The sequence below is a fragment of the Cherax quadricarinatus genome, chromosome 4 (assembly GCF_038502225.1).
Source record: "Cherax quadricarinatus isolate ZL_2023a chromosome 4, ASM3850222v1, whole genome shotgun sequence".
NCBI lineage: Eukaryota > Metazoa > Arthropoda > Malacostraca > Decapoda > Parastacidae > Cherax > Cherax quadricarinatus.
The window spans coordinates 18,315,391-18,451,382 of record NC_091295.1 but is presented as its reverse complement, the minus strand read 5'-3'; the positions used below and the strand labels follow the sequence as shown (position 1 = coordinate 18,451,382).

Genomic DNA, 135,992 nt, shown 5'->3' with positions numbered 1-135,992 from the left:
CATTATACAGTACCGACAAGATGAGGAATGAGACACGTACAACACCTGGGTACCTATTTGAAGACTTTTTGCCAACCAGTGACTTTAACAGTTCACTACATAAATAATATACGAAGACATTAGAAAGCAAGGTAATCAGTCCCTCAGCCTAGAAGATGTTGTCCAGTACACCTGTCGTCTTCATTTTGTACAATTATTCCATGACTGCGTTTCTTAATTTTTTTAACAAGTCGGCCGTCTCCCACCGAGGCAGGGTGACCCAAAAAGAAAGAAAATCCCCAAAAAGAAAACACTTTCATAATCAATCAACACTTTCACCTCACTCACACATAATAACTGTTTTTGCAGAGGTGCTCAGAATACAACAGTTTAGAAGCATATACGTATAAAGACACACAACATATCCCACCAAACTGCCAATATCCAAAACCCCTTCCTTAAAGTGCACGCATTGTACTTCCCATTTCCAGGACTCAGGTCCGACTATATAAAAATAATCGGTTTCCCTGAATCCCTTCACTAAATATTACCCTGCTCACACTCCAACAGCTCGTCAGGTCCCAAAAACCATTCGTCTCCATTCACTCCTATCTAACACGCTGACGCACGCTTGCTGGAAGTCCAAGCCCCTCGCCCACAAAACCTTCTTTACTCCCTCTCTCCAACCCTTTCGAGGACTACCCCTACCCCTCCTTCCTTTCCCTATAGATTTATATGCTTTCCACGTCATTCTACTTTGATCCATTCTCTCTAAATGACCAAACCACCTCAACAAACCCTCTTCAGCCCTCTGACTAATACTTTTACTAACTCCAACACCTCCTAATTTCCACACTCCGAATTTTCTGCATAATATTTACACCACACATTGCCCTTAGACAGGACATCTCCACTGCCTCCAACCGTCTCCTCGCTGCTGCATTTATCACCCAAGCTTCACACCCATATAAGAGTGTTGGTACTACTATACTTTCACACATTCCCTTCTTTGCCTCCATTGATAACGCTCTTTGTCTCCACATATACCTCAACGCACCACACACCTTTTTTCCTTCATCAATTCTATGATTAACCTCATCCTTCATAAATCCATCAGCCGACACGTCAACTCCCAAATAAGTGAAAACATTCACTTCTTTCATACTCCTCCTCCCCAATTTGATACCCAATTTTTCTTTATCTAAATCATTTGATACCCTCATCACCTTACTCTTTTCTATGTTCACTTTCAACTTTCTACCTTTACACACTCCCAAACTCGTCTACTAACCTTTGCAATTTTTCTTTAGAATCTCCCATAAGCACAGTATCATCAGCAAAAAGTAACTGTGTCAATTACCATTTTGAATTTGATTCCCCATAATTTAATCCCACCCCTCTCCCGAACACCCTAGCATTTACTTCTTTTACAACCCCATCTATAAATATATTAAACAACCATGGTGACATTACACATCCCTGTCTAAGACCTACTTTTACCGGGAAGTATTCTCCCTCTCTCCTACACAACCTAACCTCAGCCTCACTATCCTCATAAAAACTTACAACATTTAGTAACTTACAACCTATTCCATATACTTTGCAAAATTTGTTTATACCTGCGTTTTCTTTTTTCCAGCGCCTTTCTTACTTTGTCATGGTGGTTTAGTAGGTGTGACAAACATGATTTTCACGCTCTAAATCTAAGCTGGTTTGACCTGGTCAGTCCGTTCGGCTTGTTGCAAGCAGTCCACCATAAACACCACAGCCTGGTTGATCAGGACCTGCCTGGAGGAACTTCTCAGTGAGATCATGGATATGTTGGTCGTTGACCATGTCCCTAAACTCCTAAAGGTTAAGTGATTATATACTTAATCAGTGCAACGGTAAATATGTTCCTGGGTGTTAGCTGAGTGTTGTGGTGTTGCATGATGGCTTGTTGTGGTGTTGCATGATGGCTTGTGGTGTTGCATGATGGCTTGTTGTGGTGTTGCATGATGGCTTGTTGTGGTGTTGCATGATGGCTTGTTGTGTTGCATGATGGCTTGTTGTGTTGCATGATGGCTTGTTGTGGTGTTGCACGATGGCTTGTGGTGTTGCATGATGGCTTGTTGTGGAGTTGCACGATGGCTTGTCGTGGTGTTGCATGATGGCTTGTTGTGGTGTTGCATGATGGCTTGTTGTGGTGTTGCACGATGGCTTGTTGTGGTGTTGCATGATGGCTTGTTGTGGTGTTGCATGATGGCTTGTTGTGGTGTTGCATGATGGCTTGTTGTGGTGTTGCATGATGGCTTGTTGTGTTGCATGATGGCTTGTTGTGTTGCATGATGGCTTGTTGTGGTGTTGCACGATGGCTTGTTGTGGTGTTGCATGATGGCTTGTGGTGTTGCATGACGGCTTGTTGTGGTATTGCACGATGGCTTGTTGTGGTGTTGCATGATGGCTTGTGGTGTTGCATGATGGCTTGTGGTGTTGCACGATGGCTTGTTGTGGTGTTGCATGATGGCTTGTTGTGGTGTTGCACGATGGCTTGTTGTGGTGTTGCATGATGGCTTGTTGTGGTGTTGCATGATGGCTTGTTGTGGTGTTGCATGATGGCTTGTTGTGGTGTTGCATGATGGCTTGTTGTGGTGTTGCATGATGGCTTGTTGTGGTGTTGCATGATGGCTTGTTGTGGTGTTGCACGATGTCTTGTTGTGGAGTTGCATGATGGCTTGTTGTGGTGTTGCATGATGGCTTGTTGTGATGTTGCATGATGGCTTGTTGTGGTGTTGCACGATGGCTTGTTGTGGAGTTGCATGATGGCTTGTTGTGGTGTTGCATGATGGCTTGTTGTGGTGTTGCATGATGGCTTGTTGTGGTGTTGCATGATGGCTTGTTGTGGTGTTGCATGATGGCTTGTTGTGGTGTTGCATGATGGCTTGTGGTGTTGCATGATGGCTTGTTGTGGTGTTGCATGATGGCTTGTTGTGGTGTTGCATGATGGCTTGTTGTGGTGTTGCACGATGGCTTGTTGTGGAGTTGCACGATGGCTTGTTGTGGTGTTGCATGATGGCTTGTTGTGGTGTTGCATGATGGCTTGTTGTGGTGTTGCATGATGGCTTGTTGTGGTGTTGCACGATGGCTTGTTGTGGAGTTGCATGATGGCTTGTGATGTTGCATGATGGCTTGTTGTGATGTTGCATGATGGCTTGTTGTGGTGTTGCATGATGGCTTGTTGTGGAGTTGCATGATGGCTTGTTGTGGTGTTGCATGATGGCTTGTTGTGGTGTTGCATGATGGCTTGTTGTGGTGTTGCATGATGGCTTGTTGTGGTGTTGCATGATGGCTTGTTGTGGTGTTGCATGATGGCTTGTTGTGGTGTTGCACGATGGCTTGTTGTGGAGTTGCATGATGGCTTGTTGTGGTGTTGAATGATGGCTTGTTGTGGTGTTGCATGATGGCTTGTTGTGGTGTTGCATGATGGCTTGTTGTGGTGTTGCACGATGGCTTGTTGTGGAGTTGCATGATGGCTTGTTGTGGTGTTGCATGATGGCTTGTTGTGGTGTTGCATGATGGCTTGTTGTGGTGTTGCATGATGGCTTGTTGTGGAGTTGCATGATGGCTTGTTGTGGTGTTGCATGATGGCTTGTTGTGGTGTTGCATGATGGCTTGTTGTGGTGTTGCACGATGGCTTGTTGTGGAGTTGCATGATGGCTTGTTGTGATGTTGCATGATGGCTTGTGATGTTGCATGATGGCTTGTTGTGGTGTTGCATGATGGCTTGTTGTGGAGTTGCATGATGGCTTGTTGTGGTGTTGCATGATGGCTTGTTGTGGTGTTGCATGATGGCTTGTTGTGATGTTGCATGATGGCTTGTTGTGGTGTTGCATGATGGCTTGTTGTGGTGTTGCATGATGGCTTGTTGTGGTGTTGCACGATGGCTTGTTGTGGAGTTGCATGATGGCTTGTTGTGGTGTTGCATGATGGCTTGTTGTGGTGTTGCATGATGGCTTGTTGTGGTGTTGCATGATGGCTTGTTGTGGTGTTGCACGATGGCTTGTTGTGGAGTTGCATGATGGCTTGTTGTGGTGTTGCATGATGGCTTGTTGTGGTGTTGCATGATGGCTTGTTGTGGTGTTGCATGATGGCTTGTTGTGGAGTTGCATGATGGCTTGTTGTGGTGTTGCATGATGGCTTGTTGTGGTGTTGCATGATGGCTTGTTGTGGTGTTGCATGATGGCTTGTTGTGGTGTTGCATGATGGCTTGTTGTGGTGTTGCATGATGGCTTGTTGTGGTGTTGCACGATGGCTTGTTGTGGTGTTGCACGATGGCTTGTTGTGGAGTTGCATGATGGCTTTTTGTGGTGTTGCATGATGGCTTGTTGTGGTGTTGCATGATGGCTTGTTGTGGTGTTGCATGATGGCTTGTTGTGGTGTTGCACGATGGCTTGTTGTGGAGTTGCATGATGGCTTGTTGTGGTGTTGCATGATGGCTTGTTGTGGTGTTGCATGATGGCTTGTTGTGGTGTTGCATGATGGCTTGTTGTGGTGTTGCATGATGGCTTGTTGTGGTGTTGCATGATGGCTTGTTGTGGTGTTGCATGATGGCTTGTTGTGGTGTTGCATGATGGTTTGTTGTGGTGTTGCATGATGGCTTGTTGTGGTGTTGCATGATGGCTTGTTGTGGTGTTGCATGATGGCTTGTTGTGGTGTTGCATGATGGCTTGTTGTGGTGTTGCATGATGGCTTGTTGTGGTGTTGCATGATGGCTTGTTGTGGTGTTGCATGATGGCTTGTTGTGGAGTTGTATGATGGCTTGTTGTGGTGTTGCATGATGGCTTGTTGTGGTGTTGCATGATGGCTTGTTGTGGAGTTGCATAATGGCTTGTTGTGGTGTTGCATGATGGCTTGTTGTGATGTTGCATGATGGCTTGTTGTGGAGTTGCATAATGGCTTGTTGTGGTGTTGCATGATGGCTTGTTGTGATGTTGCATGATGGCTTGTTGTGGAGTTGCATAATGGCTTGTTGTGGTGTTGCATGATGGCTTGTTGTGGTGTTGCATGATGGCTTGTTGTGGTGTTGCATGATGGCTTGTTGTGGTGTTGCATGATGGCTTGTTGTGGTGTTGCATGATGGCTTGTTGTGGTGTTGCATGATGGCTTGTTGTGGTGTTGCATGATGGCTTGTTGTGGTGTTGCATGATGGCTTGTTGTGGAGTTGCATAATGGCTTGTTGTGGTGTTGCATGATGGCTTGTTGTGGTGTTGCATGATGGCTTGTGGAGTTGCATAATGGCTTGTTGTGGTGTTGCATGATGGCTTGTTGTGATGTTGCATGATGGCTTGTTGTGGAGTTGCATAATGGCTTGTTGTGGTGTTGCATGATGGCTTGTGATGTTGCATGATGGCTTGTTGTGGAGTTGCATAATGGCTTGTTGTGGTGTTGCATGATGGCTTGTTGTGGTGTTGCACGATGGCTTGTGGTGTTGCATGATGGCTTGTGGTGTTGCATGGCTTGTTGTGGTGTTGCATGATGGCTTGTGGTGGTGTTGCACGATGGCTTGTGGTGTTGCATGATGGCTTGTTGTGGTGTTGCACGATGGCTTGTGGTGTTGCATGATGGCTTGTTGTGGTGTTGCATGATGGCTTGTTCTGATGTTGCATGATGGCTTGTTGTGGTGTTGCATAATGGCTTGTTGTGGTGTTGCACGATGGCTTGTTGTGGTGTTGCATGATGGCTTGTTGTTGTGTTGCATGATGGCTTGTTGTGTTGCATGATGGCTTGTTGTGGTGTTAGATGATGCCTTCTTGTGGTGTTGCATCCTGGCTTATGGAGTTGCATCCTGGGTTGTTGCTGTGTTGCATCAAGGGTTGTGTTGAATGATGGCTTGTTGTGGTATTGCATGCTGGCTTGTTGTGGTGTTTCATCCTGTGTTGTGGTCTTGCATCCTGGCTTGTTGTGGTGTTGCATGATGGCTTGTGGTGTTGCATCCTGGCTTGTGGTGATGCATAGTGGGTTATGTTGCATGCTGGCTTGTGTTACATTCTGGCTTGTGGTGTTGCATCCTGGCTTGTTGTGGTGTTGCATCCTGGGTTGCTGTGGTGTTGCATCCTGGGTTGCTGTGGTGTTGCATTCTTGGTTGCTGTGTTGTTGCATACTGGCTTATGGTGTTGCATGATGGCTATCAGTGTTGCATTCTGGGTTGTGGTGTTGCATACTGGCTTGTTGTGGTGTTGCATACTGGCTTGTTGTGGTGTTGCATACTGGCTTGTTGTGGTCTTGTATCGTGTGTTGCTGTGGTGTTGCATTCTGGGTTGTTGTATACTGGCTTGTGGTGTTGCATGATGGCTTGTAGTGTTTCATCCGGACTTGTTGTGGTGTTGCATGCTAGCTTTCTGGTGTTGCATCCTGGCTTGTTGTGGTGATTCATAGTGGGTTGTGTTGCGTGCTGGCTTGTGTTACATGCTGGCTTGTGGTGTTGCATGATGGCTTGTTGTGGTGTTACATACTGGCTTGTTGTGGTGTTGCATCCTGGGTTGCTGAGGTGTTGCATACTGGGTTGCTGTGTTGTTGCATACTGGCTTGTAGTGTTGCATGAGGGTTTGCAGTGTTGCATCTTGGCTTGTGGTGATGCATCCTGGCTTGTTGTGGTGTTGCATATTGGTTTGTTGTGGTCTTTCATACTGACTTTCTGTGGTCTTGCATACTGGCTTGTTGTGGTCTTGCATACTGGCTTGTGGTCTTGCATACTGGCTTGTTGTTGTGTTGCATCCTGGGTTGTTGTGTTGTTGTATACTGGCATGTGGTGTTGCATGATGGCTTGTAGTGTTGCATCCTGGCTTGTTGTGTGTTGAATACTGGCTTGTGGTGTGGCATACTGGCTTGTTGTGGTGTTGCATACTGGCTTGTTGTGGTCTTGCGTACTGGCTTGTTGTGGTCTTGCATCCTGGGTTGCTGTGCTATTGCATTCTAGGTTGCTGTGTTGTTGCATACTGGCTTGTGGTGTTGCATGATGGCTTGTGTTGCATACTGGCTTGTTGTGGTCTTGCATACTTTTTTGTGGGCTTGCATCCTGGGTTGCTCTGGCGTTGCATACTGGGTTTCTGTGGTGTTGCATACTGGGTTGCTGTGGTGTTGCATATTGGGTTGCTGTGGTGTTGCATACTGGGTTGCTGTGGTGCTGCATACTGGTTGCTGTGGTGTTGCACACTGGGTTGCTGTGGTGTTACTGGGTTGCTGTGGTGTTGCATACTGGATTGCTGTGGTGTTGCATACTGGGTTGCTGTGGTGTTGCATACTGGGTTGCTGTGGTGTTGCATACTGGTTGCTGTGGTGTTGCACACTGGGTTGCTGTGGTGTTACATACTGGGTTGCTGTGGTGTTGCATACTGGGTTGCTGGGTTGCTGTGTGTTGCACATACTGGGTTGCTGTGGTGTTACATACTGGGTTGCTGTGGTGCTGTGTACTGGGTTGCTGTGGTGTTGCATACTGGGTTGCTGTGGTATTGCATACTGGGTTGCTGTGGTGTTGCATACTGGGTTGCTGTGGTGTTACATACTGGGTTGCTGTGGTGTTGCATACTGGGTTGCTGTGGTGTTGCATACTAGGTTGCTGTGGTGTTACATACTGGGTTGCTGTGGTGTTACATACTGGGTTGCTGTGGTGTTACATACTGGGTTGCTGTGGTGTTACATACTGGGTTGCTGTGGTGTTACATACTAGGTTGCTGTGGTGTTACATACTGGGTTGCTTTGGTGTTACATACTGGGTTGCTGTGGTGTTACATACTAGGTTGCTGTGGTGTTACATACTGGGTTGCTGTGGTGTTGCATACTGGTTGCTGTGGTGTTACATACTGGGTTGCTGTGGTGTTGCATACCGGGTTACATACTTGCTGTGGTGTTACATACTGGGTTGCTGTGGTGTTGCATACTAGGTTGCTGTGGTGTTACATACTAGGTTGCTGTGGTGTTACATACTGGGTTGCTGTGGTGTTACATACTGGGTTGCTGTGGTGTTACATACTGGGTTGCTGTGGTGTTACATACTGGGTTGCTGTGGTGTTACATACTGGGTTGCTGTGGTGTTACATACTGGGTTGCTGTGGTGTTGCATACTAGGTTGCTGTGGTGTTACATACTAGGTTGCTGTGGTGTTACATACTGGGTTGCTGTGGTGTTACATACTAGGTTGCTGTGGTGTTACATACTGGGTTGCTGTGGTGTTGCATACTGGGTTGCTGTGGTGTTGCATACTGGGTTACTGTGGTGTTACATACTGGGTTGCTGTGGTGTTACATACTGGGTTGCTGTGGTGTTACATACTAGGTTGCTGTGGTGTTACATACTGGGTTGCTGTGGTGTTACTGGGTTGCTGTGGTGTTACATACTGGGTTGCTGTGGTGTTACATACTGGGTTGCTGTGGTGTTACATATTGGGTTGCTGTGGTGTTACATACTGGGTTGCTATGGTGTTACATACTTGGTTGCTGTGGTCTTACATACTGGGTTGCTGTGGTGTTACTGGGTTGCTGTGGTGTTACATACTTGGTTGCTGTGGTGTTACATACTGGGTTGCTGTGGTGTTACATACTGGGTTTCTGTGGTGTTACATACTGGGTTTCTGTGGTGTTACATACTGGGTTGCTGTGGTGTTACATACTGGGTTGCTGTGGTGTTACATACTTGGTTGCTGTGGTGTTACATACTGGGTTGCTGTGGTGTTACATACTGGGTTGCTGTGGTGTTACATACTGGGTTGCTGTGGTGTTACATACTGGGTTGCTGTGGTGTTACATACTGGGTTGCTGTGGTGTTACATACTGGGTTGCTGTGGTGTTACATACTGGGTTGCTGTGGTGTTACATACTGGGTTGCTGTGGTGTTACATACTTGGTTGCTGTGGTGTTACATACTGGGTTGCTGTGGTGTTACATACTGGGTTGCTGTGGTGTTACATACTGGGTTGCTGTGGTGTTACATACTGGGTTGCTGTGGTGTTACATACTGGGTTGCTGTGGTGTTACTAGGTTGCTGTGGTGTTACATACTAGGTTGCTGTGGTGTTACATACTGGGTTGCTGTGGTGTTACATACTAGGTTGCTGTGGTGTTACTGGGTTGCTGTGGTGTTACATACTGGGTTGCTGTGGTGTTACATACTGGGTTGCTGTGGTGTTACATACTGGGTTGCTGTGGTGTTACATACTGGGTTGCTGTGGTGTTGCATACTAGGTTGCTGTGGTGCTGTGTACTGGGTTGCTGTGGTTTTACATACTGGGTTGCTGTGGTGTTACATACTGGGTTGCTGTGGTGTTACATACTGGGTTGCTGTGGTGTTACATACTAGGTTGCTGTGGTGTTACATACTGGGTTGCTGTGGTGTTACATACTGGGTTGCTTTGGTGTTACATACTAGTTGCTGTACATACTGGGTTGCTGTGGTGCTGCATACTGGTTGCTGTGGTGTTACATACTTGCTGTGGTGTTGCTTACTGGTTGCTGTTGTGTTACATACTTGGTTGCTGTGGTGTTACATACTGGGTTGCTGTGGTATTGCATACTGGGTTGCTGTGGTGTTGCATACTGGGTTGCTGTGGTGTTACATACTGGGTTGCTGTGGTGTTACATACTGGGTTGCTGTGGTGTTACATACTAGGTTGCTGTGGTGTTACATACTGGGTTGCTGTGGTGTTACATACTGGGTTGCTGTGGTGTTACATACTGGGTTGCTGTGGTGTTACATACTGGGTTGCTGTGGTGTTACATACTGGGTTGCTGTGGTGTTACATACTAGGTTGCTGTGGTGTTACATACTAGGTTGCTGTGGTGTTACATACTGGGTTGCTGTGGTGTTACATACTGGGTTGCTGTGGTGTTACATACTAGGTTGCTGTGGTGTTACATACTGGGTTGCTGTGGTGTTGCATACTGGTTGCTGTTGTTACATACTGGGTTGCTGTGGTGTTGCATACTGATTGCTGTTGTGTTACATACTTGGTTGCTGTGGTGTTACATACTGGGTTGATGTGGTGTTACATACTGGGTTGCTGTGGTGCTGTGTACTGGGTTGCTGTGGTGTTGCATACTGGGTTGCTGTGGTGTTGCATATTGGGTTGCTGTGGTGTTACATACTGGGTTGCTGTGGTGTTACATACTTGGTTGCTGTGGTGTTACATACTGGGTTGCTGTGGTGTTACATACTTGGTTGCTGTGGTGTTACATACTGGGTTGCTGTGGTGTTACATACTAGGTTGCTGTGGTGTTACATACTGGGTTGCTGTGGTGTTACATACTGGGTTGCTGTGGTGTTACATACTGGGTTGCTGTGGTGTTACATACTGGGTTGCTGTGGTGTTACATACTAGGTTGCTGTGGTGTTACATACTGGGTTGCTGTGGTGTTACATACTGGGTTGCTTTGGTGTTACATACTAGGTTGCTGTAGTGTTACATACTGGGTTGCTGTGGTGTTGCATACTGGTTGCTGTGGTGTTACATACCGGGTTGCTGTGGTGTTGCATACTGGTTGCTGTTGTGTTACATACTTGGTTGCTGTGGTGTTACATACTGGGTTGCTGTGGTGTTACATACTGGGTTGCTGTGGTGCTGTGTACTGGGTTGCTGTGGTGTTGCATACTGGGTTGCTGTGGTGTTGCATACTGGGTTGCTGTGGTGTTGCATACTGGGTTGCTGTGGTGTTACATACTGGGTTGCTCTGGTGTTGCATACTGGGTTGCTCTGGTGTTGCATACTAGGTTGCTGTGGTGTTACATACTGGGTTGCTCTGGTGTTACATACTGGGTTGCTGTGGTGTTACATACTGGGTTGCTGTGGTGTTACATACTGGGTTGCTTTAGTGTTACATACTGGGTTGCTGTGGTGTTACATACTAGGTTGCTGTGGTGTTACATACTGGGTTGCTGTGGTGTTACATACTGGGTTGCTGTGGTGTTACATACTAGGTTGCTGTGGTGTTACATACTGGGTTGCTGTGGTGTTGCATACTGGTTGCTGTGGTGTTACATACTGGGTTGCTGTGGTGTTGCATACTGGTTGCTGTTGTGTTACATACTTGGTTGCTGTGGTGTTACATACTGGGTTGCTGTGGTGTTACATACTAGGTTGCTGTGGTGTTGCATAGTGGTTGCTGTGGAGTTACATACTGGGTTGCTGTGGTGTTGCATACTGGTTGCTGTGGTGTTACATACTGGGTTGCTGTGGTGTTACATACTAGGTTGCTGTGGTGTTACATACTGGGTTGCTGTGGTGTTGCATACTGGTTGCTGTTGTGTTACATACTGGGTTGCTGTGGTGTTGCATACTGATTGCTGTTGTGTTACATACTTGGTTGCTGTGGTGTTACATACTGGGTTGATGTGGTGTTACATACTGGGTTGCTGTGGTGCTGTGTACTGGGTTGCTGTGGTGTTGCATACTGGGTTGCTGTGGTGTTGCATATTGGGTTGCTGTGGTGTTACATACTGGGTTGCTGTGGTGTTGCATACTGGGTTGCTGTGGTGTTGCATATTGGGTTGCTGTGGTGTTACATACTGGGTTGCTGTGGTGTTGCATACTGGATTGCTGTGGTGTTGCATACTGGGTTGTTGTGGTGTTGCATACTAGGTTCCTGTGGTGTTACTGGGTTGCTGTGGTGTTACATACTGGGTTGCTGTGGTGTTGCATACTGGTTGCTGTGGTGTTACATACTGGGTTGCTGTGGTGTTACATACTAGGTTGCTGTGGTGTTACATACCTTGTTGCTGTGGTGTTACATACTGGGTTGCTGTGGTGTTACATACTGGGTTGCTGTGGTGCTACATACTAGGTTGCTGTGGTGTTACATACTTGGTTGCTGTGGTGTTACATAGTAGGTTGCTGTGGTGTTACATACTGGGTTGCTGTGGTGTTACATACTTGGTTGCTGTGGTGTTACATACTTGGTTGCTGTGGTGTTACATACTAGGTTGCTGTGGTATTACATACTGGGTTGCTGTGGTGTTACATACTTGGTTGCTGTGGTGTTACATACTTGGTTGCTGTGGTGTTACATAGTAGGTTGCTGTGGTGTTACATACGGGGTTGCTGTGGTGTTACATACTTGGTTGCTGTGGTGTTACATACTTGGTTGCTGTGGTGTTACATACTAGGTTGCTGTGGTATTACATACTGGGTTGCTGTGGTGTTACATACTTGATTGCTGTGGTGTTACATACTAGGTTGCTGTTGTGTTCCATACTGGGTTGCTGTGGTGTTGCATACTAGGTTGCTGTGGTGTTACATACTAGGTTGCTGTGGTGTTACATACTGGGTTGCTGTGGTGTTACATACTGGGTTGCTGTGGTGTTGCATACTGGGTTGCTGTGGTGTTGCATATTGGGTTGCTGTGGTGTTGCACACTGGGTTGCTGTGGTGTTACATACTGGGTTGCTGTGGTGTTGCATACTGGGTTGCTGTGGTGTTGCATACTGGGTTGCTGTGGTGTTACATACTGGGTTGCTGTGGTGTTGCATACTGGGTTGCTGTGGTGTTGCATACTAGGTTGCTGTGGTGTTACTGGGTTGCTGTGGTGTTACATACTGGGTTGCTGTGGTGTTGCATGCTGGTTGCTGTGGTGTTACATACTGGGTTGCTGTGGTGTTGCATACTAGGTTGCTGTGGTGTTACATAGTAGGTTGCTGTGGTGTTACATACTGGGTTGCTGTGGTGTTACATACTTGGTTGCTGTGGTGTTACATACTTGGTTGCTGTGGTGTTACATACTAGGTTGCTGTGGTATTACATACTGGGTTGCTGTGGTGTTACATACTTGGTTACTGTGGTGTTACATACTTGGTTGCTGTGGTGTTACATAGTAGGTTGCTGTGGTGTTACATACTGGGTTGCTGTGGTGTTACATACTTGGTTGCTGTGGTGTTACATACTTGGTTGCTGTGGTGTTACATACTAGGTTGCTGTGGTATTACATACTGGGTTGCTGTGGTGTTACATACTTGGTTGCTGTGGTGTTACATACTAGGTTGCTGTTGTGTTACATACTGGGTTGCTGTGGTGTTGCATACTAGGTTGCTGTGGAGTTACATACTAGGTTGCTGTGGTGTTACATACTGGGTTGCTGTGGTGTTACATACTGGGTTGCTGTGGTGTTGCATACTAGGTTGCTGTGGTGTTACATACTAGGTTGCTGTGGTGTTACATACTGGGTTGCTGTGGTGTTACATACTGGGTTGCTGTGGTGTTGCATACTAGGTTGCTGTGGTGTTACATACTAGGTTGCTGTCGTGTTACATACTGGGTTGCTGTGGTGTTACATACTGGGTTGCTGTGGTGTTGCATACTAGGTTGCTGTGGTGTTACATACTAGGTTGCTGTGGTGTTACATACTGGGTTGCTGTGGTGTTACATACTGGGTTGCTGTGGTGTTACATACTGGGTTGCTGTGGTGTTGCATACTAGGTTGCTGTGGTGTTACATACTAGGTTGCTGTGGTGTTACATACTAGGTTGCTGTTGTGTTACATACTGGGTTGCTGTGGTGTTACATACTAGGTTGCTGTGGTGTTACATGCTGGGTTGCTGTGGTGTTACATACTAGGTTGCTGTGGTGTTACATACTAGGTTGCTGTGGTGTTACATACTAGGTTGCTGTGGTGTTACATACTGGGTTGCTGTGGTGTTACATACTAGGTTGCTGTGGTGTTACATGCTGGGTTGCTGTGGTGTTACATACTAGGTTGCTGTGGTGTTACATACTGTGTTGCTGTGGTGTTGCATACTAGGTTGCTGTGGTGTTACATACTAGGTTGCTGTGTTGTTACATACTAGGTTGCTGTGGTGTTACATACTGGGTTGCTGTGGTGTTACATACTAGGTTGCTGTGGTGTTACATACTGGGTTGCTGTGGTGTTACATACTAGGTTGCTGTGGTGTTACATACTGGGTTGCTGTGGTGTTACATACTGGGTTGCTGTGGTGTTACATACTGGGTTGCTGTGGTGTTACATACTGGGTTGCTGTGGTGTTACTAGGTTGCTGTGGTGTTACATACTGGGTTGCTGTGGTGTTACATACTGGGTTGCTGTGGTGTTACATACTGGGTTGCTGTGGTGTTACATACTAGGTTGCTGTGGTGTTACATACTAGGTTGCTGTGGTGTTACATACTAGGTTGCTGTGGTGTTACATACTGGGTTGCTGTGGTGTTACATACTAGGTTGCTGTGGTGTTACTAGGTTGCTGTGGTGTTACATACTAGGTTGCTGTGGTGTTACATACTAGGTTGCTGTGGTGTTACATACTAGGTTTCTGTGGTGTTACATACTGGGTTGCTGTGGTGTTACATACTGGGTTGCTGTGGTGTTACATACTAGGTTGCTGTGGTGTTACATACTAGGTTTCTGTGGTGTTACATACTAGGTTGCTGTGGTGTTACATACTTGGTTGCTGTGGTGTTACATACTAGGTTGCTGTGGTGTTACATACTTGGTTGCTGTGGTGTTACATACTGGGTTGCTGTGGTGTTACATGGTTGCTGTGGTGTTACATACTGGGTTGCTGTGGTGTTACATACTTGGTTGCTGTGGTGTTACATACTGGGTTGCTGTGGTGTTACATACTAGGTTGCTGTGGTGTTACAAACTTGGTTGCTGTGGTGTTACATACTGGGTTGCTGTGGTGTTACATACTAGGTTGCTGTGGTGTTACTAGGTTGCTGTGGTGTTACATACTTGGTTGCTGTGGTGTTACATACTTGGTTGCTGTGGTGTTACATACTGGGTTGCTGTGGTGTTACATACTTGGTTGCTGTGGTGTTACATACTGGGTTGCTGTGGTGTTACATACTGGGTTGCTGTGGTGTTACAAACTTGGTTGCTGTGGTGTTACATACTGGGTTGCTGTGGTGTTACATACTAGGTTGCTGTGGTGTTACTAGGTTGCTGTGGTGTTACATACTTGGTTGCTGTGGTGTTACATACTTGGTTGCTGTGGTGTTACATACTGGGTTGCTGTGGTGTTACATACTTGGTTGCTGTGGTGTTACATACTGGGTTGCTGTGGTGTTACATACTGGGTTGCTGTGGTGTTACATACTGGGTTGCTGTGGTGTTGCATACTAGGTTGCTGTGGTGTTACATACTAGGTTGCTGTGGTGTTACATACTAGGTTGCTGTGGTGTTACATACTGGGTTGCTGTGGTGTTACATACTAGGTTGCTGTGGTGTTACATGCTGGGTTGCTGTGGTGTTACATACTAGGTTGCTGTGGTGTTACATACTAGGTTGCTGTGGTGTTACATACTAGGTTGCTGTGGTGTTACATACTGGGTTGCTGTGGTGTTACATACTAGGTTGCTGTGGTGTTACATGCTGGGTTGCTGTGGTGTTACATACTAGGTTGCTGTGGTGTTACATACTGGGTTGCTGTTGTGTTGCATAATAGGTTGCTGTGGTGTTACATACTAGGTTGCTGTGGTGTTACATACTAGGTTGCTGTGGTGTTACATACTGGGTTGCTGTGGTGTTACATACTAGGTTGCTGTGGTGTTACATACTGGGTTGCTGTGGTGTTACATACTAGGTTGCTGTGGTGTTACATACTGGGTTGCTGTGGTGTTACATACTAGGTTGCTGTGGTGTTACATACTGGGTTGCTGTGGTGTTACATACTGGGTTGCTGTGGTGTTACATACTAGGTTGCTGTGGTGTTACATACTGGGTTGCTGTGGTGTTACATACTAGGTTGCTGTGGTGTTACATACTGGTTTGCTGTGGTGTTACATACTGGGTTGCTGTGGTGTTACTAGGTTGCTGTGGTGTTACATACTGGGTTGCTGTGGTGTTACATACTGGGTTGCTGTGGTGTTACATACTGGGTTGCTGTGGTGTTACATACTAGGTTGCTGTGGTGTTACATACTAGGTTGCTGTGGTGTTACATACAAGGTTGCTGTGGTGTTACATACTGGGTTGCTGTGGTGTTACATACTAGGTTGCTGTGGTGTTACATACTAGGTTGCTGTGGTGTTACATACTAGGTTGCTGTGGTGTTACATACTAGGTTGCTGTGGTGTTACATACTAGGTTTCTGTGGTGTTACATACTGGGTTGCTGTGGTGTTACATACTGGGTTGCTGTGGTGTTACATACTAGGTTGCTGTGGTGTTACATACTAGGTTGCTGTGGTGTTACATACTAGGTTGCTGTGGTGTTACATACTTGGTTGCTGTGGTGTTACATACTAGGTTGCTGTGGTGTTACATACTTGGTTGCTGTGGTGTTACATACTGGGTTGCTGTGGTGTTACATGGTTGCTGTGGTGTTACATACTGGGTTGCTGTGGTGTTACATACTTGGTTGCTGTGGTGTTACATACTGGGTTGCTGTGGTGTTACATACTAGGTTGCTGTGGTGTTACAAACTTGGTTGCTGTGGTGTTACATACTGGGTTGCTGTGGTGTTACATACTAGGTTGCTGTGGTGTTACTAGGTTGCTGTGGTGTTACATACTTGGTTGCTGTGGTGTTACATACTTGGTTGCTGTGGTGTTACATACTGGGTTGCTGTGGTGTTACATACTTGGTTGCTGTGGTGTTACATACTGGGTTGCTGTGGTGTTACATACTGGGTTGCTGTGGTGTTACAAACTTGGTTGCTGTGGTGTTACATACTGGGTTGCTGTGGTGTTACATACTAGGTTGCTGTGGTGTTACTAGGTTGCTGTGGTGTTACATACTTGGTTGCTGTGGTGTTACATACTTGGTTGCTGTGGTGTTACATACTGGGTTGCTGTGGTGTTACATACTTGGTTGCTGTGGTGTTACATACTGGGTTGCTGTGGTGTTACATACTGGGTTGCTGTGGTGTTACATACTGGGTTGCTGTGGTGTTACATACTGGGTTGCTGTGGTGTTACATACTGGGTTGCTGTGGTGTTACATACTTGGTTGCTGTGGTGTTACATACTAGGTTGCTGTGGTGTTACATACTAGGTTGCTGTGGTGTTACATACTAGGTTGCTGCGGTGATACATACTAGGTTGCTGTGGTGTTACATACTAGGTTGCTGTGGTGTTACATACTGGGTTGCTGTGGTGTTACATACTAGGTTGCTGTGGTGTTACATACTAGGTTGCTGTGGTGTTACATACTAGGTTGCTGCGGTGATACATACTAGGTCGCTGTGGTGTTACATACTAGGTTGCTGTGGTGTTACATACTGGGTTGCTGTGGTATTACATACTGGGTTGCTGTGGTGTTACATACTTGGTTACTGTGGTGTTACATACTTGGTTGCTGTGGTGTTACATAGTAGGTTGCTGTGGTGTTACATACTGGGTTGCTGTGGTGTTACATACTTGGTTGCTGTGGTGTTACATACTTGGTTGCTGTGGTGTTACATACTAGGTTGCTGTGGTATTACATACTGGGTTGCTGTGGTGTTACATACTTGGTTGCTGTGGTGTTACATACTAGGTTGCTGTTGTGTTACATACTGGGTTGCTGTGGTGTTGCATACTAGGTTGCTGTGGAGTTACATACTAGGTTGCTGTGGTGTTACATACTGGGTTGCTGTGGTGTTACATACTGGGTTGCTGTGGTGTTGCATACTAGGTTGCTGTGGTGTTACATACTAGGTTGCTGTGGTGTTACATACTGGGTTGCTGTGGTGTTACATACTGGGTTGCTGTGGTGTTGCATACTAGGTTGCTGTGGTGTTACATACTAGGTTGCTGTCGTGTTACATACTGGGTTGCTGTGGTGTTACATACTGGGTTGCTGTGGTGTTGCATACTAGGTTGCTGTGGTGTTACATACTAGGTTGCTGTGGTGTTACATACTGGGTTGCTGTGGTGTTACATACTGGGTTGCTGTGGTGTTACATACTGGGTTGCTGTGGTGTTGCATACTAGGTTGCTGTGGTGTTACATACTAGGTTGCTGTGGTGTTACATACTAGGTTGCTGTGGTGTTACATACTGGGTTGCTGTGGTGTTACATACTAGGTTGCTGTGGTGTTTCATGCTGGGTTGCTGTGGTGTTACATACTAGGTTGCTGTGGTGTTACATACTAGGTTGCTGTGGTGTTACATACTAGGTTGCTGTGGTGTTACATACTGGGTTGCTGTGGTGTTACATACTAGGTTGCTGTGGTGTTACATGCTGGGTTGCTGTGGTGTTACATACTAGGTTGCTGTGGTGTTACATACTGGGTTGCTGTGGTGTTGCATACTAGGTTGCTGTGGTGTTACATACTAGGTTGCTGTGGTGTTACATACTAGGTTGCTGTGGTGTTACATACTGGGTTGCTGTGGTGTTACATACTAGGTTGCTGTGGTGTTACATACTGGGTTGCTGTGGTGTTACATACTAGGTTGCTGTGGTGTTACATACTGGGTTGCTGTGGTGTTACATACTAGGTTGCTGTGGTGTTACATACTGGGTTGCTGTGGTGTTACATACTGGGTTGCTGTGGTGTTACATACTAGGTTGCTGTGGTGTTACATACTGGGTTGCTGTGGTGTTACATACTAGGTTGCTGTGGTGTTACATACTGGTTTGCTGTGGTGTTACATACTGGGTTGCTGTGGTGTTACTAGGTTGCTGTGGTGTTACATACTGGGTTGCTGTGGTGTTACATACTGGGTTGCTGTGGTGTTACATACTGGGTTGCTGTGGTGTTACATACTAGGTTGCTGTGGTGTTACATACTAGGTTGCTGTGGTGTTACATACTAGGTTGCTGTGGTGTTACATACTGGGTTGCTGTGGTGTTACATACTGGGTTGCTGTGGTGTTACATACTAGGTTGCTGTGGTGTTACATACTAGGTTGCTGTGGTGTTACATACTAGGTTGCTGTGGTGTTACATACTAGGTTGCTGTGGTGTTACATACTAGGTTTCTGTGGTGTTACATACTGGGTTGCTGTGGTGTTACATACTGGGTTGCTGTGGTGTTACATACTAGGTTGCTGTGGTGTTACATACTAGGTTGCTGTGGTGTTACATACTAGGTTGCTGTGGTGTTACATACTTGGTTGCTGTGGTGTTACATACTAGGTTGCTGTGGTGTTACATACTTGGTTGCTGTGGTGTTACATACTGGGTTGCTGTGGTGTTACATGGTTGCTGTGGTGTTACATACTGGGTTGCTGTGGTGTTACATACTTGGTTGCTGTGGTGTTACATACTGGGTTGCTGTGGTGTTACATACTAGGTTGCTGTGGTGTTACAAACTTGGTTGCTGTGGTGTTACATACTGGGTTGCTGTGGTGTTACATACTAGGTTGCTGTGGTGTTACTAGGTTGCTGTGGTGTTACATACTTGGTTGCTGTGGTGTTACATACTTGGTTGCTGTGGTGTTACATACTGGGTTGCTGTGGTGTTACATACTTGGTTGCTGTGGTGTTACATACTGGGTTGCTGTGGTGTTACATACTGGGTTGCTGTGGTGTTACAAACTTTGTTGCTGTGGTGTTACATACTGGGTTGCTGTGGTGTTACATACTAGGTTGCTGTGGTGTTACTAGGTTGCTGTGGTGTTACATACTTGGTTGCTGTGGTGTTACATACTTGGTTGCTGTGGTGTTACATACTGGGTTGCTGTGGTGTTACATACTTGGTTGCTGTGGTGTTACATACTGGGTTGCTGTGGTGTTACATACTGGGTTGCTGTGGTGTTACATACTGGGTTGCTGTGGTGTTACATACTAGGTTGCTGTGGTGTTACATACTGGGTTGCTGTGGTGTTACATACTTGGTTGCTGTGGTGTTACATACTAGGTTGCTGTGGTGTTACATACTAGGTTGCTGTGGTGTTACATACTAGGTTGCTGCGGTGATACATACTAGGTTGCTGTGGTGTTACATACTAGGTTGCTGTGGTGTTACATACTGGGTTGCTGTGGTGTTACATACTAGGTTGCTGTGGTGTTACATACTAGGTTGCTGTGGTGTTACATACTAGGTTGCTGCGGTGATACATACTAGGTTGCTGTGGTGTTACATACTAGGTTGCTGTGGTGTTACATACTGGGTTGCTGTCATTATTCATTACATAGGGGTTGGCTTTAAAATATTGAGGTGAGATAACAAGCATCAGCTTATAAATTTAGCAGTGCAAACATTCCATGTTTGGACACTTAATGCTTACTATACTTACATCTCCAGGATCCTGCTTCCCGTTCACCTACCTGAATATTACCCGAGGACTGTTGTTAAGGTCACTTTTGTCAGTGACTTGATCCCAGACTAAGCTTCCTGGCTGCTGGATTGATTGATCAGGCTGTTGGTGCCCCCCTCCTGCTCTCCAATATATATGCACCAGAGCGCGGCTGATCAGGAATTGGCTTGAGGTAATTAAGGCAGCCAAGGGTGTATTGGTTGTAGTAAGTCGCTCAGCGCTCACTGCCATAATAAATATACACAGCACAATAAAAATAAGGATAAAATCAACAAATAATGAAAGCAACAAAAACACAACGCAAATACTTGCATATCAAGTTAAAATAAAGAGGAATGCTGTAAAAAAATTAAATTATTAATGTTAAAAGACGGGCCTAAAAGTTCCGCGAGGTCCCTACAGGCGCCTTGGTATTTATACATAATTTCTTAAACAACAAAACCTGGAGTAGTGGTATTAAACAGAGTGAAGCCCGAGGCTGCCACAGTGAAAAGCTGTTCCTAAAGGCACAGTAGTCGTCCCACTTCTATTTCTCGATAATAACGTAGCAACCTTTGCTGATGACACCAGAATCTCTGAGAGTAAAGTCTTTCGAAGACACAGTGAATCTTCAGGTGGATATAAATCAAGTCTTCCAGTGTGCCTCAGACAACAGTATGATGTTTAATGAGGGGCAGTTTCAGTTGCTGAGCTGTGGAGGAATGAAGGAAATCGGCCAACAGTTGAGGACAAACTCAAACCATTTAACCATTCCAGTCCCATATATAAGACTAACCTGAAAAATACCAGAGGGACACTTTCTGGGGTCAGTGCCCACAAGGCCTGGTCCCATACCAGGCCTCCTAAGGATCAAGGCCTGATCAACCAGGCTGCTACTCCTGGTGGCATGCAGTCCATTGTATGAACCACAGCCCGCCTACTCAGACACTGATTTCAAGAAGTTGTCCACTTCCCTCTTAAAAACAGCCAAATGTTTGTTGGTAATTTCATGGAGGGAGAGCACTGAAGACTTGAGGACCTCTGACACTCGTCCAGGAATAACATAAAAAGGCACAATATAGTGACTGGAACGATACACAAATAACCCGCACATAGAAGAGAGGAGCTTACGACGACGTTTCGGTTCGACTTGGACCATTTACAAAGTCACACTAACGAAAAGGAGAGGAGGAGGGGTATATATAGGCAGCAGGTGGTAGTAGTAGTAGTGGTGGTGGTGGAGGTAGAAGGTAGTAGTAGTGGGGAAGGTAGTAAGGAGGAGGAGTCAGTCAAATACTAAGAAAGAGGAGCACTGCAAGGGAGCTAAGTGCTCACAGAGGGTAGGAGCAAGAATAACAGAAGGGGGGGGAATAAATAAATACTGAAGGAACAAATACACGAGGCAGAAGAAAGACAGCCCAAAGGAGAAAAAAGAAAGAGGAAAGGGGATGAGGGAGAAGAAGAAAAAGAAGGAATCAGGTTAAGTCCTCTCCATTTCCTTAGTGTGACTGTGTGATTCGTCCAGATTTTCTTCAGTATACTTGTCGCTCCTCTGCTTGTAAGTGGAGGTATTCTGCACCGTCTGCTTGTTCTCTCCAGGCTGGAATACTGTTATATACTAAGAGCTCTCTTCACCGGAGGCAAGACTGCTGAGCTAGAAAATGTACAGAGAACTTTCACTGGCAGCATACATTCAGTCAAGCATCTGAACTTCTGGGAATGTTTGAAGTCTCTTGAACTGTGCTCCCTGTAATGTAGGTCAGGAAGGTACATCATAGTTTACAATTGGAAGATCTGGAGGAATAGATCGCAAATCTGCACACACAAGTCATTCCATAAGAAAGCAAGAGACTTGGCAGAAGGTGAAATGTTTCTCCATTAAAAAAACAGGAGTGAGACGAGTGCACTAAGCAAGAACTCGATAAGTGTCAGAGATCCCCAACACTTCAAAACCCTTCCTTTGTGTGTGAGAGAAATTATTAGCTAACTTCTGGCTGTAAACATGACTCACGAAATCGTAATGACACGATTGCAAACAAATCATACCACGGGTGGGGTTAGAACCCGCGATCAGAGTCTCAAAACTCCAGACCCTCGCGTTAGCCACTGGGCCAGCAGTGGCTAACGCGTCGGTCTGGAGTTTTGAGACTCTCTGATCGCGGGTTCTAACCCCGCCAATGGTATGTTTTTTTTTTCTGGCTGTATTCAAGACAACTTGATAAGTTCCTTAAATGGGGTTCTGATTAGATAGGTGATGGTTTGTACGCTGGACAGCGTGCAACTAACATCAGCAGCCTGGTTGACCAAGTCCTGGGAGCATTAACCACTGAAAGCAAACATCCTTCCGATATTCTTCAGGTATTGCGCGCCAGTTTTTGAGTGGAGTATTTTGCAATGTCTGTCTTGCAGGGAAGACTTGGTAGGGACGGTTTCGTTGTGCCGATTTGGGACCAATCTCTCAAGAATTTTCCAGATGTAAATTATATCGTTTTTGCCTACGTTCCACTAAGTATAATTCTAGAAACTTCAAACATTTCCAGTAATTTAGGTGCTTAACAGAAGTCTTACGAGCAGTCAAGGTTCTTTGTACTTTCTCCTACACTGAAAATTTGCCTGCCTTGAATAAGGCAGACAATATTCTAACCTAGAGAGAACAAGTGACTTAGAGTATCATCACTGGCATGACATAGTTTATTTTGAAGGTTCTTGTTGTCTAACCTCTCATTTTAGCTAAGATTACTTGCAAGTGCAGGTAATATAGATATTATTGCTATAACAGAGACCTGGTTCAACATGAAAGATATAGAGACGCCATCTGAATGCAACATACAGGGTTATAAACTATTCCACACTGATAGGGTCAGCAGAAAGGGTGGTGGAGTGGCGATGTATATCAGAGACAATTTAAACTGTTGCGTTAAACAAGATATAAGATTAGAAACATCGGACACAGAATCTGTTTGGCTACAGTTTCTCGAGGGTCGTGAAAAGTTAATTTTGGGTGTGATTTATAGGCCCCCAAACCTTGATAGAGAGTGCAGTAAGCTGACATGAGACAAAATTCATAAGGCATCTAGATATGAAAATGTTGTGATAATGGGAGATTTTAACTTTAGACAAATTGATTGGAACAATGTGACAGGAAATCTTGAGTCTAGTGACTTTCTTGATATGGTTCAGGATTGCTTTTTAAAACAGTTTGTGACAGAACCAACTAGAGGAAACAACCATCTTGACTTGGTTCTTGCCAACAAAGTCACTAGTTAATAATCTTGAGATTAATGATGAGCTAGGGGAAAGTGATCACAAATCACTTAGTTTCAATATATCATGGAATCAAGTTACTGTCCCAAATTTTCGCTTGGCCGACTTCATGGGACTGAAAAATTACCTGGGTGAGCTAAACTGGGATGACCTTACTATGAATCAGGTAGGTAGGGTTGGTTGCCAATATGACGCATTTCAGAGCATAGTTCTAGCTGCCCAGACGACTTTTGTCCTGAGTAGGAAAATTAGATCTAACAAAAATGATCCCAAATGGATAAACAATAGATTAAAACATCTCATTGGTCAAAAGAGAGGCATATATAGGCGTATCAAAAGAGGGGATGGGCAGTTAAGAAATCAATATATTCAATTTAAGAGAGAAATAAAAAAAAAGGAATAAGAAAAGCAAAAAGGGATTATGAGGCTAAAGTCACAAGGGATTCGAAGACTAACCCAAAGGGGTTCTTTCAGGTATACAGAAGTAAGATTAGGGACAAGATAGGCCCACTTAAGAGTAACTCAGGTCAGATCACTGACAGTGATAAGGAAATGTGTGACATTTTCAATACCTACTTCCTCTCAGTTTTTACTCAGGAAGATACTAGCGAAATTCCAGAAATAATAAATTATGCAGAACAGGACGATAATAAACTATGCACGATTAGGGTAACTGGTGACATGGGCCTCAGAAAAAAATAGAGAAATTAAAACCTAACAAATCCCCAGGTCCTGATGAACTGTTTGTGAGGGTGTTAAAGGAATGTAAAGAGGAACTTAGCATACCTTTGGCTAATCTTTTCAGTATATCACTACAAACTGTCATAGTGCCAGACAAGTGGAAAATGGCAAATGTAATACCTATTTGCAAGGCAAGTGATGGGTCCTTATCTGGAGTTTATCTGGAGAGAGTTCCGGGGGTCAACGCCCCCGCGGCCCGGTCTGTGACCAGGCCTCCTTAGGTCAGTGTCCCAGGATGCGACCCACACCAGTCGACTAACACCCAGGTACCCATTTTACTGATGGGGAACATAGACAACAGGTGGAAAGAAACACGTCCAATGTTTCTACTCTGGCTGGGAATCGAACCCAGGCCCTCACCGTGTGAAGCGAGAGCGTTAACCACCAGGCCACCAGAGCCCCCCTTAGCTTCGAACTATAGACCAATAAGCCTTACCTCCATAGTGGGAAAATTATGGAATCAACAATTGCCGAAGCAATTCGTAGCCATAAATTGATTAATGAATCTCAAGCGTTCCTGTCTTACGAATTTAATAACTTTTTCACTAAGATATTTGAGGAGGTAGAACATGGTATTGAACATGATATTGTGTATATAGACTTCAGAAAGGGTTTCGATAGACTCCACATCAGAGGCTATTGAGAAAACTTAAGGCACACGGAATAGGAGAGAGATTTTCCTGGATAGAGGCATGGTTGACAAATAGGCAGCAGAGAGTTTGCATAAATGGGGAGAAATCAGAATGGGGGCACGTCACAAGCGGTGTTCCACAGGGCCCCTTGTTCACAATTTACATAAACGACATAGATGAGGGAATAAATAGCGACATCAGCAAATTTGCTGATGACACCAAAATAGGCCGTTCAATTCATTCTATTGAGGACATTAGAGCACTCCAGGATGATTTGAATAGACTGGTGCAGTGGTCGGAGAAGTGGCAGATGCAGTTTAATATAGACAAATGCAAAGTTCTAAATGTTGGACAGGAAAATAACCATGCCACACACAAATTAAATAATGTAGATCTTAATATTACGGATTGCGAAAAGGATTTAGGAGTTCTGGTTAGCAGTGATCTGAAACCAAGACAACAGTGCATAAGTGTTCGCAATAAAGCTAACAGAATCCTTGGCTTCATATCAAGAAGTACAAATAATAGGAGTCCTCGGGTTGTTCTTCAACTCTATACATCCTTGGTTAGGCCTCATTTAGATTATGCTGCTCAGTTTTGGTCACCGTATTACAGAATGGATATAAATGCTCTGGAAAACGTACAAAGGAGGATGACAAAGTTGATCCCATGTATCAGAAACCTTCCCTATTATGATAGACTGAGGGCCCTGAATCTGCACTCTCTAGAAAGGCGTAGAATTAGGGGGGATATGATTGAGGTGTATAAATGGAAAACAGGATTTAATAAAGGGGATGTAAATGTCGTGCTAAAAATATCTAATATAGACAGGACTCGCAGCAATGGTTTTAAACTGGAAAAATTCAGATTCAGGAAGGATATAGGAAAGCACTGGTTTGGTAATAGAGTTGTGGATGAGTGGAACAAACTCCCGAGTACCGTCATAGACGCTAAGACGTTGTGTAGTTTTAAAAATAGGTTGGATAAATACATGAGTGGGTGAGGGTGGGTGCGAGTTGGACCTGACTAGCTTGTGCTACTAGGCCGGTGGGAGAATTGGACCTGCCTCGCATGGGCCAGTAGGCCTGCTGCAGTGTTCCTTCTTATGTTTCTTGCTTCTGTGATAGTAACATCGTGACAGCTGATTGGGAGATCAAGAACTGTTACTCTCGAGTGCCTTACATTAAACTTACACTCAGATGAGTGATATCAGTTTATTTTTTCCCTTACATTTATTTCTTTCCCCAGTTTTTTTTTCATAACGAGGTATCCGAAATTTACCCTCATTAAATTTCGTATAATTTTCTGTGGTCCGCTGGAAGACATGGTTTATATTAGTTTAAAAATTTGCTGTGTATTCTGGCCCGGCCCATGACAGGGCTCCGAGAGTAGTAAGACTCAAAACTCACCAAGGGTAGATGTCACTCGCATAAAGAATTCTCGTATCGTTTGTAAAGGATGATACCATGTTATGAGTTAAATCTCTGTAGGATATGAGAATGAGTACTATGCTGCAGGGAACATAGCTTGTCACTGTACCAACTTGTGCAGAGAACACAGCTTGTCACTGTACCAACTGGTGCAGAGAACACAGCTTGTCACTGTACCAACTGCTGCACAGAACACTGCCTGTCACTGTACTAGCTGCTCAGAGAACACAACTTGTCACACTATCAACTGGTGCAGGGAACACAGCTTGTCACTGTACTAACTGCTGCAGGGAACACAGCTTGTCACTGTACCAACTGCTGCAGAGAACACAGCTTGTCACTGTACTAACTGCTGCAGGGAACACAGCTTGTCACTGTATTAACTGCTGCAGGGAACACAGCTTGTCACTGTACTAACTGCTGCAGGGAACACAGCTTGTCACTGTACCAACTGCTGCAGAGAACACAGCTTGTCACTGTACCAACTGCTGCAGGGAACACAGCTTGTCACTGTACCAACTGCTGCAGAGAACACAGCTTGTCACTGTACCAACTGCTGCAGAGAACACAGCTTGTCACTATACCAACTTCTGCAGGGAACACAGCTTGTCACTGTACCAACTGCTGCGGAGAACACAGCTTGTCACTGTACCAACTGCTGCAGAGAACACAGCTTGTCACTACCAACTGCTGCAGAGAACACAGCTTGTCATTGTACCAACTGCTGTAGAGAACACAGCTTGTCACTGTACCGACTGCTGCAGGGAACACAGCTTGTCACTGTACCAACTGCTGCAGAGAACACAGCTTGTCACTGTACCAACTGCTGCACAGAACACAGCCTGTAAATGTACTAACTGCTCAGAGAACACAACTTGTCACTGTACCAACTGCTGCAGAGAACACAGCTTGTCACTGTACCAACTGCTCAGAGAACACAGCTTATCACTGTACTAACTGCTCAGAGAACACAGCTTGTCACTGTACCAACTGCTGCAGGGAACACAGCTTGTCACTGTACCAACTGCTGCAGAGAACACAGCTTGTCACTGTACCAACTGCTGCAGAGAACACAGCTTGTCACTGTACCAACTGCTGCAGGGAACACAGCTTGTCATTGTACCAACTGCTGCAGGGAACACAGCTTGTCACTGTACCAACTGCTGCAGGGAACACAGCTTGTCACTGTACCAACTGCTGCAGGGAACACAGCTTGTCACTGTACCAACTGCTGCAGGGAACACAGCTTGTCACTGTACCAACCTCTGATTTGATTCCATTTATCATTACTTGTTTTCGTTGTTTGATAGAACATTAAACATCCCTCTGTCCACCTTCTCAGTTATTCCGTCTCAAGTATTGAGTACGCTGTTACACCACAGTCGCCTTTTTCGTATACTTTTTCCAAAGTCTGTGTACATTATATCTACATTTTGTCTTCTAGCTCATCCAAGAGCGTATCGCAGTGATCCAGCAGTTGTGACAGGCAGGAGCGACCTGCTCTCAGGTGATGCTGCCCGGGCTTGTTCATCTGTTGCGAATCCCAAAATTTAGATTTTTCTTTTTTTTTTCATAAAACTCGAAGGTTTTGATAGTGTGGAACGTCAGCGCTATCTACGTAGAATCTACATGAAGAGTGTTCCGAGGGCCATCGCCCTCACGACCTGATCAACCAGACTGTTGGTACTAGTCGCACGAAGTCGCACTACAGCCCAGCTGATCGAGGATTGACTTGAGAAACTTGGCCACTTCTCTCTTGAAGCCAGTCAGGGATCTGTTGGTAATTCTTCCCTATGTATGAAGCCAAGCCAGGACGTTGCAAAAATTTGGTCCCTTCACACTTAGCGAGTCTTCCCTCAGCGCACTCATTGCACCCCTGCTTTTCATTAGGGGTATTTTGTACCGTTTGTTTGCCAAGCCTATTACTTTTACGAGGAATGATTTGTGTGTACAGATTTGAGACCAGTCCTAGAATTTTTCAGGTGTAGATTATAATAGGTTTTCTGCATATACTCCAAGTGTGCTATTTCGTCTGACTTGAACTTAACTGTTAGAGTACAACAGTACTCCAGCCTAGAAAAAACAAGTAACTTGAGCATCATCAGGGGTGACTCCTGTTTCTGATTTCCTTCTTTATAGATTTTTAAGCAGGTGATAGTGGTTTCTTGGAATTCTTGATGAATACGGAATTTCAGTAACTGTTTAGCGGGGTATTAGTGTTGTCAAGTGTGTGTAGAAACCTGTTAGTTTGTTCTATACTCTAACAGGAGCGCTAAGATGACATGTAACTTTTACAAATTTCTACTTACATTCAGTATATATATATACACATTACTTTATGCTTCTTGGTAGATCTTGATAGACCATTAACAAGTTTGTTTTGCTGTGAATCACTAACTCGATAATCAGGCTGTCACCAGGAAAGTCTGTTGAAAGCCTGGAAACTGGTCACATGAAGACAGCCGATAAGCAGCTGTGGCCAGTATGCATCAGAAAATGTTGATAATATGAGAGAGTGGGTCAGATCGTGTAAAAAAAAAAATTATGGACTCGTAGATCTTATCGAGGTTTAGCGGTTAGAAGCTGGTTGAACGTGGTGAAGTATTTCCATATCCTGCAGTGGCAGTAGCCAAGGTTTGTGGTGCCCCTGCAGCTGTGGTAGGGTGTACAGCTTCCAGGAAAGGTCACTAGTAACCTCGGTGCCTAGCATGCTACTCCCTCAGGAGTGGCTCAAGCAGTCTACACATGTTGTAAAAGACTTATTTGGTCGTATATGTTAACATTTGATGGCGCTTCTCTTGTATTGACGCACAGACTATTCACGCACACTTAACACCTGCATATAAGGAAAATGAAATTATTGACAGAGATACTGTGCACAGAACAATCCTCTCTTACATATGCTTCAAGTATAGTAATTGCCAAGTTTTGTGATTCTAAAAAAAAACAGTTTTGTTAATATTGTTCCAATATTTTGTTGGAACCGGACCCCGGGGGCAGTGGTTCATACGTTGGACTGCGTGCGGCCAGCAGTAATAGCCTGGTTAATCAGGCCCTGATTCACCGGGAGGCCTAGCCAAGGACCGGGCCGCGGGGACGTTGACCCCAGGAACACCCTCCAGGTAGACTCCAGGTAAATAGTCTTGGATGTACTGAAATACAAGATGATGATATACACAGAAACTGCAAGTCTTCCACAAGTGTCAAGATGAGGCACATGATCATAACCTCAAAATTTCATGGTTCAGTAGCACCCACAATAAGTAAAAAAAAAAATAACGAGAAGTCAGATGGATATTAAACTTTATAACAAATTGGAAACAGAGTAATCGTCAGTACTGTCAACTCAGAGGCTGACACAGAAAAAAAATCTCAGCTCCATGAGGCACAGTGACTGATCCATTTCTCATTTTCATTCTCGTTATCTCTCAGATAAATCCTAAAACTATAATTATTCTTAGTGCATGATACTAGAATGTTTGAGAATGACATTTACGGAGGAAACAAAAACGCAGCCAAGCCGCCATGAACCAAACCTTCCAGTGGGCCACAGAAAATAGCGTAGTGTTCAATAAGTGTGATGGCCCTGAAACCGGTTTCTGGTTTCGGGGTTTTGTATATCCGCAGCCCGGCTTGGGGCAAGACTTTTACGTTGAGTAAATTTTCAACGAGGGATGTGCTCCACCTCTTTCCCCAGGATAAAATTTATTTACTCAGCTATGGAAATTTTTAAGAAAAAATAAAAAAAGGCTAGGGCAGAGTAGAGTCAAAGCCACTCAGTGTTGCTATCACATCTGCAAGAAAAATGATAGGCTGGATAACAAGAGCCTTCAAAACAGGAGATATCAAGCCAATGATGGTACTCTAGACGGAAATATTACAGCATTCTAGCATCTCCATTTAGGGCAGCCAACATTACAGAACTGGAAAATGCAAAGAGAGAGCTTTCACTGCTACTGTAATGTCGGTCAAAATATAAAACATCTAAATTACTGAGAAGCTTTTATAATCCTGAGTGTGTACTGCTCGCTGGAGCAGAGGAGACCAGGGTGCAGCAGACAAGGGTGCAGCAGACCAGGGTGCAGCAGACAAGGGTGCAGCAGACCAGGGTGCAGCAGACAAGGGTGCAGCAGACAAGGGTGCAGCAGACCAAGGTGACGCACACCACGGTGCTGCAGACCAGGTGCAGCAGACCAGGGTGCAGCAGACCAAGGTGACGCACACCACGGTGCTGCAGACCAGGGTGCAGCACACCACGGTGCTGCAGACCAGGGTGCAGCAGACAAGGGTGCAGCAGACCAAGGTGACGCACACCACGGTGCTGCAGACCAGGTGCAGCACACCACGGTGCTGCAGACCAGGGTGCAGCACACCACGGTGCTGCAAACCAGGGTGCAGCACACCACGGTGCTGCAGACCAGGGTGCAGCACACCACGGTGCTGCAGACCAGGGTGCAGCACACCAGGGTGCTGCAGACCAGTGTGCAGCACACCGCGGTGCTGCAGACTAGGGTGCAGCACACCACGGTGCAGCACACCAGTGTGCAGCACACCGCGGTGCTGCAGACCAGTGTGCAGCACACCGCGGTGCTGCAGACCAGTGTGCAGCATACCACGGTGTTGCAGACCAGGGTGCAGCATACCACGGTGTTGCAGACCAGGGTGCAGCACACCACGGTGCAGCAGACCAGGGTGCAGCACACCAGGGTGCTGCAGACCAGGGTGAAGCAGACCTGGGTACTGCAGACCAGGGTGCAGCACACCAGGGTGCAGAAGACCTTGGTGCTGCAGACCAGGGTGCAGCAGACCAGGGTGCAGTAGATCAAGGTGCAGCAGACCAGGGTGCAGCAGATCAGGGTGCAGCAGACCAGGGTGCAGCAGACAAGGGTGCAGCAGACCAAGGTGACGCACACCACGGTGCTGCAGACCAGGTGCAGCACACCACGGTGCTGCAGACCAGGGTGCAGCACACCACGGTGCTGCAGACCAGGGTGCAGCACACCACGGTGCTGCAGACCAGGGTGCAGCACACCACGGTGCAGCACACCACGGTGCTGCAGACCAGGGTGCAGCACACCACGGTGCAGCACACCAGTGTGCAGCACACCACGGTGCTGCAGACCAGTGTGCAGCACACCGCGGTGCTGCAGACCAGCATGCAGCATACCACGGTGCTGCAGACCAGGGTGAAGCAGACCTGGGTACTGCAGACCAGGGTGCAGCACACCAGGGTGCAGAAGACCTTGGTGCTGCAGACCATGACGCAGCAGACCAGGGTGCAGTAGATCAAGGTGCAGCAGACCAGGGTGCAGCAGACCAGGGTGCAGCACACCACGGTGCAGCACACCAGGGTGCAGCACACCAGAGTGCTGCAGACCAGGGTGCAGCACACCAGGGTGCTGCAGACCAGGGTGCTGCAGACCAGGGTGCTGCAGACCAGGGTGCAGCATACCAGGGTGCAGCGGACCAGGGTACAGCAGACCAGGGTGCAACAGACCTGGGTACTGCAGACCAGGGTGCAGCACACCAGGGTGCAGAAGACCTTGGTGCTGCAGACCATGATGCAGCAGACCAGGGTGCAGCAGGCCAGGGTGCTGGGGACCAGGGTGCAGCAGGCCAGGGTGCAGCAGGCTAGGGTGCAGCAGGCCAGGGTGCAGCAGGCTAGGGTGCAGCAGGCCAGGGTGCAGAAGACCTGAGTACTGCAGACCAGGGTGCAGCACACCAGGGTGCAGACGACCTTGGTGCTACAGACCATGATGCAGCAGACCAGGGTGCAGCAGACCAGGGTACGGTGCAGCAGGCTAGGGTGCAGCAGGCCAGGGTGCAGAAGACCTGGGTGCTGCAGACCAGGGTGCAGCACACCAAGGTGCAGAAGACCTTGGTGCTACAGACCATGATGCAGCAGACTAGGGTGCAGTAGACCAAGGTGCAGCAGACCAGGGTACAGCACTCTGGTCTGCTGCACCCTGGTCTGCAGCACCCTGGTCTGCTGCACCCTGGTCTGCTGCACCCTGGTCTGCTGTAGACCAGGGTGCAGCAGACCAGGGTGCTGCAGACCAGGGTGCAGCAGACCAGAGTGCTGCAGACCAGGGTGTTGCAGACCAGAGTGCTGCAGACAAGGGTGTTGCAGACCAGGGTGCAGCAGACCAGGGTGCTGCAGACCAGGGTACAGCAGACCAGGCTGCTGCAGATCAGAATGCAGCAGGAACCAAGGCGTCACTTGTGGTCGTTGTGAAGGCCGTTAAGGTCGGTTGAACTCATTAGCATATTTCCCACGATGTACCTTCCTGGTTCCCACCAGCTGACTTACAACAGGGCAAGTGGGGCGTGTGAGGTGGAGGGGAAAAGAGGGGGGGAGGTGCTGAGAGGTACATGGACAAGGAGGGGTAAGGATGTGTATTTTGATGGGAGGTGCCCGAATGTATCTGTGAGGGGAAGGTGAAGGGGAGCGTGTAGATGTAGGGGAATGAGGAGTATGTGAGGGGGAACGTGTGAATGAAGGGGAATGAGGAGTATGTGAGGGGAGCGTGTGAATGAAGGGGAATGAGGAGTATGTGAGGGGAACGTGTGAATGAAGGGGAATGAGGAGTATGTGAGGGGAGCGTGTGAATGAAGGGGAATGAGGAGTATGTGAGGGGAGCGTGTGAATGAAGGGGAATGAGGAGTATGTGAGGGGAGCGTGTGAATGAAGGGGAATGAGGAGTATGTGAGGGGAGCGTGTGAATGAAGGGGAATGAGGAGTATGTGAGGGGAGCGTGTGAATGAAGGGGAATGAGGAGTATGTGAGGGGAGCGTGTGAATGAAGGGGGATGAGGAGTATGTGAGGGGAGCGTGTGAATGAAGGGGAATGAGGAGTATGTGAGGGGAGCGTGTGAATGAAGGGGAATGAGGAGTATGTGAGGGGAGCGTGTGAATGAAGGGGGATGAGGAGTATGTGAGGGGAGGGGCTAGAGGAAACATGTTAGGGGGAGAAAGAGAGAGGGGAACATGCATGGAGAAGGGTTACATGAGGGCTCCTGCTAAAGATTAAGGAAGTGGTCTCCTCCACGACCCAGTCCCAGACTAGACCACCTAATTGATGACCTGGTCAACCAGGTTGTTGGTGCCTGCCGCATGGAGTCCACGGCCCAGTTGATCAGCAGTTTGAGAAACTTATGAAGTTTGTTGATAATTCACCTTATATATTGTGTTATCTCTTAAGCGTACTGAAGGATACTTGAAGAATGCTTTCTGGGGTCAACGCCCACGGCCCGGTCCCAGACCAGATACCCTCCAGGATCCAGGCCTGATCAACTAGGCTGTTTTGCTGACCACACGCAGTCCAACGAAGGAACCACAGCCCAGCTGGTTAAGCATTGATATGAGGAACTTTTCCAGTTCCCTCTTGACGTCCATAGGTTTATTGATCATTTGCCTTTATGCAAATGATGGATAGTGGCAGTGTGTTGAAGCCAGACAGGTGTGATGGTGAGGGTGTACAGGTGTGTTGAAGCCAGACAGGTGTGGTGGTGAGGGTGTACAGGTGTGTTGAAGCCAGACAGGTGTGATGGTGAGGGTGTACAGGTGTGTTGAAGCCAGACAGGTGTGGTGGTGAGGGTGTACAGGTGTGTTGAAGCCAGACAGGTGTGATGGTGAGGGTGTACAGGTGTGTTGAAGCCAGACAGGTGTGATGGTGAGGGTGTACAGGTGTGTTGAAGCCAGACAGGTGTGGTGGTGAGGGTGTACAGGTGTGTTGAAGCCAGACAGGTGTGGTGGTGAGGGTGTACAGGTGTGTTGAAGCCAGACAGGTGTGGTGGTGAGGGTGTACAGGTGTGTTGAAGCCAGACAGGTGTGATGGTGAGGGTGTACAGGTGTGTTGAAGCCAGACAGGTGTGATGGTGAGGGTGTACAGGTGTGTTGAAGCCAGACAGGTGTGATGGTGAGGGTGTACAGGTGTGTTGAAGCCAGACAGGTGTGGTGATGAGGGTGTACAGGTGTGTTGAAGCCAGACAGGTGTGGTGGTGAGGGTGTACAGGTGTGTTGAAGCCAGACAGGTGTGGTGGTGAGGGTGTACAGGTGTGTTGAAGCCAGAGAGGTGTGGTGGTGAGGGTGTACAGGTGTGTTGAAGCCAGACAGGTGTGGTGGTGAGGGTGTACAGGTGTGTTGAAGCCAGACAGGTGTGGTGGTGAGGGTGTACAGGTGTGTTGAAGCCAGACAGGTGTGGTGGTGAGGGCGTACAGGTGTGTTGAAGCCAGACAGGTGTGGTGGTGAGGGTGTACAGGTGTGTTGAAGCCAGACAGGTGTGGTGGTGAGGGCGTACAGGTGTGTTGAAGCCAGACAGGTGTGGTGGTGAGGGTGTACAGGTGTGTTGAAGCCAGACAGGTGTGGTGGTGAGGGTGTACAGGTGTGTTGAAGCCAGACAGGTGTGGTGGTGAGGGTGTACAGGTGTGTTGAAGCCAGACAGGTGCACTCTCTTCTCTTTCCTACCTCTTGTGACATTATCACGTGATTTACAGGTCAGCTCACTCTTATGGTTTCTTCCACAGAGATGCGCGAGATGACTCTCAGCAGCAGCAGGTCAGTGTGAGGTGGCTACCAGCAGCAGCAGGTCAGTGTGAGGTGGCTACCAGCAGCAGCAGGTCAGTGTGAGGTGGCTAACAGCAGCAGCAGGTCAGTGTGAGGTGGCTCCCAGCAGCAGCAGGTCAGTGTGAGGTGGCTCCCAGTAGCAACCGCTCAGTGTGAGGTGGCTCCCAGCAGCAGCGGGTCAGCGTGAGGTGGCTCCTAGAAGCAGCAGGTCAGCGTGAGGTGGCTCCCAGCAGCAAGTCAACAGGATGATCCCCCGCCCTGCGCTGTTGTGACGCCCCGCCACCCAGCAAGCTGCCACCCCGCCGACCCAGGCGAGGGCGGCGCCCACGGTATGGTGAAGTGGTGGCGGCGCCCACGCCACCAATGACCCCTGGTCCCCGCGACGGCTCTATGCTGAAACACATGCTGACTGTGGCTGGTAGACAGGTACACGGGGCGGGGCCGGGGAGGGGCAGCACCCATGCTACTGACACCACAGAGGGCCGGCGCTCCCTCAGGGGCGGGGCCACTCTTCCCGCTCTCCACCAGCACCACCACCAACACCACCAGCAACAACACCACCACCACAACCACACCATCTCACCAGGTACACTCAGTGTTAAGGTGAACGGTGCGGCGGGTGGCCGCCAGCACCCAGTGCTCAACATGAGCTCTCTCTCCTCCTCCAAGCACTCCGTGGGTGGCAACTCCGGGTCTGGCAGTCCCGGGACCACGACGGTGACGCGGACCACGGGTCTGGACCAGTCCAGAGACCACTCCCACCTCACGGACCTCTCCCACATCACGCACCTCTCGCCCATCCCTCACGCTGACCTCTCTAAAGCTACCATCAGCAGCAAAAGATCAGCGGGACTGCTACCACGCTTCATTACACTCACTAGATCAACTGAGTCTCGTGGGGCACTTACCTCCCTTGGACTGCTGTGTCTGACGTCGCTGCTGCTGGCACTGCTGGCACTCACCTTCTTGGTGGAGCTGACGCCGCTGGCACACGACGCTGACAGTGTCCAGGAGGTCACACTGGCACTAGCTGCACTCACACTCTCCCTCGACCTCAGCTGCCTTTTGATATGTGCAGCACAGTTCATCTTTGCTGTCAAGCTTGCTAAATCTCCCAACGGTGAGGAAAGGTGAGTAAACACTGTTGAGATTCCTCTGTAGTGTGTTGAGATCACTTGTATTGTGTTGAGATCCCTTGTATTTTGTTGAGATTCCTTGCGTTGAGATCCCATGTGTGTTGAGATTCCTTGTGTTCATATCCTTTGTAATGTGTCGAGATCCCTTGTATTGTGTTGAGATCCCATGTGTGTTGAGATCCCTTGTGTTCATATCCTTTGTAATGTGTCGAGATCCCTTGTATTGTGTTGAGATCCCATGTGTGTTGAGATCCCTTGTGTTCATATCCTTTGTAATGTGTCGAGATCCCTTGTATTGTGTTGAGATCCCATGTGTGTTGAGATCCCTTGCATTGTGTTGAGATCCCATGTGTGTTGAGATCCCTTGTGTTCATATCCTTTGTAATGTGTCGAGATCCCTTGTATTGTGTTGAGATCCCATGTGTGTTGAGATCCCTTGCATTGTGTTGAGATCCCTTGCATTGTGTTGAGATCCCATGTGTGTTTAGATCCCTTGTATTGTGTTGAGATCCCATGTGTGTTGAGATCCCTTGTATTGTGTTGAGATTTCTTGTAGTCTGTTGAGATCACTTGTGTTCTGTTGAGATCCCTTGTGTTGTGTAGAGATCCCTTGTAGTGTGTTGAGATCCCTTGTGTTGAGATCCTTTGTAGTGTGTTGAGATCCTTTGTATTGTGTTGAGATCCCTTGTATTGTGTTGAGACCCCTTGTATTGTGTTGAGACCCCTTGTATTGTGTTGAGACCCCTTATATTGTGTTGAGATCCCTTGTGTTGTGTTGAGATCCCTTGTGTTGTGTTGAGATCCCTTGTATTGTGTTGAAATCCCTTGTATTGTGTTGAGATCCCTTGTGTTCTGTTGAGATCCCTTGTAGTGTGTTGAGATCCCCTGTGTTCAGATCCTTTGTAGTGTGTTGAGATCTCTTGTGTTGAGATCCTTTGTGTTGTATTGAGATCCGTTATTTTCTGTTGAGATCCCTTGTTTTGTGTTGAGATCCCTTGTGTTGTGTTGAGAGCTCTTTTATTGTGTTGAGATCCCTTGTATTGTGTTGAGATCCACTGTATTGTGTTGAGATCCCTTGTATTGTGTTGAGATCCACTGTATTGTTGAGATCCCTTGTATTGTGTTGAGATCCCTTGTTGTGTGTTGGGATCCTATGTGTGTTGAGATCCCTTGTGTTGAGATCCCTTGTATTGTGTTGAGATCCCTTGTATTGTGTTGAAATCCCTTGTATTGTGTTGAGATCCCTTTTGTTGTGTCGAGATCCCTTGTGTTCAGATCCTTTTGTAGTGTGTTGAGATCCCTTGTGTTGTGTTGAGATCCCTTGTGTTGCATTGAGATCCCTTGTGTTGTATTGAGATCCCTTGTTTTATGCTGAGATCCCTTGTTTTATGCTGAGATCCCTTGTTTTATACTGAGATCCCTTGTTTTGTGTTGAGATCCCACGTGTGTTGAGATCCCTTGTATTGGGTTGAGATCCCTTGTATTGTGTTGAGATCCCATGTGTGTTGAGATCCCTTGTAGTGTGTTGAGATCTCATGTGTGTGTTGAGATCCCTTGTGTTGAGATCCTTTGTAGTGTGTTGAGATCCCTTGTATTGTGTTGATGTCACTTGTGTTGTGTTGAGATCCCTTGTATTGTGTTGAGAACCCTTGTATTGTGTTGAGATCCCATGTGTGTTGAGATCCCTTATATTGTGTTGAGAACCCTTGTATTGTGTTGAGATCCCATGTGTGTTGAGATCCCTTGTATTGTGTTGATGTCACTTGTGTTGTGTTGAGATCCCTTGTATTGTGTTGAGAACCCTTGTATTGTGTTGAGATCCCATGTGTGTTGAGATCCCTTATATTGTGTTGAGATCCATTGCATTGTGTTGAGATCCCTTGTATTGTTTTGAGATCCCTTGTATTGTTTTGAGATCCCTTGTGTTGTGTTGAGATCCCTTGTGTTGAGATCACTTGTGTTGTGTTGAGATTACTTGTGTTGTGTTGAGATTACTTGTGTTGTGCTGAGATCCCTTGTATTGTGTTGAGATCCCTTGTATTGTGTTGAGATCCCTTGTATTGTGTTGAGATCCCTTGTGTTGTGTTGAGATCCCATGTGTTGTGTTGAGATCCCTTGTATTGTGTTGAGATCCCTTGTGTTGTGTTGATATCTCTTGTATTGTGTTGAGATCCCTTGTATTGTGTTGAGATCCCTTGTATTGTGTTGAGATCCCTTGTATTGTGTTGAGATCCCTTGTGTTGTGTTGAGATCCCATGTGTTGTGTTGTGTTGAGATCCCTTGTGTTGTGTTGAGATTCCTTGTGTTGTGTTGAGATCCCTTGTGTTGTGTTGAGATCCCTTGTGTTGTGTTGAGATTCCTTGTGTTGTGTTGAGATCCCTTGTGTTGTGTTGAGATCCCTTGTGTTGAAATCCCTTTTAGTGTGTTGAGATCCATTTTTTATGTTGAGATCCCTTGTGTTGTGTTGAGATCCCTTGTAGTGTGTTGAGATCACTTGTGTTGAAATCCCTTGTAGTGTGTTGAGATCACTTGTGTTGAGATCCCTTGTGTTGTGTTGAAATCCCTTGTAGTGTGCTGAAATCCCTTATGTTGTGTTGAGATCCCTTGTAGTGTGTTGAGATCCCTTGTAGTGTGTTGAGATTCCTTGTGTTGAGATCCCTTGTATTGTGTTGAGATCCCTTGTGTTGTGTTAAGATCCCATGTGTTGTGTTGTGTTGAGATCACTTGTGTTGTGTTGAGATCCCTTGTGTTGTGTTGAGATTCCTTGTGTTGTGTTGAGATCCCTTGTGTTGTGTTGAGATCCCTTGTGTTGAAATCCCTTTTAGTGTGTTGAGATCCATTTTTTATGTTGAGATCCCTTGTAGTGTGTTGAGATCACTTGTGTTGAAATCCCTTGTAGTGTGTTGAGATCACTTGTGTTGAGATCCCTTGTGTTGTGTTGAAATCCCTTGTAGTGTGCTGAAATCCCTTATGTTGTGTTGAGATCCCCTGTAGTGTGTTGAGATTCCTTGTATTGTGTTGAGATCCCTTTTGTTGTGTTGAGACCCCCTTGTGTTGAGTTGAGATCCCTTGTGTTGTTTTGAGATCCCTTGTATTGGTCTGAGATCCTTTGTAGTGTGTTGAGATTACTTGTTTTGAGATCCCTTGTAGTGTGTTGAGATATCTTGTAGTGTGTTGAGATCCCTTGTAGTGTGTTGAGATCCCATGTATTGTGTTGAGATATATAGTAGTGTGTTGAGATCCCTTGTAGTGTGTTGAGATATCTTGTAGTGTGTTGAGATCCCTTGTAGTGTGTTGAGATCCCATGTATTGTGTTGAGATATATAGTAGTGTGTTGAGATCCCTTGTAGTGTGTTGAGATCCCTTGTAGTGTGTTGAGATATCTTGTAGTGTGTTGAGATCCCTTGTAGTGTGTTGAGATCCCTTGTGTTGTTTTGGGATCCCTTGTATTGTTTTGAGATCCCTTGTAATGCGTTGAGATCCCTTGTATTGTGTTGATATCCTTTGTATTGTGTTGAGATCCCTTGAATTGTGTTGAGATCCCTTGTAGTGTGTTGAGATCCCTTGTAGTGTGTTGAGATCCCTTGTGTTTTGTTTAAATCCCTTGTAGTGTGTTGAGATCTCTTGTAGTGTGTTGAGATCCCTTGAATTGTGTTGAGATCCCTTGTAGTGTGTTGAGATCCCTTGTAGTGTGTTGAGATCCCTTGTGTTTTGTTTAAATCCCTTGTAGTGTGTTGAGATCCCTTGTAGTGTGTTGAGATCCCTTGAATTGTGTTGAGATATCTTGTAGTGTTTTGAGATCCCTTGTATAGTATTGAGATCCCTTGTATATCATTGAGATCCCTTGTATAGTATTGAGATCCCTTGTATAGTATTGAGATCCCTTGTATAGTATTGAAATCCCTTGTATAGTATTGAGATCCCCTTTATATTATTGAGATCCCTTGTATAGTATTGAGATCCCCTTTATAGTATTGAGATCCCTTGTATAGTATTGAAATCCCATGTATAGCATTGAAATCCCTTGTATAGTATTGAGATCCCTTGTATAGTATTGAAATCCCTTGTATAGCATTGAAATCCCTTGTATAGTATTGAGATCCCCTTTATAGTATTGAGATCCCTTGTATAGTATTGAAATGCCTTGTATAGCATTGAAATCCCTTGTATAGTATTGAGATCCCTCGTATAGTATTGAAATCCCTTGTATAGTATTGAGATCCCCTGTATAATATTGAGATCCCTTGTATAGTATTGAAATCCCTTGTATAGTATTGAGATCCCCTTTATAGTATTGAGATCCCTTGTATAGTATTGAGATCCCCTGTATACTATTGAGATCCCCTGTATAGTATTGAGATCCCTTGTATAGTATTGAGATCCCTTGTATAGTATTGAGATCCCTTGTATAGTATTGAGATCCCTTGTATAGTATTGAGATCCCTTGTATAGTATTGAGATCCCTTGTATAGTATTGAGATCCCTTGTATAGTATTGAGATCCCTTGTATAGTATTGAGATCCCTTGTATAGTATTGAGATCCTTTGTATAGTATTGAGATCCCTTGTATAGTATTGAGATCCCTTGTATATTGAGATCCCTTGTGTAGTATTGAGATCCCTTGTATAGTATTGAGATCCCTTGTATAGTATTGAGATCCCCTGTATAGTATTGAGATCCCTTGTATAGTATTGAGATCCCTTGTATAGTATTGAGATCCCTTGTATAGTATTGAGATCCCTTGTATTATCGTAAGGGTTCTTAAATGGAGATATCGTAGGTTGAAGGTAGACACACTTGTAGGATGGTAACTATATATTGTCAGACTGAGATGAGGGATGGAGCCCAGCTGCCTTGCCTGTCCGCTGAATGGTCTGCCGCCGAGTGAGGCCGGGGCAGAGGTATGAGCCTACACATCTGTATCCCGTGACGTCACACAAAGCCACAGGCCTACAAGGGATCTCTTATCTAAAGCACATGGATGATACTAATATGCTATGCTATATAATACTGGGAATACAGGGATCAGCAACTATGCTGACAGCTCGGTCATGTTACGTATGTCGTCCCGACATACACTACTATACTATAGGCTGAACAGGCAGGTGGATCTGGGCTGATTCTGTACAATAACAAATTCATATATAACTTAGAACTAATGGATGGCATCATAATGGATTTTACATAATGGGGGTTAACGTATTCATTGCAAACTATAAGAACAATTCATTGTACAATATGGGTGGAATTGATCGATCGATCCGTATTCAAGCACTCTACGGATTCTGAGGAAGAATAAATATATATATATATACAAGGTGAAATTAACAGCAAAAGCATCCGGTGCACTCAGACTATTACTGTCAAATTCTCAGAATACGGAGGGAACGTGAACACGAAAATTTCTGACAACTGATCAACTAATGACAAAACACACAGTTGATAATTTCATTCATCTCGGACATCTAATTATACAGACTATGTACATTTAAACCCAATTCTGCGAGGGTTAGGTTTACATATGCAGAATGGTTATCATCTCTGGGAGGATCGAATTCCTCTGCAATGGCTAACACATGCCTTGACTGAGGACAGTCTGAACGACTATCTACAAAAGATACAACTACAATCACTAGTGACTGTGGAATTACTAACTGGTAAACTCTTCTACTTGGAGTACCCAACTCGGCTGTTCGATACAGTAATTCTTGGCTCATTACAAAGTCACTAATGGGTGCTGGTGGCTTCACAGTAAGAATAAGATCTTCCTGGAGCAGGAATCGAATCACATCAGAACACATGGGATCGGTTCTTTCTTACTGGAGGAATAAACAAACTCGGTGGAGTGGATGACTCCCCCCGGTTGAAAAAAATTAACGCTTTAACACGCAATATGAGCAAGGGAGAACGAATCTACTATCTCAAACTGCAAGCACAGGAGAAAAGAAATGAACACGGTGAACAATGCTGATATTCAATCTGAGTCGCACACAGTGACACGAGGTATCAGCTATAAAGAAACTACACTTACAAACGTTAACATATGAAAGTTACCCGAGAAATAACTTCTTACAATGCACTGATTACTGTCAACTAGGATGGGATCACCATCTGAAACATTAGGAATAACAACAGACACTCTAGTGAGAACACTAGCTGTAACAGAGACGTCTTTCTGCTGACAGCATGTCACATCAACAAGAGATGGCATTACTAGTTGCAAGTAATCGTTTTCTGACAAGGCATCCCCTGTGGAGAAACTACTACTCGAACTAGCAGTCATTGCAGGGATAGGCTGTGCACTCAAGGCAGTCTGAGTGTCCCCGGACACTTGAGGCAACGGAACACTATCCTGCAAGTCTGAAGGTGTAGGTGGAACACAGATGGGAATGACAGAATTACTAGTGCCTGACCGCTCGGCTACGTTAATAAGTAATTCACGGATCTATAGGAACTTAATCTGAACTTCACATTTCGCAGCACTTTAACAAATCTCAGATACAAGCTGTGAGAACAAACACATTGCTCAAGGGCTAGATATTGTCTTTCAGTCAGTAAGGGAATGTTAGTACTGTGGACTGATTCATATTGACTTTGACTGGAATGATACACTAAGTGAACGTTCAAAAGTGACTGGGACATCTTCTCAGTGAAAATACTGAAGCGCATAAGGCAAGAAAAATGGAGAGAATGACACAATAAGCTTAAATGGAAGAAAATGCTTAACTATTCTGCATAAGTAATTAAAAATTGACAAGTTACACAGTAAGCAAAGAACTCACACAAGAAAAATATGCAACTGAATGAACAACACTTGAAAATCAAGAGAACTTATACTTACTCAAAACTAATTTGCTCAACTTTTACTTTAAATTGAATGAATGGCACAGTGAGTTGTCTTTACTTTCAATGCAAAGAGGAAATACACAATAAAATGATAAAATGGACTCAATAAACTTGTGCAAAAATTAAAACAGACACACAATTCACTGAAATAAAAATAAAATGACACAGACAGAATAAAATACTATGCACAGAACAGAGCATAAGAAACTGCACTGTAATAAACTGTAGCAATATATCAAATTAACAATTGCTAATCAACAAGTACTTCATAAAATTTTCTGCAAGGAAACTTTAATAGCAACACAATATTTGCACAATAATTATTGCAAAAATGAGTCAGTGTGCAATAATAAAAAAATTATTATACACTCAAGAAAAGAAATATATCAAGGAATGAACACTTTAACTCTTAACTGCACTTAAACAACACTTAACAAGCAAAAGAACAATTTACTTTAAAGGAAGAACTTAAAAATTGCACTAAGAGTGAATTTGTTCAATAAAACATGAAAAATAATAGGTGCAAAAACACACAACAAAAAAGAGGGTTGAACACTTACAGTGATGCAGAACACATCAATATAACACAATACTGGGATTTCTTGCAAAGAAACTTGATGTGTGAAAAATTTTGTAAAAAAATGATTTCTTGCTTGGACTTTAAAAATGGCACTATTGTCTGTGGAAATAAGACAAATTAAACACTGGCTAAATGAAAGAATATGAACACAAGAATGTTCAACACACAGGGAACAAAATAAAAATACACAAATGCTGGGAAGAAAAAAAATAACAGACAACACTGAGTTGTGATGCAGAATATGAGGTGAAAAATTTACTGAAATACTTCACTGGAATACTGAGAACACAAGGTGATTCTGAAGTGTAACACAAGTTCTATACTGCTCATATGTTGCACACACAACAAAGGAAACACTAAGTACTTACTTCAAGTGTATAAAAAGATACACAACACAACAGACATAAAATAATAGCACAAAAATTAACACTGAATTAAGGAGATTAAAAGAAATTAATGCAATCAGTACATGATAAACACTGAGTCTGATCAAGAGTCACTGAATGTCACTAAGAAAAAAATTCACTGGAAACACAAAAGAAATGTCTCAACACTCGCAAATGTCTCTAAAAAAAAATATTATCGCTGTAACACTTGAAGAAAGAATGAGATTGATGGATTGTTTATGTCGTCTTGCTGCTGTCCTCTGCACAGATGATTGTAGAATTGCGCTTACATCGACGAAGACAAACACACAGGAGGCTTTTTAAAGATGGCACGAACACACTCTAGCTCTTGACCCCCTATGTGGTCCTTAAAATATGGTGCTACAACCCTTAGCAGTGCACCAAAACACTGATGAGGTAGGTGAGTATGTAATGGCTGACTGTAGTTGGGTTTGTGGGTTAACAGGTCTGAGACCAGCAATGGTGCGACACACGTGATCGTGAGTGGCTGGGCTTATGGGTTGAACATCGTAAGCCTCACTGAGAACACCCACACTGCCACGAAGATAATTCTAAGCCGGCTGGCTTAAAATAAACCCACGAAATACTACAACACCACAAGGATGAAAAAGAACACTCAGAATGCTTGGAGCTTGAATCACAAGCGATGAAGACTACTCACGTGGCTTGCTTGAGTACTGGGGTAAGACACCTGGGTTAGTTGCTAGCTGGCTTATCTTAACCCTTCACACAGAATGGCTTGATAACTTCACACGATGAGCACAGCAGGGGTGGAAGCTGGCTTGGCAGGCAAAATAATTGGATGGAATAGGCTAGGCTCAACTGGGCTCGGTTGTTCTGACTCCCCCACCACAGACTGGAAGCTGGCTTATTTTGCAAACTCGGGTCAACCCCTCGGGAGTGATGCAAATAAGCAGAAAAACCACTAATACAAAGAGACTGACCAGTGAATAATGTAGAAGCTGGTAGGGTAGCTGGCTTGAGGTAGCTGGCTAGGGTGAACCTCGGTAGGCCTACTGGTGACACAAAATGGCCGTCTTGCTGGTCGAAATTTTATCTCCAGAAATCGCTGTAATCGTCAGAATTACAGGCCCTCCAATGCCACCATTTATCGTAAGGGTTCTTTAATGGAGATATCGTAGGTTGAAGGTAGACACACTTGTAGGATGGTAACTATATTGTCAGACTGAGATGAGGGATGGAGCCCAGCTGCCTTGCCTGTCTTCGCCTGGATGGTCTGCCGCCGAGTGAGGCCGGGGCAGAGGTATGAGCCTACACATCTGTATCCTGTGACGTCACACAAAGCCACAGGCCTACAAGGGATCTCGTATCTAAAGCACATGGATGATACTAATATGCTATGCTATATAATACTGGGAATACAGGGATCAGCAACTATGCTGACAGTATAGTATTGAGATCCCTTGTATAGTATTGAGATCCCTTGTATAGTATTGAGAACCCTTGTATAGTATTGAGATCCCTTGTATAGTATTGAGATCCCTTGTATAGTATTGAGATCCCTTGTATAGTATTGAGATCCTTTGTATAGTATTGAGATCCCTTGTATAGTATTGAGATCCCTTGTATATTGAGATCCCTTGTATAGTATTGAGATCCCTTGTATAGTATTGAGATCCTTTGTATAGTATTGAGATCCCTTGTATAGTATTGAGATCCCTTGTATAGTATTGAGATCCCTTGTATAGTATTGAGATCCCTTGTATAGTATTGAGATCCCTTGTATAGTATTGAGATCCCTTGTATAGTATTGAGATCCCTTGTATAGTATTAAGATCCCTTGTATAGTATTGAGATCCCTTGTATAGTATTGAGATCCCTTGTATAGTATTGAGATCCCTTGTATAGTATTGAGATCCCTTGTATAGTATTGAGATCCCTTGTATAGTATTGAGATCCCTTGTATAGTATTGAGATCCCTTGTATAGTATTGAGATCCCTTGTATAGTATTGAGATCCCTTGTATAGTATTGAGATCCCTTGTATAGTATTGAGATCCCTTGTATAGTATTGAGATCCCTTGTATAGTATTGAGATCCCTTGTATAGTATTGAGATCCCTTGTATAGTATTGAGATCCCTTGTATAGTATTGAGATTCCTTGTATAGTATTGAGATCCCTTGTATAGTATTGAGATCCCTTGTATAGTATTGAGATCCCTTGTATAGTATTGAGATCCCTTGTAGTGTTCAACAATATTAACCTGAACAATAATAAATGTAAATAAGCAGATGTTAAGTTAACTTACAAGAATCAAAGAGAATTGAGACAATAATTATAAACGGTGCTTAACACCTTTAACCCGCACCAGGGCATGGTTAACCCGCACCAGGGCATGGTTAACCCGCACCAGGGCATGGTTAACCCGCACCAGGGCATGGTTAACCCGCACCAGGGCATGGTTAACCCGCACCAAGGCATGGTTAACCCACACCAGGGCATGGTTAACCCACACCAGGGCATGGTTAACCCACACCAGGGCATGGTTAACCCGCACCAGGGCATGGTAAAGCTGTGGACTGAAGCATACAATGTATGGAATACATTCTGCTGATAAACCCTACAAGATGAATTATTGAAAAATGTACAGACAGAAGAAATTACTAAACTGCTTAGAAACAAACATAAGTGACGACGAAAGAAATATATGGAGGTAGAACAGATATCTACCTGAAAAAATATTCAAGTGCTGTATAATGTCGACCTTTATTGACTACGTTTTGCCCAAAACAGTCCGATAACACTAACATAATGAAAGTCTTTGAGAGGGTAAGGAGACGCTAAATTACGAATTTTATGGAAATGCACCAGACGAGCCTGGCCCATGGCCGGGCTCAGAGAGTAGATAAAATCTCGAAACTCTTCAAAGGTATGCTCGGCTTACATACTTCAGCATGGATTTTCGAGCGGGAACACCATTATTGTCACTACCATTAAATAATATTTATAAAGTTACAGAGGCTTTGGAAACAGACCGAAGTGCAAATGTGATCCCAATAGAAATAAGTCATTTTGTCTGACCTTTTTTTTATTATCTTGGTGGGTAATTTACACATATGTTGCTACGTATGATACTTGTATTTACGTGTACCTGTATCTAAATAAACTTACTATCTAAACAGATTTCGCTAAGACATTTGACAAATTCGATCATGGAGTGATAGCCCATTAAAATGAGTTTAATAGGCATGAGAAAAGTTGGCAAGTGAACATTTAGCTTTCTAACAGAACACAGAGTAGTAGTAAACAAAACAAATAATATAGCCTAGTTTGGTACTCCAAGGCACGCTCCTGGCGCCTTGTTTCTTATCCTCATAACAAACATAGGTAAAAACACTAGCCACAGTTTCGTATCATCCCTTATACACAACTATGAAAGTATGAGTCTCAGTCGAGGCTTTGTCACTGTAGATGCCTTCCTTTCTCATTACATTGTCAAATACTCAAAACATCAAAACACCTGTGACTTGACCTGATCATTTCTTCTCTTCCTCCTCTCCCTACCTCTTCGTTTCTATTTTTTTCCTTATTTCATTCTTTGTTTTCCGTTATCGGCCTAAGTTTCGCCCCTGTGGGCCCTTAGCTCTCCTGCAGTACTCCTTTTTCTTGTCCTTGGACTTACCCCACCTCTGCTACTACGACTACCACTCCATTACTACTACTACTACCACTACTGTTGTATCCCTTCATCCTTCACTCCCCTTTTTATCTCTTATGCCACTAAAACTACTTCCCCTACTTTCTGCTACCACTACTATTTCTACTACTACTTCCACTACCAGCTTTACCACTACCACTACTACTTTTTCTTCCTCTCTTTGTCCCGTCCCTGTCCCGCTTGCCTATGTGTACTGGCTCCCTCACCCTTTTGGGTTAGTGTGACTTGTAAATGGTCTAAGTCGGACTGAAACGTCGTCATAAACTTCTCTATCATATGTGCAAGTTATCTGTGTATTGTGTACTGAAACTTTACAAGTAGATATCAAAAAGATCTTCAAGTGGGCAATAGAAAAATAAGCTGAATGTTGATGAACTGCAACTTTCCTTGATGGGTTCGACGTCGAGTGTTTCCCCTACTCTCGTAGTCCAGCTCTGGACTAGGTTTTTATTGGTGCTTGCCCGAACGACCTGGCTGTTGCTGTGATAAATGGTTTTCAAAATCGACAAATTGAAAATTGAGACACTTATGCAACATATGGGAATCTTTATTAAGGAAACGGCAACATCATGGAAACTTGATACAAGGAATTCTTCAATACTTGTCCAACCTTTGGGCGAAGACTTGCTTACACTAGTGGATGGTCCCACTGTGATCCTGCCTCCTCGTGTTACGACTCGCCTGCCTACAGTATACAAGCCACTTCTCTGGCCACATGCTCTACTTTATTCAAGCGTGATGGACTGAACACATTGATTCCAGGCTGAGGGACTGATTACTTCAAATTCCTCCTCTCCCTACCCCTCTCTTCTTTGTATTGGACTGATGAAGACACTGTATGGCGAAACGTTTCCTAACTAAAGATTCCCATATGTTGCATAAGTGTCTCAATCTTCAGGCTGTTGCTGCTGGCGACCCGTGACTCGCATATGAATCACAGCCTATTTGATCCGTCACTTGGTGGAGGAAATTGTCTAGTTTCCTCTTGAAGACTTCTACACTTGTCCCAGCAGTGTTTCTGATATATTCTAGCAAGATGTTCAAACGTCTGGGATCACGTATGTTGATACAATGTTCTTTCATTGTGTTTACAGCGCCCCTGCCCTTCACAGTGAAGGGCAGGGGCGTCGTGGACATAACAGAATATATAATTTGTGGGTACCGCTCTGTTACCTCCCCTATGCAAAGGAGCTAAGTAAGTCTGTACTCTTTAGAGTTAATGGTATTTCATCTAGATCTAAACATTTCTCGAAAAATACTGTGTGCTGGTTCTAGTGGCACTTTGCATTTTTTTTATATACGTATATATATAAAGGGAATTTCATGAAACTGGTCCAGGTGCTAAATGAGTGGGCACGTTTTCTATTTCTTTTTCGAATTATGTGGGATTAGCACTAATGTCGATTAGTTGGTTTGCGCGGCTTTCCAATAGAATGAAAAGTTGATACATTCTCCATCCTGTTGTCATTTATTGGGTTGCTGAACACCGACTCATACTGATCTTTTAGAATTTCGCTCAATTCCTGTTCATCGTCCGTATAGGCACCTACTGTTATTAAGGGTTCAATTCTGCCTGGGCCTGGTCCCAAATCTGCACACGGTCATAACAACATACTGGAGTGAGAGATATGGGAGAAAGTGCAAAATAAACCCAGTGAAAAGCAGGGGTGCAGTGGGCACAATAAGGGAACACTGTATCAACATCCATGGTCCCAAATTGTTCAAGATCTTACCAGAAAATATCAGAAACACTGCTGGGATAAGTGTAGAAGTCTTCGAGAGGAAACTGGACAAATATTTTCACCAGATGTCAAGTCAGTTAGGCTGTGATGGATATGTGGGGCAGAGGGCCGCTAGAAGTAACAGCCTGGTTGGCCCAGGCAAGCACCAGACGAACCTGACCCAAGGCCGGTATTGAGAAATCTTGGTTCCATGACACTTCTTGAGGTCTCTTAGTGTACTCATCGTACCCTTGCTTTTCAGTGGAGGTATTTTGTACTGTATGCCGAGATGGTTATCCTGTCGTAACCCACCACATAAGACAGTTTTCCGTGTCACACTGTATAATAGGATGGTTCCCCTGTCATACTCCATCATACAAGATGATTTTCCCTTATACTCCCAGCCTGAGCTGGGAAATTTCGGTCGGGCGATGAAAGCATGTATCATTCCACTATAGGTTCAGTAGTTGCGGCGGCTTCACGGGTTTCCTTCCAGTGTTGTATTCGGCTTCGCTAGATCCTATGATGTTGGCTTCACTGGTCACCTTACTGGCGGTCTCAGCAAGGGATGCGAACAGCGTTCTGCTGTGGGTGGGTGTGACCCACAGTAGCGTGCGAGCCACTGGCGCTAACGGGACTCTCTGACATTCCTTCCACGAGAAAACCTGTGATGCTGTCTGGCAGCATCACCTCATCTCCGCTCTGGGCATCTCCATCACGCATGCATAATACGCTTCCCTTATCACTGTCACTCATGGTATGATTAATGTTTAATGAATGTGGAAGAGGGTTAGGGGAATGAGTGTGACGGTAGGTTATGTTATATGTACGTTGATTGTCAGTTTTTACATGTGTGGGCCGCAAGGTATAGTGGAACTGCACTCCTGCCCCACCAGATTCCTTCATCTCCACTGAATAAATAAAAACTTTTCCCCCCAACCTTACCCCACTCACATGTCCCTCTTACCTGTCCCACTTACATGTCCCACTCACATGTCCCAATCACATGTCCCATTCACTGCTCCGTTCACACGTCCCTCTCACCTGTCCCACTCGTATGTCCTCACCTGTCCCACTCGCATGTCCACTCGTATGTCCCACTCACAATCCAGGGCAACATGGGTTCAGGGCAGGTCGCTCCTGCCTCTCACAACTACTGGATCACTATGACATGGCCTTGGATGCACTGGAAGAAAATCTGAATGCAGATGTAATATACACAGACTTTGCAAAAGCATTTGACAAATGCGATCATGGCGTAATAGCCCATAAAATACGTGCTAAAGGAATAACTGGGAAAGTGGGGAGATGGATCTTCAACTTCCTAACAAATCGAACACAAAGAGTAGTGGTCAACAGAGTTAAATCGGAGGCTGCCATAGTGAAGAGCTCTGTTCCACAAGGCACAGTACTCGCCCCCATCTTATTCCTTATCCTCATATCAGACATAAACAGAGATATACACCACAGCACCGTATCATCCTTTGCGGATGATACTAGGATCTGCATGAGGCTGTCATCTGCTGAGGACGCGGTTAACCTCCAAGAAGATATAAACAAAGTTTTCCAGTGGGCAACGGTAAACAATATGATGTTCAATGAGGACAAATTCCAACTACTCCGTTATGGAAAACTGGAGGAGATAATAACTAGAACAGAGTATACTACTGACTCCGGCCATACAATAGAGCAGAAAAATAATGTAAGGGACCTGGGAGTAGTAATGTCTGAGGATTTCACTTTCAAGGATCGCAACAGTGCCACGATCGCACGTGCAAAGAAAATGATAGGATGGATAATGAGAACTTTCAAAACGAGAGATGCCAAGCCCATGATGATCCTTTTCAAATCACTTGTTCTCTCTAGGCTGGAATACTGCTGTACATTAACATCTCCATTCAAAGCAGGTGAAATCGCAGATCTAGAGAGTGTACAGAGATCCTTTACTGCACGTATAAGTTCTGTCAAGCACCTTAACTACTGGGAACGCTTGGAAGCACTTGACTTGTACTCGTTGGAACGCAGGAGGGAGAGATATATCATAATCTACACTTGGAAAATCTTGGAAGGAATGGTCCCAAATCTGCACACAGAAATCACTCCCTACGAAAGTAAAAGACTGGGCAGGCGATGCAAAATGCCCCCAATAAAAAGTAGGGGCGCCATTGGTACACTAAGAGAAAACACCATAAGTGTCCGGGGCCCAAAACTGTTCAACATCCTCCCATCAAGCATTAGGGGAATTGCCAATAAACCCCTGGCTGCCTTCAAGAGAGAGCTGGACAGATACCTAAAGTCAGTGCCGGATCAGCCGGGCTGTGGCTCGTACGTTGGACTGCGTGCGGCCAGCAGTAACAGCCTAGTTGATCAGGCCCTGATCCATCGGGAGGCCTGGTCATGGACCGGGCCGCGGGGGCGTTGATCCCCGGAATAACCTCCAGGTAACCTATCCCACTCATCTGTCCCACTCACCCGTCCCACTCGCATGTCCCACTCACTTATCTCAATACTATCTTTATTAGGCAGTTAACGATATTCCTTTGTGTGAAGGTCACCTAATCTTCTACTCACTTCTTTTTTCCAGACTGTATCCGGCGATGCTCTAGGCATCGTATCTACATATTCCATTTTGGTTATTAAAAAAAAAAAACGGTATGGGCGGGGTTTGAACCCATGGCGAGTCTTGTTATAATGATTACGTGAGTCATGTTTGTTAGTAAACATGCGGCTCTCTTGACAAGTAGTTTTCAAATTTCGCGCGGGTAAATAGCCGAAGTTTCAATAGAAATATTTTTTTTTTTACTTTGTATAATATCTGAGTATATATCTAGACCAAATGTACCGGTACAGTCCAGGTACTTTGTCAACCTTTGTCAACCAAGACTTGGTAATCATGGACAATTCTTCCACTAAAATAATTATATATATATATATATATATATATATATATATATATATATATATATATATATATATATATATATATATATATATAATAGGATGGGGTCCACCTCTGGTGTAAATTGTGGGACCCACAGCCTCGGAGAAGTGGATAAAAAGGCTTCAAGGAAGAATATTTGGATTTCTTCCTGAAGCCGTTTGAATATTCCACTTCCCCTACCACCCCATCTTTTAATATATTTTTTTTTACCAATAGGAATATTTTATTACATAATATGGTACAGAAGATTTAAGAGATACATTGTTGATATAAAGGTGGCATATACGGTACATGTTGTTACGTGTGTATCACCGATTATAAGACGAAAATCTCATCCAGCTCCTCAGAGCTGGGGCGTGTGCCCAAAATACAGCGGGCATTACCCCTTTGAACAGCCGCACTGAGCCGCCGGAACAGAAAACTAGCTGCCCTGGGATCCCTAGTTACCCTGATGAGTCTTTTTCCCAGCTCCTTAAGGAATTTAGATGCACTCTTTCCCCATGAGCCAAGGGTCTCTGAGCCTATGGGAACAAACATATAATGATGGGCAAGTTCTCCATATTTTCTAGATTTTTGGGACTCCCTGAGGCTGGCAGCTGCCCCTCCTTCCTCCCTGGTGTATTGGAGATAGGTATCAGCCAAGGTAGATGCACATGTATAGTCCCACACCACCTGCTTCCCATCTGTCCAGGCTTGAAGGGTGATACCATCTGGACGCTTCTGGCTGCCATCAGATCTGCATAGTTGGGGTGGCTCCCTTACTGCTGGGCATCCAGCTGTATATATATATATATATATATATATATATATATATATATATATATATATATATATATAGTATATCATATCTTCTAGTAGCATTTATAGCCAAGCTCCCTTGTCATGCAGACGTCACATGACTTCCCCCACATAAGCCGCAGGCCGGGGCATCCGCCCTGACACAGCAAATAGACTTAGAGACGGTCAGACAGGGTGGGCTCTCTCATCATGCTTACTGAATATATGCCTCTATAAGAGTCTACCTGGAAGCTACCTGGAGGGCATTCTGAGGATCAACACCCCCCCCCGTGGCCCGGTCCACGACCAGGCCTCCCGGTGGATCAGGGCCTGATCAACGAAGCTATTACTGCTGGCCGCACGCAATCCAACGTACGAACTACAGCCCGGCTGATCCGGCACCGTCTTTAGGTATCTGTCCAGCTCCCTCTTGAAGACAACCAGGGGGTCTTCCCGTAATGCCCCTTATTGCTGGTGGGAGGCTGTTGAACAGTCTTGGGCCCCGGACACTTATTGCGTTTTCTCTTAGTGTACCAGTGACGCCCCTACTTTTCATTGGGGGTATGTTGCATCGCCTGCCAAGTCTTTTGCTTTCGTATGGAGTGATTGCTGTGTGCATATTAGGGACCAGTCCCTCCAGAATCTTCCAGGTGTAGATTATGATATATCTCTCTCGCCTGCGCTCTAGTGAGTACAAGTCAGGTGCTTCCAGGCGCTCCCAGTAGTTAAGGTGTTTGATGGAACTTATACGTTCAGTAAAGGTTCTCTGTACATTCTCTAGTTCTGCAATTTCACCTGCCTTGAATGGGGATGTTAATGTACAGCAGTATTCCAGCCTAGAGAGAATAAGTGATTTAAAAAGGATCATCATTGGCTTAGCATCTCTTGTCTTGAATGTTCTCATTATCCATCCTATCAGTTTCCTAGCAGATGTGATAGTGGCATTGTTGTGGTCCTTGAAGGTGAGGTCTTCGGACATTACCACACCCAGGTCCTTCACATTACTTTTCCGCTCTATTGTGTGATTGGAGTTTGTAGTATACTCAGTCCTAGTTATTATTTCCTCCAGTTTTCCATAACGGAGTAGTTGGAATTTGTCTTCATTGAACATCATATTGTTCTCTGTTGCCCATTGGAAAACTTGGTTTATATCTTCTTGGAGCTTTGCCGTGTCCTCAATGGATGACACTTGTGCAGATCCTAGTATCGTCTGAAAAAGATGATACAGTGCTGTGGTTTACATCTCTGTCTATGTCTGATATGAGAATAAGGAACAGGATAGGTGCGAGTACTGTGCATTGTGGGATGGAGCTCTTCACTATGGCAGCATCTGATTTAACTCTGTTTACCACTACTCTTTGTGTGCGACTGGTTAGAAAGTTGAAGATCCATCTGCCTACTTTGCCGGCTATCCCTTTAGCACACATTTTGTGTGCTATTACACCATGGTCGCACTTGTCAAAGGCTTTTGCAAAATCTGTAGTATATCTTACCACCATCATTTTATCTCTGAACCAGAACGCGACACGATGAACAAGCTAAGAGAGGACTCGATGAATGTCAGAGGTCACTGACTCTTCATCTCCCTCCTTCCGTGTATACGAGGAATTACTAGCAAACATCTGGCTGCCTTCAAGAGAAGGAAGTTCCTCAAATCAGCGCCTGACCCAGCCGGGCTGTGGTTTGTACGTGTTACCAGCAGCAACAGCCTGGTTGTTCAGCCAGTAAAGCATTTAGATTCTGGGAATGCCTTGAAGTCTTAAATATGAGAGATACATGATAATATATACCTGGAAAGTACTCGAGGGCGTGGTCCCAAATATACTGAAGCGAGAGTTCCAATTATTTGGGGGTGCGGTAGGCACAATAAGAGAATACTTTATCAACATCCATGGCCCCAGATTATTCAACATCTTACCAGAAGATGTTGAATAATCTACACTGCTGGAACAAGTGCAGAAGTCTTCAAGAGAAAACAGGACAAGTATCTTCACCAGGTGCCAGATCAACGAGGGTGTGATGGATATATGGGCCAGCGGACCACCAGCAACAACAGCCTGGTTGACCAGGCTTGCACCAGACGAGCCTGGCCCATGACCGGACTCCAAGAGTAGAAAGACTTTAGACTCATCAAAGGTATGAGGTCTGATATGGGACCGGACAGCAGGGGCATTGATTCCCAGAAACGTCCTTCATGTATCAGACATTAAGGAAAATAAAGGCAGCTTCGTCTTCCTTGAAGAGTTACCAAGAGTTCTTAAAACAATAAATCTCGCCAACACACAGCAACCAAGAGTTATCTTCTGCTGCTGCTGCTGCTGCTGCTGCTGCTGCTGCTGCTGCTGCTGCTGCTGTTGCTGCTGCTGCTGCTGCTGTTGTTGTTGTTGTTGTTGTTGCTGCTGCTGCTGCTGCTGCTGCTGCTGCTGCTGCTGCTGCTGCTGCTGCTGCTGCTGCTGGAGAAACTTTACCACAATAAATTGTCACATTAGTTACATGTGTGTAAGTTACCTGACATGTTAAAATCACTAATACATGAAGGGAATGTGTGGAAATTTTTCAAAACACTTGACACTCATTACTTAGAGATATGAGTCGTACTTGCTCTCAGGCGAAATAATTCCATATTTGTTGATTAGGAACCAGCCAGTTTAGTATTTTCAAAATATAGTTATTGATGTGTCTTGCTCGCCTACATTGCAGAGAGTATATTCTCAGGGATTGTAAACATTTTCCATTAAATTAAAAACTTGAATTTATACAAAGTTGTGTGCACATTCTCCAGACGTGCACACGGGTTTAGAGCTTCGCAGAAATATGATGATCAAGATCTGCAGTATCACCTACCATGGTTAGTTTCATACTCTCACCTTTCATAAATCCTTGACTGGTTTCGTGAGTTCTCTACTCCTGCTCCCCGGCCCAGGGTTAGGCTTGCCTGGTGGCTCACTGGCGGCCCACTGGCGGTCCACTGGCGGCCCACTGGCACACACATCCATCACAGCTTCTTGTTGATCTGACATCTGGCGGGGTACTTGTCGATTTTCCTCTTGAAGGTTCATATATTTATTCAAGCAGTGTTTCTTACATCTTCTGGTACAATGTGGAATAATTTGTGCCCACCGATGTTGATACAATGCTCTCTTGTTGTGCCCACAGCGCCCCTGCCTTTCAGTAGGTTTATTTTGCACTGTCTCCCGTCCTTTCATTCCAGTACGTTTTTATGGCATTATGTAGATTTGGAATTACACTCAAATACCTTCAATATTCTGTAATCATTCGCCTCGGCTCTAGCAAGTACATATTCAGGACTCTGAGGCGTTCTCAATCATTTCAGTGCTTTATAAGTGCTATCTGGGCAGTAAAGGATTTCTGTATCCATTCCAGCTCTGATATCTCTCTTGTTCGGAACTTTACAAATGTATAGTCTAAGTGAGATAACAAGTAATCTGACCAGGTGCCATAACTGGCACTGTTCCCCTTGTTTTAAAAGTTATTATCCGCTTTTTTATTTTCTTGGCTTTTCTGACATGCTCTATGTTCATTGAAAGAATTGTCAACTGACATTACAGCCAGGTCTTTCACATCTTCTTTTCGTTCCATTTGGTGATCGTCTTGGATTTTTTAACGTCCCTTTTGAGTTCTTCATTCTTTCCATATGTAAGCAGTAGGAACTTATCACCAGTGAACTTCAGGTTATTCTCAACTGTCCAGCGGAAAACTTTGCTTTTATCTTATGACAGTTTTTCCGCGTCTTCTACCGAAGTGATATTCATGACTCAAGAAATCGTAATGACACGATTGCAAACAAACCATACCCCAGCTATTGTGGCTAGCTGGTCTAGTGGCTAACGCGACGGGCTGGAGTTTTGAGACTCTATGACCGCGGGTTCAATCCCGGCCGGGGGTATGGTTTGTTTGCAATCGTGTCATTACGATTTCTTGAGTCATGTTGACGGCAGTGAAGGGACTTGAGCTAGAGTTCGTCACGGCCACGCTAGCTGGAGATTCGTCTGTAAAAACTTGCATTTGTGGTCACAGTGGTGCCTGTGCTAACCTTCCTATGGTGTAGAAATATACCTAGTTGGATGAATCTTACTGTGGCTAGCTGGTCTAGTGGCTAACGCGACGGGCTGGAGTTTTGAGACTCTATGACCGCGGGTTCAATCCCGGCCGGGGGTATGGTTTGTGGGTGGGTGGGTTATGGGTAGGCGTGGGTTTATATGGGTGGCTGCCTGCAGGGATGCCAGGTCTATGTTATGCACTTCTGTCGTGGGATATCGCATTCCTAGGTCTTTCTATTATGTCTCGGTATCCTAGTCTATTCGTTATATGTGGTAACTCAAACCTTATAACTCAAACCTTGTAGTATGTGTATCACTTGTCACATGTCAACACCAGGGCAAGACTTACCCACACTGCCAAGATAAGATTTCGTTCGGATTTTTAACCCCGGAGGGTTAGCCACCCAGGATAACCCAAGAAAGTCAGTGCGTCATCGAGGACTGTCTAACTTATTTCCATTGGGGTCCTTAATCTTGTCCCCCAGGATGCCACCCACACCAGTCGACTAACACCCAGGTACCTATTTGCTGCTAGGTGAACAGGACAACAGGTGTAAGGAAACGTGTCGAAATGTTTCCACCCGCCGGGAATCGAATCCGGGACCTCCGTGTGTGAAGCGGGAGCTTTAGCCACCAGGCCACCGAGCCACACTTCACTATTGTTTTTATTATTATTATTATTATTATTATTATTATTATTATTATTATTATTATTATTATTATTATTATTATTATTATTTAATTTCCTTTTATGTAGTGCTGTACACTGTTTATCTCAAGGATATACACTGTATTCTTTCAAAATACACTTTTCACTGCGCTATACTGGGATCATTGTTTTATTATTTACACAGCAGCTAGGCCTAAGCTAACTTTCCCCTACACTTCTATGGAAAAGTTTATTTTCTGTTTAGTAGAGGTAACGGGAAAAACACGTCACTCGGTAGTCATATGCCTTTCCATCGATTGTATGCTCAATTTATGTATGCTGTATTTATGTATGCTGTGATTCCCTGCACCTCAATACTACCATCACTCGTTTTATCTCTTATGACTATAGTAATTACTCATCCGTTATTAACACTTCACTGGACCTCTGGCAATAGTTCGCTAGTGCCAGTCGCTTGTAAGATATTCCCATATCTACTTTATATATTGTATGCTATACTGAGGGATAATTAAGATTACTCTTATCTACAATTTAGTTCACTATGTCACTGCACATATATGTCCTTGTCACTCATTATATTACTTATAGATAGTTCAATATCTGCTTATTTCCACTTGTGTCGACATGCGGCAACAATTCACTAGTGCTGGTCAGGTCTATTCCCACAGTAACCGTTCTTCCACCGGCACTCTCCATGTGACACTGTAATCCATATTTTCCTATTTAGTGTTCACTGATATTCCTTTTTTGTTTGTTCAAAGGAGTATATGCACTTTAGGGTTGCACACGCTTATTTCCCGCATTCTGTTCCCTCTGCTACTATCAAGACACACAATTTTTGATGGAGCACAACCGCGCGTGACTGTCCCGCCTGAAGATCGCATTTGTCAAATACCTTTGTAAAATCTGTGTATGCTACAACTGCTGGTTTTCTTCCAGAGACTCCATGATTCTGTCATAGTGGTTTATTGAAGTCATATTGTGATAACAGTATTTCCTTCATTTCCATATTATCATGTGTATATTCCATCTTTCAAGGCCTTATACTCATTTTTTTTTTGTCCTGTATTTAGCGTACGAGAAAAAAATTGAATTGTTACTAATTTTAGTTGTGGCTCCTTTTCTCCCTTTGTCTCTCCTGGACTCTGTATTATACAGTCAGTTTTTACTCAATGTTCTCCATTTCTCGAACCAGTTTCCTTTGGTGATACAGTCTGTTGTCTTTGGGAAACACTGTTATTATGTCTTCACCTATAGACCCCTCAAGGAAGGTTCCTTGATGTTGGTGAGGGGCTCTTGATTTAGGGAATTGGATCTGTGCTCCAGTTCCCCGAATTAAGCCTGAATGCCTTCCACATCCCCCCCCAGGCGCTGTATAATCCTCCGGGTTTAGCGCTTCCCCCTTGATTATAATAATAATAATAATTCACCTATAGAGGGAGCACCACTCGCTCTTGAGTTAGCATCGTCTATGCCACGGTGGTATGTGTTTACCTGGAGTTTACCTGGAGAGAGTTCCGGGGGTCAACGCCCCCGCGGCCCGGTCTGTGACCAGGCCTGGTGGATCAGAACCTGATCAACCAGGCAGTTGCTGCTGGCTGCACGCAAACCAACGTACGAGCCACAGCCCGGCTGGTCAGGAACCGACTTTAGGTGCTTGTCCAGTGCCAGCTTGAAGACTGCCAGGGGTCTGTTGGTAATCCCCCTTATGTATGCTGGGAGGCAGTTGAACAGTCTCGGGCCCCTGACACTTATTGTATGGTCTCTTAACGTGCTAGTGACACCCCTGCTTTTCATTGGGGGGATGTTGCATCGTCTGCTAAGTCTTTTGCTTTCGTAGTGAGTGATTTTCGTGTGCAAGTTCGGTACTAGTCCCTCTAGGATTTTCCAGGTGTATATAATCATGTATCTCTCCCGCCTGTGTTCCAGGGAATACAGGTTCAGGAACCTCAAGCGCTCCCAGTAATTGAGGTGTTTTATCTCCGTTATGCGCGCCGTGAAGGTTCTCTGTACATTTTCTAGGTCAGCAATTTCACCTGCCTTGAAAGGTGCTGTTAGTGTGCAGCAATATTCCAGCCTAGATAGAACAAGTGACCTGAAGAGTGTCATCATGGGCTTGGCCTCCCTAGTTTTGAAGGTTCTCATTATCCATCCTGTCATTTTTCTAGCAGATGCGATTGATACAATGTTATGGTCCTTGAAGGTGAGATCCTCCGACATGATCACTCCCAGGTCTTTGACGTTGGTGTTTCGCTCTATTTTGTGGCCAGAATTTGTTTTGTACTCTGATGAAGATTTAATTTCCTCGTGATTACCATATCTGAGTAATTGAAATTTCTCATCGTTGAACTTCATATTGTTTTCTGCAGCCCACTGTAAGATTTGGTTGATGTCCGCCTGGAGCCTTGCAGTGTCTGCAATGGAAGACATTGTCATGCAGATTCGGGTGTCATCTGCAAAGGAAGACACGGTGCTGTGGCTGACATCCTTGTCTATGTCGGATATGAGGATGAGGAACAAGATGGGAGCGAGTACTTTGCCTTGTGGAACAGAGCTTTTCACCGTAGCTGCCTCGGACTTTACTCTGTTGACGACTACTCTCTGTGTTCTGTTAGTGAGGAAATTATAGATCCATCGACCGACTTTTCCTGTTATTCCTTTAGCACGCATTTTGTGCGCTATTACGCCATGGTCACACTTGTCGAAGGCTTTTGCAAAGTCTGTATATATTACATCTGCATTCTTTTTGTCTTCTAGTGCATTTAGGACCTTGTCGTAGTGATCCAATAGTTGAGACGGACAGGAGCGACCTGTTCTAAACCCATGTTGCCCTGGGTTGTGTAACTGATAAGTTTCTAGATGGGTAGTGATCTTGCTTCTTAGGACCCTTTCAAAGATTTTTATGATATGGGATGTTAGTGCTATCGGTCTGTAGTTCTTTGCTGTTGCTTTACTGCCCCCCTTTGTGGAGTGGGGCTATGTCTGTTGTTTTTAGTAACTGTGGGACGACCCCCGTGTCCATGCTCCCTCTCCATAGGATGGAAAAGGCTCGTGATAGGGGCTTCTTGCAGTTCTTGATGAACACGGAGTTCCATGAGTCTGGCCCTGGGGCAGAGTGCATGGGCATGTCATTTATCGCCTGTTCGAAGTCATTTGGCGTCAGGATATTATCGGATAGGCTTGTGTTAACCAAATTTTGTGGCTCTCTCATAAAAAATTCATTTTGATCTTCGACTCTCAGTCTGGTTAGCGGCTTGCTAAAAACTGAGTCATATTGGGACTTGAGTAGCTCACTCATTTCCTTGCTGTCATCTGTGTAGGACCCATCTTGTTTAAGTAGGGGCCCAATACTGGACGTTGTTCTCGACTTTGATTTGGCTTAGGAGAAGAAATACTTTGCGTTTCTTTCTATTTCATTTATGGCTTTTAGTTCTTCCCGCGATTCCTGACTCCTATAAGATTCCTTTAGCTTAAGTTCGATGCTTGCTATTTCTCTGACCAGTGTCTCCCTACGCATTTCAGATATATTGACCTCTTTTAGCCGCTCTGTTATTCTTTTCCGTCACCTGTAAAGGGAGCGCCTGTCTCTTTCTATTTTACATCTACTCCTCCTTTTTCTTAGAGGAATAAGCCTTGTGCATACATCGAGTGCCACCAAGTTAATCTGTTCTAGGCATAAGTTGGGGTCTGTGTTGCTTAGTATATCTTCCCAGCTTATATCGGTTAGGACTTGGTTTACTTGGTCCCACTTTATGTTTTTGTTATTGAAGTTGAATTTGGTGAATGCTCCCTCGTGACTAATCTCATTTTGTCGGTCTGGGGCTCCACGCATACATGTCTGAACCTCAATTATGTTGTGATCTGAGTATATTGTTTTTGATATAGTGACATTTCTTATCAGATCATCATTGTTAGTGAAGATGAGGTCTAGTGTATTCTCCAGTCTAGTAGGCTCTATTATTTGCTGGTTTAAATTTAATTTTGTGCAGAGATTTAAAAGCTCGTGTGAGTGTGAGTTTTCATCAGAACTGCCTCCTGGTGTTATTACTGCAACAATATTATTTGCTATATTCCTCCATTTTAGGTGCCTTAAGTTGAAATCCCCCAGGAGCAAGATGTTGGGTGCAGGAGCTGGAAGATTTTCCAGACAGTGGTCAATTTTTAACAGCTGTTCCTGGATCCAGCATACTTCCAGCGCTAATGAGCTTATCCTCCCAGTAAAGTGGTTTAGATAAACGATGGTCATATTGTCTTCCCAGCGTATTTCATTATGGTCATGATTTACTTGGTCCCAGATTTTCTTGTTCAAACAGTTTCTTGAATTCAGCCTAATGGCTGATGGTAATTTGCTGCGCCAGGCCACTGTGCATTTAAGTCTGAATCTTGTGTATATTGTGGTCAGACATTGCACTTTTCCACACCGTTATGACCAGAGCCAGTTCCTCATTCTTCGTAAATATAAGGTCTAGGGTGTTTCCCAATTTGGTCTGTTCTACATTCTGCTGGCAAATTTATTGGATTGATTTAATAATTCTGTAGTGTGAGTGTTCCTCCAAGCTAGCTCCAAAGACTTTCTAATTACAGTTTTCTATTTTAGATGTCTCAGATTGAAGTCCCCAAGCAACAAGATATCTGGGGCTGGATTTGATAGGTTTTTAAGACAATGACTTATCTCCAGTAACTGTTTCTTGAACTGCTGGGAGTTACATCCAGTGGTTTATACACAAGCAGACGAAGACGGAGAATTACAGAACTTCTCAATGGTCGCAGACTTTCTGAAGAATAAAGATCATTAATAAAGGAAATGAAAAACATTGAACTTTTGAGTGCATCATAAAAGGCCCAGGAGAGACAGAGGCAACAAAAAGCCATAAATGAAATTGAAGGAAATCCTCAGTATGTTTTTAATCATATGCACAATCCAGGGCAAAAAAACGCATGCACTATCAGGCCCTTGCTTAAAGATGGAATCTACACTGATGACAACAAAAAATAAGTGAAATTCTAAAATTGTAGTATGACTGCGTTCATTGATCCATTAATTAAAGATTACAATCCAAATGTGTGTTTCCATGGATGATACTCAAAACCCTGCCGTCATCTCCACAGTTTGGCATAACTAACCCCCTACTTTATTTATATATAAAAAAAAAAACATCGATTGCATGCCCCTGCTCTCTGCCCCAGACCCCTGACTCATGGAACTCCTTATTCATCAAGAACTGCAAGACACTAATATCTCTTGCCTTGAATATTCTATGGAGGAGGAGCCTGGACACAGGAATCACACAGCCCAAGATGGCAGTAAAATAATCATATATATATATATATATATATATATATATATATATATATATATATATATATATATATATATATATATATATATATATATATATATATTGACGGAGCAATGATCTGGGATAATCTAACGGGCTCTGGAACCAGACCTGCTCCCCCCAACAACTACAAACAATCGCACTGGGATGGTCCAATAGTGGAAAATATTGCCTCAACAGTGCTCCAGAGTGTGTCAGGGAAGGATAGAGCCTGCCTCCTGGCAGTGAGAGCACCTCATGCTGGGGACTTTCTGTTGGCTGTTCCCAACTCCAGCCTTGGCACACGTCTCGACCCACAGACCATCCGCATCGGTGTTGCCCTTCGACTTGCCGCCCCTATTCTCGCCGAACACAGGTGTATTTGTGGCAGTGAAGCAGCAGACCGATTCGGGTACCATGGCCTTGTGTGCCGTAAATCCGAGGTAAAGATTGCAAGACATGAGGAGGTTAATAACATTATCAAGAGGAGCCTCACAACAGCTGGATGCCCAGCAGTAAGGGAGCCACCCCAACTATGCAGATCTGATGGCAGCCAGAAGCGTCCAGATGGTATCACCCTTCAAGCCTGGACAGATGGGAAGCAGGTGGTGTGGGACTATACATGTGCATCTACCTTGGCTGATACCTATCTCCAATACACCAGGGAGGAAGGAGGGGCAGCTGCCAGCCTCAGGGAGTCCCAAAAATCTAGAAAATATGGAAAACTTGCCCATCATTATATGTTTGTTCCCATAGGCTCAGAGACCCTTGGCTCATGGGGAAAGAGTGCATCTAAATTCCTTAAGGAGCTGGGAAAAAGACTCATCAGGGTAACTAGGGATCCCAGGGCAGCTAGTTTTTTGTTCCAGCGGCTCAGTGCGGCTGTTCAAAGGGGTAATGCCTGCTGTATTTTGGGCACATGCCCCAGCTCTGAGGAGCTGGATGAGATTTTCGCCTTATAATCGGTGATACACACGTAACATGTACCGTATATGCCACCTTTATATCAACAATGTATCTCTTAAATCTTCTGTACCATATTATGTAATAAAATATTCCTATTAGTAAAAAAATTATATATTAAAAGATGGGGTGGTAGGGGAAGTGGAATATTCAAACGGCTTCAGGAAGAAATCCAAATATTCTTCCTTGAAGCCTTTTTATCCACTTCTCCGAGGCTATGGGTCCCACAATTTACACCAGAGGTGGACCCCATCCTATATATATATATATATATATATATATATATATATATATATATATATATATATATATATATATATATATGTATATATATATATATATAATGTTGTTTGTCCGTCGATTCGACGAGGACCATCTAGTCATCCTGGGGTCGAAGTTGGTGGGTACGCAGATGACTTGTCAGGCCAATCCGCGCACGAAACGTTCTCAGGCAGACAGGAAGGGTGGCGGTATCGAGGGGTCTGATGGCTCTGGTCTTTCTCGCCTGCCTGCGCTGCTCAGCTAGTGAGATTCTGCTTGCCTCGCAGGATGTTGCCCCTTTCTGGACAACTGCTCGCCAGTCATTCCTGTCCTGAGCTATCAGCTCCCACATGGTGTGGTTGATGTTGAAAGCTTTCAGAGCAGTCTTAAGGGTGTCTTTATAGCGCTTCTTTTGGCCTCCTTGAGAGCGCTTTCCATGCTTCAGTTCGCCAAACAAGAGTTTCTTTGGCAGCCGGTGGTCTGGCATGCGAGCAACGTGACCTGCCCAGCGAAGCTGTGTCTGCATTAGGATGGTGTAGATGCTAGGCAGGCCAGCTGTAGTCAGCACTTCTGTGTCTGGGATCTTATCTTGCCATTTGATGCCAAGAATTTTTCTGAGCCGTGTGGTGTGAAAGTGGTTCAACTTTAACATAAGAACATAAGAAAGGAGGAACACTGCAGGAGGCCTGCTGGCCCATACTAGGCAGGTCCTTTACAATTCATCCCACTAACAAAACATTTGCCCAACCCAATTTTCAATGCCACCCAAGAAATAAGCTCTGATGTGAAAGTCCCACTCAAATCCAACCCCTCCCACTCATGTACTTATCCAACCTAGATTTGAAACTACCCAAAGTCCCAGCCTCAATAACCCAACTAGGTAGACTGTTCCACTCATCAACTACCCTATTTCCAAACCAATACTTTCCTATGTCCTTTCTAAATCTAAACTTATCTAATTTAAATCCATTACTGCGGGTTCTCTCTTGGAGAGACATCCTCAAGACCTTATTAATATCCCCTTTATTAATACCTATCTTCCACTTATACACTTCGATCAGGTCTCCCCTCATTCTTTGTCTAACAAGTGAATGTAACTTAAGAGTCTTCAGTCTTTCTTCATAAGGAAGATTTCTAATGCTATGTATTAATTTAGTCATCCTACGCTGAATGTTTTCTAACGAATTTATGTCCATTTTGTAATACGGAGACCAGAACTGAGCTGCATAATCTAGGTGAGGCCTTACTAATGATGTATAAAGCTGCAGTATGACGTGTGGACTTCTGTTGCTTACACTTCTTGATATAAATCCCAGTAATCTATTTGCCTTATTACGTACGCTTAGGCAGTGCTGTCTTGGTTTAAGGTTGCTGCTCACCATAACCCCCAAGTCCTTTTCGCAATCTGTATGGCTAAGTTCTACATCATTTAACTTATAAGTACTAGGGTTATGGGCACTCCCAAGCTTCAGAACCTTGCATTTATCTACATTGAACTGCATCTGCCACTTTTCTGACCAAGAATAGAGTTTGTTTAAATCCTCCTGAAGTTCCCTAACATCTACGTTTGAATCAATTATCCTACCTATCTTTGTGTCATCGGCGAATTTGCTCATATCACTAGTAATTCCCTCATCAAGATCATTGATATATATTATAAACAACAACGGGCCCAAGACTGATCCCTGTGGAACGCCACTTGTTACAGATCCCCACTCGGATTTAACCCCATTTATGGACACTCTCTGCTTCCTGTCAGTGAGCCATGACTCGATCCACGAGAGCACTTTTCCCCCAATGCCATGAGCTGCCACTTTCTTTAACAGTCTATGGTGCGGAACTCTATCAAAAGCCTTACTAAAATCTAAGTAAATAATATCAAATTCTTTATCGTGGTCAACAGCCTCAAAAGCTTTACTGAAGAAAGTTAATAAATTAGTTAGACAAGACCGGCCTCTTGTGAATCCATGCTGAGTATCATTAATCAAGCTATGCTTATCGAGATGGCTTCTTATAATCTCAGCTATAATTGACTCTAGTAATTTGCCTACAATTGAGGTCAGGCTTATTGGGCGGTAATTTGACGGTAACGACTTGTCCCCTGTTTTAAAAATAGGAGTTACATTAGCCATCTTCCACATATCAGACACTACACCTGTTTGAAGAGATAAATTAAAAATATTAGTTAATGGTTCACAGAGTTCCATTTTGCATTCCTTAAGAACCCTTGAAAAAACCTCATCAGGACCCGGCGACTTATTTTGCTTCAGTCTATCTGCTTCACAACCATTTCACTAGTGACTGTGATGTTACATAATTTATCTTCTTCTAGCCCACTGTAAAAATTAATTACTGGAATATTGTTAGTGTCTTCCTTTGTAAAAACTGAGAGAAAATAATTATTAAAAATCGAGCACATTTCATTCTCTTTGTCAGTAAGGTGCCCATAGTTATTTTTAAGGGGACCTATCTTATCTCTAACTTTTGTTCTATAGACCTGGAAAAAACTTTTTGGGTTAGTTTTAGAATCCCTAGCAACTTTAATTTCATAGTCCCTTTTAGCTTTTCTTATCCCCTTTTTAATGTCCTTCTTAATGTCAATATACTGATTCATAAGATGACCCTCGCCTCTTTTGATACGCCTATAAATTCCTTTCTTATGCCCTAGTAGATATTTCAGCCTATTATTCATCCATTTTGGGTCATTTCTATTTGATCTAATTTCTTTATATGGGATAAACGTTCTTTGAGCAGCATGTATAGTGTTCAGAAAACTGTCATATTGATAGCTCTCTTCGTTACCCCAGTCAACAGATGATAAGTGTTCTCTAAGCCCATCGTAATCTGCTAAGCGAAAATCTGGGGCTGTTACTGAGTTATCGCTACTATCGTACTTCCATTCAATGCTAAATGTAATTGATTTGTGGTCGCTAGCAGCCAGTTCCTCTGAAATTTCTAAATTATTAACAAGGGATTCATTGTTTGCCATAACTAAGTCAAGCAGGTTATTTCCCCTTGTAGGTTCTGTCACAAACTGCTTCAAAAAACAATCCTGAAATACTTCTAAGAAGTCGTATGATTCTAAATTCCCAGTCAAGAAATTCCAATCAACATGACTAAAGTTAAAGTCTCCTAGAATTACTACATTATCTTTCTGGCGTGACGTTTGTAGACAGTCCAGGTTTCGCAGTCAAAAGAGAAGTGTGGTGAGGACTATGGCTCTGTACACCTTGATCTTGGTGCTTGTGGTGATGCCTCTTCGGTTCCATGCATTCTTGTGGAGCCTGCCGAAGGTGGCACTGGCTTTGGCAAGTCTGGCATTCACCTCATCATCGATGACAACGTTTCTGGAAAGGGTACTGCCGAGGTAGGTGAATTTGTGTGTATATATATATATATATATATATATATATATATATATATATATATATATATATATATATATATATATATATATATATATATATAAACCGACAGTTACACAAATAACCCGCACATAGAAGAGAGGAGCTTACGACGACATTTCGGTCCGACTTGGACCATTTACAAAGTCACACTAACCAGAAGTGGAGCAGGACGGCTATATATAGGCAGGAAGATTGCTCATCACATGGAATCTCAAAAATCGGACAATCCAGGGCAGCATGGACTTACAGTCGCTCCTGCCTGTGGCAACTGCATGACATGGTCCTGGTTGCATTGGAAGACAAGTGAAATGTAAACGTATTGTACAGACTCCAAAAAAGTTATTGACAAGTATGACCATGGTGTAATAGCTCACAAAATGCGCGCAAAAGAAATAACTGGAGAAATAGACTGCTGGATATTTAACTTCCTAACGAATAGAACCCAAAGCGCTAACACTGAAATCAGACGCTGCCAGTACTGTGCCTTGCTTCCCAAGGCACAGTACTGGCTCCTGTTCTCTTCCTGATTCTCATATCTGACATACAGAGAGCCATAAATCATTGCACCGTATCATCCTTTGCCAGTGATACTAGAGTCAGTATGAGAGTGGCATCCATTGAAGACACACAAAACCTCCAAACTGATATAAACTCTTCCAGTGGGCCACTGACAAAAATACGATATTCCATGAGGATAAGTTTGAGTTACTCTGTTATTGAAAGATTAAGGAAATAAAGACTGGAACGAAGTATAAAACAAACCTGAATCACTCGATAGAGTGATACCATCTACCAATCCTCTTACTTTCACTGGGAAAGAATTCTTTGTGCAGATTTGGAACCAATCTTTCCATGCCATTAATAATACTTCGCAAGCCACTTGTTCTCTCTAGGCTGGAGTATTGCTGTATTCTAAGTCCCTCTCAAGGCAGCCGAAATTGCCTTGGGACGTAGATGAGAATTCAATTTAACCTACACTTAGAAAATTCTAGAAAAATTGGTCCGAAATCTGCACAAAAATCTTTCCTAGTGAAAGTAGGAGGGTTGGTAGATGAGAGAGAAGAGAGAGAGATGGTGTAAAATACTCTCAATCAAAAGCAAGCTACAACGATTGCACTGAGGAAAAACTAAAAAAGCTAAAAAAGACCAAAACTTTTTAGTGTTCTCCATACATAAGGAGAATTACCACCAGACTTCTGGCTCTTTTCCACAGTTACCTACACAAGTTAATTTCTGATCAGAAAGGCTGTGGTGTATACACTGGACTTTGTGCAGCTAGCATCAACAGTATGGTTGCTCAGGCAGTGCACCGGGAGGCCTGGGGTGGGACCGGGTCGTTGGGGTGATGACACTCTTAGCACTCTCCAGGTAGAGTGAAGTTCAATAATTAAAAGCACACTACTCTTCCTAGTTCTTTTTCGTATTCTCATATCAGTACTGTATCATCCTCTGCAAACAGTACTAGAATTTCAGTGAGAGTAGAATGAAAAAGATTACAATGACTCAAGAAATCGTAATGACACGATTGTAAACAAACTATGGTACGGGCGGGGATTAAACTCGCGTCGGTCTGGAGTTTTACAACTCACTCGCCACGAGTTCAATCCCCACCCGTACCGTGGTTTATTACACTACAGTGATGTGACTACAACAATTATCCAAAACTTACCACTTAGGAGAGTAACACTGTAACAGTGTTTCCGTCCGCAAGTAGTAGTAGTACTACTGCTATTACTAATATTATTACTACTACTACTACTGCTACTATTACTACTACTACTACTGTTACTATTACTACTACTACTACTGTTACTACTACTACTACTGTTACTACTACTACTACTGTTACTACTACTACTACTGTTACTACTACTACTACTGTTACTACTACTACTACTGTTACTACTACTACTACTGTTACTACTACTACTACTGTTACTACTACTACTACTGTTACTACTACTACTACTGTTACTACTACTACTGCTGCTACTGTTACTTCTATTACTACTGTTACTACTATTACTACTGTTACTATTACTACTCTTACTACTATTACTACTACTGCTACTGTTACTACTATTACTACTACTACTGTTACTGCTACCACCACTGCCATCAACTCCTCCTCCTCTTCCTCCTCCTCCTTCTCCTCTTCCTCTTTCTTTTACTCCTCCTCCTCCCCCCCTCTGCCCACTACCATAGTATCTGCTGTCCCTACCTACCTGGAGGGTATTCCGGGGATCAACGGCCCCGCAGCCCAGTACATGACCAGACCTCCTAGTGGATCATGGTCTGATCAACGAGGCTGTTACTGCTGGCCCCACGCAGCCCAACGTACGAACTACAGCCCGGCTGATCCGCCACTGACTTTAGGTATCTGTCCAGCTCCCTCTTGAAGACCAGCCAGGGTTTTCTTATTAATTCCCCTTATGGCTGATTGGAGGCTGTTGAACAATCTTGGACCCTGGACACTTAGGGTTTTCTCCTAGTGTATTAATGGCGCCCCTACTTTTCACTGGGGGTATGTTGCATCACCTGCCAAGTCTTTTCCTTTCGTATGGAGGGATTTCTGTGTGCAGATTAGGGACCAGTCCCTCCAGGATCTTCCAGGTGTAGATTCTCTCTCGCCTGCGCTCCAGTGAGTACAAGTCAAGTGCTTCTAAGAGTCCACAGTAGTTAAGATGTTTGATGGAACTTATATGTGCAGTAAAGGTTATCTGTACATTCTTTAGATCTGCAATTTCACCTGCCTTGAATGGAGATGTTAATGTACAGCAGAGAGAGAACAAGTGATTTAAAAAGGATCATCATTGGCTTGGCATCTCTTGTCTTGAATGTTCTCATCTTCCATCCTGTCAGTTTCCTCGCAGATGTGATAGTGGCACTGTTGTGGTCATTGAAGGTGAGATCCTCAGATATTACCACTCACAGGCCCTTCACATTACTTTCCCACTCTATTGTCTTCTTCGTTGCCCATTGGAAAACTTGGTTTATATCTTCTTGGAGATTTGCTGTGTCCTCAATGGATGACACTCTTGCAGATCCTAGTATCGTTTGCAAAGGATGATACGGTGCTACTATGGTTTACATCTCTGTCTATGTCCGATATGAAAATAAGGAACAGGATAGGGGCTAGTACTGTGCCTTGTGGAACAAAGCTCTTCACTATGGCAGCTTCCGATTTAACTCTGTTTACCACTACTCTTTGTGTTCGATTGGTTAGAAAGTTGAAGATCCATCTGCCTACTTTGCCAGTTTTCTCTTTAGCATGGATTTTGTGAGCTATTACACTGTGATCGCACTTGTCAAAAGACTTTTGCAAAATCTGTGTATACTACATCTGCATTCTGATTGTTTTCCAGTGCATCCAAGACCATATCATAGTGGTCCAGTAGTTGCGAGAGGCAGGAACGACCTGCTCTGAACCCATGTTGCCCTGGATTGTGCAGTTGTTGGGAGTCCAAGTGGTTTGCAATCCTGCTGCTTAGAACTCTTTCAAAGATTTTTATGACTTGGGACGTTAACGGTATTGGTCTATAGTTCTTAACTATTGCTTTGCTGCCACCTTTATGGAGTGGGGCTATATCCTTTGTTTTTAGTGACTGTGGAATCTTGCCTGTGTGTAAGCTCCTTCTCCAAAGCATGCTTAGGGCCCGTGAGAAGGGTTTCTTGCAGTTCTTAATGAGCAAAGAGTTCCGCGAGTCTGGGACTGAGTGCATGGGCATGTTGTCAATGGCTTTCTCAAAATCTAGTGGAGTTAGGGTTATGCCAGAAATTTGGCATACATTGACAGGGTTTTGAGATTTATTTATGAAAAGTTATTTGGATTGTCTATCTTTAGATAGATCAGTGGCTCGCTGAACACAGAGTCACATTTAAATTTCAGTATCTCAGTCATTTCTTTGTTGTCATCTGTGTAGGTTCCATCTTGTCTGAGCAGGGGCCCTATACTAGATGTGGTTTTCCTTTTTTTGGCATATGAAAAGAAGTATTTCGAAATTCTTTCAATTTCACTAATCGCTTTTAGTTCCTCTTGTCTCCTAGATCCTGTATGAGTCCTTTATCTTAAGATCAATATTTTCCACTACCCTGTTTAGAGCTTCCTTCCGTGTTTCAGATATTTTAGCATTCTTGGGGAGCTCAGTGATTCTCTGCTTCACTTTTCTCGCCTAGCTTGTGACTTGACTATGATCCGGGACTAATGGAAACATCGACATAAAGTTGCTTTCCTAAGTGCAGGTTCTTTCTGAGTGGCGTCCGTAAGGAACACAGTAAACAATATAACATATAACCAACGTAAAACTGCATCTTCCAGCGGGCTACGGACATCAATTTGAAGTTCATAAGATAAATATTAGTTCCCCAATATGGAAAATTTTAAATAAAAGCTGGAATAGAACATAAAACAAGCTAAATGAAGGATGAGAGGTGAGTAGTATTAATTGTGAGAGGTCGGGTGTGGTAGGTATGGCCTCCCCACCCACATGTAATAAAGCGTCCTGAAACGATAAAATGCATATACAGTGCACTCATTATTTACCTTAAAATATTTGTAGTCTTAATGTAGAGTGAGGTGAGTAAATGAGATAAAACGAATAAACGAGAGACAGAGAGAGGGGGGAGAGAGAGAGGGGGGGAGAGAGAGGGGAGAAGGGAGAGAGAGAGGGGGAGAGAGAGAGAGGGGGGAGATAGAGGGGGAGAGAGAGAGAGGGGGGAGATAGAGGGGAGAGAGAGAGAGAGAGAGAGAGAGAGAGAGAGAGAGAGAGAGAGAGAGGGAGAGAGAGAGAGAGAGAGAGAGAGAGGGGGGGAAGAGAAAAGGGGGGAGGGAGAGGGGGAGAGAGAGGGGGAGAGAGAGAGGGGGGGAGAGAGAGAGAGAGAGAAAATAGAGAAAAAAAAACACGAGTAAATGAGAGAGGAGAGAGACGTGGAGTATATAAACAAGCAGACGAACGCGTCTGGTTATGGTTCATATACGTTCACGCTGTATAGTCCTTGTGGCTTAGCGCTTCTTTTTTATTATAATAATAACATATACGTTCATTTCCATGTTTGTGAGTAAGTAAATTTTTCTTCAGGTACACATAAATACAGTTACACAGATTATCATACATAGCAGTATATGTGTAGATTACCTAGCATAACCCAAAAAAAGTCAGACTGATTTATTTCCATTGGGGTGAAGCATATACCATAATACCAAAACCTTGCATTGTGTACAAGTTGTCTTCACGTTGTTACAGTAAAATAAATGAAAAGCAACACTCCCATTCTCATGTAACAAACCATTTTTATAAGGAATGAAGCTCTGAGTGAAGGCATACGAAAGGAATAATTTTCTAGTTAGCCCCCAGTAATATTATTGTGTATGCATTTTCTTTGGTGTTGGACTAGAGAAAACGTTATTCTTTCAGACACTCAACAAGACGACTGGAAAAATATCTCATATTTATGTTAATTTATTCTAGTGAGTGTATTTATCATGTTTATATGTTACATAGTCTGTTTATTATATAGTTTAGAAAAAAAATATCATAGGTGCATTAATGAAAATGTCTATACGACGTTTAATGCGCCTCAGTGTGATAATTATTACATATTATCGTTATTAATATGGTGTCTTCAAGATTAATAAGACACCCTTAGTAATAATAATATCTTTATTTCTACAACTACATGTACACAGTCTTATCTAACATCAGTTACATACTACTGTATAGAAAGCTGCTTGTTATGCAGAGCATTTCGGGCAAATTAGGTCAGTTTTGGCCCAGGATGCGACCCACACCAGTCGACTAACACCCAGGTACCCATTTTACTGATGGGGAACATAGACAACCGGTGTAAAGAAACACGCCTAATGTTTCTACCCTCGCCGGGATTTGAGCCCGAACACTCGCCGTGTGAAGTGAGAGCATTAGTCACGGGGCACCTCGGGTGACCGTTTTAGCATGTCAGGTGGGGGCAGCCGTATAGCAAATTTTGGTCATAATTTGAAATGTCCGTATTAGCGGAACGCCATAAAGCAGGGGCCTACTGTACTCAGAATGTTAGTGACAAAGTGTTTGAGATGCAGGGAGACGGAACCAGGAAATATTGATGACAGTTAAAGATGCAGACGAGGCATAGGGACATTACCTGAAGATGCTTTCAGGAGTCACTGCCTCCGGGCTGTGGCTCGTACGTTGGTTTGCATGCAGCCAGCAGCAACAGCCTGGTTGATCAGGCTCTGATCCACCAGGAGGCCTGGTCAGCGGGGGCGTTGATCCCCGGAACTCTCTCCAGGTAAACTCTCTCTCCAGGTCCTACTGCAGTTTCATAAGGTAGGGATTGGAATGCAGTTTCATGAATGGATACGATCGGTTCCTGGAGACCAGGAATCAGTATAACAGGTCGATAAGCATAAAGAAGCAGGCCCGGGAGCTGCCACTTGACTTTTTTTTTTTTAGGTTTATACAAAATTATGCATATTATGAAAAACATTCCTTTGGAATTTTTTTTTTTGGGGGGGGGGATGTATTTTGACCTTTGAATGTGTTACATGCATTATTATTGTTAATATGTGGGCAAAAGCATTAGGCATGTATGGGTTATCGATCACTGAACTTATTGTATATACAGTGAGTAATGTTGTTTTGTTCCCCAGAATGAGCAAGTATCTGCGTCAGTCATCACTGTCAAGAGTGTGTGCTGTGGGAGGCTTCTTCATCTCTGTACCTGTATTTCTCACAGGTATGTAACACACTCTAGATTTATGTGGAATGTTGTTTATCATTAGGTATGAACACAATATATTACATGTAATACTCTACTACATGATATAACCTCCAGGTAGATAGGTAGACTGACCATCTTCCATGGAGGTAGGGTGACCCCCCTCCAAAAAAAAATTAAATAAATAACTAAATAAACTCTCCATCATTCAGATTGTAGGCACTGTATTTCCCCCCTCTAACACACAAGTCTGTTGAATCCTGTTGTAAGTGTTACCTTCCTCACATCCCAACAGCACATCCAGTCCCTAAAAACACTTCACTCTAAGATGCTCACACACACCTGCTGGGTGATCAAGTCTGTTTTCACTTAAAACCTCACAACCTTTCCTGGGACAGCCTCTACCCCTTCTTCTTTGTTTTAAATTTAAAACACACTGCTCCATCCTCTCCAAATGACCAAACAACCTCAACAACACCACAGCCCTCCATCACAGTGCCAGATCATTCAGGCTGTGATGAATGTGGGGGGCCAGTGGGACACCAGCATCAACATCATGGTTGACTAGGAAATCGCCAGATGAGCCTGGCCTATGGCTGGGCTCCAGGAGTAGAAAAACTCTCGGAACTCATCAAAGGTACCATCGTCTAAATTTCTACACTCCAAATTTTCTGTGCATAATATTTACACCACACATCGCTCTCAAACATGACATCTTCAGTGACTCCACTCCTCCTTCCTGAAATGTTTAGAGCCCATGCCTAACACACATGTAAGAGTGTTGGTACCACAATACTCTGGTGGAACGAAATTAAAGTTGATCCTATTTTGTAGTGTATCTAATCTAATCGAAGTAAGTTTGGATAAATATACATGTACATATGGATTTATGTAATATACTGTACGTCAAGCCATGGAGGCACTTGTACCTTAAACAACCATGGTGACATTACTGTACATTAAACAAACATTGAGAGAGTGTAGATCCTTGTCTAAGGCACAAACAAAAAACTGTTACATGCTTGCAACACACAGTTGGGGTCACACTCCTCTCATGCTGAAGAGTTGCAACACTATGCACTGTGCTCCACACATTCCCAACACTTAACAAGATTACTTTCTATCCTATCAAGCCTTTTTCTCCCAGTTCCTTAAATTTATCCTTATTATATTCATGGGGAAGAGCTAAACTCATAGGGGTTATACAGCACCTGGCTTATGGGAGGCAGGTTTGATCCATGAGAGGGAGACTAACTTCTGTATCCTTCAGTTCATCTAAAAGTTACTTTCCTAAATAAAAATCTAAACTTTCATTTTTTTTTATCAATCATTCCAACACTTAATCTTCACATTTTAGGATTTCTTTACTTTCTTGTCTTATTTCACACTTTTAACTTTCTTTTTTTAACTTTACACTTGATCCATTCACAAAAACTTTTGACTTTTCATTTTTCTAATTTATTCCATACCTTCCTATCTCAACTATGAAACTGCTGCCTCAATGCCATCATCTGTGTTCATCAGCTGAACAAAGTAAAGTACATTTCCCACTTCTTGAACACTTCCATAACACTGTCTTCAGAATGAGTGCTACCAAGTGCTGATGAATAAGTAACACCGATATTATTAGCATGATGGAGTCCTCATGTTGCTGATGATCTTCACCTAGCACTAAACCTGTATGGATCATAACACTGCCTAGAGCAGGGGTTCTTAACTCGGGGTATGTGAATCAAATAATGGGGTATGGGCATCAAATAATGGGGGTATGGGAATCAAATAATGGGGGTATGCAAATTAACCCTTAAACTGTTCACACGTAGATGTACGTTGACGTGCGGCAGGCTCCGAACGTAGATCGACGTTTTATTTTTCATTCCTTCAAAATTGGCGCGATGGGCCTGAGTCGCCTAGGGATGAGAGAATGGGTGTGCACAGATTGAAAAAAGTTTGGGAAGCTGGGGTATCGCGTGGTAACACCAGTTAGTTTCAGCTCCATCTTGGGTCAACAACGTGGCAAACCCCCGTGATTCACTGACGCCTTGTCATATTAACACACTACTATTCTCGGAAAGTGATACAGAATGTGAGTTTAGTGGTTTTGACTCCGATATAGCCACTAAAGATCAAGGAATTAGTGAAACTTTTGTTGATAACCCAGATGACCCTCAGGCCATGACCTCTGGGGTGGCCAGTGTGGCCACAACATACCCTCAGCCCAGCACCTCTGGGGTTGCTAGTGTTACTTCCCAAAGGCAACTCTGCAAGATAAAATTATAATTTTCCCTGCATTTGGGTGATGATGATAGCGAAAGTGATATAAGTGGCGATGAAGAAATCGATTTTATGCTGATAGACAATTCGTCGAGTGAAAGTGATTATTATTATTCCCCAGTGAAACTTACTTTTAGGCGTTGTAACCTACGTTCAGGCAGTGTGCCATATGTAGTCAGCGGCAAGGGTCGTGGCAGGTCATGATCCAAAACCCCAGCCACTGATAGTGATAATGAAGGTGAGTATACTGGGATGGAGGAAGAGGGGGGTGGCATGGTGCCTGGACCTTGTGGCGCAGTGGGTGGGCAGACAAAGGACCGGCCGGCACTCTCTTAACCATGTGCTGCCTCCACTCCTGTGTCCCTTCCTGCTCCCCCCACGCCCCATGCCACAGGTCCACCCTGCACCATCTGATCGCGAATGGAACTGGACAGAAGGTACACCATTTGTGCCACATCTTTTCATTTTTGATGCCAGTGGAAGTGGCATCATGCCACACTGTCCCATCACAAATGAGTCTACAGAGTTAGACTATTTTCAACTATACTTTGATGAGCCAATATTGAACCTAATTCTTACCCAGACCAACATGTACTACTAGTATACAATGGACCACACAGATGTTTCAGAGTTTTCACGGCTGCGCAGGTGGAAAGATACAACTGTGGCTGAAATGTATTTATTCCTTGGCATTGCCATGCTTATGCTACACACAGGTAAGAACAATATAGCACACTACTGGTCCACAGACCACTTCATCAGTACTCCAGTCTTTCGTGACCTCCTTCCCTGCAACAGATTCACTCTGTTGCTACGAATGTTGCACTTCTCAGACAGGAAAACGCCAAACAGAAATGACCTCTTATACAAAATCAGGGAATTGTTTATGTATCTGAAACAAAAATTCAGTGCCTACTTTTATCCATTCAAGAACATTGTTGTCAATGAGTCCTTGGTTCTGTTCAAGGGACGACTGTCATTCAGCCAATATATACCAAGCAAACGTAATTGCTTTGTTATAAAACTCTTTTGTTATGTGCGACTGTGAGACTGGTCTTGTGTTGGATGTCATTATCTACACAGGGAAAAATACACTCGGTGATACCAGGCGCATGTTGGGCATTTCTGGGGATGTTGTTTACAAGACGATGAGGCCATACCTTGGCAAAGGTCATACATTGTACACAGACAACTGGTATACAAGCCCTATGCTCACTGATTTCCTATGTGTGAACAATACTGATATATGTGGAACAGTGAGAGGAAGTAGAAAACACATGCCAAGGTTCACTGGAGGAAGTCTAGTGGAAGCGTTTCATGCCAATGACATCATGGCACTGACGTGGCATGACAAACGGGACGTGACGTTGCTGTCAACCATCCACAGAAACGAGATGGTACAGACAGACAGACTGAGCAGGTTCAACAATGAACCTATTGTAAAGCCAGCTGCTGTCATTGACTATACGAACAAATTGCGTCTAGTCGACAATTGTGACATGATGATAGGGTTTGTTGACTGTGTACGTAGGGGTCGCAAGTGGTATATAAAAGTGTTTTTCCACCTTGTAGACATTGCAATGCTCAATGTATGGTACCACACCTATACCTGTCATTCCACAGCGACCTGTCACCCCACAACAGCAACCTGTCACTCCACAAGAAGAGGGGGATGTGCCGAATAATCCCAAACTGTCACTGCCTGATAACATTACCATCTACTCCAAAGAAGTACTCTCAGAAAAAGTGTGTTGTGTGTGCTTACACTAAACAGCGACCCCGAGTGCGAAAAGACACATGATGCATGTGTCAGCAATGTGGGGTGGCACTCTATATGAATCCATGCTTCTTGGAGTACCATACAGTGGTGGACTTCTAGAAACATAAATGGGACTTGTAAATACCTTGTATATATATGTAAATAATAGTATGTGATTGAACCATGTGTACAAATTCATTTATCAGTGTGAACATGTGTGTTTGTGACAGTATGATTACTAATTCAGTACCAAACATTTGTCTCTCAACAAGAATTGGCTATGAAATAAAAAAATCTGCAACAAAACATTATTATCATAAAGTGAAAACAATAAAAAATAGAAAAGAATTGGAAAAAAATGTTAAATGTTTATTATTTCTGCAAGCAGCAGTGCTCCGTGTTGCCGACACCTCATCATTTAGCACCAACTTTGCAGGCTTATATCTCAGTAAGTACTGACCCTAAATTTTTTTTTTATCCTATAACATTTATAAAAATGCTCTCCTCAATTTAAAAAAAAAAAAATATTTTTTTATTTTTCAAAATATTTGGAGCGCTGTGCAAGCGAACGTATATCTACGTTTGGACAGTTTAAGGGTTAAATAATGGGGGTATTGGAATAAAATAATGGGGGTATGGGAATCAAATAATGGGGGTATGGAAATCAAATGATGTGGTTATGGGAATCAAATAATGGGGTGTGAGAATCAAATAATGGGGGCATGGGAATCAAGTAATGGGGGTATAGGAATCAAATAATGGGAGTATGAGACTCGCTCTCTGAACAATTTAAAAAAATAAAAAGTTGTTAGAATAAACTATCAGGTGTTCTGTTCCTAGTTATCCATAAGTATAGCAAAACCAAGTTATTGAAGTCATACGGGTACCTAACAGTGACTTGCAAAAGGGAGATAATCAGGTTTGATCTGAGAAAGTGGAGAACAACTCAACTTCCCTGGATCAAGAGACATTGACCAGTATCAAGGCTTTTGTCTTGGAGGATCCTTGCATAAAACCCAATAACATCCTATTCCAAGTATTGTATTCCCCCATGGGTTTAGTGCTTCCTTATTAATATACTGTATGTATTACTATAGAAGCAGAAATTTCTTCAGTGTGCTAAATATACATCATGTTGTCATTGCAGGTGTTATATTGTACACATTCATCCACTTCCAGTCAACGCCGGCCATCTTGACGTCTGTGTGTATTGGTGTGGGTATCATCTTTTGTGGCTGTGCAATGATTCATAATGTCTTTATTTGGCAGAAGGTTAGTAAAGGTTATTTGTAGCCATGTTACTTTTATTTTGTTTTGTACACTTCCAGCCGTAAAACTGCACTACAGCATTTTGATGTGGTATTTTTTGATCCCACTGCATTTTGGTATATAGTGGAACCTCTACTAATGAGTTTAATCCGTTCTGTGACCTTGCTTGCATCTGGATTTGCTCGTTTGCAGAGTCAGTTTTTCTCTTTTAAATTAATTGAAATGCAATTAATCTGTTCCCATGGAATTCCAGGCACGACAAAACACTTAAATTTCCCTAATATCAACTCTATGGCTTATTTGTCTATCACAATTCATTTAATATGCCATAATAAACAATATAATAACATAGAAACATGATATATACTCTAGAATTAATAAAATACACGTCATTACGTATGTGGCTAGTGGTGGTGACAGCGGCCATTGTTGTTGTTGGGGTTTATAGGGCCACCACAGGAGCATTCCTGCTCCTGACTACATGTGTAGAGAACCTAGGATAACTCAAAAAAGTCAAACAGAGTGACTTATAATTGCTACACTCTTAATGCTATACTTTGTTACTGACTCCTGCTTTAGTATTGTACATATCGAAGAAGTGGTAGGCTGGTACTGCTTGTCCAAGTCCTTAACCCTCCACCTAGTTTGTTTATAAATGATTTCCTGCTTTAATTCCATGGAAATCATCCTATTTTTCTTCTCAGCACTTGCTTTCTTAGGACCCATGGTTGGAAACAAGAAATAACTGCATGAAAAGTAAGGAAAATATGAGAATTCCCTCCACCTTGAGTGGAGTGGACTGAGCGTTGGTATGATACAAACTGCCATCTCGTGATGGCGTTCGGAAACTCACTTATAGGGTACGACAAGCTTGCTACCAGGATACAAGGTTGCTACCAGGGTACAACAAGGTTGCTACCAGGGTACAACAAGGTTTCTACTAGGGTACAACAAGGTTGCTACCAGGGTACAACAAGGTTTCTACCAGGGTACAACAAGGTTGCTCAGCGCTGGCGGCCCCGTTCAGGGCAGGAGAAATATCGGAGCTGGAACAAATACAGAGATCGTTTACGGCTCACGTTGAGCCAGTAAAGCACCTAAACTACTGGGAACGCCTACAAGTCTTGAACGTGTACTCATTGGAGCGGAGGAGAGAGAGGTACATGATAATATATACCTGGAAGGTACTCGAGGGCTTGGTCCCATATCTGCACACTGCCATAACAACATACTGGAGTGAGAGATATGGGAGGAAGTGTAAAATAAACCCAGTGAGGAGCAGGGGTGTGGTGGGGACAATAAGGGAACGCTGTATCAACATCCCGGGTCCCAGACTTTTCAACATCTTACCAGAAGTTATCAGAAACACTGCTGGAACAAGTGTTGAAGCCTTCAAGAGGAAACTAGGCAAGTATCTTCACCAGGTGCCAGACCAACCAGGCTGTGATTGATATGTGGGTCAGTGGGTCTCCAGCAGCAACAGCCTGGTTGACCAGGCGAGCACCAGATGAGCCTGGCGCATGGCCGGCCTCAGAGAGTAGATATACTCTCGAAATTCTTCAAAGGTAAAGGTATATCAAAGGGTACAACAAGGTTGTTTTCAAGGTACAAGGTCTGCCACTGCTGCTTCATGTTGTCTGCCACTGCTGCTTCATGATGTCTGCCACTGCTGCTTCATGTTGTCTGCCACTGCTGCTTCATGTTGTCTACCACTGCTGCTTCATGATGTCTGCCACTGCTGCTTCATGTTGTCTGCCACTGCTGCTTCATGTTGTCTGCTACTGCTGCTTCATGATGTCTGCCACTGCTGCTTCATGTTGTCTGCCACTGCTGCTTCATGTTGTATGCCACTGCTGCTTCATGTTGTCTGCCACTGCTGCTTCATGTTGTATGCCACTACTGCTTCATGTTGTCTGCCACTGCTACCTCATGATGTCTGCTCCCACTTTTGCTAGCATGTTGAAGAGCTTTCCAATATGTGAAGATTGGGGAGCAGTGCCAGTCGGACAGGTATTGGATGGTGATGTAATTTGTCTACTCTTGAACATCGCCAAAGAATCGAAAATTTCTGCTGCTTTGAGCTCAATTTCAAGGTACTTTTCATTATGAAACCAATTAAAATCATATCTATTTCTGTATTATATCTTCCGTTCTATCAAATGAGACAAAAAAAGAGAATACAACCATAAAAACCATACGAAAATATACTGCTAATGGGAGGCTAATGGCTGAAAAGTGAACTCTGTTATTTATGGTCCGATTTCTTTCATTTTTGGTGCACGTTAAGAAGCATCTTTCCATCATACATTGCCCAAGTTTCAATAAGATAGTCCAACAAACTGTGATCCAATTCCCCAGATCAAGAGCCCCTTGAGGCCTGCTCGCATCTGGAAATTTCACTTGCATCTGAAAGCAAAAACTCAACTGAGTGATTGTTCGTATCTGGAAAACCTCGTACATGTATGCACTCGCAAGTAGAGGTTCCACTGTACAGTGGAACGCCGATTTTCATCCGGTCCGGTTATTGTACAGTTCAGTTTTCGAACAATTTTTTTGGCGAAATTTCCCGTTTTTGTACAACTGCTTGGAAATCGTCCGGAGCAGACATGGCCGCTCATACCTTCGTGACTTGGTCTGCCTTTGTTACTCATTCAGTGAGCATTACTCCGTGCATTCTTCTAAAACATTTCATAATAGTCCATTATTTTTTGTGCTTGCGACTGCTAAATAAGTCACCATGGAACCAAAGAAAGTTTCGAGTGCCAGATTTTTTTGTGCGACAGGAGTCCAGTGACTTAAGCTGGTCCTAGTGCCAGTAAAGGACAAAGAAGGGAAGTAACCCCGGAGAGGGCTTTGATACCTGAAGTCCTTATAAGGTGGGGGATTCCCCTTCCAAACAAAGACCTCTCCTCCCTCTCCCCTCCTCGCTGTCTTCCATATGACAACAAGAGTCTTCAGTAAAGGTAAAAGTGATGTTAAAAGTTCATTTATCCATCTCATTAGTTAACAAAAAAGAGATCACAAAGAATTGAAGATGTGGAGAGAGGCAGGGAGTGTAGCAGGCATGCTGGGAGTGTAGCAGGCATGCAGGGAGTGTAGCAGGCAGGCAGGGAGTGTAGCAGGCATGCAGAGAGTGTAGCAGGCAGGCAGGGAGTGTAGCAGGCATGCAGGGAGTGTAGCAGGCAGGCAGGGAGAGTAGCAGGCAGGCAGGGAGTGTAGCAGGCATGCAGGGAGTGTAGCAGGCATGCAGGGAGTGTAGCAGACAGGCAGAGAGTGTAGCAGGCATGCAGGGAGTGTAGCAGGCAGGCAGGGAGTGTAGCAGGCATGCAGGGAGTGTAGCAGGCAGGCAGGGAGTGTATCAGGCATGCAGGGAGTGTAGCAGGCATACAGGGAGTGTAGCAGGCATGCAACGAGTGTAGCAGGGAGTATAGCAGGCAGGCAGGGAGTGTAGCAGGCAGGCAGGGAGTGTAGCAGGCATGCAGGGAGTGTAGCAGGCAGGCAGGGAGTGTAGCAGGCATGCAGGGAGTGTAGCAGGCAGGCAGGGAGTGTAGCAGACAGGCAGGGAGTGTAGCAGGCATGCAGGGAGTGTAGCAGGCATGCAGGGAGTGTAGCAAACAGGCAGGGAGTGTAGCAGGCATGCAGGGAGTGTAGCAGGCATGCAGGTAGTGTAGCAGGCAGGCAGTGTAGCAGGCATGCAGGGAGTGTAGCAGGCATGCAGGGAGTGTAGCAGGCAGGCAGGGAGTGTAGCAGGCAGGCAGGGAGTGTAGCAGGCAGGCAAGGAGTGTAGCAGGAAGACAGGGAGTGTAGCAGGCAGGCAGGCAGGGAGTGTAGCAGGCATGCAGGGAGTGTAGCAGGCTGGCACGGAGTGTAGCAGGGAGGCAGGGAGTGTAGCAGGCAGGCAGGGAGTGTAGCAGGCAGTGAGGGAGTGTAGCAGGCAGACAGGGAGTGTAGCAGGCAGGCAGGGAGTGTAGCAGGCAGGCAGGGAGTGTAGCAGGCAGTGAGGGAGTGTAGCAGGCAGGCAGGGAGTGTAGCAGGCAGGCAGGGAGTGTAGCAGGCAGGCAGGGAGTGTAGCAGGCAGTGAGGGAGTGTAGCAGGCAGGCAGGGAGTGTAGCAGGCAGTGAGGGAGTGTAGCAGGCAGGCAGGGAGTGTAGCAGGCAGTGAGGGAGTGTAGCAGGCAGGCAGGGAGTGTAGCAGGCAGGCAGGGAGTGTAGCAGGCAGTGAGGGAGTGTAGCAGGCAGTGAGGGAGTGTAGCAGGCAGTGCAGGGAGTGTAGCAGGCAGGCAGGGAGTGTAGCAGGAAGCAAGGGAGTGTTGCAGGCAGTGAGGGAGTGTAGCAGGCAGTGCAGGGAGTGCAGCAGGCAGGCAGGGAGTGTAGCAGGCAGGGAGGGAGTGTAGCAGGCAGGCAGGGAGTGTAGCAGGCATGCAGAGAGTGTAGCAGGCAGGCAGGGAGTGTAGTAGGCAGGCAGGGAGTGTAGCAGGCAGGCAGGGAGTGTAGCAGGCAGGCAGGGAGTGTAGCAGGCAGGCAGGGAGTGTAGCAGGCAGGCAGGGAGTGTAGCAGGCAGACAGGGAGTGTAGCAGGCAGGCAGGGAGTGTAGCAGGCAGGCAGGGAGTGTAGTAGGCAGGGAGGGAGTGTAGCAGGCACAGGGAGTGTAGCAGGCAGACAGGGAGTGTAGCAGGCTGGCAAGGAGTGTAGCAGGCAGGCAGGGAGTGTAGCAGGCAGTGAGGGAGTGTAGCAGGCAGGCAGGGAGTGTAGCAGGCAGGCAGGGAGTGTAGCAGGATGGCAGGGAGTGTAGCAGAGTTGCAGGGAGTGTAGCAGAGTTGCAGGGAGTGTAGCAGGCAGGCAGGTAGTGTAGCAGGCAGGCAGGTAGTGTAGCAGGCAGGCAGGGAGTGTGGCAGGCAGGCAGGGAGTGTGGCAGGCAGGCAGGGAGTGTGGCAGGTAGAAAGGTAGTGTAGCAGGCAGGTAGTGTAGCAGGCAGGTAGTGTAGCAGGCAGATAGTGTAGCAGGCAGGCAGGGAGTGTGGCAGGCAGGCAGGGAGTGTAGCAGGCAGTGAGGGAGTGTAGCAGGCAGGCAGGGAGTGTAGCAGGCAGGCAGGGAGTGTAGCAGGCAGGCAGGGAGTGTAGCAGGCAGTGAGGGAGTGTAGAAGACATGCAGGTAGTGTAGCAGGCAGGTAGTGTAGCATGCAGGCAGGTAGTGTAGCAGGCAGGTAGTGTAGCAGGCAGGTAGTGTAGCAGGCAGGTAGTGTAGCAGGCAGGTAGTGTAGCATGCAGGCAGGTAGTGTAGCATGCAGGCAGGTAGTGTAGCAGGCAGGTAGTGTAGCATGCAGGCAGGTAGTGTAGCAGGCAGGTAGTGTAGCAGGCAGGTAGTGTAGCAGGCAGGCAGGGAGGGTAGCAGGCAGGCAGGGAGTGTAGCAGGCATGCAGGGAGTGTAGCAGGCATGCAGGGAGTGTAGCAGGCATGCAGGGAGTGTAGCAGGCAGGCAGGGAGTGTAGCAGGCATGCAGGGAGTGTAGCAGGCATGCAGGGACTGTAACAGGCAGGCAGGGAGTGCAGCAGGCAGGCAGGGAGTGTAGCGGTCAGGCAGGGAGTGTGGCAGGCAGGCAGAGAGTGTAGCAGGCAGAGAGTGTAGCAGGCAGAGAGGGAGTGTAGCAGGCAGGCAGGGAGTGTAGCAGGCATGAAGGGAGTGTAGCAGGCAAGCAGGGAGTGTAGCAGGCATGCAGGGAGTGTAGCAGGCAGTGAGGGAGTGTAGCAGGCAGTGAGGGAGTGTAGCAGGCAGTGAGGGAGTGTAGCAGGCAGGCAGGGAGTGTAGCAGGCAGGCAGGGAGTGTAGCAGGCAGGCAGGGAGTGTAGCAGGCATGCAGGGAGTGTAGCAGGCAGTGTAGCATGCAGGGAGTGTAGCAGGCACGCAGGGAGAGTAGCGGGCACAGTGCAGGGAGTGCAGGGACTGTAGCAGGCAGGCAGGGAGTGTAGCAGGCAGGCAGGGAGTGTAGCAGGCAGTGAGGGAGTGTAGCAGGCAGGCAGGGAGTGTAGCAGGCAGTGAGGGAGTGTAGCAGGCATGCAGGGAGTGTAGCAGGCAGTGAGGGAGTGTAGCAGGCAGGCAGGGAGTGTAGCAGGCAGGCAGGGAGTGTAGCAGGCAGGCAGGGAGTGTAGCAGGCAATGAGGGAGTGTAGCAGGCAGGGAGTGTAGCAGGCAGGCAGGGAGTGTAGCAGGCAGGCAGGGAGTGTAGCAGGCAGTGAGGGAGTGTAGCAGGCAGTGAGGGAGTGTAGCAGGCAGGCAGGGAGTGTAGCAGGCAGGCAGGGAGTGTAGCAGGCAGGCAGGGAGTGTAGCAGGCAGTCAGGTAGTGTAGCAGGCAGTTAGTGTAGCAGGCAGGAAGGTAGTGTAGCAGGCAGGCAGGGAGTGTAGCAGGCAGGCAGGGAGTGTAGCAGGCAGTGAGGGAGTGTAGCAGGCAGGCAGGGAGTGTAGCAGGCAGGCAGGGAGTGTAGCAGGCAGGCAGGGAGTGTAGCAGGCAGTGAGGGAGTGTAGCAGGCAGTGAGGGAGTGTAGCAGGCAGGCAGGGAGTGTAGCAGGCAGGCAGGGAGTGTAGCAGGCAGGCAGGGAGTGTAGCAGGCAGGCAGGGAGTGTAGCAGGCAGGCAGGGAGTGTAGCAGGCAGTGAGCGAGTGTAGCAGGCAGGCAGGGAGTGTAGCAGGCAGTGACCGAGTGTAGCAGGCAGGCAGGGAGTGTAGCAGGCAGGCAGGGAGTGTAGCAGGCAGTGAGGGAGTGTAGCAGGCAGTGAGGGAGTGTTGCAGGCAGGCAGGGAGTGCAGCAGGCAGGCAGGGAGTGCAGCAGGCAGGCAGGCAGACGGGTAGGGAGTGTAGTAGGCAGTGAGGGAGTGTAGCAGGCAGGCAGGGAGTGTAGCAGGCAGTGAGGGAGTGTAGCAGGCAGGCACTGAGTGTAGCAGGCAGGGAGTGTAGCAGGCAGGCAGGGAGTGCAGCAGGCAGTGCAGGGAGTGTAGCAGGCAGTGAGGGAGTGTAGCAGGCAGGGAGTGTAGCAGGCAGGCAGGGAGTGTAGCAGGCAGTGAGGGAGTGTAGCAGGCAGGCAGGGAGTGTAGCAGGCAGTGAGGGAGTGTAGCAGGCAGGCAGGGAGTGTAGCAGGCAGGCAGGGAGTGTAGCAGGCAGGCAGGGAGTGTAGCAGGCAGGCAGGGAGTGTAGCAGGCAGTGAGGGAGTGTAGCAGGCAGGCAGGGAGTGTAGCAGGCAGGCAGGGAGTGTAGCAGGCAGGCAGGGAGTGTAGCAGGCAGGCAGGGAGTGTAGCAGGCAGTGAGGGAGTGTAGCAGGCAGGCAGGTAGTGTAGCAGGCAGTGAAGGAGTGTAGAAGGCAGGCAGAGAGTGTAGCAGGCAGTGAGGGAGTGTAGCAGGGAGTGTAGCAGGCAGGCAGTGAGTGTAGCAGGCAGGCAGGGAGTGTAGCAGGCAGGCAGGGAGTGTAGCAGGCAGGCAGGGAGTGTAGCAGGCAGGCAGGGAGTGTAGCAGGCAGGCAGGGAGTGTAGCAGGCAGGCAGGGAGTGTAGCAGGCAGTGAGGGAGTGTAGCAGGCAGGCAGGGAGTGTAGCAGGCATTAAGGGAGTGTAGCAGGCATTGAGGGAGTGTAGCAGGCAGTGAGGGAGTGTAGCAGGCAGTGAGGGAGTGTAGCAGGCAGTGAGGGAGTGTAGCAGGCAGGCAGGGAGTGTAGCAGGCAGGCAGGGAGTGTAGCAGGCAGGCAGGGAGTGTAGCAGGCAGGCAGGGAGTGTAGCAGGCAGTGAGGGAGTGTAGCAGGCAGTGAGGGAGTGTAGCAGGCAGGCAGGGAGTGTAGCAGGCAGTGAGGGAGTGTAGCAGGCAGTGAGTTAGTGTAGCAGGCAGTGTAGCAGGCAGGCAGGGAGTGTAGCAGGCAGTGAAGGGAGTGTAGCAGGCAGGCAGGCAGTGTAGCAGGGAGTGTAGCAGGCAGTGAGGGAGTGTAGCAGGCAGGCAGGGAGTGTAGCAGGCAGGCAGGGAGTGTAGCAGGCAGGCAGGGAGTGTAGCAGGCAGGCAGGGAGTGTAGCAGGCATGCAGGGAGTGTAGCAGGCATGCAGGGAGTGTAGCAGGCAGGCAGGGAGTGTAGCAGGCAGGCAGGGAGTGTAGCAGGCAGGCAGGGAGTGTAGCAGGCAGGCAGGGAGTGTAGCAGGCAGTGAGGGAGTGTAGCAGGCAGGCAGGGAGTGTAGCAGGCATGCAGGGAGTGTAGCAGGCAGGCAGGGAGTGTAGCAGGCAGTGAGGGAGTGTAGCAGGCAGGCAGGGAGTGTAGCAGGCAGGCAGGGAGTGTAGCAGGCAGGCAGGGAGTGTAGCAGGCAGAGAGGGAGTGTAGCAGGCAGGCAGGGAGTGTAGCAGGCAGGCAGTGAGTGTAGCAGGCAGTGAGCGAGTGTAGCAGGCAGGCAGGGAGTGTAGCAGGCAGTGAGGGAGTGTAGCAGGCAGTGAGCGAGTGTAGCAGGCAGGCAGGGAGTGTAGCAGGCAGGCAGGGAGTGTAGCAGGCAGGCAGGGAGTGTAGCAGGCAGTGAGGGAGTGTAGCAGGCAGTGAGCGAGTGTAGCAGGCAGTGAGGGAGTGTAGCAGGCAGGCAGGGAGTGTAGCAGGCAGTGAGGGAGTGTAGCAGGCAGTGAGCGAGTGTAGCAGGCAGTGAGCGAGTGTAGCAGGCAGGCAGGGAGTGTAGCAGGCAGTGAGCGAGTGTAGCAGGCAGTGAGCGAGTGTAGCAGGCAGTGAGGGAGTGTAGCAGGCAGGCAGGGAGTGTAGCAGGCAGTGAGGGAGTGTAGCAGGCAGGCAGGGAGTGTAGCAGGCAGGCAGGGAGTGTAGCAGGCAGTGTAGCAGGCAGTGAGGGAGTGTAGCAGGCAGTGAGGGAGTGTAGCAGGCAGTGAGGGAGTGTAGCAGGCAGGCAGGGAGTGTAGCAGGCAGTGAGCGAGTGTAGCAGGCAGTGAGGGAGTGTAGCAGGCAGGCAGGGAGTGTAGCAGGCAGGCAGGGAGTGTAGCAGGCAGTGAGGGAGTGTAGCAGGCAGTGAGGGAGTGTAGCAGGCAGTGAGGGAGTGTAGCAGGCAGTGAGGGAGTGTAGCAGGCAGTGAGGGAGTGTAGCAGGCAGTGAGGGAGTGTAGCAGGCAGTGAGCGAGTGTAGCAGGCAGGCAGGGAGTGTAGCAGGCAGTGAGGGAGTGTAGCAGGCAGTGAGCGAGTGTAGCAGGCAGTGAGCGAGTGTAGCAGGCAGGCAGGGAGTGTAGCAGGCAGTGAGGGAGTGTAGCAGGCAGTGAGCGAGTGTAGCAGGCAGTGAGGGAGTGTAGCAGGCAGTGAGCGAGTGTAGCAGGCAGGCAGGGAGTGTAGCAGGCAGTGAGCGAGTGTAGCAGGCAGGCAGGGAGTGTAGCAGGCAGTGAGGGAGTGTAGCAGGCAGTGAGGGAGTGCAGCAGGCAGTGAGCGAGTGTAGCAGGCAGTGAGGGAGTGTAGCAGGCAGGCAGGGAGTGTAGCAGGCAGGCAGGGAGTGTAGCAGGCAGGCAGGGAGTGTAGCAGGCAGGCAGGGAGTGTAGCAGGCATGCAGGGAGTGTAGCAGGCAGGCAGGGAGTGTAGCAGGCAGGCAGGGAGTGTAGCAGGCAGGCAGGGAGTGTAGCAGGCAGGCAGGGAGTGTAGCAGGCAGTGAGGGAGTGTAGCAGGCAGGGAGTGTAGCAGGCAGGCAGGGAGTGTAGCAGGCAGGCAGGGAGTGTAGCAGGCAGGCAGGGAGTGTAGCAGGCAGGCAGGGAGTGTAGCAGGCAGGCAGGGAGTGTAGCAGGCAGGCAGGGAGTGTAGCAGGCAGTCAGGGAGTGTAGCAGGCAGTGAGGGAGTGTAGCAGGCAGTGAGGGAGTGTAGCAGGCAGTGCAGGTAGTGTAGCATGCAGGCAGGTAGTGTAGCAGGCAGGGAGTGTAGCAGGCAGGCAGGGAGTGTAGCAGGCATGCAGGGAGTGCAGCAGGCATTGAGGGAGTGTAGCAGGCAGTGAGGGAGTGTAGCAGGCAGTGAGGGAGTGTAGCAGGCAGTGAGGGAGTGTAGCAGGCAGGCACGGAGTGTAGCAGGCGGACAGGGAGTGTAGCAGGCAGGCAGGGAGTGTAGCAGGCAGGCAGGGAGTGTAGCAGGCAGTGAGGGAGTGTAGCAGGCAGGCAGGGAGTGTAGCAGGCAGTGAGGGAGTGTAGCAGGCAGGCAGGGAGTGTAGCAGGCAGGCAGGGAGTGTAGCAGGCAGTGAGGGAGTGTAGCAGGCAGTGAGGGAGTGTAGCAGGCAGGCAGGGAGTGTAGCAGGCAGGCAGGGAGTGTAGCAGGCAGGCAGGGAGTGTAGCAGGCAGGCAGGGAGTGTAGCAGGCAGTGTAGCAGGGAGTGTAGCAGGCAGTGTAGCAGGCAGGAGGGAGTGTAGCAGGCAGGCAGGGAGTGTAGCAGGCAGTGAGGGAGTGTAGCAGGCAGGCAGGGAGTGTAGCAGGCAGGCAGGGAGTGTAGCAGGCAGGGAGTGTAGCAGGCATGCAGGGAGTGTAGCAGGCAGTGAGGGAGTGTAGCAGGCAGGCAGGGAGTGTAGCAGGCAGTGAGGGAGTGTAGCAGGCAGGCAGGGAGTGTAGCAGGCAGTGAGGGAGTGTAGCAGGCAGTGAGGGAGTGTAGCAGGCAGTGAGGGAGTGTAGCAGGCAGTGAGGGAGTGTAGCAGGCAGGCAGGGAGTGTAGCAGGCAGTGAGGGAGTGTAGCAGGCAGGCAGGGAGTGTAGCAGGCAGGGAGTGTAGCAGGCAGGCAGGGAGTGCAGCAGGCAGTGAGGGAGTGTAGCAGGCAGGCAGGGAGTGTAGCAGGCAGTGAGGGAGTGTAGCAGGCAGGAGGGAGTGTGATGCAGCAGAGAGCAGGCAGGAGGGAGTGTAGCAGGCAGTGAGGGAGTGTAGCAGGCAGGCAGGGAGTGTAGCAGGCAGTGAGGGAGTGTAGCAGGCAGGCAGGGAGTGTAGCAGGAAGGCAGTCAGTGTAGCAGGAAGGCAGGGAGTGTAGCAGGCAGGGAGTGTAGCAGGCAGTGAGGGAGTGTAGCAGGCAGGCAGGGAGTGTAGCAGGCAGGCAGGGAGTTTAGCAGGCAGAGAGGGAGTGTAGCAGGCAGGCAGGGAGTGTAGCAGGCAGGACGGGAGTGTAGCAGGCAGGCAGGGAGTGTAGCAGGCAGGCAGGGAGTGTAGCAGGCAGTGAGGGAGTGTCGCAGGCAGGCAGGGAGTGTAACAGGCAGTGAGGGAGTGTATCAGGCAGGCAGGGAGTGTAGCAAGCAGGCAGGAGGTGTAGCAGGCAGTGAGGGAGTGTAGCAGGCAGGCAGGGAGTGTAGCAGGAAGGCAGGGAGTGTAGCAGGCAGTGAGGGAGTGTAGCAGGCAGGCAGGGAGTGTAGCAGGCAGGCAGGGAGTGTAGCAGGCAGGCAGGGAGTGTAGCAGGCAGTGAGGGAGTGTAGCAGGCAGTGAGGGAGTGTAGCAGGCAGTGAGGGAGTGTAGCAGGCAGTGAGGGAGTGTAGCAGGCAGTGAGGGAGTGTAGCAGGAAGGCAGTCAGTGTAGCAGGAAGGCAGGGAGTGTAGCAGGCAGTGTAGCAGGCAGGCAGGAAGTGTAGCAGGCAGGCAGGGAGTGTAGCAGGAAGGCAGTCAGTGTAGCAGGAAGGCAGGAAGTGTAGCATGCAAAAAGGGAGTGTAGCAGGCAGGCAGGGAGTGTAGCAGGCAGGCAGGGAGTGTAGCAGGCAGGCAGGGAGTGTAGCAGGCAGTGAGGGAGTGTAGCAGGCAGGCAGGGAGTGTAGCAGGCAGTGAGGGAGTGTAGCAGGCAGTGAGGGAGTGTAGCAGGCAGTGAGGGAGTGTAGCAGGCAGGCAGGGAGTGTAGCAGGCAGTGAGGGAGTGTAGCAGGCAGGCAGGGAGTGTAGCAGGCAGTGAGCGAGTGTAGCAGGCAGTGAGCGAGTGTAGCAGGCAGGCAGGGAGTGTAGCAGGCAGGGAGTGTAGCAGGCAGTGAGCGAGTGTAGCAGGCAGGCAGGGAGTGTAGCAGGCAGGCAGGGAGTGCAGCATGCAGTGAGGGAGTGTAGCAGGCAGGCAGGGAGTGTAGCAGGCAGGCAGGGAGCGTAGCAGGCAGGCAGGGAGTGTAGCAGGCAGGCAGGGAGTGTAGCAAGGAGGCAGGGGGTGTAGCAGACAGGCAGGGAGTGTAGCAGGCAAGCAGGGAGTGTAGCATGGAGGGAGTGTAGCAAGGAGGCAGGGGGTGTAGCAGACAGGCAGAGAGTGTAGCAGGCAGGCAGGGAGTGTAGCAGGCAGGCAGGGAGTGTAGCAGGCAGGCAGGGAGTGTAGCAAGGAGGCAAGGGGTGTAGCAGACAGGCAGGGAGTGTAGCAGGCAGGCAGGGAGTGTAGCAGGCAGTGAGGGAGTGTAGCAGGCAGTGAGGGAGTGTAGCAGGCAGGCAGGGAGTGTAGCAGGCAGTGAGGGAGTGTAGCAGGCAGGCAGGGAGTGTAGCAGGCAGTGAGGGAGTGTAGCAGGCAGTGAGGGAGTGTAGCAGGCAGTGAGGGAGTGTAGCAGGCAGGCAGGGAGTGTAGCAGGCAGTGAGGGAGTGTAGCAGGCAGGCAGGGAGTGTAGCAGGCAGTGAGGGAATGTAGCAGGCAGGCAGGGAGTGTAGCAGGCAGTGAGGGAGTGTAGCAGGCAGTGAGGGTGTGTAGCAGACAGGCAGAGAGTGTAGCACGCAGTGAGGGAGTGTAGCAGGCCGGCAGGGAGTGTAGCAGGCAGGCAGGGAGTGTAGCAGGCAGTGAGGGAGTGTAGCAGGCAGGCAGGGAGTGTAGCAGGCAGGCAGGGAGTGTAGCAGGCAGGCAGGGAGTGTAGCAGGCAGGCAGGGAGTGTAGCAGGCAGGCAGGGAGTGTAGCAGGCAGGCAGGGAGTGTAGCAGGCAGGGGTGTAGCAGGCAGTGCAGGGAGTGTAGCAGGCAGGAGGGAGTGTAGCAGGCAGTGAGGAGTGTAGCAGGCAGGCAGGGAGTGTAGCAGGCAGGCAGGGTGTGTAGCAGGCATGCAGGGAGTGTAGGAGTGTAGCAGGCAGGCAGGGAGTGTAGCAGGCAGGCAGGGAGTGTAGCAGGCAGTGAGGGAGTGTAGCAGGCAGTGAGGGAGTGTAGCAGGCAGGCAGGGAGTGTAGCAGGCAGTGAGGGAGTGTAGCAGGCAGTGAGGGAGTGTAGCAGGCAGGCAGGGAGTGTAGCAGGCAGGCAGGGAGTGTAGCAGGCAGTGAGGGAGTGTAGCAGGCAGGCAGGGAGTGTAGCAGGCAGGCAGGGAGTGTAGCAGGCAGTGAGGGAGTGTAGCAGGCAGGCAGGGAGTGTAGCAGGCAGGCAGGGAGTGTAGCAGGCAGGCAGGGAGTGTAGCAGGCAGGCAGGGAGTGTAGCAGGCAGGCAGGGAGTGTAGCAGGCAGGCAGGGAGTGTAGCAGGCAGGCAGGGAGTGTAGCAGGCAGTGAGGGAGTGTAGCAGGCAGTGAGGGAGTGTAGCAGGCAGTGAGGGAGTGTAGCAGGCAGGCAGGGAGTGTAGCAGGCAGTGAGGGAGTGTAGCAGGCAGGCAGGGAGTGTAGCAGGCAGTGAGGGAGTGTAGCAGGCAGGCAGGGAGTGTAGCAGGCAGGCAGGGAGTGTAGCAGGCAGTGAGGGAGTGTAGCAGGCAGGCAGGGAGTGTAGCAGGCAGTGAGGGAGTGTAGCAGGCAGGCAGGGAGTGTAGCAGGCAGTGAGGGAGTGTAGCAGGCAGTGAGGGAGTGTAGCAGGCAGTGAGGGAGTGTAGCAGGCAGGCAGGGAGTGTAGCAGGCAGGCAGGGAGTGTAGCAAGCAGGCAGGGAGTGTAGCAGGCAGGCAGGCAGTGAGTTTAGCAGGCAGTGAGGGAGTGTAGCAGGCAGGCAGGGAGTGTAGCAGGTAGTGAGGGTGTGTAGCAGGCAGTGAGGGAGTGTAGCAGGCAGTGAGGGAGTGTAGCAGGCAGGCAGGGAGTGTAGCAGGCAGTGTAGCAGGCAGTGCAGGGAGTGTAGCAGGCAGGAGGTAGAGGCAGGGAGTGTAGCAGGCAGGCAGGGAGTGTAGCAGGCAGGCAGGGAGTGTAGAAGGCAGGCAGGGAGTGTAGCAGGCAGTGAGGGAGTGTAGCAGACAGGCAGGGAGTGTAGCAGGCAGGTAGGGAATGTAGCAGGAAGGCAGGGAGTGTAGCAGGCAGGAAGGGAGTGTAGCAGGCAGTGAGGGAGTGTAGCAGGCAGTGAGGGAGTGTAGCAGGCAGTGAGGGAGTGTAGCAGGCAGTGAGGGAGTGTAGCAGGCAGTGAGGGAGTGTAGCAGGCAGTGAGGGAGTGTAGCAGGCAGGCAGGGAGTGTAGCAGGCAGGCAGGGAGTGTAGCAGGCAGTGAGGGAGTGTAGCAGGCAGTGAGGGAGTGTAGCAGGCAGGCAGGGAGTGTAGCAGGCAGTGTAGCAGCAGGCAGGCAGGGAGTGTAGCAGGCAGGCAGGCAGGGTGTGTAGAAGGCAGGGAGTGTAGCAGGCAGGCAGGCAGGCAGGGAGTGTAGCAGGCAGGCAGGGAGTGTAGCAGGCAGGCAGGGAGTGTAGCAGGCAGTGAGGGAGTGTAGCAGGCAGTGAGGGAGTGTAGCAGGCAGTGAGGGAGTGTAGCAGGCAGTGAGGGAGTGTAGCAGGCAGTGAGGGAGTGTAGCAGGCAGGCAGGGAGTGTAGCAGGCAGTGAGGGAGTGTAGCAGGCAGTGAGGGAGTGTAGCAGGCAGTGAGGGAGTGTAGCAGGCAGTGAGGGAGTGTAGCAGGCAGTGAGGGAGTGTAGCAGGCAGTGAGGGAGTGTAGCAGGCAGTGAGCGAGTGTAGCAGGCAGTGAGGGAGTGTAGCAGGCAGTGAGGGAGTGTAGCAGGCAGTGAGGGAGTGTAGCAGGCAGGCAGGGAGTGTAGCAGGCAGTGAGGGAGTGTAGCAGGCAGGCAGGGAGTGTAGCAGGCAGAGTGTAGCAGGCAGGCAGAGAGTGTAGCAGAGTGTAGCAGGCAGTGAGGGAGTGTAGCAGGCAGGCAGGGAGTGTAGCAGGCAGTGAGGGAGTGTAGCAGGCAGGCAGGGAGTGTAGCAGGCAGTGAGGGAGTGTAGCAGGCAGGCAGGGAGTGTAGCAGGCAGTGAGGGAGTGTAGCAGGCAGGCAGGGAGTGTAGCAGGCAGTGAGGGAGTGTAGCAGGCAGGCAGGGAGTGTAGCAGGCAGGCAGGGAGTGTAGCAGGCAGGCAGGGAGTGTAGCAGGCAGTGAGGGAGTGTAGCAGGCAGGCAGGGAGTGTAGCAGGCAGGCAGGGAGTGTAGCAGGCAGTGAGGGAGTGTAGCAGGCAGGCAGGGAGTGTAGCAGGCAGGCAGGGAGTGTAGCAGGCAGGCAGGGAGTGTAGCAGGCAGGCAGGGAGTGTAGCAGGCAGGCAGGGAGTGTAGCAGGCAGGCAGAGAGTGTAGCAGGCAGTGTAGCAGGCAGTGAGGGAGTGTAGCAGGCAGGCAGGGAGTGTAGCAGGCAGGCAGGGAGTGTAGCAGGCAGGCAGGGAGTGTAGCAGGCAGTGAGGGAGTGTAGCAGGCAGGCAGGGAGTGTAGCAGGCAGGCAGGGAGTGTAGCAGGCAGGCAGGGAGTGTAGCAGGCAGGCAGGGAGTGTAGCAGGCAGGCAGGTAGTGTAGCAGGCAGATAGTATAGCAGGCAGGTAGTGTAGCAGGCAGGCAGGTAGTGTAGCAGGCAGGCAGGTAGAGTAGCAGGAAGGCAGGTAGTGTAGCAGGCAGATAGTATAGCAGGCAGGTAGTGTAGCAGGCAGGAGGGAGTGTAGCAGGCAGGAGGGAGTGTAGCAGGCAGGCAGGGAGTGTAGCAGGCAGGCAGGGAGTGTAGCAGGCAGTGCAGGGAGTGTAGCAGGCAGGCAGGGAGTGTAGCAGAGCAGGCAGGCAGGGAGTGTAGCAGGCAGGCAGGGAGTGTAGCAGGCAGGCAGGGAGTGTAGAAGGCAGGCAGGCAGTGTAGCAGGCAGTGAGGGAGTGTAGCAGACAGGCAGGGAGTGTAGCAGGCAGGCAGGGAGTGTAGCAGGCAGGCAGGGAGTGTAGCAGGCAGTGAGGGAGTGTAGCAGGCAGGCAGGGAGTGTAGCAGGCAGTGAGGGAGTGTAGCAGGCAGGCAGGGAGTGTAGCAGGCAGGCAGGGAGTGTAGCAGGCAGGCAGGGAGTGTAGCAGGCAGTGAGGGAGTGTAGCAGGCAGGCAGGGAGTGTAGCAGGCAGTGAGGGAGTGTAGCAGGCAGGCAGGGAGTGTAGCAGGCAGGCAGGGAGTGTAGCAGGCAGTGAGGGAGTGTAGCAGGCAGGCAGGGAGTGTAGCAGGCAGGCAGGGAGTGTAGCAGGCAGGCAGGGAGTGTAGCAGGCAGGCAGGGAGTGTAGCAGGCAGGCAGGGAGTGTAGCAGGCAGGCAGGCAGTGAGTGTAGCAGGCAGTGAGCGAGTGTAGCAGGCAGGCAGGGAGTGTAGCAGGCAGGCAGTGAGTGTAGCAGGCAGGCAGGGAGTGTAGCAGGCAGGCAGGGAGTGTAGCAGGCAGGCAGGGAGTGTAGCAGGCAGTGAGGGAGTGTAGCAGGCAGGCAGGGAGTGTAGCAGGCAGGCAGGGAGTGTAGCAGGCAGTGAGGGAGTGTAGCAGGCAGGCAGGGAGTGTAGCAGGCAGGCAGGGAGTGTAGCAGGCAGGCAGGGAGTGTAGCAGGCATGCAGGGAGTGTAGCAGGCAGGCAGGGAGTGTAGCAGGCAGGCAGGCAGGGAGTGTAGCAGGCAGGCAGGGAGTGTAGCAGGCAGGCAGGGAGTGTAGGAGGCCGGCAGGGTTTGTAGCAGGTAGGTAGGGAGTGTAGCACGCAGTGAGGGAGCGTAGCAGGCAGGCAGGGAGTGTAGCAGGCAGGCAGGAAGTGCAGCAGGCACTGAGGGAATGTAGCAGGCAGGCAGGGAGTGTAGCAGGCAGGCAGGGAGTGTAGCAGGCAGGCAGGGAGTGTAGCAGGCAGGAAGGGAGTGTAGCAGGCAGGGAGGGAGTGTAGCAGGCAGGCAGGTAGTGTAGCAGGCAGGCAGGTAGTGTAGCAGGCACGTAGGTAGTGTAGCAGGCAGGCAGGTAGTGTAGCAGGCAGGCAGGTATTGTACCAGGCAGGGAGTGTGGCAGGTAGGAAGGTAGTGTAGCAGGGCAGGGAGTGTAGCAGGCAGGCAGGGAGTGTTGCTGGGAGGCAGTCAGTGTAGCATGAAGGCAGGGAGTGTAGCATGCAGGGAGTGTAGCAGGCAGGCAGGGAGAGTAGCAGGCAGTGAGGGAGTGTAGCAGGCAGGCAGGGAGTGTAGCAGGCAGGCAGGGAGTGTAGCAGGCAGGCAGGGAGTGCAGCAAGCAATGAGAGAGTGTAGCAGGCAGGCAGGGAGTGTAGCAGGCAGGCAGGGAGTGTAGCAGGCAGTGAGGGAGTGTAGCAGGCAGTGAGGGAGTGTAGCAGGCAGTGAGGGAGTGTAGCAGGCAGTGAGGGAGTGCAGGGAGTGTAGCAGGCAGGCAGGGAGTGTAGCAGGCAGGCAGGGAGTGTAGCAGGCATGCAGGGAGTGTAGCAGGCAGGCAGGGAGTGTAGCAGGCATGCAGGGAGTGTAGCAGTCATGCAGGAAGTGTAGTAGGCAGGCAGGGAGTGTAGCAGGCAGGCAGGGAGTATAGCAGGCAGGCAGGGAGTGTCGCAGGCAGGCAGGGAGTGTAGCAGGCAGGCAGGGAGTGTAGCAGGCAGGCAGGGAGTGTAGCAGGCAGGCAGGGAGTGTAGCAGGCAGGCAGGGAGTGTAGCAGGCAGGCAGGGAGTGTAGCAGGCATGCAGGGAGTGTAGCAGGCAGGCAGGGAGTGTAGCAGGCAGGCAGGGAGTGTAGGAGGCATGCAGGGAGTGTAGCAGGCATGCAGGGAGTGTAGGAGGCATGCAGGGAGTGTAACAGGCATGCAGGGAGTGTAGGAGGCATGCAGGGAGTGTAGCAGGCAGGCAGGGAGTGTAGCAGGCAGGCAGGGAGTGTAGCAGGCAGGCAGGGAGTGTAGCAGGCAGGCAGGGAGTGTAGCAGGCATGCAGGGAGTGTAGCATTAGAGATCTTCCATACGAAGAACGATTGAAGACTCTTAAACTACATTCACTTGTAAGACAAAGAATGAGGGGAGACATGATCAAAGTTTATAAGTGGTAGATGGTTATTAACAAAGGGGATATAAATAAGGTTTTGAGGATATCCCTCCAAGAGAGAACCTGCAATAATGGATTCAAATTTGACAAGTTTAGATTTTGAAAGGCTGTGGGAAAGTACTGGTTTGGTAATAGGGTAGTTGATGAGTAAAACGGTCTGCCTAGTAGGGTAGTTTCAAATTTAGGTTGGATAAATACATGAGTGAGAGGGGTTGGATTTGAATGATACTTGCACGTGAGTAAATAGAATTATCAAAGCTTATTGTTTGGGTAGCATTTATTCTGTTACTGGGTTGGATTTGTGAAGGACCTGCCTAGTATGGGCCAACAGGCCTACCTGGAGTCTACTTGGAATTTATTTTGGGGATCAATGCCCCTGCGGCCTGGTCCACGACCAGGCCTCCCGATGGATCAGGGCCTGATCAACCAGGCTGTTACTGCTGGCCACACGCAGTCCAACGTACGAACCACAGCCCAGCTGATCTGGCACTAACTTTAGGTATCTGTCCAGCTCTCTTCAAGGTAATTCCCCTTATGCTTGGTGGGAGTCTGTTGAACAGTCTTGGGCCCCGGACACTTATGGCATTTTCTCTTAGTGTACCAATGGCGCCCCTACTTTTAATTGGGGGGTATTTTGCATCGCCTGCCCAGTCTTTTACTTTCGTAGGGAGTCATTCCTGTGTGCAGATTCGGAACCATTCCTTCCAGGATTTTCCAAGTGTAGATTATGATATCTCTCTCTCTCCTGCATTCCAATGAGTACAAGTCAAGTGCTTCCAAGCATTCCCAGTAGTTAAGGTGCTTGACAGAACTTATACGTGCAGTACAGGTTCTCTGTACACTCTCTAGATCTGCAATTTCACCTGCTTTGAACGGAGATGTTAATGTACAGCAGTATTCCAGCCTAGAGAGGACAAGTGATTTGAAAAGGATAATCATTGGCTTGACATCTCTCGTTTTGAACATTCTCATTATCCATCCTATCATCTTCTTTGCACTTGTGATCGTGGCACTGTTGTGAACCTTGAAAGTGAGATCCTCAGACATTACTACTCCCAGGTCCCTTACATTATTTTTCTGCTCTATTGTATGGCCAGAGTTTGTAGTACAGTATACTCTGTTCTAGTTATTATCCTCTCCAGTTTTCCATAGCGGAGTAGTTGGAATTTGTCCTTATTGAACATCATATTGTTTTCTGTTGCCCACTGGAAAACTTTGTTTATATCTATTTGGAGGTTAACCATGTCTTCAGTAGATGACAGCCTCATGCAGACCCTAGTATTGTCTGCAAAGGATGATACGGTGCTTTGGGTTACATTTCTGTCTGTGTCTGATATGAGGATGAGGAACAGGATGGGGGCGAGTACTCTGTCTTGTGGAACAGAGCTCTTCACTATGGCAACCTCCGATTTAACTCTGTTGACCACTACTCTTTGTGTTCGATTGGTTAGGAAGATGAAGATCCATCTCCCCGCTTTGCCAGTTGCCTATTGCAGTGTTCCTCCTTTCTTATGTTATACAGTGGACCCCCGACTTACGATATTAATCCGTTCCTGAGAGCTCATCGTAAGCTGAAATTATCGCTAGCCGAATTAATTTTCCCCATAAGAAATAATGGAAATCAAATTAATCCGTTCCTGACACCCCAAAGTATGATTTTTTTTTTTTACCACTTGAAATACTGTATTAATTTTAATACACACAGACTGAAATAGACATGCACAATTACTACTCTACTAAGAATAGAATACATGACACTTACCTTTATTGAAGATCTGGTGATGATTGATGGGATGGGAGGAGGGGAGAGTGTGGAAGTTATTGTTTAGAAAGGGAATCCCCTTCCATTAGGACTTGAAGTAGCAAGTCCTTTTCCAGGGTTACTTCCCTTCTTCTTTTAATGCCACTAGGACCAGCTTGAGAGTCACTGAGTCACTTGAGAGCTCTGTACCTCCCGTTCCTTTAAGACTTTCCTAAAATGGGCCATAACATTGTCATTGTACAGGTTGCCAACACGGCTTACAGTAGCTGTCTCAGGGCGATTTTCATCCGTAAAGGTTTGCAGTTCAACCCACTTTGCACACATTTCCTTAATCTCTTTTTTCAATTCCATACTAATTCTTGCCCTTTTTACCACAGGGATGGCACTAGAAGCTTTCTTGGGGTCCATGGTGACTTATTTTGCAGTTACAAGCACTAAAAACACTGGGATAATGTGAAATGTACTGAATGTATGCATAGATACGACCGCACTGGCTGGCTTGTAAACACTGGCGCTGAGGCCACACGTGGGACACGTCCCAGATGAATCACGTAAGGCGAGTTTTTTATCGTGGGGCGAGGCAAAATTTTTGCGTTCAAATGCTTTGTATGGTGTATTTAACGTAACGCAATGCGTTCATAAGGTGTGGGTCCACTGTATTTATTTCTTTTTGTTTTTTGTATGTAAAACTATAGTTATATTCTATAAAATGTATTTTTTGCTAATATTTTTGGGTGTCTGGAATGGATTAATTGGATTTACATTATTTCTTAAGGGAAATATTACTTAAGTTTTCATACAAATCGGTTTTCGTCCGACCTTCTGGAATGGATTAATTAATTAAAGACGAAAACCGGGGTTCCACTGTACTACTTTAAGAAACAATTTCTGTAATGTAGAGAAATATACAGGAGTCTCCAAGACATTTAATTTAGCTATCTAGAACACCTCAGTAGTAAATATTAAGTAATTACAGTACAGTGGACCCTCAACCAACAGCTTTAACCCTTTCAGGGTCCGTCCCATAGATCTACGGCTTTACGTTCAGGGTCCAAACCGTAGATCTACGCCATGAGCTCAGCTCACTCTGATAAACTGTGATTGGTACATTTGGGCCTAGATATGAGAGAATACGTCTATGTGGTATGTGTGCACCACATAAAACAGATCCTGCAGCACACTGTGTATAATGAGAGAAAAAAAATGAAATCATGATTTTTCGATTAAAACAGCAACTTTGCAGTGTTTTTTCGTATGTTTTTTATAGTTGTATTTGCGATTTCTTGGTCTCATTTGATAGAATGGAAGACATATTACAGAAATAGAGATGATTTTGATTGGTTTTAGCATTGGAAATGGCTTGAAACTGAGCTCAAAGTAGCGGAAATGTTAAATTTTTGCCGATATTCAAGAGTAAACAAACGACCTCACAAGTCTAATACACGTCAGCTGGTGGGTCTAATATACATTCACAAATATGGTGATGATATTTATACAATTATTACAGTATTGCATAACAGTAAATCTTCTATTTTTTGGTGTGAATAAAAATTCATTATGTGAATAAAAAATCAAAATGGAATTTATTTGTAAAGCCTCAAAACATAACTAATGAACAGAGGAAATGTTAGTTTAGTGCCAGGAATGCCTACATTGTTCATTCTGGACCCTATTTTGAAATTGGAATATTTTGAACTTTGTGTTAAATTGGCCAAATTAACAATTTCCGATCACTTTATTTTGTAGTTGAAACAGTTGACTTGGCGATTTCTTGTGCTCAATCGATAGAATAGAAGTAATACTAGTGAAATAGCTAAGAATTTGGTTGATTGGAATAATGTAATTGGCCTAAAATGGGAGTCAAAGTCGGCAAAATCGCCGATTCGTAAATATCGCTGACACATCAAAATTCGCGAGAGCATAATTTCGTCAATTTTCCACCAAATTTCTTACTTTTTGTTTTATTACCTTCACAAAAAGATTCTCTACGATTTCATAAGAAAAAATAACAAATTTTTTTTTTGAAAATTCTTGGACACTGGTGCGTGACTCCAGATTTGGGCCTTGGACCCTGAAAGGGTTAATCCATTCCAGAGAGCTAGCCTTTAGTCGAATTAGCCGTTAATCAAATTAATTTTCCCATAAGAAATAATGGAAATCCAATTAATCCATTTCAGACAGCCAAAAGTATTAACAAAAAATATTTTTTTAAAGATTAAATATAAATATACATACAGAAAACAATGACAGATAAATATAAAGAAAGCACTAATAAAATGGATAAATGAACATTTAACATCACACTTACCTTTATTGACTTGACTTGTTGGTGTATGGTAGACACGTAGGAGGCAAGAGGAAGGCAAGTTTATTATGCTTCAATATGACGCTGAATAACATCTTGTAGGAGTGAGGAAGAGCCAGTTGTGAGCATGGGGGAAGTTCGTGAGGCAGTAGGTAAAATGAAAGGGGGTAAGGCAGCCGGGATTGATGGGATAAAGATAGAAATGTTAAAAGCAGGTGGGGATATAGTTTTGGAGTGGTTGGTGCAATTATTTAATAAATGTATGGAAGAGGGTAAGGTACCTAGGGATTGGCAGAGAGCATGCATAGTTCCTTTGTATAAAGGCAAAGGGGATAAAAGAGAGTGCAAAAATTATAGGGGGATAAGTCTGTTGAGTATACCTGGTAAAGTGTATGGTAGAGTTATAATTGAAAGAATTAAGAGTAAGAGAGATGGAAGAAGGTGCCTTCTTCAGAAATTAGAGATTTTTTTACTATGTGGGGTAAGATGGAAAGCTTTATGGAGAAACATCACCCTAACAAGGTTGTTGCAAGCCAGGTTGGCAACATGTACAGTGACAAAGTCTTGGGCCATTTTAGGGAAGTGTTAAAGAGACGCCAGAAACAGAGCTCTCTCCAGAGTTATTTTGTAGACAGGACTCCAGTGACTCTCAAGGTGGTCCTAGTGGCATTAAGAAACAGAGAAGAGAAGCAACCCCAGAAAAGCAAATGGTACCTGAGGTGTTGATGGAAGGGGATTCCCCTTCCAAACTATAAACAATCCACTCTCTCTCCTCCTCCAGTCTCCCATACACTAAGAAGAATCTCCAATAAAGGTAAGTGTTATGCTGTTAATGTTTCATTCATCATTTCCCATTGTATTGTTTATGTACTGCATGTATATTTCATGTTAAAATTTTTTTTGTTTTAATACTTCTGGGTGTCAGGAACGGATTAATTGTATTTACATTATTTCTTAGGGGGAAAATTGATTCGTAAATCGTAAATTTCGTTTATAGTAACGGCTCCAGGAATGGATTAATTACGAAAAACGAGGGACCACTGTATGTAATTTATAAGTAAGAAATACAGTGGACCCCCGACTTACGAACAGCACCCAACTTGAACAATTATATAAGTGTATTTTTGTAAGTGCTTTTGTAAGTGTATTTTTGGGGGTCTGAAACGGACTAATCTAATGTACATTATTCCTTATGGGAGCAAATTCGGTCGGTCATGGCACTCGAACAGCCATCTGGAACGAACTAAGTTCATAAGTTGGGGGTCCACTGTATTTACATTTTAATTTTTAAATAAGAAATATTTACATATTAATTTATAAATAAGAAAGTTTATTCAGGTATACACAAATACAGTTACATAGATTATCGTATGTAGCAGCATGTGTAAAGTACCTAGGATAACCCAAAAAATCAGAGTGACTTACATATTTCCATTGGGGTCCTTTTATATTTACACTTAATATATTTATTTTTATGCTTACACTTTTATATTTACACTTACCTCAGTATGCTGAGGTCAGTGATCACGTGTGGTCATACCTGTCCTAAGTTCTCTGGGATTAGCATGGGGTGTTACCTAGCACCATGGCTTGTTGTAGTGTTTTAGAATTTCAGCCTCCTATTTTCAGGAGGAAAATAGGAGGCTGAAGCTTTGTCTAGAGGGGTTTGGGAGTGAGTGTGAGATGGTTGCAGCTGGTGAGGAGGAAAAAGTTACCAGCAGTGATTTGGAGAGTGGCAGCTGCTTTAAGTGGCAAGTGGTTCACAGTTCAGGAAGAAGGATAATAAGGAAGGTTAATAGTGAAGATGTGAAGGTAGGAAATCGATTCTCTGTTCTCCAGGACGAGTGTACTTCAGTGGTTAGTGAGGTTAAAGGCACCACTGACTCCTCTGCTTATCAAGGTAAGAATATTCTGATTGTGGGAGATTCTCAGGTAAGATATATGGACTGTGCTTTTTGTAACAGAGATAGAAAGGTCAGACAGAGAGTGTGCCTCTCAGGAGCTGGTGTTGGTGACATAGTCAGCAAGTTGGATAATATTATGTCAGGGAATGAGAACAAGCCCATTATCAGTCTTAGTGCTGGTGGTAATGACATTGGGAATGGCAGGAGACAAGAGCTACTGGATAAGTATAGGTCAGCAATAGATGCAGTCAGGGGTCTAAGGGAGGGATCCCAATCATATGTAGCATCTTGCGTAGAAGAAGAGTGGGCAATGAATGGATGTCTAGGGCATTTGGTATAAATTGCTGGCTAGACAGGTGCTGCAAGGAACATGCAATCCCATTCATTGATAACTGGGACATATTGTATGGTAAACATGATATGTATGCAAGGGATGGGGTTCATCTCTCTGGGGTTGGAGTGTTTGCATTAGCCAATTTGATTGAGGGGGTTATTGGTGACTTGTCTAGGACTTTAAACTGATAGATTATAGAGGTATAGGTGTTTGTGGGAAACAATCAGGCTGCAGTATTACGGTTGAAAATAGCAGATATTACTGGGATACCTCAGGGATATGTTTAAAAGACAATATTCAAAATAAAGTTGCTAGTAAAGGCAAATTAAATGATCAACAAACAGAGATAGTAGAGGGCAACGAGCGACTAGCTCCCTTAAGGTTTACTATACAAATAGTAAGAGTCTAAGAAATAAGATAGATGAGCTAAGATTACTTGCAAGTGCAGGTAATATAGATATTATTGCTATAACAGAGACCTGGTTCAACTTGAAAGATAGAGAAATGCCTTCTGAATGCAGCATACAGGGTTATAAACTATTCCATACTGATAGTCAATAGGAAGGGTGGTGGAGTGGCGATGTATGTCAGAGATAATTTAAATTGTTGCGTTAGACAAGATATAAGATTAGTAACATCAGACACAGAATCTGTTTGGCTACAGTTTCTCGAGGGTCGTGAAAAGTTAATTTTGGGTGTGATTTATAGGCCCCCAAACCTTGATTGGGAATGCAGTAAGCTGACATGGGACAAAATTCACAAGGCATCTAGATATGAAAATGTTGTGTTAATGGGAGATTTTAACTTTAGACAAATTGATTGGAACAATGTGACAGGAAATCTTGAGTCTAGTGACTTTCTTGATATGGTTCAGGATTGCTTTTTTAAAACAGTTTGTGACAGAACCAACTAGAGGAAACAATCAACTTGACTTGGTTCTTGCCAACAAAGAATTACTATTTAATAATCTTGAGGTTAATGACGAGCCTGAGGAAAACGATCACAAATCACTTAGTTTCAATATATCATGGACTTACCCGGATACCTGCAATCAAATCTCTGTCCCAGACTTTCGCTTGGCCGATTTCATGGGACTGAAAAATTACCTGGGTGGGCTAAATTGGGATGTCCTGACTGTGGGTCAGGTAGGTGGTGTTGGTTGCCAATATGATGTTTTTCAGAGCATAGTTCTAGCTGCCCAGACAACTTTTGTTCCAAGTAGGGAAATTAGATCTAACAAAAAATTATCCCAAACGGATGAACAATAGATTAAAACATCTCATTGGTCAAAATTATTATTATTATAATCAAAGGGGAAGCTCTAAACCCAGAGGATTATACAGCACCTGGGGGGGGGGGGGATGTGGAAGGCATTCAGGCTTAATTTGGGGAACTGGAGCACAGATCCAATTCCCTAAATCAAGAGCCCCTCACCAACATCAAGGAACCTTCCTTGAGGGGTCATTGGTCAAAAGAGAGGCATATACAGGCATATCAAAAGAGGGGAGGAGCAGTTAAGAAATCAATATATTCAATTACAGAGAGAAATAAAAAAAAGGAACAAGAAAAGCAAAAAGGGATTATGAGGCTAAGGTCACAAGGGATTCGATGACTAACCCAAAAAGGTTCTTTCAGGTATACAGAAGTAAGATTAGGGACAAGATAGGCCCACCTAAGAGTAACTCAGGTCAGATCACTGATAGTGATAAGGATATGTGTGAAATTTTCAATACTTACTTCCTCTCAGTTTTTACCCAGGAAAATACTAGCGAAATTCCAGAAATAATAGATTATGTAGCACAGGACGATAAACTATGCACGATTGCAGTAACTAGTGATATTGTTCTCAGACAAATAGAGAAATTAAAACCTAACAAATCCCCAGGCCCTGATGAACTGTTTGCAAGAGTGTTAAAGGAATGTAAAGAGGAACTTAGCATACCTTTGGGTAATCTTTTCAACATATCACTGCAAACTAGCATAGTGCCTGATAAATGGAAAATGGCAAATGTAATACCTATTTACAAGACAGGTGACAGGTCTCTAGCTTCAAACTATAGACCAATAAGCTTTACCTCCATAGTGGGAAAATTTATGGAATCAATAATTGCCGAAGCAGTTTGTAGCCATCTCAAAAGGCATAAATTGATTAATGAATCTCAGCACGGCATTACAAAGGGGCATTCCTGTCTTAAGAATTTACTGACTTTCTTCACTAAGGTATTTGAGGAGGTAGATCATGGTATTGAATATGATATTGTGTGTGTGGACTTCAGTAAGGCTTTCAATAGAGTTCCACATCAGAGGTTATTGAGGAAACTTAAGGCACACAGAATAGGAGGAGAAATTTTTTCCAGGGTTTAGGCATGGTTGACGAATAGGCAGCACAGAGTTTGCATAAATGGGGAGAAATCAGAATGGGGGCACATCACAAGCGGTGTTCCACAGGGGTCAGTGTTGGGCCCCTTGTTGTTCACAATTTACATAAACGACATAGATGAGGGAATAAATAGTAACATAAGCAAATTTGCTGATGACACCAAAATAGGCCATCCAATTCATTCTAATGAGGACATTAGGGCACTCCAGGATGATTTGAATAAACTCGTGCAGTGGTCGGAGAAGTGGCAGATGCAGTTGAATATAGACAAATACAAATTTCTAAATGTTGGACAGGAAAATAACTGTGCCACATATAAACTAAATAATGTAGATCTTAATAGTATTACGAATTGCGAAAAGGATTTAGGAGTTCTGGTTAGTAGTAATCTAAAACCAAGAAACAGTGCATTAGTGTTCGCAATAAAGCTAACAGAATCCTTGGCTTCATAGCAAAAAATATAAATAATAGAAGGCCTGAGGTTGTTCTTCAACTCTATATATCTTTGGTTAGGCCTCATTTAGATTATGCTGCGCAGTTTTGGTCACCGTATTACAGAATGGATATAATTGCACTGGAAGACGTACAGAGGAGGATGACAAAGTTAATCCCACGTATCAGAAATCTTCCCTATGAGGAAAGACTGAGAGCCCTGAATCTGCACTCTCTAGAAAGGTGTAGAATTAGGAGGGATATGATTGAGGTGTATAAATGGAAAGCAGGAATTAATAAAGGGGATGTAAATAGTGTGTGAAAAATATCTAACATAGGACTCGCAGCAATGGCTTAAAATTGGGAAAATTCAGATTCAGGAAGGGTATAGGAAAGCACTGGTTTGGTAATAGAGTTGTGGATGAGTGGAACAAACTCCCAAGTACCATCATAGATGCCAAGACATTGTGTAGCTTTAAAAATTGGTTGGATAAATACATGAGTGGGTGTGGGTGGGTGTGAGTTGGACCTGACCATCTACTAGGTCAGACGCAGTGCTCCTCCCTTAAGTGACGTGTCTGACCTCACTAGGTCAAGGCATTGGCTTAAACCGGTGGGGAGAATTGGAGCTGCCTCGCATGGACCAGTAGGCCTGTTGCAGTGTTCCTTATTTCTTATGTTCTTATGAGGGCAAATATTCTATTAGTTTACCTGGAGTTTACCTGGAGAGAGTTTCGGGGGTCAACGCCCCCGCGGCCCGGTCTGTGACCAGGCCTCCTGGTGGATCAGCGCCTGATCAACCAGGCTGTTGCTGCTGGCTGCACGCAAACCAACGTACGAGCCACAGCCCGGCTGATCAGGAACTGACTTTAGGTGCTTGTCCAGTGCCAGCTTGAAGACTGCCAGGGGTCTGTTGGTAATCCCCCTTATGTGTGCTGGGAGGCAGTTGAACAGTCTCGGTCCCCTGACACTTATTGTATGGTCTCTTAACGTGCTAGTGACACCCCTGCTTTTCATTGGGGGGATGGTGCATCGTCTGCCAAGTCTTTTGCTTTCGTAGTGAGTGATTTTCGTGTGCAAGTTCGGTACTAGTCCCTCTAGGATTTTCCAGGTGTATATAATCATGTATCTCTCCCTCCTGCGTTCCAGGGAATACAGGTTTAGAAACCTCAAGCGCTCCCAGTAATTGAGGTGTTTTATCTCCGTTATGCGCGCCGTGAAAGTTCTCTGTACATTTTCTAGGTCGGCAATTTCACCTGCCTTGAAAGGTGCTGTTAGAGTGCAGCAATATTCCAGCCTAGATAGAACAAGTGACCTGAAGAGTGTCATCATGGGCTTGGCCTCCCTAGTTTTGAAGGTTCTCATTATCCATCCTGTCATTTTTCTAGCAGATGCGATTGATACAATGTTATGGTCCTTGAAGGTGAGATCCTCCGACATAATCACTCCCAGGTCTTTGACGTTGGTGTTTCGCTCTATTTTGTGGCCAGAATTTGTTTTGTACTCTGATGAAGATTTAATTTCCTCATGTTTACCATATCTGAGTAATTGAAATTTCTCATCGTGTGGGATGGATCTGTGAAGGACCTGCCTAGTATGGGCCAACAGGCCTGCTGCAGTGCTCCTCCTTCCTTATGTTTATGTTCTTATGTGTACCTTGGAGGAGATGTTAGTTTAGTTAGTTAGTTTGATGGAGGAGATGCTGGCAGAGGTTTAGGGTAGTGGAAGATAGCAGGCTGGCGTATGTTCAGCAGATATACACACATCCAACAACATTGGAGAGTTACTTTTGTGTCATTTTTATATCGCTTACTCGCTTAACTTACTTGCTACACTGTTAATTCTACACTTTATCGCTGGCTGGCACTATAGCCTTTAGTATCATACATATCGTAGAATCACTGAATCACTGCAGAAGGCACATTCTCCCCTCTCTCTTCCTCCTCCACTTTGGTACTTTGCTACAAGTTTTTTCTTGAATTTTATTGTGTTTCTTTCCTTATCACAGGGCTGGCACTAGAAACTTTCTTTGGCTTATTTAGCAGTTACAAGCACTAAAAACACTGGAATAATACAAAATATATCGCAGGTACATGTGGAATCGACCGAAATGGCTTGTAAACACTGGCTGTACATGGAATCTTGGAGTGGCTGGGCCCGCTCAGGCTGCATGGACACATTCGGGACGAAATCCTTTAGACAAGTTTTTCGCCATTGGCAGAGCCAATTTTTTGACGCCAAAGAGCGCCGTAAGTCGATTTTGGCGTTAGTTGATGCTGCCATTGGTTGAGGGTCCACTGTATATCCATACACATTTTTAACTAGGACATACATATACATGTGTACTGTACATCTTCGCGCAAGATGGTAAAACACAAAATATACAAATAAAGTGTAATTTCTGATAAGTGAATTTCTTATATACTGTATGATAAGTGTAATTCACATGAACCATCAAATAGAACACTTCATATGATGCCTTTCTCATTTATGTACAGAGGAACCCCGAATATTGGCCGCTGCGTTTCTCGACTGAATAGTATTTAGGCTGGTTTTTGGGCCAAAATTTTGGTCTGTATTTCAGCCAGTGCCTCGCAAATCAGCCGTATTAGACACATTAGCCCACGTGGATGCTGTGTGTTGGTCAGTCAGTCTCCCTGTGTCTCTCGGAGAATGAGCATATACTCCGCGCATATGTCCAAACATTTCCTTAACCCGTAAACGGTCCAAACATATTACCTGGAGAGAGTTCCGGGGGTCAACGCCCCCGTGGCCCGGTCTGTGACCAGGCCTCCTGGTGGATGAGAGCCTGATCAACCAGGCTGTTACTGCTGGCTGCACACAATCCTACGTACGAGCCACAGCCCGGCTGGTCAGGTACCGACTTTAGGGGCTTGTCCAGTGCCAGCTTGAAGACTGTCAGAGGTCTATTGGTAATCCCCCTTATGTATGCTGGGAGGAAATTGAACAGTCTCAGGCCCCTGACACTTATTGTATTGTCTCTTAACGTGCTAGTGACACCCCTGCTTTTCACTGGAGGGATGTTGCATCGTCTGCCAAGTCTTTTGCTTTCGTTGTGAGTGATTTTCGTGTGCAAGTTCGGTACTAGTCCCTCTAGGATTTTCCAGGTGTATATAATCATGTATCTCTCCTGCCTGCATTCCAGGGAATACAGGTTCAGGAACTTCAAGCGCTCCCAGTAATTGAGGTGTTTTATCTCCGTTATGTGTGCCGTGAAGGTTCTCTGTACATTTTCTAGGTCAGCAATTTCACCTGCCTTGAAAGGTGCTGTTAGTGTGCAGCAATATTCAAGCCTAGATAGAACAAGCGACCTGAAAAGTGTCATCATGGGCTTGGCATCCCTAGTTTTGAAGGTTCTCATTATTCATCCTGTCATTTTTCTAGCAGCTGCGATTGATACCTTGAAGGAGAGATCCTCCGACATGATCACTCCCAGGTCTTTGACGTTGGTTTTTCGCTCTATTTTGTGGCCGGAATTTGTTTTGTACTCTGATGAAGTTTTAATTTCCTCGTGTTTACCATATCGGAGCAATTGAAATTTCTCATCGTTGAACTTCATATTGTTTTCTGCAGCCCATTGAAAGATTTGGTTGATGTCCGCCTGGAGCCTTGCAGTGTCTGCAATGGAAGACACTGTCATGCAGATTCGGGTGTCATCTGCAAAGGAAGACACGGTGCTGTGGCTGACATCCTTGTCTATGTTGGATATGAGGATGAGAAACAAGATAGGAGCGAGTACTGTGCCTTGTGGAACAGAGCTTTTCACCGTCGCCGCCTCGGACTTTACTCTGTTGACTACTACTCTCTGTGTTCTGTTTGTGAGGAAATTATAAATCCATCTACCAACTTTTCCTGTTATTCCTTTAGCACGCATTTTGTGCGCTATTACGCCATGGTCACACTTGTCGAAGGCTTTTGCAAAGTCTGCATATATTACATCTGCATTCTTTTTGTCTTCTAGTGCAGCTAGGACCTTGTCGTAGTGATCCAATAGACAGGAGCGACCTGCTCTAAACCCTTGTTGCCCTGGGTTGTGTAATTGATGGGTTTCTAGATGGGTGGCAGTCTTGCTTCTTAGGACCCTTTCAAAGATTTTTATGATATGGGATGTTAGTGCTTTCGGTCTGTAGTTCTTTGCTATTGCTTTACTGCCCCCTTTGTGGAGTGGGGCTATGTCTGTTGTTTTTAGTAACTGTGGGACGACCCCCGTGTCCATGCTTCTTCTCCATAGGATGGTAAAAGCTCGTGATAGAGGCTTCTTGCAGTTCTTGATGAACACGGAGTTTCACGAGTCTGGCCCTGGGGCAGAGTGCATGGGCATGTCATTTATAGCCTGTTCGAAGTCATTTGGTGTCAGGATAACATCAGATAGGATTGTGTTAACCAAATTTTGTGGCTCTCTCATAAAAAATTAATTTTGATCTTCGACTCTCAGTCTGGTTAGCGGCTTGCTAAAAACCGAGTCATATTGGGACTTCAGTAGCTCACTCATTTCCTTGCTGTCATCTGTATAGGACCCATCTTGTTTAAGTAGGGGCCCAATACTGGACGTTGTTCTCGACTTTGATTTGGCATAGGAGAAGAAATACTTTGGGTTTCTTTCGATTTCATTTATGGCTTTTAGCTCTTCCCGCGATTCCTGACTCCTATAAGATTCCTTTAGCTTAAGTTCGATGTTTGCTATTTCTCTGACCAGTGACTTCCTACGCATTTCAGATATATTGGCCTCTTTTAGCCGCTCTGTTATTCTTTTTCATTGCCTGTAAAGGGAGCACCTGTCTCTTTCTATTTTACATCTACTCCTCCTTTTTCTTAAAGGAATAAGCCTTGAGCATACATCAAGTGCCACCGAGTTAATCTGTTCTAGGCATAAGTTGGGGTCTGTGTTGCTTAGTCTATCTTCCCAGCTTATATCGGTTAGGACTTGGCTTACTTGGTCCCACTTTATGTTCTTGTTATTGAAGTTGAATTTGGTGAAGGCTCCCTCGTGACTAATCTCATTTTGTCGGTCTGGGGCTCCGCGCATACATGTCTGAGCCTCGATTATATTGTGATCTGAGCATGTTGTTTTTGATATGGTGACATTTCGTATCAGATCATTGTTAGTGAAAATGAGGTCTAGTGTATTTTCCAGTCTAGTAGGCTCTATTATTTGCTGGTTTAAGTTGAATTTTGTGCAGAGATTTAAAAGCTCGTGTGTGTGAGAGTTCTCGTAAGAGCTGCCTCCTGGTGTTATCACTGCAACAACATTATTTGCTATATTCCTCCATTTTAGGTGCCTTAAGTTGAAATCCCCCAGGAGCAAGATGTTGGGTGCAGGAGCTGGCAGATTTTCCAGACAGTGGTCAATTTTTAACAGCTGTTCCTGGAATTGCTGGGACGTAGCATCCGGAGGCTTGTAGACTACCACAATGACTAGGTTTTGGTTCTCGATCTTTACTGCTAAAACTTCCACTACATCATTTGAGGCATTAAGCAGTTCTGTGCAAACAAGTGACTCTGCAATATACAGGCCAACCCACTCCTTTTGCCTGTTCACTCTGTCGCATCTGTATAGGTTGTAACCTGGGATCCATATTTTGTTGTCCAAGTGATCCTTTATGTGGGTCTCTGTGAAATCCGCGAACAATGCATTTGCCTCTGCAAGCAGTCCACGGATGAAAGGTATTTTGTTGTTCGTTGCTGGCTTTAGACCCTGTATACAGTGGACCCCCACATACCGTTGGCCTTACATAACATTAAATCTGCATACCGCTACATTTTATCGCCAAGATTTTGCCTCGCATGCAGCTAAAAAACCCGCTCAACGCTGTTCGTCTGAGATGCGTCTATGTGCGGCCTGAGCCACGCTCACATGTTCCGCCAGTGGCATTGTTTACCAGCCAGCCTCCGCGGTAACATCCAAGCATACAATCGGAACATTTCGTATTATTACAGTGTTTTTGATGATTTTATCTGCAAAATAAGTGACCATGGGCCCCAAGAAAGCTTCTAGTGCCAACCCTACAGCAATAAGGATGAGAATTACTATAGAGATGAAGAAAAAGATCATTGATAAGTATGAAAGTGGAGTGCGTGTCTCCGAGCTGGCCAGGTTGTATAATAAACCCCAATCAACCATCGCTACTATTGGTGGTACAGCTGCTGCTGCTGCTGTACCCCCATCAGCTGCTGCTGCTGCTGCACTGTCAGCTGCTGCTGCTGCTGTAGCACCATCAGCTGCTGCTGCTGCTGTACCACCGTCAGCTGCTGCTGCTGCTGCTGTAGTACCGTCTGTTGCTGCTGTAGCATCGTCTGCTGCTGCTGTAGCACTGTCAGCTGCTGCTGCTGTTGTACCACTGTCAGCTGCTGCTGCTGCTGTAGTACCGTCTGCTGCTGCTGTAGCATCGTCTGCTGCTGCTGTAGCATCGTCTGCTGCTGCTGTAGCACTGTCAGCTGCTGCTGCTGTTGTACCACCGTCAGCTGCTGCTGCTGCTGTAGTACCGTCTGCTGCTGCTGTAGCATCGTCTGCTGCTGCTGTAGCATCGTCTGCTTCTGCTGTAGCACTGTCAGCTGCTGCTGTAGCACTGTCAGCTGCTGCTGCTGCTGCTGTAGCACTGTTGTTGGTGTGGCTTATTGAGAATACCAAGAAACAATTAACCCCAGAGGATTTGCCACCCAGGATAACCCAAAAAAGTCAGTGTCATCGAAGACTGTCTAACTTATTTCCATTGGGGTCCTTAATCTTGTCTCCCAGGATGCAACCCACACCAGTCGACTAACACCCAGGTGAACAGGGAAAAATGCCTGGAACTAGTGCTCATATTGGTGAATTTAAAGCCAGCAAAGGTTGGTTTGAGAGATTGAAGAATCATAGTGGCATACACAGTGTGATAAGGCCTGTTCTGGAAGAAAATGCCAAACAGGACCTACAGTACTCAGGAGGAAAAGGCACTCCCAGGACACAGTGTCTAATCAGTCATTGCTGCATCTTCAATAAAGGTAAGTGTCATTTATTCTTCATTTAGTAGAGTAGTACATGCACAATATATATTGTGCATGTACTACTCTACTATTGTGCATGTATCCTTTTCTTTGTGTGTAGGAAAATGTATATCTCATGTGGTAAAAATTTTTTTTCATACTTTTGGGTGTCTTGCACGGATTAATTTGATTTCCATTATTTCTTATGGGGAAAATTCATTCGCATAACGATAATTTCGCATAACAATGAGCTCTCTTGCACGGATTAATATCGCTGTGCGGGGGTCCACTGTATTTGCAAAGAAGAATGTCATACGTTCTTACCGCTAGTGCCCCAAACGTAAATATTTTTATTTATTATTATCACACTGGCCTATTCCCACCAAGGCAGGGTGGCCCGATAAAGAAAAACTTTCACCATCATTCACTCCATCACTGTCTTGCCAGAAGGATGCTTTACACGACAGTTTTTAAACTGCAACATTAACACCCCTCCTTCAGAGTGCAGGCACTGTACTTCCTATCTCCAGGACTCAAGTCCGGCCTGCCGGTTTCCCTGAACCCCTTCATAAATGTTACTTTGCTCACACTCCAACAGCACATCAAGTATTAAAAACCATTTGTCTCCATTCACTCCTATCAAACATGGAGGTAGGTAGGTTGGTAGACAGCAACCACCCAGGGAAGTACTACTGTCCTGCCAGATGACTGTGAAACAGATTATTATTATTATAATCAAAAAGAAGCGCTAAGCCACAAGGGCTATACAGCACTGTGAAACAGAAACCTGTAACTGTTTTGCATGATGGTAGGATTGCTGGTTTCTTTTTCTGTCTCATAAACACGCTAGATAACAGGGATATCTTGCTACTCCTACTTACACTTTGGTCACACTTCACAGACACGCACATGCATATATATATATATATATATATATATATATATATATATACATACATACATCTAGGTTTTTCTCCTTTTTCTTAATAGCTCTTGTTCTTTATTTCTTCTATGGTCCATGGGGAAGTGGAAAAGAATCTTTCCTCCGTAAGCCATGCGTGTCGTATGAGGCGACTAAAATGCCGGGAGCAATGGGCTAGTAACCCCTTCTCCTGTAGACATTTACTAAAAAAGAGAAGAAGAAAAACGTAAATATACATTTTATTTTTCCTGTCTCCAAATTTGGCACGATTGGCCCAAGATGCCTGGTCAGTATAGAATTGGTCTTAACACTCGGTGTGCACCATATTAAAAAAAAATCTGGGACCACTTAGTAGCTTGTGGGAGTGCCAGTTATATTTAGCACCAGCTAGGGCAAATAGTGGGGCAAACACCAAGGATTCACTTATGTAATGTCATATTAACATTCCCCTTGTAAGAGGAAAGTGATGTTAACCCCAAGTTTAGGGTCTGTCTATCTCTATTTCTGTCTGCCTGTCTCTTTCTGTCTGTCTCTGTCTATCTGTCTCTGTCTCTGTTTGTCTCACAGGTACACACAAATACAATTATACATAGTGTAAATTACCTAGGATAACCTAAAAAATCCAAAGTGCTGTACTGTGCTTGTAGATATAATGCATAAGAATACCTGTTGGTTCACAGTGGCTCTCTCTGAGACAGACAGAGAGACAAGCAGACAGATAATCAGAGATAGGAGCTCTTCAAATGTCATCCCTTATCTCTGCACCCTTGCTGGTGCCCATCAAATGTCATAGCTTATCTCCTCTTATCTCTGCACCCTCGCTGGAGCCCATCAAATGCCATCTCATATCTGATCTTATCACTGCCCTCCCGATGCTTGTCACTGAACACTTGTCTTACACTGTGCTTCAAGGTAATTTCTTCCTTCTTCCTCCTCCTCCTTCCTTCATTCTTTCTTCCTTCTTCTGTACTCCTGTGTATCCAAAACATTGCTGGGACCTGTAAATACTTTGGGTATATTCAAGCCTATGAAGGACAGGGTTACTTTAATGTCGTGTAGAAATGCTAGTGGGGATTGCAGAGTGAAGCCTCTACTCTTGTATCACTGAAACTCCCAGAGTGTTCAGAAAAAACAATGTTGTCAAGGCTAATTTGTGTGTAATGTAGAGGGCAAACAGTAAGGCATGGGTCACTAGGGACATTTTCTATGACTGGTTTTACCATGCGTTTGGCCCCACTGTGAAAAATTACCTGGAAAATAAATTGGACCTTAAGTGCCTCTTGGTATTAGACAATGCTCCTGCTCATCCTTCAGACTTGCCAGAGCGAATTTCGGGGGAGTTGAGCTTCATAAAAGTGAAGTTTTTGCCTCCTAATACCACTCCTTTCCTCCAGCCCATGGACCAGCAGGTCATTTCAAATTTCAAAAAACTGTACACCAAAGCAATGTTTCAGAAGTGCTGTAAAGTGACCTCAGACACTCAGTTGACCCTTAGAGAGTTTTGGAAAGATCACTTTAGTATCCTCAATTGCATAAACCTTATAGGTAAGGCTTGGGAGGGAGTGACTAACAGGACCTTGAACTCTGCTTGGAGGAAATTGTGGCCAGAATGTGTACAAGAGAGGGATTTTGAAGGGTTTGGGGCTAACCCTGAGGAGCCTATGCCATTTGTGGAATCTATTGTGGCACTGGGAAAGTCCATGGGGTTGGAGGTTAGTGGGGAAGATGTGGAAGAGTTGGTGGAAGACTAACCACTGATGAGCTGCAAGAGCATCTGCAACAGCAAGAGGCCACAACTGAGGAAATTGCTTCGGAGGAGGGGAGAGAGAAATTGAGGAAGCTGCCTTCTTCAATGATTAAGGAAATGTGTACAATGTGGACAAAGGTGCAAACCTTCATGGAGGAAAATCACCCTGACACAGCTATTGCAAGCCATACTGGTGACTTTTACACTGACAATGGTGTGACCCACTTTAGGAAAATCTTAAAGGAACACGAGGTACAGAGCTCTATGAACAGATTTTTGGTGCGACAGAGGTCCAGTGACTCTCAAGTTGTTCCCAGTGGCATTAAAAAACAAAGAAGGGAAGTAACCCTGGAAAAGGACTTGCTACCTAAAGTCCTTATGGAAGGGGATTCCCCTTCCAAAAATTAATACACTTCCATCTCCCTTCCTCCCATCTCATCACACATCAGTACCTCTTCAATAAAGATAAGTGTCATTTATTCTTCATTTAGTACAGTACATTATTGTGAATGTATGCATCTTTTTCTGTATAGGAAAATGTATATTTCATGTGAATTTTTTTTTTCATACTTTTGGGTGTCTGGAACAGATTAATTGGATTTCCATTATTTCTTATGGGGAAAATTAATTTGACTAATGATAAATTTGACTAACGACGAGCGCTCTGGAACAGATTAATATCATTGGTCAAGGGTCCACTGTATATAGGTTATACAGTGCCTCAAGGCAATAGGTTTTATCAAAGAACCTTTCATCAACATCAAGGTTAAGAGGTATTCAGGTTTTAATTAACTTTCATTTCTTGACCCAAGTTGTGAGTTTAAATAAACATTTTCTTTACATTTGCTCTCTTAAGTGCAAAATTGCAAATAAATTCCTATAAGTTATATGTTGTAAAATGTTCCATTCTGTTACACAAAGTGGAAATGAGTGTATCACTGTTATCTGTTTATAGAATTTCTTCTTTCAGTGCAGTGGCCATATCCCACTGAGGAAGGGTGGCCCAAAAAGAAAAACAAAATTTTCTGTTTTTAACTTTAGTAATGTATACAGGTGAAGAGGTTGCTAGCCCCTTGTTCCCGGCATTTCAGTCGCCTCATACAATATGGAGGAAGAATTCTGTTCCACTTCCCCATGGAGATGAGAGAAAATAAACAAGAACAAGAACTAGTATGAAAATTGAAGAAAACCAAGAGGGGGATGTATATATATGCTTGTACATGCATGTGTGGTGTGACCTAAGTGTAAGTAGAAATAGCAAGACATACCTGAAATCTTGTATACAGGTCTCCCTCAACATTCACGAAGGTTAGGGGATCAAGAGCCTCGCGAATGTTGAAAAATCGCGAATGTTTGGTGCCCCAATATATTGTAGGGAAATATAATACAATACTGCTTCCTTAACTTGTCGAACCATGAACAATCATAAAATACATGAAAACGTCGTAAATACATACGTTATGGCTTAATAACATGTATGTTATTAAATACCACTGCCTCCACCACTGCGAGTCCCTGCTATCCTCCCTCTGACCCCCCACAACTGGCAGCCAGCCCTCCCACCACGGTGTGGTGAGCGTTTTGTTTGTTCATTATTTGCTATTAACCCTTTCAGGGTCCGTCCCGTAGATCTACGGCTGGTCGGTGAGTGTCCAAACCGTAGATCTACGCCAAAATTCTAGCGCCGTCAAATTTAGCGCGAAAGCGCTCATAGGCCTACATATGAGAGAATGGGTCTGCGCGGTGGGTGTGCGCCATAAACAAAAAATCTAGGCGCCTGCATAGCATTGTGGGAACGCCGGCTCAGTCACCCTTGTTCACCATGTCTCGTCGCAAGTCAGCTCTCACTCCCCGGAAAATTGGGACTCTCCTCTTCCTGTCTGATAGTTCTGACACTGATGGAAGTGGAAATGAAGACGAATTCTACGGCTTTGATGAGTTAGTGACCGAAAATAATGACCAGGATATCGATAATAGTGCAGAAAACCCCGACGATCCTCGACCTTCTACCTCTGGTGTGGGCACTCGTGACTCACGGTCGGTTGTTCCTAAACGTAAGAGAAAACTAATATTTTCCCGTGGTCTGGCCTCTGACTTCAGTAATGACGATGATTCTGACGTGGATTGTGATTTTATTGCGCTCGACGATCATTCGAGTAGTGATAGTGAGGAAACATATTCACCAGTGAAGCGTCGGTATGTGCGCCGCCGCATGCGCTCGGGTAGTGTACCCTATGCTATGCCCAGGGGACGGAGTACATCCCGTAGTACATCCCGGAGTACATCCCGTGGCCCTACACCCGTTTTAGGTAGTGATAGTGAGGATGATGTGGCTACACTTGGCATGGATGGGCCACAGACATCAGTGGATGGTGTTAGTGGGGCTGGTGGTGGTAGTGGCACCGCCATGCGTGACTCGCTGTGCCACGCGGGAACCCACGCTGCTGACTCGTCAGTTCAAGGACAAAGCGGAGCGTCACCCACCAGCCCGCCACAACCACCCGTACAACCAGCCTATGATGTCCAGTATCCACCAGCAAACCGTATCTGGGATTGGCAGCAAAATCCCAATTTTGTTCCCAGCCCTCACCACTTTGATGACTCGCAAAGTGGAATTCTACCTACCTGTCCCCTTGGAACCACGGCCAATGAACTGGAATTCTTTGAATTATTCTTTGACCAGCCATTGATGGAAACTATTGTCAGGGAAAGTAATAAGTATTTTCAGTACACCATGGCAAATACGATCTTATCACCACAGTCAAGACTACACAGGTGGAAAGAGACGACTGTTGCAGAAATGTATTTGCTTTTTGCAACAATAATGCTTATGCCTCACGTCTATAAGCATAATATAAAAGCATACTGGTCCACAGATCGGCTAATTTGTACCCCATCCTTCAGTGAAATAATACCAGTGAACAGGTTTATCTTACTCTTACGTATGTTGCACTTCTCTGACAAAACCAGGCCTGACAGAAGTGACAGGTTATACAAGATTAGAAATGTTTTCATGTATCTCAAACAAAAGTTCAGGATATACTTTTATCCATTCAAGAATCTTGTAATTGACGAGTCTTTGATTTTGTTCAAAGGTAGACTGTCATTCAAGCAGTATATACCGAGCAAGAGGAACCGCTTTGGTATAAAATTGTTTGTACTCTGTGATTGTGACAGTGGCCTGGTGTTGGATATTGTTGTATACACGGGTAGTAAAACATTGAAAGATACCAAGATGTTATTGGGTATATCAGGTGACGTAGTGAGAAACATGATGGCACCTTATCTTGGTAAGGGCCATACATTATATACCGATAACTGGTACACAAGCCCATTACTCAGTGATTTCATGCGAGTGAACAAGACAGATGTGTGTGGCACAGTGCGTTCTAATCGTAAACATATGCCCAGGCTCAACGCAGGTGTTCGTGGTGATGACGTGCAGGTGTTTACTGCCAATGACATCATGGCATTACGGTGGCATGACAAACGAGATGTCACATTGTTGACAACCATTCACCGTAATGAAATGCAAGACAGTGGCAAAGTTGATCGAGTGACTAATGAACGTATTCGAAAACCAGTGACAGTGATTGATTATACACAAAACATGCGCTTGGTTGACAAGTGTGACATGCAGATTGGTTTTGTTGACTGTGTTCGTAAGAGTTACAAGTGGTACATGAAACTTTTCTTCCATCTCATGGACATTTCAATGCTGAATGCATATAATATGTACCAAATAAAGACTGGTAACAGACCACCGTATGGTGAATTTTGTTTGTCTGTTGTCAGACAACTCATAATGAAGTACCAGGTAACAACACCTGCAATACAACATGGTCCTCGAATTCATCACAATATACCCAAGCGTTTGAGAAGAGAAGGTGATCATTTCATAATACAGCTTCCTTCAACTCAAAAGAAATTTGCTCAGAAGAGATGCATTGTCTGTGCACAAACAAAACGACGGCAACAAAGACGCAAAGACACTCGGTTTATGTGTGAGGAATGTAAGGTGCCTCTGTGCATGGTGCCTTGTTTCAAGGAGTTCCACAAGCTCCAGCAGTTCTAAAACCATGTCCAGTGATTGTAAATATGTAAATATATGATAGAACATTAGTATTATACAATATTTGTGCATGTTTATTGTAATAAACAACAGTGGTAAACAATAATATGATAATAACTTTAGTGCGGTTATTGTGTTCAATACAGTGAGTTTATATATATAAATTATATACAGTATTGGTCTCTCAGGCCCCAAATGTTAGTAGGAATAGAAAAAAATTGGAAAAGAAAAGAAAAAACAACTAAAACAACAAAATAATATAATACGCGTATGTGGAATTCGTCGATGTTGCCGCCACCACATCATTTTCTACAAACTTCTTGGCACTGTATCTCGGTAAGTACTGATCAGATTCTAATTTTTTTTGTTTTATTACCTTCACAAAAATATGCTCTTTAATTCTGTAAGAAAAAATAATTTTTTTTTTTTTCAAAATTTCTTGGACACTGGTGCGTGACTTCAGATTTTGGCCTTGGACCCTGAAAGGGTTAAACTACAGTATAAATAATGTCAACCCATTTATGACTGCATATTGGAATGGCTATTCGGACAGGTATTGGAAGGTGACATCATGTGTTTACTCTTGAACACAGCAAAGAATCAAACATTTGTGCTACTGCTACTGCTAATAATAATAATAATAATAATAATAATAATAATAATAATAATAATAATAATAAATACGATAGAATTGAAGAAGGAAATTGTACAAAAATACGAGGGTTGAAGCAGTGGTGGAAGAAGTGGTTGACGCATCGTCAGTGGCTTTGTTTATGCTGGAGTGAGTATTAGTCTCTGTGCTCTTCCAAACATTTCACAATAATTCATTGTATTTGGTGCTTGTAGATTGAGTGTGACTGGAGTGGTTGAGGCAGTGGTAGAGGCAGTGATAGAGGCAGTGGTAGAGGCAGTTGGTGAGGCAGTGATAGAGGCAGTGGGTGAGGCAGTGGTATTTACTAACATATATGTTATAAATAATAATAGTACATGTTAATATTAATAACATTTATAATAATAATAATAATAATAAATGTTATTCATAATGTACTATTATTATTTATAACATATATGTTAGTAAATATCACTGCCTCTACCACTGCCTCACCCACTGCCTCTACCACTGCCTCTACCACTGCCTCTACCACTGCCTCACCCACTGCCTCTACCACTGCCTCAACCGCTGCCTCTATAACTGCCTCTACCACTGCCTCTATAACTGCCTCTACCACTGCATCTATCACTGCCTCTACCACTGCCTCAACCACTCCAGTCACACTCAATCTACAAGCACCAAATACAATGAATTATTGTGAAATGTTTGGAAGAGCACAGAGACTAATACTCACTCCAGCATAAACAAAGCCACTGACAATGCGTCAACCACTTCCTCCACCACTGCTTCAACCCTCGTATTTTTGTACAATTTCCTTCTTCAATTCTATCGTATTTATTATTATTATTATTATTATTATTAATTATATTATTATTATAATTATTATTATTAGCAGTAGCAGAAATGTTTGATTCTTTGCTGTGTTCAAGAGTAAACACATGATGTCACCTTCCAATACCTGTCCGAATAGCCATTCCAATATGCAGTCATGGATGGGTTGACATTATTTATACTGTAGTTTAATAGCAAATAATGAACAAACAAAACACTCACCACACAGTGGTGGGAGGGCTGGCTGCCAGTTGCAGGGGTCGGAGGGAGGGTAGTAAGGACTCGTGGCGGTAAACTTAAATATGATTTGGCGGCTGGGAATTTGGCGGTTCGGAATTCGCGAATGTGTGAAGCCCGCGAAAGTTGAAAACGCGAATGTTGAGGGAGACCTGTATTTATGAAACAGAAAAAAGATACCAGCAATCCTACCATCATGTAAAACAATTACAGGCTTCCATTTTACACTCACTTGGCAGGACGTTAGTACCTATCTGGGTGGTTGCTGTCTACCAACCTACTACCTAGGTTTATAGAATTATGTTCATATATACTGTACTTCTTTTATAATTTAAAGAAAATAATTAAAATTTATTTGATTTACTCTTCATGTACATGTGTATGTTCTATTGTTTATATTACTAAGTAGAATAAATGTTATTGAAGAAAAATATTACAGCACACTAAGGTATTTTCTCTTCTTTACAGGAAAAAACAAAAGCAGTGGCACAACAAAACATTCAGCAAGCAGTGAGTCAGGAAGGTCGTCTTCGAGAACTGAATGCATCGCCGCTTCCTAATGCCACGCTTGATCTCTCTGGCAACACACCACCACACGAGTTGTCTACACTTGTCTAGTGAAATTATTAACTTCTCTTTGTGGAGTTTGCTTCACAAAGTACAAATAACCTGACTGATCATCATTGATCAATTATGTACTTCCAATAGATGGCAACGTTATGGTTTGTCCAACTAGGTTAATAAATTTACAGTGTTCTGATAAACGTGTAAAGTGAAATGAAAATACTAATTTCACGAAACTGCAGACAAAAAGTAAAGTGTTCACACTATCCAAAGAAAAAACTTCTTTTAGCAGACATCTTAAAATGCTCGACAGTTTGTAGCCAGTGCAGCCACACAGTACGTATCAGTACATTACTGAAGACATGCGTGATGCTCAAAGAGTCTCCTTGAATATATTTATAAGAAAAGGTGACTTTGAATCATCCCCTTGCCTGAACATGACAGCAGGGAGAGATGAAAGGTAACATTATGGTGAACACTCCCTTGTGATGAACCTAAGTCCTTCCTCTGGATAAGAGATCAAGTGGAGCATTTCAGTAAGCCTATGTGATGCTACCACCTAGACTTACCAATTATTTTACAGTATAACTCAAAGATTGAGTTATTATCACCAAAGGTTTGCATATGTAACTGCCAGTTATTCATATCACTGTAGCTTTTTCACAGGAGAAGGTAAATGTCCAAAGTATGTATGAGTATCCATTGTTCTAAGCAGCTGGTGTTATAGATCTCAGATATTCCTTAAAGATTCATACATGAGCACCAGTTGAAACATGAAAACAGTCTTTATCATCCATCCATTTCTCCTAAGTTGTATTTAGGGGACAAAATCAGACTGGAAAATGTATTTCTTAAATTTGAAATGCAACAATAATAGAGTATTTTTATGTTACTCATCTAACCTTCACACTCACTGAATGTACAGATTATATATCTGTGTATTTATGTATATACATATACACAGTTTTATCTATTTTCTTGAAAGATTGAGAGTAACATAAAAGTATTAAAAGAACATGTATTGAAGGAGTGTAAATACAGCTTAACACTGATGACTTTCAAAATGCCAAAACAGAAAACCATTTTGCTGTTCTCCAGGTATAATATTAAAGAAAAAAAAAATTGTATACACACACACACACACTGGCCAGTACACTTAGCATTGGCCTATGCCAAATACCATGCATTTTTTACAAAAAAAAAAAACTGTACCATAATTTAAGTATTTTGTTATTCACCACAAGATAATTTTGTGGCAGAGAGAAATACCAGTACCTCTCCCTCGTGCAGCATTGGGTTTAACATTACTTATTTTGTCAGTCCCTCTACCTTATGCAGCACTTCCAAACTTTCTTAGTACCTGATAATGAGGAAAATGCTCACTGAAAAAAGTATATGCTACATACTGTATTTGGTATTCTTCAGGCATTAAATTGAAGTACAAACTTAAAATATCTTATATCTCCACTAATTTTCTAGAGGAATGATAATTTCCTTCTTCAAGTATATCATTTGTAAGAAGATTTTAGCATTTACTGTTAGTTTTATATGACTACCGTATATAATTTTATATGCATATTTATGGAAATGTAAATATTTATTCCAATACTTGTATTCTTGTAACCTTTACATTACACAGGTATTGTTTGTTCCTGTGTTACATCTACACACAGGATGTAGTATTATCACTGATAAAACTGTACATATGCTCCTCACTTTACAATGGTTTGGCTTACAACATTTCGACTTTACAATGGCGTGATAGTGATGCACATTCTGTACTGTACGGTATGTGCATTTATTGATAGGATAAGCTTTTCTTCTTTTTTTTTCAAGAAGTCAGCCGTCTCCCACCGAGGCAGGGTGACCCAAAAAGAAAAACACTTTCATCATCATTCGACACTTTCATGTCACTCATAAATAATCACTGTCTTTGCAGAGGCTCCCAGATACAACAGTTTAGAAACATATATAACTTATCCCTCCAAACTGCCAATATCCCAAACAACTCCTTTAAAGTGCAGGCATTGTACTTCCCATTTCTGGTACTCAAGTCCGGATATGTAAAAATAACCGGTTTCCCCGAACCCCTTCACTAAATATTGCCTTGCTCACATTCCAACAACTCGTCAGGCCCCAAATACCATTCGTCTCCATTCGCGCCTATCTAACACGCTCACACACGCTTGATGGAAGTCCAAGCCCCTCGCCCACAAAGCCTCCTTTACTCCCCTCCCTCCAACATTTTCGAGGATTACCCTTACCCCGCCTTCCTTTCCCTACAAATTTATACGCTCTCCAAGTTATTCTACTTTGATCCATTCTCTCTAAATGACCAAACAACCTCAACAACCCCTCTTCAGCCCTCTAACTAATACTTTTATTAGCTCCACACCTTCTCCTAATTTCCACACTCTAAATTCTCTGCATAATATTTACACCACACACTGCCCTTAGACAGGACATCACCACTGCCTCCAGCAGCCTCCTCGCTGCAGCATTTACAACCCAAGCTTCACACCCATATAAGAGTGTTGGTACCACTATACTTTCATACATTCCCTTCTTTGCCTCCATGGATAATGTTTTTTGTCTCCACAAATACCTCGATGCACCACTCACCTTTTTTCCTTCATCAGTTCTATGATTAACTTCATCCTTTATAAACCCATCCGCTGACACGTCATCTCCCAGATATCTGAAAACATTCACTTCTTTCATACTCCCTCTCTCCAATGTGATATCCAATTTTTCTTTATCCAAATCGTTTGATGCCCTCATCACCTTACTCTTATTTATGTTCACTTTCAGCTTTCTTCCTTTACTCACCCTCCCAAACTCGTCCACTAACCTTTGCAACATTTCTTTAGGATCTCCCATAAGCACAGTATCATCAGCAAAGATTAAATGTGTCAACTTCCATTTTGTACGTGATTCCCCATAATTTAATCCCACCCCTCTCCTGAACACCCTAGCATTTACTTCTTTCACAACCCCATCTATAAATATATTAAACAACCACGGTTACATTACACATCCCTGTCTAAGAACTACTTTTACCAGGAAGTAATCTCCCTCTCTCTCTTACACACCCTAACCTGAGCCTCACTATCCTCATAAAAACTCTACAGCATTTAGTAACTTACTACCTATTCCATACACTTGTAACATCTGCCACATTGCTCCACTATCCGCTCTATCACATGCCTTTTCTAAATACTGTTCACATATATGCTTTAATGCCATGGTGATCCGGGTGTCATCCGCAAAGGAAGACACAGAGGATGAGGATGAGGAATAAAATGGGAGTGAGTACTGTGCCTTGTGGAGCAGAGCTTTTTACTGTGACTGTCTGGGACTTTATTCTGTTTACTATTACTCTCTGTGTTCTGTTTGTCAGGAAATTGTAGATCCATCTACCAATTTTTCCCGTTATTCCTTTATCCAGCATTTTGTGTGCTATTACACCATGGTCACACTTGTCAAAAGCTTTTGCAAAGTCTGTGTATACATCTGTATTTTGTTTATCCTTTACAGCATCCAGGACCTTGTCATAGTGGTCCAGTAGCTGGGACAGGCAGGAGCGACCTGTTCTAAACCCGTGTTGCCCTGGGTTGTGTAATTGATGGGTATCAAGGTGGCTGGCTATCTTGCTTCTTAAAACCCTCTCAAAGATTTTTATGATATGGGATGTTAGTGCTATCGGTCTGTCGTTCTTAGTACTTGCTTTACTGCCACCTTTATGGAGTAGGGCTATGTCTGTTGTTTTTAGTGTGTGTGGGATGACCTCTGTGTCCATGCTCCCTCTATAAAATGCTGAAGGCACACGCTAGGGGCTTCTTGCAATTTTTGATGAACACGGAGTTCCACGAGTCTGGGCCTGGGGCAGAGTGCATGGGCATGTTATTAATTGCCTCTTGAAATTCAGTCTTGTGGAGTTAGAATAATATCCGAGATTTTTGGGGTGACCAAATTTTGGGTTTCATTCATAAATTCATTTGGATTGTCGACCCTTAGAGTGGGCAGTGGCTCGCTAAACACTGAGTCATATTGGGACTTTAGTATCTCACTCATTTCTTTGCTATCATCTGTGTATGTCCCATCCCACCTAAGCAGGGGCCCAATACTGGATGTTGTTTTTCTCTTAGATTTGGCATAAGAGAAGAAGTATTTTGTTTTTTTTTTCAAATTCCTTTATGGCTTTTAGTTCTTCCTGTGATTCTTGTCTCCTATAAGATTCCTTCAGCTTAAGTTTGATATTTGCAATTTCACTGACTAGTGCCTCCCTTCATATTTCAGATATATTGACCCCACTCAGCAGCTCTGTGACTCTTCCTCTTCGTCTGTATAGGAAACGTTTCTCTGTTTCTAGTTTACATCTCCTCCTTTTTCTTAATGGAATGTGTCTTGAGCAGATCTCAAGAACCACAGAATTCATTTTTTCAAGGCATGGCTGGAATTTTTTTGCTTCAGCCAAGTATCTGGCCTGTTGGTGGTTAACAGTTATAGAGCTGCTATCGACTATAGTAAAATGACTAATAAAATGGACTAATAGAGAGAGGGTGTGTGTGTGTGATTTACAGAAAATCGCACTATATTGAATGTTTCAATTAAGCAGACATAGTCTACTGAATCGATCGGCTACCAGACATGGACAAAAGCCCAGTAAAACATACTTAGATCCTGGCACAATCTACTGCTATTTGCAATGGCTATCCCATCTGTTATTAGGGCAATAAATGCATTCCCTAGAGATGATTACTGTATTATTTTTTTATATATATTCATTTTCTATTTTTCATTGTAGTATTCCATCAGACTGATAATTAATTTTCAATGAAATCTATTATAATTTTGTATTCATCATATTTTTGTCATAATTCTTGTGGTCTACTTATTCTGTCTTTATCATCTTTTATTCAATATTTTATATAATTTGTTTTATGTGTCATTTTTACATTATCTCTTATCTGCCACATTTGATTTTAATATTAATGTAATATTATCATAAGGTAACAAAAGGACCCCAATGGAAATAAGTCACTCTGACTTTTTTGGGTTATCCTAGGTTCTCTTCACACATGCTGCTATAGCTCATTGCCCCAAAGCACTGTCCTGACACCTCTGCTGTTTGTCATCCTCATAGCAGACATGGACAAAAACACCTGGCACACTTTTGTATCATCATTTGCAGATGACACTAAAATAAGCATGAAGGGGCAAACACCCTTTTTTTTTCATTTTTATTTTTTTTGGTCCAATTTCAAATGAAACTATCCTGTGATTTAATAGGCAGTTTGCATCCTACACACTTGTTTGTATTGACTTCTTGTTGCAAAGTTGCAAGATATTGCAAAATTGTATTTATCATAAAACCCTCCCTGGCCTACAAAATTGGTAAGATGTATAATGTTCTAGTCAACATCAGATGAAAGATAAAGAGTTAGGTTATCTAAATTTCAAAAGTTTTTTGTGAGAAATGTCAATAGATTACATTATAAAATTTTTTGAAATTTGTGTTTCTTTTAGGAGTTTTTTGGGAGAATAAGAGTCAATAAAAACAAAATGGTAAAACATATTGCAAATCGCCTCTGAAGATTAATAGAATCATCATTCATCAATAATGTGTGAAAAAATCACGACACTTCTATTATTACTCTGAAAAAAAAAATAAAATAAATGTCAATAACTTATTCCTGAGTTATTAAAATTTTTGTTTCTATAAAACTCTATGGAGATGAAACACCAAATTTGAGCGTGTTGCAAACCCCTATCATTATTGACAGCCCAGAGGCAACTGAGCAACAACCACTCCCTGCTCTTAAAAAAAACACTAATTGCCAACATGTCCTCTTGATGACAGCAAAAACATAAAAATTACATTTTTGAAAAAAAAAACATATACAGTGGACCCCCGGTTAACGATATTTTTTCACTCCAGAAGTATGTTCAGGTGCCAGTACTGGTCGAATTTGTTCCCATAAGAAATATTGTGAAGTAGATAAGTCCATTTCAGACCCCCAAACATACACATACAAACGCACTTACATAAATATACTTACATAATTGGTCGCATTCGGAGGTAATCGTTATGCGGGGGTCCACTGTACTTAGAAACAAGCTGATTGCATCAACATGTTGCCAGAATTTTGCACTACTAGCAATGGGCTAGTAACCCCTTCTCCTGTAGACATTTACTAAAAAAGAGAAGAAGAAAATCTTTATAAAACTGGGAAGCTTGAATGTGCGTGGATGTAGTGCGGATGACAAGAAACAGATGATTGCTGATGTTATGAATGAAAAGAAGTTGGATGTCCTGGCCCTAAGCGAAACAAAGCTGAAGGGGGTAGGGGAGTTTCGGTGGGGGGAAATAAATGGGATTAAATCTGGAGTATCTGAGAGAGTTAGAGCAAAGGAAGGGGTAGCAGTAATGTTGAAGGATCAGTTATGGAAGGAGAAAAGAGAATATGAATGTGTAAATTCAAGAATTATGTGGATTAAAGTAAAGGTTGGATGTGAAAAGTGGGTCATAATAAGCGTATATGCACCTGGAGAAGAGAGGAATGCAGAGGAGAGAGAGAGATTTTGGGAGATGTTAAGTGAATGTATAGGAGCCTTTGAACTAAGTGAGAGAGTAATTGTGGTAGGGGACCTGAATGCTAAAGTAGGAGAAACTTTTAGAGAGGGTGTGGTAGGTAAGTTTGGGGTGCCAGGTGTAAATGATAATGGGAGCCCTTTGATTGAACTTTGTATAGAAAGGGGTTTAGTTATAGGTAATACATATTTTAAGAAAAAGAGGATAAATAAGTATACAAGATATGATGTAGGGCGAAATGACAGTAGTTTGTTGGATTATGTATTGGTAGATAAAAGACTGTTGAGTAGACTTCAGGATGTACATGTTTATAGAGGGGCCACAGATATATAAGATCACTTTCTAGTTGTAGCTACATTGAGAGTAAAAGGTAGATGGGATACAAGGAGAATAGAAGCATCAGGGAAGAGACCAAACCATACCCCAGCCGGGATTGAACCTGCGGTCAGAGAGTCTCAAAACTCCAGTCCGTCGCGTTAGCCACTAGACCAGCTAGCCACAATAAGATTCATCCAACTAGGTATATTTCTACACCATAGGAAGGTTAGCACAGGCACCACTGTGACCACAAATGCAAGTTTTTACAGACAAATCTCCAGCTAGCGGGTTCAATCCCGGCCGGGGTATGGTTTGTTTGCAATCGTGTCATTACGATTTCGTGAGTCATCAGGGAAGAGAGAGGTGAAGGTTTATAAACTATAAGAGGAGGCAGTTAGGGTAAGATATAAACAGCTATTGGAGGATAGATGGGCTAATGAGAGCATAGGCAATGGGGTCGAAGAGGTATGGGGTAGGTTTAAAAATGTAGTGTTAGAGTGTTCAGCAGAGGTTTGTGGTTACAGGAAAGTGGGTGCGGGAGGGAAGAGGAGCGATTGGTGGAATGATGATGTAAAGAGAGTAGTAAGGGAGAAAAAGTTAGCATATGAGAAGTTTTTACAAAGTAGAAGTGATGCAAGGAGGGAAGAGTATATGGAGAAAAAGAGAGGTTAAGAGAGTGGTGAAGCAATGTAAAAAGAGAGCAAATGAGAGAGTGGGTGACATATTATCAACAAATTTTGTTGAAAATAAGAAAAAGTTTTGGAGTGAGATTAACAAGTTAAGGAAGCCTAGAGAACAAATGGATTTGTCAGTTAAAAATAGGAGAGGAGAGTTATTAAATGGAGAGTTAGAGGTATTGGGAAGATGGAGGGAATATTTTGAGGAATTGTTAAATGTTGATGAAGATAGGGAAGCTGTGATTTCGTGTATAGGGCAAGGAGGAATAACATCTTGTAGGAGTGAGGAAGAGCCAGTTGTGAGTGTGGGGGAAGTTCATGAGGCAGTAGGTAAAATGAAAGGGGGTAAGGCGGCCGGGATTGATGGGATAAAGATAGAAATGTTAAAAGCAGGTGGGAATATAGTTTTGGAGTGGTTGGTGCAATTATTTAATAAATGTATGGAAGAGGGTAAGGTACCTAGGGATTGGCAGAGAGCATGCATAGTTCCTTTGTATAAAGGCAAAGGGGACAAAAGAGAGTGCAAAAATTATAGGGGGATAAGTCTGTTGAGTATACCTGGTAAAGTGTATGGTAGAGTTATTATTGAAAGAATTAAGAGTAAGACGGAGAATAGGATAGCAGATGAACAAGGAGGCTTTAGGAAAGGTAGGGGGTGTGTGGACCAGGTGTTTACAGTGAAACATATAAGTGAACAGTATTTAGATAAGGCTAAAGAGGTCTTTGTGGCATTTATGGATTTGGAAAAGGCGTATGACAGGGTGGATAGGGGGGCAATGTGGCAGATGTTGCAGGTGTATAGTGTAGGAGGTAGGTTACTGAAAGCAGTGATGAGTTTTTACGAGGATAGTGAGGCTCAAGTTAGAGTATGTAGGAAAGAGGGAAATTATTTCCCAGTAAAAGTAGGCCTTAGACAAGGATGTGTGATGTCACCGTGGTTGTTTAATATATTTATAGATGGGGTTGTAAGAGAAGTAAATGCGAGGGTCTTGTCAAGAGGCGTGGAGTTAGAAGATAAAGAATCACACATAAAGTGAGAGTTGTCACAGTTGCTCTTTGCTGATGACACTGCTCTTGGGAGATTCTGAAGAGAAGTTGCAGAGATTGGTGGATGAATTTGGTAGGGTGTGCAAAAGAAGAAAATTAAAAGTGAATACAGGAAAGAGTAAGGTTATGAGGATAACAAGAAGATTAGGTGATGAAAGATTGGATATCAGATTGGAGGGAGAGAGTATGGAGGAGGTGAATGTATTCAGATATTTGGGAGTGGACGTGTCAGCGGATGGGTCTATGAAAGATGAGGTGAATCATAGAATTGATGAGGGGAAAAGGGTGAGTGGTGCACTTAGGAGTCTGTGGAGACAAAGAACTTTGTCCTTGGAGGCAAAGAGGGGAATGTATGAGAGTATAGTTTTACCAACGCTCTTGTATGGGTGTGAAGCATGGGTGATGAATGTTGCAGCGAGGAGAAGGCTGGAGGCAGTGGAGATGTCATGTCTGAGTGCAATGTGTGGTGTGAATATAATGCAGAGAATTCGTAGTTTGGAAGTTAGGAGGAGGTGCAGGATTACCAAAACTGTTGTCCAGAGGGCTGAGGAAGGGTTGTTGAGGTGGTACGGACATGTAGAGAGAATGGAGCGAAACAGAGTGACTTCAAGAGTGTATCAGTCTGTAGTGGAAGGAAGGCGGGGTAGGGGTCGGCCTAGGAAAGGTTGGAGGGAGGGGGTAAAGGAGGTTTTGTGTGCGAGGGGCTTGGACTTCCAGCAGGCATGCATGAGTGTGTTTGATAGGAGTGAATGGAGACTTGAGTCCTGGAGATGGGAAGCACAGTGCCTGCACTCTGAAGGAGGGGTGTTAATGTTGCAGTTTAAAAACTGTAGTGTAAAGCACTCTTCTGGCAAGACAGTGATGGAGTGAATGATGGTGAAAGTTTTTCTTTTTCGGGCCACCCTGCCTTGGCGGGAATCGGCCAGTGTGATAATAAAAATAAAAAAAAAATTTTGGTAAGAAAACCTTAATTTCCATAATTTTTCAACTTCAAATTTCAAATCTCTAAAAACAAAAGGCCTTGGCCCCTGAAAGTCACTATGGTAGAGGACACTGAAAAAGTACAGGAAGACATAAACAGGGTTTTCCAGTGGGCAGTGGAGAACAACATGAGGTTCAATGGTGACAAGTTCCAGCTGCTTAGGTATGAAAAGAATGAAGAACACTTAAAAGACCTAGGAATAATTATGTCAGCGGACCATAACAAGACAGAGATCACAACAGCCAGGAAGATGATGAGGTGGGTGTTGAGAACTTTTAAAACAAGGGAAATAATGCCTATGGTGACACTCTTCAAATCGCTAATGCTCCCCCACTTAGAATATTGTTCAGTGCTGACGGCCCCGTTCAAAGCAGGAGAAATATCCGAGCTGAAACAAATACAGAGATCGTTTACGGCTCGCACTGAGCCTGTAAAGCACCTAAACTACTGGGAATGCCTGCAAGTCTTGAACTTGTATTCAATGAAGCAGAGGAGAGATACATGATAATATATACCTGGAAGATACTCGAGGGCCTGGTCCCAAATCTGCACACTGCCATAACAGCATACTGGAGTGAGAGATATGGGAGGAAGTGTAAAATAAACCCAGTGAGGTGCAGGGGTGCAGTGAGGACAATAAGGAAACACTGTATCAACATCCGGGGTCCCAGACTATTCAACATTTTACCAGAAGATATCAGAAACATGGCTGGAACAAGTATAGAAGCCTTCAAGAAGAAACGGGACAAGTATCTTCACCAGGTGCCAGATTAACCAGGCTGTGATGGATATGTGGGGTAGCAGGTCTCCAGCAGCACCAGCCTGGTTGACCAAGCAAGCACCATGGAAATATAAACACTTAAGCAGTATAATGTGATCCTTTATTGACTGCTTAAGTGTTTATATTTCCATTGTACGGGTATTTTATACCATTTATTTCCAAGCAAGCACCAGACGAGCCTGGCCCATGGCCGGGCTCAGATAGTGGATAAAGTCTTGAAACTTTTCAAAGTTATATGTATGATAATCTATGTAGCTGTGTGTATACTTGAATAAACTTACAGTGGAACCCCGAGTTTAGCCTGTATACCTTGTAGTGTACTTGTAGAAATAAAGATATTATTATTGTTATGTATGGATCCTGTCTCCACTACATCACTTCCCAGACTATTCCACTTCCTGACAACTCTGTGACTGAAGAGATACTTCCTAACATCCCTGTGATTCATGTCTTCAGCTTCCAACTGTGACCCCTTGTTGCTGTATCCCATCTCTGGAACATCCTGTCTCTGTCCACCTTGTGGATTCCTCTCAGTTTTTTATATGTCATTATCATATTCCCCCTATCTCTCCTGTCCTCCAGTGTCGTCAGGTCGATTTCCCTTAACCTCTCCTTGTAGGACATACCCCTTAGCTCTGAGACTAGTATTGTTGCAAACCTTTGCACTTTCTCTAATTTCCTTACATGCTTGGCTAGGTGTAGGTTCCAAACTGGTGCTGCATACTCCAATATAGACCTAATGTACACGGTGTACAGGGTCCTGAACGATTCCTTATTGAGATGCCGGAATGCTATTCTTTAGTTTGCTAGGCGCCCGTATGCTGCAGCAGTTATTTGGTTGATGTGCGCCTCAGATGTGACTATTGTTATACTCATTCCAAGATCCTTTTCCTTGAGTAAGGTTTATAGTCTCTGGCCCCCGAGACTGTACTCCATCTGCGGTCTTCTTTGCTCTTCCCCAATCTTCACATACATATATACATGTATATATATATATATATATATATATATATATATATATATATATATATATATATATATATTATAGTAGTAGGTTGGTAGACAGCAACCACCCAGGGAAGTACTACCGTCCTGCCAGATGACTGTGAAACAAAAACCTGTAACTGTTTGCATGATGGTAGGATTGCTGGTTTCTTTTTCTGTCTCATAAACACGCTAAGATAACAGGGATATCTTGCTACTCCTACTTACACTTTGGTCACACTTCACAGACACGCACATGCATATATATATATACATACATCTAGGTTTTTCTCCTTTTTCTAAATAGCTCTTGTTCTTTTTTATTTCTTCTATTGTCCATGGGGAAGTGGAAAAGAATCTTTCCTCCGTAAGCCATGCGTGTCGTATGAGGCGACTAAAATGCCGGGAGCAATGGGCTAGTAACCCCTTCTCCTGTATACAATTACTAAAAAAGAGAAGAAGAAAAACTTTATAAAACTGGGTTGCTTAAATGTGCGTGGATGTAGTGCGGATGACAAGAAACAGATGATTGCTGATGTTATGAATGAAAAGAAGTTGGATGTCCTGGCCCTAAGCGAAACAAAGCTGAAGGGGGTAGGAGAGTTTCAGTGGGGGGAAATAAATGGGATTAAATCTGGAGTATCTGAGAGAGTTAGAGCAAAGGAAGGGGTAGCAGTAATGTTAAATGATCAGTTATGGAAGGAGAAAAGAGAATATGAATGTGTAAATTCAAGAATTATGTGGATTAAAGTAAAGGTTGGATGCGAGAAGTGGGTCATAATAAGCGTGTATGCACCTGGAGAAGAGAGGAATGCAGAGGAGAGAGAGAGATTTTGGGAGATGTTAAGTGAATGTATAGGAGCCTTTGAACCAAGTGAGAGAGTAATTGTGGTAGGGGACTTGAATGCTAAAGTAGGAGAAACTTTTAGAGAGGGTGTGGTAGGTAAGTTTGGGGTGCCAGGTGTAAATGATAATGGGAGCCCTTTGATTGAACTTTGTATAGAAAGGGGTTTAGTTATAGGTAATACATATTTTAAGAAAAAGAGGATAAATAAGTATACACGATATGATGTAGGGCGAAATGACAGTAGTTTGTTGGATTATGTATTGGTAGATAAAAGACTGTTGAGTAGACTTCAGGATGTACATGTTTATAGAGGGGCCACAGATATATCAGATCACTTTCTAGTTGTAGCTACACTGAGAGTAAAAGGTAGATGGGATACAAGGAGAATAGAAGCATCAGGGAAGAGAGAGGTGAAGGTTTATAAACTAAAAGAGGAGGCAGTTAGGGTAAGATATAAACAGCTATTGGAGGATAGATGGGCTAATGAGAGCATAGGCAATGGGGTCGAAGAGGTATGGGGTAGGTTTAAAAATGTAGTGTTAGAGTGTTCAGCAGAAGTTTGTGGTTACAGGAAAGTGGGTGCAGGAGGGAAGAGGAGCGATTGGTGGAATGATGATGTAAAGAGAGTAGTAAGGGAGAAAAAGTTAGCATATGAGAAGTTTTTACAAAGTAGAAGTGATGCAAGGAGGGAAGAGTATATGGAGAAAAAGAGAGAAGTTAAGAGAGTGGTGAAGCAATGTAAAAAGAGAGCAAATGAGAGAGTGGGTGAGATGTTATCAACAAATTTTGTTGAAAATAAGAAAAAGTTTTGGAGTGAGATTAACAAGTTAAGAAAGCCTAGAGAACAAATGGATTTGTCAGTTAAAAATAGGAGAGGAGAGTTATTAAATGGAGAGGTAGAGGTATTGGGAAGATGGAAGGAATATTTTGAGGAATTGTTAAATGTTGATGAAGATAGGGAAGCTGTGATTTCGTGTATAGGGCAAGGAGGAATAACATCTTGTAGGAGTGAGGAAGAGCCAGTTGTGAGTGTGGGGGAAGTTCGTGAGGCAGTAGGTAAAATGAAAGG

At 45.0% G+C, this 135,992-nt stretch overlaps 1 protein-coding gene across 2 annotated transcripts; it reads left to right on the top strand.

The window, feature by feature from the left end:
* The first annotated feature begins 34,603 nt into the window (after positions 1 to 34,603).
* On the top strand, positions 34,604 to 124,220 carry LOC128684189 (uncharacterized). Of its 2 annotated transcripts, XM_070094840.1 has the most exons (4): positions 34,613 to 35,873; positions 74,157 to 74,242; positions 79,405 to 79,529; positions 122,597 to 124,220. In XM_070094840.1, exons 1-4 carry the CDS (start codon positions 35,107 to 35,109, stop codon positions 122,744 to 122,746), a joined length of 1,128 nt encoding a protein of 375 aa, XP_069950941.1. In that variant the 5' UTR covers positions 34,613 to 35,106; the 3' UTR covers positions 122,747 to 124,220. The 2 variants fall into 2 exon arrangements, with proteins under 2 accessions (XP_069950948.1, XP_069950941.1); XM_070094847.1 differs by lacking the exon at positions 79,405 to 79,529 and having other exon boundaries at positions 34,604 to 35,873.
* Positions 124,221 to 135,992: the final 11,772 nt, after the last annotated feature.

Coding starts and splice junctions, on each gene's coding strand:
- LOC128684189 (XM_070094840.1), top strand. CDS start 35,107: ATGACCCCTGGTCCCCGCGACGGCTCTATGCTGAAACACATGCTGACT. Junction 35,874..74,156: donor TCTCCCAACGGTGAGGAAAG/GTGAGTAAACAC, acceptor TTTGTTCCCCAG/AATGAGCAAGTATCTGCGTC. Junction 74,243..79,404: donor TGTACCTGTATTTCTCACAG/GTATGTAACACA, acceptor TTGTCATTGCAG/GTGTTATATTGTACACATTC.